The 144,179-nt window shown below is 40.8% G+C and overlaps 3 protein-coding genes across 21 annotated transcripts; 2 read left to right on the top strand and 1 right to left on the bottom strand.

The window, feature by feature from the left end:
• Positions 1–57,650: 57,650 nt before the first annotated feature.
• Positions 57,651–68,032, bottom strand: bag5 (BCL2 associated athanogene 5). 9 transcript variants are annotated; one of them, XM_078406505.1, is made up of 4 exons: positions 67,993–68,028; positions 65,341–65,417; positions 61,294–61,417; positions 57,651–60,925 (listed from the first exon to the last, which is right to left on the bottom strand). In XM_078406505.1, exon 4 carries the CDS (start codon positions 60,489–60,491, stop codon positions 59,145–59,147), a length of 1,347 nt encoding a protein of 448 aa, XP_078262631.1. In that variant the 5' UTR covers positions 60,492–60,925; positions 61,294–61,417; positions 65,341–65,417; positions 67,993–68,028; the 3' UTR covers positions 57,651–59,144. The 9 variants fall into 9 exon arrangements, with proteins under 9 accessions (XP_078262631.1, XP_078262626.1, XP_078262627.1 ...); XM_078406500.1 differs by having other exon boundaries at positions 57,651–60,524; XM_078406501.1 differs by having other exon boundaries at positions 57,651–60,524; positions 67,984–68,002.
• A 56-nt stretch (positions 68,033–68,088) lies between these two features.
• Positions 68,089–78,611, top strand: coa8 (cytochrome c oxidase assembly factor 8). The gene is made up of 5 exons (XM_078406498.1): positions 68,089–68,296; positions 72,117–72,314; positions 74,281–74,344; positions 76,351–76,441; positions 77,543–78,611. The coding sequence occupies exons 1-5, from the start codon at positions 68,153–68,155 to the stop codon at positions 77,643–77,645; spliced, it is 600 nt and encodes a 199-aa protein (XP_078262624.1). The 5' UTR covers positions 68,089–68,152; the 3' UTR covers positions 77,646–78,611.
• An 8,062-nt stretch (positions 78,612–86,673) lies between these two features.
• klc1a (kinesin light chain 1a) lies at positions 86,674–140,857 on the top strand. Of its 11 annotated transcripts, XM_078406490.1 has the most exons (17): positions 86,772–87,051; positions 88,910–89,022; positions 94,879–95,140; positions 96,619–96,849; positions 99,466–99,544; positions 100,971–101,196; positions 103,591–103,678; positions 104,132–104,233; positions 104,799–104,972; positions 107,594–107,693; positions 108,096–108,148; positions 111,275–111,342; positions 113,340–113,448; positions 114,662–114,823; positions 122,978–123,108; positions 133,559–133,625; positions 138,828–140,857. In XM_078406490.1, the coding sequence occupies exons 3-17, from the start codon at positions 94,880–94,882 to the stop codon at positions 138,915–138,917; spliced, it is 1,941 nt and encodes a 646-aa protein (XP_078262616.1). In that variant the 5' UTR covers positions 86,772–87,051; positions 88,910–89,022; position 94,879; the 3' UTR covers positions 138,918–140,857. The 11 variants fall into 11 exon arrangements, 10 of the variants coding, with proteins under 10 accessions (XP_078262615.1, XP_078262616.1, XP_078262617.1 ...); XM_078406489.1 differs by lacking the exons at positions 86,772–87,051; positions 88,910–89,022 and adding an exon at positions 86,674–86,765; XR_013547730.1 differs by lacking the exons at positions 88,910–89,022; positions 138,828–140,857 and adding an exon at positions 132,793–132,901.
• The last annotated feature ends 3,322 nt before the right edge of the window (positions 140,858–144,179 follow it).

The raw sequence follows: 144,179 nt of genomic DNA, 5'->3' as shown, positions 1-144,179 counted from the left end.
GCAGAACATGGATAGGTGACGTTTTGGGTCATGGTCTTTTTTTCAGACTTATTCTCTTCAGATACTATTTGTTTGTATCCACTGATAGATATCAACCACCCATTTGTACAAATCCTACATTTTATTCTGTACACATTTTCATCAATTCTCCCTCCCCAACCAACTCTGATTCTACCACTAACTTACATACCAGGTGAAATTTACAGAGACTGTAATCTACCAAGCTGAATGCCTTTGAGATGGGGAGGAAACTGAAGCACCCAGAGGAAACCTGCATGGTCATAGGGAGAATGTGCACTCTCCATGCAAACAGCACCCTTTGTCAGATTCAAATGCGTGTCTTTGGCACTGCAAAGCAACAGCTATGCCAGCTGTACCACAGTGTTGCCCTTGAGCAGGTTTGTATTGAAATAAAAAAACAGCGTGTCCCAGTTTGAAAAAGAGTCCCAGTCTGAAGAAGGGTCCTGACTGGGAACCTATCCATGTTCTCCAGAGATGGTGCCTGACCAGCTGAGTTATTCCAGCACTTTGTGTCTTTTTTAGTTTGTTTCAGTTGTTTTATTTTCACCACACACGTTATCAATGGAATTTCCCCTATTACAGCAACCACTTGCAATCTGATCACCTAATATCCCATCATGATAAGATTAAAACAAAACAAGGGGAAAATGTTGAAGAAAACAAAATTTAACCCATGGCAACAATTTATGTTTTACATTTCTTGTGGACTTTGATGAATGGTGACAGCAGACAATAAAGATCCATTGAGGATGGATAGCATAGGCTTCATAGCAACTTAAAAACACTCCAGGAAAATATGACTTTATAAACACTGCCTGGCAGGACTAGCGTAGATGGGACAGCTTGGTTAAATTAGGCCGAAGGGCCTGTTTCTTTGCTGTATGACTCTATGACTCTAGCTGTGACTTTAAATATTACTGAATTATAAGAGTGTTCAGTAATTTGAGGATCTTGCCTAATTTTTGTTTTACTTAAATCATCCAGCTTAAGTAGTACATAGTTCATCAACAGCTCGACTTTCAGTACTAACGTCCCCTCCAAGCATATGACTAAGCTCCAAGACTTGGCTCTATACCTCCCTTTGCAACTGGATACTTGACTTCCTTATTGGCAGACCTCAGTGCAGATCAGTAACAACATTTTCCTCCTCACTGACCATCAGCACAGGTGCACCACAAGGCTGCGTGCTTAGCTGCCTGTTCCAATCTTTACACACGTGAACTATGTGGCTAAGCACTGCTCCAATGACATCTATAAATTTGCCGTGATGCCATCGTTGTTGGTTGAATCATAGGTGGTCATCAGTCAGCGTATAGGGGAGAGGTAGAACACCTAGTTGAGCGGTGCCACAAAGACAATCTCCTGCACAACATAACAGAACCAAGGAATCAACATGACAGATTTCATTAGTTGGAGAGAGATGACAGCTTCAAATTCCTGAGCATTAACACCTCGGATGACCTGTCCTGGCCCCGCACATTGATTTGGGGCAGCACAGTGGCGCAGCAGTGGAGTTGCTGCCTTACAGCGTTCGAGACCGAGTTTGATCCTGATTCTGGGTGCTGTCTGCATGGAGTTTGCACGTTTAGTTTAGTCTAGAGATACAGGGCTGAAACAGGCTCTTCGACCCACTGAGTCCAAGCCGACCAGCAATCCCCACACACTAATGCTAGTTCTACACACACTAGGGACAATTTACAATTATACCAAGCCAATTAACCTACAAAGCTGTATGTCTTTGGAGTGTGGGAGTGAACCGGAGATCTCGGAGAAAACCCACACAGGTTACAGGGAGAATGTACGAACTCCATACAGACACCACCCATGTTCAGGATCGAACCCGGGTCTCTAGTGCTGTAAAGCAGCTACTCTACCGCTGTGCCACCATGTCATTCTCCCTGTGACTGCTTGGGTTTGCTATGGGTGCTCCGGTTTTCTCCCACACAAAAGATGTACAGGTGTGTAGGGTAATTGGCTTCGGTAAAATTGTAATTTGTCCCTAGAGTGTAGGATAGTGCTTGTGCATGGGGTGATCGTGGGCCAAGGGGCCTGTTTCCACACTGTTTCTTATAGTCCATTCATAAAAAACGCACCCTAGAGCCTCTACTTGCTTAGGAGTTTAGAGACTAGGCCTGTCACTGAATACTCCTAGCAAACATCTACAGAGCACTACAAAGGGTATCCTTTGTAGTGCATCTTGCGTACTCCTATCAAAGTAATAGTCGTAGAAAGGATGCTCTACTGTCTTTCATTGTACTACAGGTTGCATCATAGTTTGGCAAGGCAATTCCAAAGCACAGGAACCCTGAGGCTGCAGGGATCCATCACCATCAATCTGAGCCGTACCTTCTTCTCACTACCACCATCAGGATGGAGACACAGAAGCCTGAAGTCTCACACCACCAGGTTCGGGGACAGCTAGTTTCCTACACTCCCACCCTCCTACAATCAGTCTGAAGAAGAGTCCCGATTTGAAACATCACTTATCCGTGTTCACCAGAGATTCTGCCTGACCCGCAGTTACTCCAGCACTTTGAGTTATTTTATTTTGTAAACCAGCATCTGCAGTTCTTTGTTTCTACATTTTGACAATAAACTCGACTTGACTAAAATTCCATTCAATTTGATGTATTAATTGGGCAGGTGCTGGTCAGGCCTTAGATCTGATGTTCATCTTTGATCATTTAGTTCTGGCAAATGGTGTTGCTTAACATTCATACATTTGTGGCCCTTAACTCACTAGAATGGCACCTCCTGTTTGGATACACTTAATGTTTATATAAATTTGTAGGTTTGATAATGGTTGAATGGAAGATATAATGGTCACAAGACTTCAATTTGCATTAGAATACAATATTGCTGCTATTGAACCTCCCTGGGTTTAAGTTACCAGATCTGTCTGAACCTATTTGTGATGAGAACACTGAACTTCATCATCAGATGACACTGATCTTGAGCTACTATGTATAATTGCACATCTACAGCAGGAAGATTTACCTCACATTGGTTTGCTCACCAGATCCCACTTCAGGATCTTTTAAGTGACCTTTGGTGATAGGCACAGTTCATATTCAAAGGACAGTAGTCTTGTTGCTCTCCATCGTTCTACCCAGCATTCAGTTTGAAGGAGCACTGATCCGTCAGCTGGGAGAGTGATAGGTAGTTTCAGATTTGAGACATGGGAGCAGAATTAGGCCATTTGGCCCAACAAGTCTACTCCGCCATTCAACCGTGGCTGATCTATTTTTCACTCTCAACCCCATTCTCCTGCCTTCTCCCTGTAACCTTTAGCATTTATTTAAAAAAAAAATTTTTAAATCCCCCCCCAAAAAATAATAAAACCTTTAGCATTACCATTTTTCTGCTCCACAGAAAATAGCCTCTACAGTTTTTCCTCAGTTTTTGAAGAAAGTTTGCCCTTCAGTTTTCTCAGCAGATGGTTGGAGCAGGAGCTAGAGTTTAACACTGACAGTGTGAGACAAAAAGATTGAACAGTTGCGAATTGTGAGGCCAGAGGAGGGAATGTGAGTGGAGAGAGGAGAGAAATAAGGTTTGGGGGCATGAAGACCCAAATGATTAAAAGATATTTGGGCAAGTATATGGATAGGATAGTTTTAGAGGGAAATTGGCCAAATGTAGGCAGGTGGGACTAGTGTAGAAAGGACATGTTGGATCATCATGGACAAGTTGAGCCAAAGGGCCTATTTCCACACTGTATAACTCCAAGACCAAAATAGTCAAGAACAATAGCATTCCTTCCCTGTCTTCTGATAAAACTGGCGGCTTTTTGTGGCAATATAAGAGTTTTAAGCCTATCATTGCTGATATTAGTTGTTTAAAATGGGTAATTAATTTTTCCAGAAGAAAAAAACACAAAGTGCTGGAGTAACTCAACAGGTCAGACAGCATCACTGGAGATCATGGGACATTTCTTCAGACCTTGTGCCTTTTTTTGTAAACCTGCATCTGCAGTTCCTTGTTTCTACATTGTAGCCCAGAAGCCTGGACTAAGGGCACTTGCGTAGTTCTCTTGTGTTTAAAATAGAATATGGTTGCAGTGCTGTTTATGGGAATGGATACACAGATAGTGGCGCTGTCTATGTCTTTATCATTTTCCACAGTGACAGCTGAGGAACCAAGGCTAGTCTTGTCTGAATTTCTTGGAAAAGCTAAAACCTTTTTTTTAAAATAAAGTTTAAATGATTCCAAGAATATTCAGCAAAATGATTTCTGCTGGTGACAATAATGTAGAAAAAAATTGCATTGCAATAGGCTTCATCAATGTGGAACAGTTTGAATTATTTCATTTGATCTCATTCAGCTGTTCCTCGAAGTCAAATAATTCAATTAGTTAAAAAGAAAACTTTGAACTCCTTAATAACTTGGTATTTTGCATAATACATGCATATTATTTGTGAAATAGCTTTGACATAAATTACTGGCTTTTTGTGGCAATATATTAGGTTCATGCCTATCATTGCTGAAATTAGTTGTTTAAAATGATAATGAACTTTTCCAGAAGAAAAAGACACAAAGTGCTGGAGTAACTCAGCGGGTCAGGCAGCATCACTGGAGAACATACAGTATTTGCTTAATTCCTCTCAAAATGGAGGAATTCAGCAAATATATGCACTAACATTGATGTCAGAAATATATATTTCCAAAACACTAATTTCCCTCAAATCAGAGTGAAGAACCAAATACATTGGAATAGTTGAATCTTTTTATGTTCATAAGACATAGGAACAGAAACAGGCCATTTGGCCCATCGAATCTGATCCTCCATTCGATCATGGCTGGTCTATTTTTCACTCTCAATCCCCTTCTCCTGCCTTCACTCTGTAACCTTTGACATCCTTACTAATGGGTGGCACAATGGGCAGCACAGTGGTGCAGTGGTAGAGTTGCTGCCTTACAGCGCCAGAGACTCGGGTTCGATCCAGACTACAGGTACTGCCTGTATGGATTTTGTACATTCACCCTGTGATCGGTGGGTTTTTTTCCCTGCATGCTCCAGTTTCTTTCCACAAAGATGGAAACAAATGTACAGATTTGTAGGTTAATTGGCTTCTGTAATATTGTAAATGGTCCCTAATGTGTAAGATAGTGTTAGTGTATGGTATGATCGCTATTCGGCACGGACTCGGTAGGCTGAAGGGCCTGTTTCAGTGCTAATGTGCAAGTCTAAAGTCTCTAGTGCGTAGCATAGTGCTAATGTACTATAAATAAAGTAATGATTGTTGGTCAGTGTGGACTCGGTGGGTTGAAGGGCCTGTTTCCATGCTGTTTCTCTGAAGTCTAATTAAAAATCTATCAATTTCCGCTTTAAAAATACCCAGTGACTTGGGCTCCACTGTGTTATGTGACAATGAATTCCACAGATTCACCACCCTCTGGCTAAAGAAATTCCTCCTCATCTCCAATCCAAAGGTACATTGTTTTATTCCGAAGCTGTGCCCTCTGGTCAGACTCTCCCACTAGTGGAAACATCCTCTCCACATCCACTCTATCCAGGCCTTTTGGAATTACAGTCAGCATTTCCACCGGCAATATGTATTCATCATAATCCAATCTGGCAGTTTATAACAATATCTGATAAACTAAAGCCATCCAAGTTAAATGAATCTTGTACTCTGATTCTAAATTATGGTAACCTCATATATCATCTTTAATAACTCCACTGATATTTGAATGCAAAGATTGTTTTCTCTTAATATGACGAAGTTCAAATGGTGAATAGTCACTACGACATCCTACTTGAGATGCATATCTCATCTGGATGATTTTATTTATGGCGATAACCAGCAAATAAGTCCTTCCGGGAAGAGATCTAAAATGATACAACAATAATACAACAAATAATATAGTTTTTAATAATAAACTATAGTTATAATAATAAACTATATATAGAAACAATAGTATTTCTTATTAAACCAGGATGGTGTCAGCTCTGATAGAATCTACATCCTGTATCAGAAGTATAATTATGTATTTGCCACAGTTTGTATTATGTGGTTGACTGATCTATATTTTCTCCATCTGTTTGTTTCTTTTTGCGAACAATTGGTTACTATGGATAACAAGTTGCTAATGAAAGGCCTAGATAGAGTAGATGTGGAAAGAATGACAATAAATAAAGCGAAAGCACGCCAAAAGGTAATGCCCATAGGATCCTGGGCAATGAGGTAAATTGGATCTGAAATTGCCTAGGTGATAGGAGCCAGGAAATGATTGTCAGGAGTTGTTTTGGCAATTGGTAGCTTGTGAATAGCAGTGTACCTCAGGGGTTGATGCTGAGTGCTTTGCTGGATCTGAATGTAGGAGGTTGGCATTATGCAAGTTTGCAGGGGACATGAATATTGGTTGTGGCGAGGGCGGTAATTTTCAGTTGCAGAATGAGATTAATGACTTGGTAAAATGGGTAAACCAATAGCAAATGGAATTTAAACCTAACAAATGTGAGAAGACAAAATGTGTAGGAAGGAACTCCAGATACTGGTTCACACCGAAGATAGACACAAAAAGCTGGAGTAACTCAGCGGGCCAGGCAGCATCTCTGGAGAAAAGGAATAGGTGATGTTTCGGGTTGAGACCCTTCTTCAGACTGAGAGACAGGGGAAAGGGAAACGAGAGATGTCGATGGTAAATAGAACAAATGAATGAAAAATATGCAAAAAGCATATTTCCTTGATCATCGTGGCCTTTTTTTTGGGTGGGGAAGAACACTTGATTGAGGATACAAAATTATGGTGGGCATAGATAGTGAAAAAAAATCTACTTTTGCAGATGTATTTCTAATCAGAGAGCATAGATTTAAGATTGGTGGTGGAGGGGGGGGGGGGGGGGGTTGAGAAAGATTGGTTTATTATTGTCACATGTACCAAGAAAGAGTGGAAAAATATTGTCCTGTATGTTATTCGGGTAGATCATACCATACATGAGTGCAACATGTAGTGCAGATGGGGAAATAAACAGAGGGAATAATATAGTGTCACAGCGACAAAGAAAGAGCAGATAAACAAATAAGTATGGATGTTGTAGTGGGGTAGATTGTAAGATCAGGGATACATCCTTTCAACCAGAGGATAGTTGAAATCTAGAATACTATCTGAATAGGTTGTGGAGCTATATCATCTTTCAAAATGTAATGAGTATTTACAAGAGCCTTTGAAAGAATGTTGCACAGAAGGTACTGACTGAGCAGAGAGCTGGACATGAGGACTAGTACAGATAGGTACTTGATGACTGGCCAAGAGGTCTGAAGAAGGGTCCCGACCCCAAACGTCACCTATCCATGTTCTCCAGGGATGCTGCCTGACCCGCTGGGTTACTCCAGCATTTTGTGTATTAACCAACATCTACAGTTCATTTGTTTCATTCATTCCCTCCATCTGGTTGCAATGTGCATCATCTGCAACATGCACAACAGTTATCTGTTTCATGTCTCTGACAGCACTTGTCAAACCCATAACCACTATCAGCAAGAGAGCAAAAGCTTCCAGGCACATGGGACACCACCATTTGCACACTCTCCTCCTCCAAATCACACGGAAATGGATTTCAATCTTCCACTCTAGCTGGATCTAAAACTTGTGAAAACAAGGGATTGTAGATACTGGTTAATACACATAGTGTTAGAATAACTCAGCAGGTCAGGTAACATCTCTGGAGAACATGGATAGGTGACTCCAGCACTTTATGTCTTTCCTTGGTAAACCAGCATCCGCAGTTCCTTGTTTCTACATCTGGGCTGAAGACCATATTTCCATGCTGTATGGCTCTGACTTTTTAAACAATATGTTTTGGTACATAACTAAACCCAGAAACGGTAGGTGGGTCATCAGTAATCTATGAACAATTCAAATCAAACTTCAGTATGTCTCAAAATAAACTCTTTAGTATATCAGGGGGGCCACGGTGGCACAGCGGTAGAGTTGCTGCCTTACAGCGCTTGCAGCACCGGACATCTGGTTCAATCCCGACGATGGGTGCTGTCTGTACGGAGTTTGTACGTTCTCCCCGTGATCGAGTGAGTTTTCTCCGAGATCTTCACTTTCCTCCCACGCTCCAAAGACATACAGGTATGTAGGTTCATTGGCTTGGTGAATGTGTAAAATTGTCGCTAGTATGTGTCGGATAGTGTTAATGTACGGGGATCGCTGGTCCGAGCTGACTCGGTCGCCCAAAAGACCTGTTTCCGCGCTTTATCTCTAAACCTAAACCTAAATCCAATGGTTGTTTGTAAAATTTTTGTAAACATTTTGTTTATTCAAATAATCTGTTTTAATGTCAGGACCCTTCTTCAGATTGAAGAAGAGTCACGACCCAAAATGTCACCTATCCATGTTCTCCAGAGATGCTATCTGACCCACTGAGTTACTCCAGCAAATTGTGTCTTATTTTGTAAACCATCATCTGCAGTTTCTTGTTTCTCCATTGTACACGCCTGTTTTATTTCCGCATTGATTTGCTCTCAATGGCTTCTTGCTGTTTCTAATCTGTTTTAATGTCGATTATAAATGGTTAAAAGTTGGATTATTTACATATAAGCAGAATATTTTTGTGCTTTGCTCCTCACATCTCTGTCATTCATACCATTTGGGAGCTTCCAGTATTCTGTAAGAAATGTTCTAATGGTAGCCATGAGACTTATTACTTTAACTGGTAACTGTTCAGGCGTTGTATAGGAACAAGGAGCTGCAGATGCTGGTTTACACCAAAGGTAGACACAAAGTGCTGGAGTAACTCAGCGGGGCAGACAGCAGCACTGGAGAAAAAGAATGGGTGAGGTTTCGAGTCGGGACTCTTCTACAGTCTCCATTCTGAAGGAAGGTCCCGACCTGAAATGTCATCTATTCTTTTATTTCAGAGATGCTGCCAGATCCCCACTGAGTTACTCTAGCACAGTGTCTGTCTTTGGGATAAACCAGCATCTGTAGTTCTTTGTGTCTACTGATTAAAATAATTGTTGCATTTGTACATATAGCCAACCATGTTTTACATCCATCAGTTACTTCAGCACTTTGTGTCTATCTACTGTTCAGATGTTGTCAAGCCAACTTGGTTTACAATAACAAAGTTGTTGCCAAGAATTCACCTAACATCTTGTGGTTAATATTTCAGCTTAAACTTTTCTATTGAATGTTCATCACTACCCTAGTCATCGTATCCTGGGTGGCTTTTAATGTAGTTGAAGTTTAAAGTATTACAGCAAAATATTTTACAGAAGTTTTATTTACAGTTGTCACGTTACTTCTACAAGCTAATAATTCCAAATTAACCACAAAATGGACTCAATCTTTAAAAATGGAGTGGATATTATACATAGCATAAATGAGGGATTAGTCACATATGGATGATTAAAATGTCTGAAGAAGGGTCCCGACCTGAAGCGTCACTTATCTTTTTTCTCCAGAGATGCTGCCAGACCCCCACTGAGTTACTCTAGCACTCCGTGTCTAACCTTTGGGATAAACCAGCGTCTGTAGTTCTTTGTTTCTCCTGATGCATTTGTTGTATTTGTACATATGGCCAACCATGTTTTATCCATTTACAGGTGCCTGCCATGATCAACATTTCTTACCCATCCCTAATTGTTCTTGAAGATGGTAAATAAAGACATCTTGAACCTCTGCAGTTCTTCGCGTGAGTAGAGAGGTTCCTGGATTTAGAGAAAGTGATTATAAAGGAGTGGTATGTATGGGATTGTATGGGATTGATATGATGATCCCATGTTCGTTCAGCTCTGCAACGACAGCAATAGCAGGTTTGGGTTTGGAGGGATATGGGTTATATGCAGGTAGATAAGTGATGTCTTGGAGTCATGTACAGCACAAACATTGTGGGCCGAAGGGCCTATTCTTGTGCTGTAATGTTCTATGTTTTTTCTGGGTGGTACTTTCGAGCAGCCTTGGCAAGTAAAGGGCCTGTCCCACTTTTTGGCAAATGCCGGTGACTGTCAAAGTCGTAGCAGATCGCCGAACTTTTCTTTTACCCGACAACAATGACCACGACAATGCCGAGGCAGGTCGAGATTGAGAATGATCATCCATGATCACATTGAATGGTGGTGCTGGCTCGAAGGGCCGAATGGCCTACTCCTGCACGTATTGTCTATTATCTATTACAGCGTCTTCTGAAACATCACGAAAAATCCCACGCTGTCAATGCTTCTCCGGCGTCCTGGTTTTCGCTGAAATCACTGACAAGTTGGAAAGTACTTGAGAGGTTTGAACTATTATACCTTGTATGGGTTACTTAAAAACCAAGCTTCACTGTAACAAGGAATACTAATATCATCCACCAACATTTCCGTCACCTACAACAGGACCCCACCACTGGCCATATCTTCCCATCCCCTCCCCTCTCTGCATTCCGCAGAGACCGTTCCCTCCGCAACTCCCTGGTCCACTCGTCCCTTCCTACCCAAACCACCCTAACCCCGGGCACTTTCCCTTGCAACCGCACGAGATGCAACACCTGTCCCTTTACCTCCCCCCTCAACTCCATCAAAGGACCCAAACATTCTTTCCAGGTGAGACAGAGGTTCACCTGCACCTCCTCCAACCTCATCTATTGCATCCGCTGCTCTAGATGTCAACTCATCTATATCGGCGAAACCAAGCGCAGGCTCGGCGATCGCTTCGCTGAACACCTGCGCTCGGTCCGCATTAACGCCACTGATCTCCCGGTGGCCCAGCACTTCAACTCCCCCTCCCATTCCCAGTCTGACCTCTCTGTCATGGGCCTCCTCCAGTGCCATAGTGAGGCCCGCCGGAAATTGGAGGAGCAGCACCTCATATTTCGCCTGGGCAGTTTGCGGCCCGGTGGTATGAACGTCGACTTCTCCAACTTCAGATAGCTCCTCTGTCCCTCCCTTCCCCTCCTCCTTCCCAGATCTCCCTCTATCTTCCTGTCTCCACCTATATCCTTCCTTTGTCCCACCCCCGACATCAGTCTGAAGAAGGGTCTCGACCCGAAACGTCACCCATTCCTTCTCTCCCGAGATGCTGCCTGACCTGCTGAGTTACTCCAGCATTTTGTGAATAATACTAATAGCTGTATTAAGTGGATTTTTGTGAAAAGTTTGTGGGCATTCTTTGAAAATGTAAGGGAGATGCATATCTGGTTTCTGGGTTGCATATCTGGGTTTGGAGCTCACTTTAAATGTAATGGCTGAGGCCAAAAACATCGCAAAAATCCCCACGCTTACCTGACCGTCAAACTGTCGCCTCCAATCTACCAGTCAAATGTCCTGGCGGTAAATAAATTGGTTAAACAGAAGCACTTTATGGTATTTTGAAATTACTTTACTTATTTAATATTATGTGTTTCTAAATGCATCTTAAGAGAACCTATCAAACCTGGGGACAGCATGCGACAGTGCCCGCAATAAGCTACGACACCTGGCGACAAGGCAGCTATCGCCGAGAGATTTCAAACTGTTTGATTTCTCGGCGACGCGCTGAGATCCACTACGATCTTTGGAAGACTCCTCACGATCATGCCCACGACACCCCGGCGAACTGTCGGCAACAGCCTAGTCGCCGGCAGTCGCCTTAGAATCGCCTAAGTGGACAGGCCCTTAAATGTCACACACTTGCAGGTTCTAATGATGGTAGAAAGAACAAATTTGATGGATAGGATCACAATTGGGTGGTCTGCTTCATCCTAGATGTTGAACCTCTAATTGGATATGCTCTCATTCATGTATTCCATTCTGCTCCTGATATGTACCTATAGATAGTGGAATGATTTTGGGGATTCAGGTGAGTCACTTACTGCTGGATAACAGCCTCAGTTTAGTTTACTTTAGTTTAGTTTATTGTCACCAAGGTACAGTGAAAAGCTTTTATTTGTTGCATGCTATTCCAATCAAATTGTCCACAGTGTACACTTACAAGATAAAGGAAATAACATTTAATGCAAGATAAAGTCCAGTAAATAGACACAAAATGTTGAAGCAACTCAGCAGGGCAGGCAGCATCTTTGGAAAAAAGGAATGGGTGACGTTTTGAAGATAGACATAAAATGCTGGAATAACCCTGGGTCATGCAGCATCTCTGGAGAATAAGGATAGGTGACGTTTCAGTCGGGACCTACACATGTTCTGCACAAATACTGCCTGACCTGCTGAGTTACTCCAGCATTTTGTGTTAAGTTTTGCATAGATTCAGAAATTAAGTAGCAAGTGTATTTTGAGAATCGTACTGGGGCAAACTATTTCTGGAATGAAGGATTACACATTGCCAATGCTTTGATGTCTCCCTCGCCCATTTATTCTGAATTTTGAACCCAGCACTAACTTTATAGTTTTAATTATGGAAGTATGGAAAATAATTATAGGTTTCATAATTTATAATGGTTTTCATCCAATCAGAATTAACCTTGATAAAATACCTTATAGATGAACTCTATAGATTGTATCACTATAGATTTTATTGTTTTACAACAGCATCCTCTTCCAGTGCTATGAAAATAAAATGCTTGATATTTGGTAAGAATTACATTGTAATCCAAAAGGAAAGAATTGGACACGCTGTTGCACTGGGATTTCAGCTTAGTGATGAGAGCTTGATTTTACAGTGACTCTTCAATCACCTTAGGGGGCCATTTCTTTTTGTACGGATATGAGCAACGATTCAATTTAATAAAAATGTTTATCTTAATGTTAAATAAAAAGGAACTGCAGATGCTAGTTTATACCAAAGATAGACACCAAACGCTGGAGTAACTCAACAGGTCAGGCAGCATCGGCATCAGGGCGGTCACGGAGGCGCAGCGGTAGAGTTGCTGCCTTACAGCAAATGCAGCGCCTGAGATCCGGGTTCCATCCTGACTACGGGTGCTGTCGGTACGGAGTTTGGATGTTCTCCCCATGACCTTCGGTTTCCTCCAAAGACGTACAGGTTAGTAGGTTAATTGGCTTGGTAAATGTAAAAATTGTCCCTTGTGTGTGTAGTATAGTGTTAATGTGCAGGGATCGCTGGTCGGCACGAACCCGGTGGGTTGAAGGGCCTGTTTCCGCGCTGTATTTCTAAAACTAAAGAAACTAAAAACATGGAGATGTGACTTTTCGGGTCGGGACCCTTCTTTAGACTGATTGTAGAGAGGAGGGACAGGCCAAAGCCTGGCAGGTAAGATGTTGATGGAAGTGAGGAGTGCTTTTTGATAGGCAGTTGGTTGGACAAAGGCCAGCGATGAAAGTGCAGAAGTTGAGAGACAAAAGGATTGGTGTGTTATGAATTATGAAGCTGGAGGAAGGGGAGGGGGAGGGGAAAATGGGTGTGAATCAAGGTAGGGTACAGGAGAAGGGGGGAAATGAAGGGAGGTGATTATATAGGGGAAAAGAGGGAGGGTTATATAGTTATTTAAAATTGGAGAATTCAATGTTCAAACCGTTAGGGTTTTAAGCTGCCAAGTGGAATATGAACATGGACTTTTTCACACAAAGGTGGTGGGTACATGGAACAAGCTGCCAGAGGAGGTAGTCGAGGTAGGGACTATCCCAATGTTTAAGAAACAGTTAGACAGGTATATGGATAGGACAGGTTTGGAGGGATAAGGACCTAATCTGGGCAGGTGGGACTAGTGTAGCTGGAACACATTGGCTGGTTTTGGCAAGTTGGGCCGAAGGGCCTGTTTCCACGCTTTATCACTCTATGACTGTGAAGTGTTGTTCCTCCAATTTGTGTGTGGCCTCACTCTGGCAGTGGAGGAGCCCAGGACAGAAAGGTCAGCATGGGAATGGGAAGGGGAGTTTAAATGGTTGGTAACCAGGAGATCCAGCAGGCCTTGTCTGAGCGAGCACAAGCGTTCGGCGAAACGGTCACTGAGTCTACCCTCGGTCTCGTTGATGTTCAGGAGGCCACATCAAGAACATCCAATGCATTAGATAAGATAGGAGGTGGTAATACAATTAAAATATTTTCCTGAAAGAGTGAGGAAATAAACTAGATGGAATCAGAAGTGTAGAGCTGTATTATTTAGCACTATAGTCAAACAGGCACTCTTCCCAGAATTGCTGTTAAACTGATATTTATATTTGGTTCCACCCAGCTGGATCTGCTTCATAACTTAAGTTTTAGAAGCCTATTTTTGCAACTATAATTGTGTGTATTTTTAAGTATTACGTACATACAGTATTTAGCAACAGGCAATTTTTTATTTTTATTTTTATTATAATCAGGAAAAGAGGGTTTGTTGATAATGACAGGCTGTGTTTTAAATATACCTTGCTTCGAAGAGATTTAAAGTTTCTTTATATTGTCATACAATATGTATAATTACCTTGATAACAAACAGAAATGTCATGCTCCGTGGTGAATAACAATTTCCCTTGCTATTTATTCCTCGGTTTTTCAAGATCAAATAAAAGTCATGAGTGTAAAATGGAGGCATTGTACTTGGGCAAGTTTTTTGTTCCCAAGAAAAACCTCAACAGATTAATGATCATTCGAAATGCATTGTCGATTACATTCCTGATTTACATTGTAAATTGAAGCTCAGGAAACAAGCTGCCTGACTAGAATATAATTACAATGCAGCCAGCCAAAGACTTCTAAAGGTTTTTAAGGAAAATGTTCCCAGAATGGTGCATTGCAACAAAAACCCCCCGAAATAAACGCTCTTCCTTTTAATTTTTTTTACCTGGAATGCTGAATCCTTAGGCTAACACAGTGGTGAAGTGTCTTACAAGTTACTGTCTTAAAGTTACTGTCTTACAATGCCAGAGACCCAGGTTCAATGCTGACTACAGGTGCTGTCTGCATGGAGTCGGTACATTCTCCCTGTGACTGCATGGGTTTTCTCCAGGTGCTCTGGTTTCTTCCCACATTCCAAAATTGTGCAAGTTTGTAGGTTAATCGGCTTCTGTAAATTGTCCCTAGGGTGTAGTGTACAGGGATTGTTGGACAGCATGGACGGTGGGCCGAAGGGCCTTTTTCCACATTGTATCTCTAATCTAATCTATTCTAAAAAGAATCATATTGATAATCAGTTAATTAGAAGTTCAGGATTTTTAAAACATTAATTGCCAGCTTTCTTCTTCAACACCTTCTTAAGATGTATCTTCTCCAGCCCAACTCATTCCAGGATTTATTTTCTTCAATGATCAGAGGGAAAACCCATCTATTTCACATTTTCTTCCTATGAAGTTTAGTTTATTGAGTTTAGTTTATTGTTATGTGAACCGAGGTACAGTGAAAAGCTTTTGTTGCATGCTAACGAGTCAACGGAAAGACAATACATGATTACAATCGAGCCATCCACAGTGTACAAATACATGATAAAGGGAATAACGTGAATAACGTTTAATGCAAGATAAAATCCTGCAAAGTCCAATCATCTCCAATGAGGTAGATAGTAGCTCAGGACTGCTCTCCATTTGCTGATAGGATGGTTCAGTGCCTGATGATGGCTGGGAAGAAACTGTCCCTGAATCGGGATGTGTGCATTTTCACACTTCTATATCTTTTGCCCAATGGGAGAGGGGAGAAAAGGGAATGCCCAGGGTACGACTCATCCTTGATTATGCTGTTAGCCTTGCCGAGGCATCATGAGATGTAAATGGAGTCAATGGAAGGGAGGTTGGTTTGGGAGCTTTGTCCACATTTCACTGCAATTTCTAGTGGTCTTTGAAAGAGCTGTTCCCAAGAAACAATAAGTGCTGATTCAACTTGAATGGAAGGGCTTTAGATCATATTGGCTCTCAAAAATGATCAGCAATGAGACACAAAAGAATTTTTTATTCCTTAACATAAATGACAGAACAATACAGCACAATACAGGATTGGGTCCTTCGGCCCACAATGTTTGTGCCTAGAAACATAGAAACATAGAAAAATAGGTGCAGGACTCAGCCCTTCGAGCCAGCACCGTCATCCAATATGATCATGGCTGATCATCTAAAATTAGTACCCCGTTCCGGCTTTTTCCTTATATCCCTTGATTCCTTTAGCCCTAAGAGCTAAATCTAACTCTCTCTTGAAAACATCCAGTGAATTCGCCTCCACTGCCTTCTGTGGCAGAGAATTCCACAAATTCACAACTCTCTAGCTGAAAAAGTTTTTCCTCTTCTCAGTCATATATGGCCTACACCTTATTAAACTGTGACCCCTGGTTCTGGACTCCCACAACATCGGGAACATTTTTCCTGCATCTAGCCTGTCCAATCCTTTAAGAATTTTATATGTTTCCATAAAATCCCCTCTCATCCTTGTAAATTCCAGTGACTACAAGCCCAGTCAACCCATTCTTTCATCATAAGTCAGTCTTGCCATCCCGGGAATTAACCTGGTGAACCTACGCTGCACTCCCTCAATAGCAATAATGTCCTTCCTCAAATTAGGAGACTAAAATTGCACACAATACTCCAGGTGTGATCTCACCAGGGCCATGTACAACTGCAGTAGGACCTCCTTGCTCCTAAACTCAAATCCTCTCGCAATGAAGGCCAACATGCCATTAGCTTTCTTCACTGCCTGCTGTACCTGATGCTTACTTTCAGTGACTGATGTATAAGCACATCCAGTTCTCGTTGCACCTCCACCTCCCCTTTTCCTAATCTGACACCACTCAGATAATAATCTGCCTTCCTGTTCTTGCCACCAAAGTGGATAATCTCACATTTATCCACATTATACTGCATCTGCCATACATCTGCCCATTCATCCAACCTATCCAAGGCACCCTGCAGCCTCATAGCATCCTCCTCGCAGCTCACACTGCCACCCAGCTTTGTGTCATCTGCAAACTTGGAGATGTTACATTTAATTCCCTCGTCTAAATCGTTAATATATATTGTAAATAATTGAGGTCCCAGCACCGAGCCTTGCAGCACCCCACTAGTCACTGCCTGCCATTCTGAAAAGAACCATTAATTCTACCCTTTGCTTCCTGTCTGCCAACCAGTTCCCTATCCATGTCCCTACCCCCAATACCATGTGTTCTAATTTTGCACGTTAATCTCTTGTATGGGACCTTGTCAAACGCTTTTTGAAAGTCCAGATACACCCCATCCACTGGCTCTCCCTTATCCATTCTACTTGTTACATCCTTTAAAAATTCCAGAAGATTAGTCAAGCATGATTTCCCCCTCATAAATACATGCTGACTTTGACCGATCCTGTCACTGCTTTCCAAATGCGCTGCTATAACATCTTTAATAATCGACTCCAGCATCTTCCCCACGACCGATGTGTGGCTAACTGGTCTATAATTCCCCGTTTTATCTCTCCCTCCTTTCTTAAAAAGTGGAGTTACATTGGCTACCTTCCAATCCACAGGAATTAATCCATAGTCGAGAGAACATTGGAAAATGATCACCAATGCATCCACGATTTCCAGGGCCACCTACTTGAGTGCTCTCGGATGCAGACCATCAGGCCCTGGGGATTTATATGCCGAACATAATGCCAAGTTAAACTGATCCATACTTGTACTGCCTGCACTTGATCTATATCCCTCTATTCCTTGCACTCCCATGTGCCTGTCTTAAAGCCTCTTAAACACCACTATTGTACCAACCTCCTCCACCACCCTTGGCAACGCGTTCCAGGCCTCCACTAGTCTCTGTGTAAAAACAAAGTGCCCCGCACTTCTCCATTAAACATTCCCCCTCTTATCTTATAGCTATGCCCTCTAGTGTTGGACATTTCCACCCTGGGAAAAAGGTTCTGGCTGTTTAATTGCTATAATTATTTCCATGGCGAGGAATACTGTTACTTTTCCTGAGATATTATCATTCTAATGGGAAAGATGTTGTCAGGCTTGAAAGGGATCAATGAAGATTTACCAGGATGTTGCCAGGACTTGAAGGACTAAACTATAGGGAGAGATTGAGCAGGCTAGGGCTTCATTCCTTGGTGTGCAGGAGGGTGAGGGGTGATTTTATAGAGGTGTATAAGATCACGCGAGGAATAGATCAGGTAAATGCACAGTCTTTTGCCCAGAGTAATAGAATCACAAGCCAATCGACATGGGTTTAAGGTGAGGGGGGAAAGATTTAATGGGAACCTGAGGGGTAAGTTTTTTACACAAAGGTTGGTGGTTATATGGAACGAGCTGCCGGAAGAGGTAGTTAAGGCAGGTACTATTGCAACATTTAAGAAACATTTAGACAGATACATGGGATAGTGTAGGTTTAGAGGGATATGGGCCAAAAGCAAGGAGGTAGGTAAATGGTAAAAAGAAGGAGGGTAAATGGGCCATGTTGGTCGGCATGGGCAAGTTTGGCCGAAAGGCCTGCTTCCACACTCTATGACTCAATTATACATTTCCAACAAATGCCCATCCATCAATCTAAGAGGCTCACTAGAGAGTTGCTGTAACCAGATGAAATAAAACATTGCACAAACATCAGATTGTGTAAGTTAACATGTAAGCATACTCAGGAAGGTCAAAGTCCAGCAAGGTGCAGCTCAACTGTCATCTCGGGTTCCTTTATCACCTTATCCAATGGATAGTGGATTGCACCATATGTAAAATTAAATCGATTTCCATTATAAGCGTTTGTGTTATTTTTAGTGCACTTACTGGCTAATTGCTTCAATACATTCAGTGAATGAAATGTATTTTGATATTGCCTGTGTTATGTGCACTCTGTGGATTTGTTTAGCAGTGATATGTGAATTGTATTTTACAAACATGAGTTGCTTTGCCCATTTCATGGGCAGGTGTTGAAAATGACATCCCAGTCCTTCAGAATTCTGCCAATGACGATGACACCAAGTATGAGAGAGCCTTGGAGGCTGTAGGTGTGGAGGAACTCAGCAAGCAAGGCAGCATCTGTGGAGGCAAAAGGACAGATGACTGTGCATTAAAAAGTGTACTAAAAATGGAAAAAGATGCAGAATAAAAGGACGTAGCTTTAGAACGGAGATGAGGGGAATTTCTTTAGTCAAAGAGTGGTGAATATGTGGAATTCATTGCCACAGACGGCTGGGGAGGTATTTTTAAATAGTTTAATTTTTTTTTAAACTAATCAGGCTCTTGATTAATAAGGGTGTCAAGGGTTATGGGATGAAGGCAGGAGAATGGGTTTGAGAGGGAAAGATAGATCAGCCACGATTGTATGGCAGAGTAGACTCGATGGACTGCATGCACTACCCCTGCTCCTATGACTTATGAATTTATAGATGACATTTGGGGATAGGACCCTATCTGAAACTAATGATAAACGTTGAGGGATTGATTGCAAATACCCTTGACAAATGTGTCCTGACTTTTTTGTAAATATATTCTTTGTAATGGGGTTGCTGCTTAGTATTCCTGTGTGTCCTTGGTATATTCTGATGTACTAAGAAGATAAATAATGCATTTGAAAGCCATGTTACACATTGAAACTGATTGTGCAGGTATTTAATCTGTATCTCATTTGCTTTGACCCAGTTCTGCACTTAAATCTATCACCAACAAAATACAAATTTAGTGGACTGACCATGCTTTATGCAGGGCACCTTCACAGTTGAGTTTACATCAGCTGAGTTGTGCATGTACGCATTTGTGAACTGCACTGGTGATTCAGGTTACTATGGTAACATTGGAACTAACCCAAGCGAAGAACAAGTTCCGTATTGCAGGCAGGTGGTTGAAAATTCATCTCGCACAAAGCCTGCATTGGGGTTATGTTACTTTGGACAAGGAAGACTTGGATTTCATAGGGCTTATAACATAAATTATATTGTGCGTTAATCTATGTTTATCTTTGAAAATGATAAGTGCTGCATGCTAGCACATGGCACGAATCATACAGAATGTGTCCTACCTGAGAAACGAATGCTGACCCGTGCAAGCAATTAAATGACTATAAATACATTTTAGGAGCAAAATGGAGAAATATTAGACTTTAGACTTTCGAGATACAACGCAGAAATGGGCCTTTTGGCCCACTAAGTGCATGCCGACCAGCAATCACCACGTACACTAACACTACCTACCGTACACACTAGGGACAATTTACAATTCTTTTACCAAAGCCAATTAAGCTACAAACTCACATGTCCTTGGGACGTGGGAGAGATAGATAGATTCTTGATTAGTACGGGTGTCAGGGGTTATGGGGAGAAGGCAGGAGAATGGGGTTAGGAGGAAGAGATAGATCAGCCATGATTGAATGGTGGAATAGACTTGATGGGCCGAATAGCCTAATTCTGCGCCTATCACCTTTGACCTTATGATAAAACCAAAGCACCCGGAGAAAGGCCATGCGGTCATAGGGAGAATGTACAGACAGCACCCACAGTCAGGATCGAACCCTGGTCTCTGGCGCTGTAAGGCAGTAACTTTACCGTAATGCTACTGTGTAGCGCAGCGTCCAATATTTTTCAATACGTATGTCCCATATTTTTCAATAAGGCCATCAAAAAAGTATTATTTATCAGAATGTATCAGCCACTAAAGCCAAAAAGGAACATTTACTGATCTCTAGAAAAAAAACCATATCACATGCCCATCAACCTTTCTTTTAGAGATACAGTATGGAAACAGGCCCTTCAGCCCACTGAGTCCACGCTGACCATCGATCACTCATTCACACTAGCTCTATGTCATCCCACTTTCTCATCCATTCCCTACACGCTCGGGGCAATTTACAGAGACCAATTCGCAGGTCCACAAACCCGCACGCTTTTGGGATGTGGGGGAAATCGGAGAACCCGGAGGAAACTCACGTGGTCGCAAGGAGAACGTACAAACTTCACACAGACAGCACCCGAGGCCAGGATCGAACCCGGATCTCTGGCACTGTGAGGCAGTAGCTCTACCTGCGCGCCACTATACCACCCTAAGAGATGACCACGAAAGGACATTATTTATTTCCTAAAACTCTCTTATTCAAGGGATTATTTATTGTTGCAAACTAATGGTACAAATCAGTATATCCCAGGATTGTGGGATAAAACTGAAACACATAGGGAGAATTGTATCGAGAAAACTGCACAGGGATCAGATCAAACTGGGTTTGCTAGAACTGTAAGGCAGCAGCACTACCTGCTGCACGGCTATGTCGCCCAAGTATTAAACTGGATGGACACAAAATGCTGGAGTAACTCAGCGGGACAGGCAGCATATCTGGAGAACGTGGATGGGTTAGGTTCTGGGTTGGGACCCTTCAATGAAATAAAAAGCCTGTCATTTTAAAGCGACAATGGATTTAAACAAGATACTGCAACAATACAACAATTTAGTTTAAAAAAATCTTGTCTCAATTCGATCACAGTATGCAGTTAGAACTGCAAAGCTTGGATGTTATAAAAACCCACTTGGTTCAAGGTAAGAAGTCAATATCTTTCCGAGATTGACCTAGATGTGTCTCCAGTGTGGTTGATGCTAACTGTTATTTATATATTTTTGAACAACATTCAAGAATAAACCATAAATGCAGGTCTTGCTAGAAATGTTTACAAGAGAGCACAGTCTACCTAAAACAATATGTTGAAAAAAAGGTTTCTCAGAGGAAGAGGAAGCCAGATTTAAAATTACAGAGCCTTGAAGAACTTTACTATGGAATTTACTATGATTGTAGTGACCTATACCGGAAATTGGAACGTCACATGCCTCTGCTAAAGTACTAATACTTGACTTTTTACAAGTCATAAAGTCTTTCTTAATCAACAACACACAATCATGTGTCAGACTTGTTTACTTTGAAGTATATAACCTTACTCCGATACACTTTTAGTGCAGCAGGCAATCTAATACCAGTGAGAGATTTCTGCATCCCTAGATTAGCTTCTTAACGTTGATAGAGGTTCATATTTTTAAAGAAATTTATTAAGAGATTAAGGTAAACTGCTTTTGCTGATCATTTGTGTGGAGAAGACAAGTGAAATTAGCATCTAGGGCTTTGGAGGGAAAATTGAATCAGCCATCATCAAATGGCGGACAGACTCCATGGGCTGAATGGCCTCATTCTGGTCCTATGTGAGTGGCATAGCAGTAGAATTGCTCTCTCACTGCGCCAGAGACTCTGGTTCGATCCTGACTAAGGATGCCGTCTGTACGGAGTTTGTACATTATCTCTGTGACTGCATGTGTTTTCTTCAGGTGCTCCTATTTCTTCCGATATTCCAAAGACGTGCAGGTTTGTAGGTTAATTGGCTTCTGTCAATTGCCCCTCGTGTGTGGGGAGTGGATGAGAAAGTGGGATAACATAGAACTAGTGCACAGGTGATTGTTGGTTGGCATGGATTCGGTGGGCTGAAAGGCCAGTTTCCACACTGTATCTCTAAACTAAACCACGTCTTAGACAATAGACAATAGACAATAGGTGCAGGAGTAGGCCATTCAGCCCTTCGAGCCAGCACCGCCATTCAATGCGATCATGGCTGATCACTCTCAATCAGTACTCCGTTCCTGCCTTCTCCCCATACCCCCTCACTCCGCTATCCTTAAGAGCTCTATCCAGCTCTCTCTTGAAAGCATCCAACGAACTGGCCTCCACTGCCTTCTGAGGCAGAGAATTCCTCACCTTCACCACTCTCTGACTGAAAAAGTTCTTCCTCATCTCCGTTCTAAATGGCCTACCCCTTATTCTTAAACTTGTGATCTTGTGATTTAAAATTCTTTCATGGTTGTCTTAATCCACATGTCCTTTGTTTTGGGAGATAGTTATATTAGTTTGGAATTTCATTCTGGCTTTTTTCCCCACCTTTTATTGTATTAGGAATTAGGTACCGTAAAGTGTCCTGAAATATCCTTTAATATAATTAGTGATAAAGGGTAGGATGAATAATGGTCTTGTTTTATATTTTCAAATAATGCTCCGGAGCCTTTTCCTGTCAGTTTTCTTCAGTCTCATGCTGACCTGAAGGCATGGATACTATGCTGAAGAATGTTTCCATGGACACTGGCCACCTTCTGTTGCCTTACCATTATCCATGCATGACTTCCAATAATGGCTATTGGCAGGAAGCAACACAGTGATCCCGTCTTGTCCTCGCTCAACCTTCCCACAGACACACTTCCAGCGGAGGCTTCCGGACAATGGTTATAGGCAGCAAAAGGCCGTTGTTCCCTTGCCAGTGAGGTTACAGAGGCAAAATCTAGCCAGCCTCTGTGTTGCTATCACATAACTCTCTAAAACGGTGGTTAAAGCTATAACCTTTCTAATCTGTACAGCTTTACCAATCAATGGATAAACTTGCTGAACCTTGAGGAAGGACTAGTTCTAATGCAAATTTATTTTTCTTTCTTTTGCCACTCTTGTTTTTCTCAATTTGCTCCCACTGAAAGATCAAAAAAATGGTATAAAGGAGCCACGGTAAAACCAAATACAAAAGGTCACCGAACACTAACCTCCTCCATTCTATTCTCAGATTCATTTCTCTTCGCTTTTAAACCCTTCATACTTAGACTTTGGGTTCTCAGTGTGTGAATGGAAAAGCAACTAGCCACAGCCCTCTAAAGCTCTTTTTGTTCAATGAAAAGCAATTATTTGTTAGCGTGGTGCAGATTGACTTGCCTCTGAAGTTTCCCCCTTGCACTGGGAAGTCCCATTTCTCCACAGGGTGCCTGTTAAGTAGATTGGTTGTCAACTGAAGCTCAATGCCATGGGAATCTTTGGCAGTGGTCTAAAACTGTACTAACATACAGGCTATTTTCTGGTGCGAACGATTTAGAGAATCATGTGGTGTACTATTATTTTTAAGACACTTTATAAAAACCATACAAACATTTCTATCTGAGCACATCAAGTAGAAATATTTCAAATGCATCGTCCAGTTATATTGTGTTTATCTCAATCAATGAAAGATCTGAGAAAACTGATACTTTAAAATAAGTAATACCAGTAACTCCCTCCCTACCCCCCCACATCACAGAAGGGGGTGTGCTTCTAGATAACAGATTCAGAAATGTGAAGCTGCATCATCAAAAGAGACAAGTTTAAAAAAATGTTTCCATTTATTTACTTTTTTCACACACAAATTCAATGAGAATGAATTTTATTCTGTATCTCCATTTTTTTGGGTGGTGATTTGTGAATTTTCGGAAAGCTGTTTTTCTATTTTGCAGGGATTGTCTAAAAGGGAGAAAAAGATTTGCCAGTGCCAGTCAGATTTCTCCAGTGCCTTTCGTGTCCTTCCACTCATCCCAAGGAGCTTTGGAACGAATGAAGTTGTTTATGTATAGTGTCTGTAATAATGCTGGATCATAGCCTTTAAACCATAAGATGCAATCACCATTCCAAGAGTCTTAGTGCATCGATGCCTTTATTTGATCTTATATTCAATTCCAAGAAAATAAAAGCAATAATCAGATCTAGAATTTTAGAAAATTGGACGTGCCTCCAGCATTGTAACAATAAATGCAGATTTTTTAAAGAAAATTTGAAGTTTAGAAGTATTATAAAATATTAAAATATATTGTAAATTATATTAAAGAAGTATTATAAAATATATAATTATATTTTAGAATTAATGGTGTATTATAAAATATATAATTATATTTTAAGTATGTTTTATAATTATAAAATATTGATGGAATTGGAAAAGACTTTTTTCTACTTAAGTTTTTGATAAAAGGCAAACAACTGGTTTTTTTTTCTTTGACCGGGTTCTTGTTGAGGGTCATGGTTCTCTTTGTTTCCCTTCTCCTTTATGTGGATTGATAATTCACATCTATTGTTCATGCTATGAGTTCAGGCACGATTTGATTTTGATTCAAACTGATAGCTGTGACCTTGTTTCTTTCCAGCTACAATCAAATCATACTTTTTAAAGTTATAGTTTATGCAATCTGCGGGTGACATGTCCTTGGTGTTATTGAATGAGAGCTCTTATGACAAAAACGAGGATTTCTGCATGATGGAAACAATTAGGACTCATTAGCAATTCTATTTAAGATTTCTAAACAGATGGTGGTCTCAACTAACAATCAACTGTCTATTTAAATCATGCTCAGCACGTTTATTTTAAATCCTTTTTTAAATACTTTATTCAACAATTTATAAGCAGTTAGATTTATTCAATTTTTCAGGTACTCTTTTACCTCTTCTCCAGATAACTAAAGCGGTGGGATTGTCTTCTTAGCTTTAGTTAAAACTAAACCTATAGTCATGTACAATGATTTTTAACAAATTTCTTGAGATTGTAATTTACTTTTATCTCCTGTGTATATGTAATTAAACATTTTTACAGTAGATATCAATTAAGTTAAAAGAAACCAGCAAAATTCAGTCAGGTATTCTTCAAGGAAGAATTTTATTTCATCAAGCGACAAACTGGTTTTGGGCTTTAGAAATACAGCGCAGAAACAGGTCCTTCGGCCTATCGAGTCCGTGCCGACTTGTGATCACCCCGTACACCAGCGCTATCCTTCATACTAGGGACAATTTACAATTTTTTTGCCAAAGCCAATTAAGCTACAAACCTGTACGTCTTTGGAGTGTGGGAGGAAACAGGAGCTCCCACAGAAAACGCACACATTCACAGGGAGAACGTACAAACTCCGTACATTTAGCACCTGTGGTCAGGATTGAACCCGGGTCTCTGGTGCTGTAAGGCAGCAACTCTACCACTGTGCCACGGTGCTGCTACTGGTTAGTTTAGAAAATCTAAGAAGCTTGCTACTGTACTGCTCATTCATATTATGGGCTTTATCCTTAAAAAGAATAAAATCACAAACAATTTCAATTGCTTTGAAAGAAACCTATGGGTTACTTCATTACCTAGAACACCAAGTGTAATAAAGAGATCTTGATTCCTTTCCACAAAGGAATCAAGTCATGTGTTCCACAGCTGAACATTTGCTAAAGGCATGGTGGGATAATTTGTTTCCATTAACCCTGTCTCACAAGTGCTTACATATTGAATACTATATTGTCACATGTGAACAGTCACAATGAAATTCTTTGCTTGCATATTCTATATTGGGGTGGAAGCTGGGCAAGAGGAGGGGCAGGACAAAGCCTGGCAGGTAATAGGCGGATACAGGTGAGGGGGAGTTTGATAGACTGATGGTTGGACAAAGGCCAGAGAGAAAAAAGACAGAGGGTGCGAGACAAAGGGATTGAAGAGATGCGAATTGTGAAGCCAAAGGAAGGAATGTACGTGGAAGGGGAGGCGTCCTAACCCAAAACATCACCTAGACATGTTCACCCACTGAGTTACTCCAGCACTCTGTGTCCATCAACACCCTGTAATGAGCCACTTCGTCATTCTCAATTTTAAATTCTATTTTCCTGTCGATATAAATGTCAAAAACCGATTAGCAAAATGGCACATTGGTTTCATTCACGTTCCCAAGCTAATGAATTATTAACCAGTTTGTGGGCAGTTCAGTTGTTGAAGGATGAGTTTGTGCCGCAGTCTCTGATATGCATCCAGGGATCTGGCCAGGACATTACTGCACACCACTCATTAACAACAGTCCAACCACTGGTCCTGCTAGCAGCCCCTCGCACATGACTGATAGTGTTACAGGAACAGCTGCAATGCTGTGGGTGAGAATTTCAATGGAAATCCAACATGCAGCAAAACATTGCTCAAGTCAATCCTTCATTTTTCAATTCGATTACACAGAGGAAACCAGTTTCTTTAATTTTAACATTATTTTGGGTTTCTCAGGCAAGACCAACACTTATTGCCCAAGACCAAGGATGTGAAGCAAAGCAGTACATGTACACTGCATATGTTGACAGTGCCGAAGTAGAGGTGGTTGAAAGCTTCGAGTTCATGGGTAAAACTCACCAGGAATTTGTCCTGGACCGGCCATATCGAAGCAATAGCCAAAAAAGCACTCCAACGCTTAGGAAGTTCAGCATGTCCCCAACAACTCTCACATTTTATTGGGATGCATCACAGCATGGTTTGGGAACAGCTCCATCCAATACCGCGAGAAATTCCAGAGAATTGTGGACACAATACTGGGAGAAATTGCAGAGAATTGTGGACGCATTCCAGACCATCACACAAATCATTGACACATAAACCACCCTTCCACTGACTCCATCTACACTTCTCACTGCCTTGGCAAGGCAACCAGCATAATTAAGGACAAGTCTCACCCCGGTTACTCCCTCTTCTCCTCTATCTGATCAGGCAAGAGGTACAGAAATGTGAAAACACACATTCAGATTTAGGGACATTCTTCCTAGCTGTTATCAGGCAACTGAACCTAGAATTCTATCGACCTCAGTGGAGTCCTTCAGACTATCCTTACTCGGACTTTATCTTGTACTAAACTTTATTCTCTTTATCCTGTATCTGCACACTGGACAGCCTGATTGTAATGACATTGGTCTTTTTGCTGTAATAGGACATACCTTTAGAAAGGAGATGAGAAGGAATTTCTTTAGCCAGAGGGTGGTAAATCTGTGGAATTCATTGCCACAGGCATCTGTGGAGGTCAAGTCAATGGATATTTTTAAGGTGAAGATTGACAGATTCTTGATTAGTAAGGGTGTCAGGGGTTATGGGGCGAAGGCAGGAGAATGTTGAGAGGGAAAGATAGATCAGCCATGATTGAATGGCAGAGTAGACTTGATGGGCCGAATGGCCTAATTCTGCTCCTAGAACTTATGAACTTCACTGACTAGATAGCATGCAACAAAAAGCTTTTTCACAGTACCTTGGTACACATGGTAATAATAAACTAAAGCCATTAGACATTATCAAACCACTGTAGGCCTTCTGGTAAAGTCAGGGTTAGTCAGACAACGTTGAGTCAGGGTTAGAAGAGTCCCCACCCGAAACGTCACCTATCCATGTTCTCCCAAGCTGCTGCCTGACCACTGAGTTACTCCAGCACTTTGTTTCTTTTTTTTTAGCATAGAGGTCTTGTGTTTCAAAACTGGCTGCTCCTCCAGGCAAATTGATGAAGTGGTTCTGAGGGAAAGCTGCCGACTTTCTCGCTTGATAGAGCGGGATTCAGTGCTGACTCCTGGTGCAGTCTGTGCTTAGTCTGCATATTCTTCCTGTCACCACATATATTTCCTCCAGGTGTTCAGCTTCCTGCACATCCCAAAGACATGAACCGAAATGGCACCTAATGTTCTCCAGAGATGTTGCCTGACCTGCTGAGTTGCTCCAGCACTTTGTGCCATTTTGTGCATTAACAAGCATCTGCAGTTCCTTGTGTTTACAAGTTTTAGATCCACCTACAGTGGAAGATTGAGATATATTTCCACATGATTTGGTGGGGAGAGTGCTACTGGTGGTGTCCCATGTGCCTGGAAGCTTTTGCTCTCGTGCTGATAGTGGTTATCGGTTTGACAAGTGCTGTCAGAGACATGAAGCAGATAACTGTTGTGCATGTTGCAGATGATACACACTGCAACCAGGTGGAGGAAATGAATGAAACGAGGAACTGCAGATGCTGGTTAATACACAAAATGCTGGATTAACAGTGGTTCAGGCAGTATCCTTGGAGAACATGGATAGGTGACGTTTGGGGCAAGACTCTTCTTCAGACTCAAGACTCAGGAGTCTGAAGGAAGGTCTCAACATGAAACATCACCTATTCATATTCACCAAGGAGGCTGCCTGACCCACTGAGACACGTCAGCATTTTGTGTCCTTTGGAAGGAATGAATGTTACTGCGGGAAATCAGTTTGCCCATTATACTTAAAGAAGGATTTTAAATTATAATTACAAGCTCAATTTCAGAAGACATTAATGTCAATAGTCAAGAAGAAGGGACTTGCTTGCTTAGGGACTAGTAGATGGGCACCCATCTGTCACAAAATATATGCAGGATTCAAGGATTCAGATCAATGATTGGAGAAAGCACATCCTGAAGAGCACAAATAACTAGTTATTAAAGCAAAGAACTCGTCTCGGATGTCTCTAGGAAGGCAAAGCTTACCTTAGTGACCTTGCAGGTGGCCTCGTGATGTAGTGGTCCCATTAAGTTAGCCTAAGCATTCTTTGAAAATATCTACGTGTTTTCTTAAGTAGGGTTTGAAATGTGGTGCTGTTGCTTTAGCTGACAACTCCATTTTAGCTGACTAATCTGTTTAACCCCTGCATTGCAACATCTCACTCATCTTTAGTGATACTCTTGCTACACTTCCTCTGGAAAGTTCTGGTTGTACTTTATAATGGACGGCAGGAAACATTATTTCTGGCCTTCTATTACAATGCACCGTACTAAATGGAGCACATTTTGCATTGTAAAGTTTCAATGACAATCAATTAATCAGTATTATAGCTATTTAATTTAAAAACAGTAAAACAATCACTATCAAGTAAAAGAAACAGTGAAACCATCTGAAGAAAGGTCCTGGCCCAAAACGTCACCTGTCCACATTCTGCAGAGATGCTGCCTGACCCGCTGAGTTACTCCAGCACTGTGTCCTTTTTTTTTAAAGAAACAGTGATCTGCTTCTCTTCAATCCAATGACCTTTTGTCATTTATTGAGCATTATACATACAGATTGTATAGTTTTTTGCATCTCATCACACTTTAGAAGCATGTGCTTTTGTTATCATTGCCAACAAACTTAAAACTTGAAAAGTAATTAATTTAAAAAAATGTCTACAAAGAAGACACTGGATGAGTTCCTGTGGATTGGAGGGTTATAATGTTATCCCACTTTTTAAGAAAGTAGGGCAAGAGAAAGCAGGGAATTATAGACCAGTTAGCCTGACATCGGTGATGGGGAAGATGCTGGAGTCAATCATTAAAGATGTAATAGCGACGCATTTGGATAGCAGTAACAGGTTCGGTCCAAGTCAGCATGGATTTACGAAGGGCAAATCTTGCTTGAGTAATCTTCTGGAATTTTTTGAGGATGTAACAAATAAAATGAATAAGGGAGAGCCAGTGGATGTAGTGTACCTAGACTTTCAGAAATCCTTTGATAAGGTCCCACACAGGAGATTAATGGGCAAAATTAGAACACATGGTATTGACATGGATAGAAAATTGGTTGGCAGACAGGAATCAAAGAGTAGGAATAAACGGGTCCCTGTCAGAATGGCAGGTAGTGGGGTGCTGCAAGGATCGGTGCTGGGACCGCAGCTATTCACAATATATATTAATGATTTAGATCAGGGGTGTCAAACTCATTTTAGGTCACGGGCCGGAATGGGCAAAATGCGACATCATGCGGGACGGATCAGTTGTGCATGCGCAAACGCACATGCGTGCTCACACAGCTTTCATGGCCTTCGTTTTTTCAACCTGCTCTCATGTGTCTCAGTCTCTGCTATAACTACAAAGTGTTTCACTTTACGAATTTTGTTTCTTCTGGAGTCCCGCTGAGTTTCTCCAGCTTTTTGTGTCTATCTTCGGTTTAAACCTGCATCTGCAGTTCCTTCCTACACATTGACAGATAGCAATCAGGTGGGGGAGGGGAAGGATAGAGATAGCTACATAGGTTGGGGGAGAACAAGGACTCACCAAAGGGTTGCATATTGTGTAATCTGGTAAAACAGAGGTGAAAAGTAGAAGCATGCCAGGGCAGCTGGAAACGTTTGGGGCGCTACACTGAATGGATCAGCGTGTGTCTACCCTACGTTTGTCGGCAGACCGACCTCCCTGTCAGGGGGGTGGGGGGTGGCGGGGTGGGCATGACGCTCACACGTTCCTAAGCTGCCCTCCATCGGTTGGAGGGCGCAGTCGCGCGCGGTCACCTCTAACCGCTTTCTCCACTTCCCCTGTTCTTTCCCTCTTTACCGGCCTTGCGCCACGGGGTGCAGCAATGCCTTACCCGATGCACTGCTGGGTCAGAAGGCGGACTCGGGTCAAGGGGACCTGTCGGGTCAGAGCGCCGGGTCCGGCCCCGCCTCATCCGTCCCGGTATATTGCAGCCCATGTAATGCAGCAGCAGCAGCAGCGGCTCGCCTGTGGCTCCGTCGGTCGGCAGCCCGGCCAGCTGTCCGACCTTCGGACCTTCGCATAGCGGCGACACCACCATCCCTCCTTCTCATGGCCGATCATCGGTTCATGAGTTGGATGGGGTGTTGGACTTTGCGTGCAGTAGAACACATATGCACACTCATATTACTCTCACACATGTACACACTCACACATGCACTCCCTCATTCACACGGTCACACGCACACTCGCACACTCACTCTTACATGCAGCACACTCTACACTCGGCACAGACAGCGGTGGGAGAGAGAGCGGCGAGAGAGAGCAGTGAGAGAGAGAGAGAGAGCGGCTACCATACAGATACACAATAAATGGTCGTGTATATACTTTTTTTTTCCCCCATTCATGCCGGTTGTGGCCCACGGGCCGGTAGTTTGACACCACTGATTTAGCTGAAGGAATTAAAAGTAACATTAGCAAATCTGCAGATGACACAAAGCTGGGTGGTAGTGTGAACTGTAAAGAGGATGCTATGAGGATGCAGGGTGACTTGGACAGGTTGGGTGAGTGGGCAGATGCATGGCAGATGCAGTATAATGTGGATAAATGTGAGGTTATCCACTTTGATGGCAAGAACAAGAAGACAGATTATTATCTGAATGGTGTCAGATTAGGAAAAGGGGAAGTTCAACGAGACCTGGGTGTCCTTGCACATCAGTCACTGAAAGTAAGCATGCAGGTACAGCAGGCAGTGAAGAAAGCTTCATAATGGGAGGATTTGGCCTTCATAATGAGAGGATGTGAGCATAGGAGGAAAGAGGTCCTTCTGCAGTTGTACAGGGCCCTGGTGAGACCACAACTGGAGTATTGTGTGCAGTTTTGGTCTCCTAATTTGAGGAAGGACATTCTTGCTATTGAGGGCGTGCAGCGTAGTTCACGAGGTTAATTCCCGGGATGGCAGGGCTGTCATATGATGAAAGAATGGAACGACTGGGCTTGAATACACTGGAATTTAGAAGGATGAGAGGGGATCTTATAGAAACATATAAAATGATTAAGGGATTGGACACGCTAGATGCAGGAAACATGTTCCTGATGTTGGGGGAGTCCAGAACCAGGGGCTACAGTTTAAGAATAAGGGGTCGGCCATTTAGAACTGAGATGAGGAAAAACTTTTTCACCCAGAGTTGTGAATTCTATGCCTCAGAAGGCAGTGGAGGCCGATTCACTTGATGCATTCAAAAGAGAGTTAGATAGAGCTCTAAGGGCTAGCGGAATCAAGGGACATGGGGAGAAGGCAGGAATGGGGAACTGATTGTGGATGATCAGCCATGATCACATTGAATGGCAGTACTGGCTTGTAGGGCCGAATGGCCTACTCCTGCACCTATTTTCTATGCATCTATGAAATTATTGGGTAATCTTTTTGGTGTTATTTTCCAATATTTTTATAAACATGGAGGCAAAGGTATGGTCATTTTTGGTACAGTTTAGATTACCATTGGAATGGATGGGGCGAGGGAGGGTAGGTGGTAAAATTCAAGTAATGGTGGATTAGTAGTCAATGGAAATCAAAATCAAAATCGAGGGTAATTGGTTGTTAATCGCTGCTGTCTGATTAATTCATGCTTCTTGGAATAGCAATATCTAATTGTAGAAAGGTCTTTTTGCACTCGGAATTTTAATGTTGTACAAGCACAAATTCTGAAGTTCACTGATTTTTAATTTACTCATGTTAACATGAGTTTTCAGATATTCAGTAGAGGTGATACATACCATTGTGGAATAATAATAGTAATTTTATTTTGTAGAAGAAATCTTTATTTGAGAGTTGATATAAAATCTTATGTCGATTTAAAAAAAATGCATTGTGCATGAGCAAGGCTGCGTTTATTATTCCCAATGACACAAAGGTCAGTGATAGTTTTCTTTTGTTACCATAGCATCGTAAGCAACTTTGGAGGGCAACGGGGTCAACCACATAGCGTGGGAGTGGAGTCGTAATAAATCAACCCTCATCAGTAAAGTTTGGTTGAATCAGTTGGGTTTTCATGGCATGTGAAAGACATTTTTTAATTTATCAAGATAAATCAACATTTTTATTCTCCGGTCAGTCAAAGACAAAATGTTTTGGAAATTCTCTGTTAATTGCTGTATTTAGTTCTCATACCTACGTAATTGTTAAATGTAATGAAATATAATAAAATGCCAGCTTTCATTTTTAAAGTAGTAAAGCAATGAATATATCGGCTTCTGCAGTCACCTTTCTTTGCCCCAATTGAATTTTCCGTGTTGCCATGGTGATGCTTAGCACATGTTTCACCAATAGCAGCGAGAGATAAGCTGCGGAATAGTGATGTAATGCCAGTGTTTGAATGACACTGTGCCCTCTGCCACTGCGAGAAACTTTTAATGACTGCCTTGCCTTTTCTATAGGCAAACTGTCAACTACAACGTAACCCAAACAGACTGGAATCTATATCCATATTGAAACACAATGGATTATTTCAAACTAGGGAATAGTACTGTCAATCAGTAAAGACTACATTTAGACTACATTAAAGTTAGAAAAATACTATTTAATTTATTTTCCACCATCCAACCCTCAGGAGATTTCTTAGTCGACGTCTCAACTTTACTTTAGTTTAGTTCAGAGATACAGAGCAGAGACAGGCCAGGTCCTTCAGCCCACTGAGTCCACGCCGACCAGTTATCACCCAGTACGCTAGCACTATCCTACATATTAGGAACAATTTACTGAAGCCAATTTATCTACAAAACTGCACATCTTTGGAGTGTGGGAAGAAACCGGAGTACCCGGATAAAACCCACATGGTCACAGGGCGAACATGCAAACTCCGTGTCAACAGCACCCATGATCAGGATTAAACCCATGTCTCTGGCGCTGTAAGGCAGTAACTCCACCACTGAGCCACTGTGCCACCCATCTTTTCCCATTTATGACTGTAAAAGGCTAACTATAAAAGTTTACTTAGCCTCAGTCTGTGTTCCAAAATAAGTACTGCCATCTCAGGCTCCCTACATCACTACCTTGACAACCAGCCCTTGCTAACACAGCTGTTAGATTAACCTGCAGAATTGATTTAAACTTGCACATTACTCTATAAGCATCCTGGTGACTTTGTATTGTTTAATAGCACATCTGGAGAAAGTGCTCTTTAAATAATGTGTAATATGATGAAATCACTTATAAATACTAGTCGATACAAGAGAGATTGTTATTCAAGAGTTATTTAAAAAATCATCTTCGCACAGAAATAAATCTTGAAAGATTCTTTGGTGATTTTATATATTTGTAATGCCTTTCCTCCTTGTCCCCTGCCTGCCCATTCTGAATCCCACCTACACCAGACCCAAGATTAGCCAGACTACGAGATGAAATGAAGTTCATGCCCTTTTTGGCCCAAAGATGAAAACACGGCTTAGATTTCAAGTTTCTCGACAGAAGCTGGTTTAGTTAGAACAAACATGCAGTTGGTTATGTAACAATGAGCAACTCAAATAGGATTTATAATCAGTTTGGAGTCAACAAGACTTTGTTTATGTAAAGGTCGTCAAGTAAAGTTTAAATTAGAAGGTTGAGCCCTGTTGGTAAGACAAGGAAGTCTTACAATTAAAAGTTAATGCTTAGTCCACAGGGGGAAAAAAATGTTTTTGCATAAATACTTTGCTTGGATTTTCTTAATAATTTTGAAAAGTTTTCAAACCATGCATCTTTAAAAGTCAGTTGAAATATTTTGATATGTACATACAAAAATATTCTGAATTGTTGTTGGAAGGCTCTCTCTCCATTAATGTTTACTGCAGTCCTTTGTGGTTTTTCAGGCAAGTTTCCCACAATGTTCAGTTACACAGCCCCAGGCATAATATAATGACTTTTTTGTTTTTCACAACTTACCAGCAATTGCAAAGATTTCAAGGGGGCATTGATCGCCCTGTCGCTTTGCTAAATGGAGACTACGCTAAGTGGGACAGAAGCCACGTGTGACGGTTACCATGGAGCTTCCGCCCAGCGATGTTCGTGAGAAGAATAGCTATAGAAAGCTGCACAGTTTTCAGTAAGTTGAAGTCTTGCTGGTGTTGCTGTGAGACCACAAGAATGTGCCTGGATGAAGGACTCTAAATGAAATCTCTGCCGGGTGGCAAATAGGCATTCCTCCACATACGGGATTTCAGGATATATTTTAGAAACTTTGATCTTAGCTACAATTCTTGAATAGAATAGTAGTGAAATTTGATGATCTATGAAGCTTATTTCAATATCAAATTTTGCACTGCTATGATAAATATAATTCTAAAATAAGCGGACAAGTTGTTAATAGGGGTGCCAACTGTCTCACTCCCAAATACGGGACAAGGTAACGTCACTGCCCAACGCCCCACGTGACCTCACCCAGCCAGCGGCCACGTGTTCCCACTCCACCAATGGCGGTCGCCCGGGCTACGCAACCTCCGTTAGGCCGCGCCCGGGCCTCCGGACCTAGACTGTCCGGTGCTAAAATGTCGGAAACCTAAACTGTCGAGACCTACAGCGTCGGAGCCTACAGCGTCCGAGCCTACAGTGCCCCCGGGCCTAATACGGGACAAGGGCGGTCCCGTACGGGACAAACCCATTTAGCCCAAAACACGTGACGTCCCGGCTAATAAGGGACAGTTGGCATCCCTAGCTGTTAATGTCAATATATTTACTTTAAAACCCATGCTGTATATCAAACTTTATTATAGACAATATGGATTAACATTTTAAGAACAATTAATGAAGCAACACATTATCTAAACAGGCATATTGTAGTTGTGTGAAGAATGTGTGCAACAGGCGCTCTTTTCATTTCTGTGTTTGCTATTCCTGGCATTTCATTCATTTAACGTCATCCTTGATAAATATACACGTAAAAAAAATAATTCAATACTTTTCAAAACATTTTACAACTGGTGCCAAACCTCAGGTTTTTTAAAACATTTTTGGTAAGTGTGAAAGGACTTTCTCCCTTCCTCATCTTTTGTGCATTTCACTTTCCTTCCATCCTGCTTCTCTCACCTTTTTGTCAGCCTCACTCTTTCAGATTCTTGTTTGTGTCTCTCTTCGGTCACTTTTATCTCATTCTGTTTTCCCGCCTATCCTGACTCCTTCCCTTTTACTTTTTGCCCTTTCTTCCAGATTGCTCCTAAACAAATTTTATCTGATAGGTTTTTCTTTTATCCTTTTTCCTCCTCTCATAGATATTAAACTATTTATTTTTTCCTGTGCTTGTTTTTTCCTTCCATTCCTTATTCCTTTCATCTTTTGTTTCCTCATTTCACTCTCAATATTTCTTACATCCCTGTCCTCTCTCTCTGTCTCCCCCCCATCTGTGTTTCTGCCTTGCCCTTCTCAACCCTTTTATCCATGTCTCCTTTTGTTCTTTTCTTGCTACCTCCATCATCTCTTTTGGTTCTTTTGTTTTTCTGTCTTTTCTTTTCTTCACTCTACCCACCCCCATCTTTTGCCCTCCTGATCCTAAAACAGAAAAGCCTCATGGACTAAGGATAATCTGGTTTGTCGGACTGCTGCTCCCATTTATTTAAGGACTATTTCAGCTACCTTGAAAATTTTGTCAAAAGACGATTGATGGGATATACAGGTTGATTCTGGGCATTATTAATCCTATCCATATATTCAATGAAGTGCCAGTGGAAGCCTTTGATTAAAAAAAGGATATTGTCACTGTCATGTAAGAATGAAGGACAATGTTGAAACAAATTTCATGTTTAGTTTAGACTAGTCGGGCGTGGACCTGTTGGGTCCAAAACACTCCTGCGGGCCCGGCAACCTCTTCTCTGGGCAAACCTCTCCCGCAGGTGCGGCAACCCCCGTTGGGTGCAAGCCGCTTTTGCTGACGATCCGTGGACCCGTTGCCGGCTGGTAGGTGTCCTCCGGGGCCGTGAGCTGACGAGGGGGGAGAGGAAAGGGGAGAGGGAGCCACTCATCTCAGCCCTAGGCGGTCAGAGCGTCGGCCAGAGCGAGCCGTGGACCCATTGGGTGGAAACCTCTCCTGCAGCGGCAGCTCGGCAGCGATGGCCATCTTGTTTGATCCTCTGTCGCCGCTTTGCACCACGGGAGGAAGGTCAGGCGCGTGGCACGCCGGGACGGGGGGGGGGGGGGGGGTGGAGCGCTTTTATTAAAATTTATTAAGTTAATTGTTTTTAAAATGTAACAAAACTTGATCAATTCAGACTGCAGGGGAATGGTGAGTAGGGTGGGCGTAAAATTGTTGCGCTATCGTGTACCGTTTTGGCTGTATTTCGGAAACAACAAATATATATACAAACTAAGAAGATGAGTTTTAGTAATATACTAGAAAAGAGGGCCCGTTGGGCCCGTCCCCACACCCCCCATTCTCACTCCCCCAGCCCCACTCTTACTCTCCAAGTGTGCCCGTTGGGCCCGGAAAAGAGGGCCCGTTGGGCCCGTCCCCACACCCCCCATTCTCTCCTCCCCCAGCCCCACTCTTACTCTCCAAGTGTGCCCGTTGGGGAGGGCCCGTTGGGCCCGTCCCCACACCCCCCATTCTCTCCTCCCCCAGCCCCACTCTTACTCTGTCCTCCTGATCTGTGTATGTCAAGTGACCACTATAGCCTTCTTTTTTTTTTTTTTTTCCTAATCAGATGTTTTGGGTTTTTTTCCTAATCAGATGTGCAGTACTTTGGTCAACGTGGGTTGTTTTTAAATGTGCTATACAAATAAAAGTGACTTGACTTGACTTGACTTGACTTGCAATAACAAAAAAGACTTCTTGGAAGCTTTTCGAAACAATGTAGCCGCCGTCACAAGCTGAAAACTAAATCCTTGCTGAAAACTAAATCCTTTTCTGGAAACTTTTGGAAACAAATGTAGCCCCTTGAAGAAAAGGGTTAGAAATGAAAAATTTAAACTTTAATATCTCTCTAGCTTTAAAAAGGTAGCTTCAATTTGAACGAAAGTACTTACAATAGTTGCCCAGGTTAATGGTGAATACGGCGGTACAAAAATCGTAGCGCTTTGGTGTACCGTCTAGGAGGAGTAGGGTTTGTAAGTAATCTTCCGTACATACACATATACATACATACATACGGAATGTTGGACCGCAGAGTTTTAGTATTATACTAGAAAAGAGGGCCCGTTGGGCCCGTCCCCACACCCCCCATTCTCACTCCCCCAGCCCCACTCTTACTCTCCAAGTGTGCCCGTTGGGCCCGGAAAAGAGGGCCCGTTGGGCCCGTCCCCACACCCCCCATTCTCTCCTCCCCCAGCCCCACTCTTACTCTCCAAGTGTGCCCGTTGGGCCCGTCCTCCTGATCTGTGTATGTCAAGTGACCACTATAGCCTTCATTCTTTTTTTTTTTCCCTAATCAGATGTTTGTTTGTTTTTTCCTAATCAGATGTGCAGTACTTTGGTCAACGTGGGTTGTTTTTAAATGTGCTATACAAATAAAACTGACTTGACTTGACTTGACTTGCAATAACAAAAAAGACTTCTTGGAAGCTTTTCGAAACAATGTAGCCGTCACAAGCTGAAAACTAAATCCTTGCTGAAAACTAAATCCTTTTCTGGAAACTTTTGGAAACAAATGTAGCCCCTTGAAGAAAAGGGTTAGAAATGAAAAATTTAAACTTTAATATCTCTCTAGCTTTAAAAAGGTAGCTTCAATTTGAACGAAAGTACTTACAATAGTTGCCCAGGTTAATGGTGAATACGGCGGTACAAAAATCGTAGCGCTTTGGTGTACCGTCTAGGAGGAGTAGGGTTTGTAAGTAATCTTCCGTACATACACATATACATACATACATACGGAATGTTGGACCGCAGAGTTTTAGTATTATATAGATAGATAGATAGATATAGATATGCAGCAAGGAAACAGATCCTTCAGCCCAACTAAACATGCTGACCATTGATCACCCGTTCCCAAGAGTTCAATGTTATCCCACTTTCTCATCCACTCCCTACATACGACGGGCAATTCACAGTGGCCAATTAACCCACAAACCCACATGCCTTTGCAATGTGGGAGGTAACCGGAGAATCTGGAGGAAACCCAGGTGGTCACAGGGAAAACATGAAAATTCCACGCAGACAGCACCCGAGGTCAGGATCGAACCCAGGTCTCTGAAACTATGAGGTATATTGAGGAAATTATTTTAAAAACTGTGATAAAATTGGTTTTCCAGCTCTGAACTATAACACAATTATTTGATACGTTTGCCTATGGCAATGCAGTTCAGTTATAATACTCAGTTTAAAGTACAAAATGTTACAAATTGCTGGAGTAACTCAGTGGGTCAGGCAGCAGCTCTGGAGAATGTGGATAGGTGATGTTTTGGATTGGGTTGGGACCCTTCTTCAGTATGATGTAACTGTGCTGTGAAGTATTGGCAATGAATCATATGTTGTTTGGCTTCATTCTTTTTAGTTTAGAGATGCAGCGTGGAAACAGGCCCTTCGGCCCACCAAGTCCGCACTGGCCAGCGTTCCCCACACATTAACATAATCCTACGCACACGAAGAACAATTTTACACTTAGAACAAGCCAATTTACATACATACCTGTAGGTAGACACAAAATGCTGGAGTAACTCAGCGGGTCAGGCAGCATCTCGGGAGAGAAGGAATGGGTGACGTTTCGGGTCGAGACCCTTCTTCAGACTGATGTCAGGGGAGGGGGCGAGACAAAGATAGGATGTAGTAGGAGACAGGAAGACTAGTGAAAGAACTGGGAAGGGGGAGGGGATAGAGAGGGAAAGCAGGAACTACCTGAAGTTAGAGAAGTCAATGTTCATACCACTTTGGGTGTAAACTACCCAAACGAAATATGAGGTGCTGTTCCTCCAATTTGTGCTGGGCCTCACTCTGACAATGAAGGAGGCCCAGGACGGAAAGGTCAGATTGGAAATAGGAGGGGCAGTTGAAATGCTGAGCCACCAGGAGATCAGGTTAGTTAAGGCAGACTGAGCAGAGGTGTTGAGCGAAACGATCGCCGAGCCTGCGCTTGGTCTCGCTGATGTAGAGAAGTTGACATCTGGAACAGCGGATACAATAGATAAGGTTAGAGGAGTGCATGTCTAAAGTCTAAAGTAAGAAACTGGTAGGTGGAGACAAACTGCCTTCTCCCAGCTTGGGCTGCTGTTGTAAAACCTCATTACACCAATTGCCACTCAGCAGTGAGGTTAGAAGGAACATTGCAGTAGATTGCCTAGTCAATCATCTTTGGCACAGGAGGCCTGGATAGAGTGGATGGGGTGAGGCTTTTTCCACTAGTGGGCGAGTCTCGGACCAGAGGCTGTAATAAAAGGACGTACCTTTAGAAAGGAGATGAGGAGGAATTTCTTTAGTCAGAGGGTGTTGAATCTATGGAATTCATTGCCGCAGATGGCTGTGGAGGCCAAGTCAATGGATATTTTTAAGGCGGAGATTGATAGTTTCTTGATTAATAGCGGTGTCAGGGGATATGGGGAGTAGGCAGGAGAATGGGGTTGAAAGGGAAAGATAGATCACCCATGATTGAATGGTGGAGTAGACTTGATGGGCCTAATGGCCTAATTCTAGACAATAGACAATAGGTGCAGGAGTAGGCCATTCGGCCCTTCGAGCCAGCACCGCCATTCAATGTGATCATGGCTGATCATTCACAATCAGTACCCCGTTCCTGCCTTCTCCCCATAACCCCATCTCCCCATCTCCCCTTCTGCTCCTATAACTTATGAGACCGAAAAGGAGTAAGGAAAAAAAGAACTTTTGAAATAAAGGTTTGTCTGTTTTTCTCTAATTAGCAACCCACCTACAAAATCATGGTTTCAGCGCCAAGAAGTTCTTTCAGATTTGCTGGTGGGTCACTAAATACAGGGTAGGAAAAGATCACAAAGAGGCTTTGGAAGGCTGGTTGTGTGAGTGGGCGACACATGGCAAGCAGGAAGTAATGTGGTTATCCACATTATAAGCAGTGGGAAGGCAGAATATCTTTGAAAGCCCGGAGAGACTTGGATGTTGATAAAGCCCGGAGAGACTTGGATGTTGATATTAGGATAACTTTGTACACTAGTCACTGGAAGCTAAAGAATAAAACAGCCAGACGTTGGTTTAGTTTAGTTTAGTTTGTCACATGCACCGAGCGAGGTACAGTAAAAAGCTTTTGTTGTGCTAATCAGTCAGCGGAAAGACAATACAGTATATGATTAAAGTCATGCCAATCACAGTGTACAAATACATGATAAAGGGAATAATGTGAATAACATTTAGTGCAAGATAAAGTCCAGTAAAGTCTGATCAAAGATAGTCCGAGGGTCTCCAATGAGGTAGATAGTAGTTCAGGACTGCTCTCTAATTGCGGTAGGATTGTTCAGTTGCCTGATAACACCAGTTAGTGGTGTATTGGTTGGTTTGACTGCAAGACGTCTTGGTTTTAAAAGATAAAGATATAGTCTGGTAGAGCTACATAATCCCACATGTGAAGTCTGCTTCCTGAACTGAGGAAGGGGGACTTTTGTGAAGGGTTGGGATTCCTGGGGTTGTGGGAATTACCCTGACAAGCAATTGAGAAGAAAAACACAAAAGTGCTGGAGTAACTCAGTGGGTCAGGCAGCATCTCTGGAGTACATGGGTAGGTAACATTTTGGGTCGGGACCCTTCTTCAATAATTGCAAACCTCACCCTATATTTTTATAAAGCTTGGAAGAATGAATGGTGATCTCACTGAAATGTATAAAAATACAGTTGTTTAAAACAATTTGAATAATTAACACTGAAGTTTTTAATAGTTTTACTGGTTGCATTTTGTACATCTGATTGGCAGGGGGGCGGCATCCAATGTGGTAATGAGGCAGGGAGGCTGGATGTCAGTAATGACAGCACGGTCAGTGGAGAGGAACAAGGTGGGGAGCAAGGATTCAATTGCATTCAATGCTAGAGACCTGACAGTAAGATCAATGAACTCAGGGTGTAGATGGGTGCCTGCAACTGGGATATTATAACGTTGATTTCTCTCATTTAAAATAACCCCTGCAATTCCTCTCTCCTCCCCCCTCATTCACCCAAGTCGTCCTACTAGTTCCACTGTTCGCATCCCTGTATCCCTTCATTATCACCTCTTCTCCATCCAGCAATGGGCCATTATGGGCTCCACCTTCCCTTGGTCATCTGTTGCCAACCCTAATTTGTTCTGGCCTTTTCTTACCTCTTCTTCACCCTCCTCGCCCCCCCCCCCCCCCTCCTTCCCTCTGCTTTCAGTCTGAAGAAGGGTTCCAAACTGAAACATCACTCATCTTTTTTCTCCAGAAGTGCTGCCTGATCCGCTGAGTTACTCCGGCACTTTGGGTCTATCGTCAGCAAAAACCAGCAACTGCATTTCCTTACTACACATTATAGGACTGTCAGCTTAGCGTTTCAGGGTATAGTGATGCACATGTGATAATAGGAGGGCAGTTGCTTTACTGATTAAGATGAGGTTCTCAATGAATATTTCTCCTTTGTTTTTGGTGCAGAGAAAGACAAAGACTCGGGAACGTGGGAAAGTTAATGGAGATGTCTTGAGGAGAATCTGCATTACAGTCGAGGAGATGCTGGACATCCGAAGACGTATGAAGCCAATAAATCATGGGCCAAACACAGGAAAGCAGGACTGGCTGTAATGGGGCATTTTGGTCAGCTTAGTGTGTCTATCTATAGTGACTCTATCTATAAATATGATCTTTGGAATGCATTCTAACTATACATCATTCAAGAAAAGATTAAAACTTATTTGAGATAGATCCTTTTTTATGGAGCATAATTTGACAATTGACATTAAACTTTTTTTTAACATTTTTGAATGATATAGAAGCTGTAACAATGAATTTCCTGCAAACAATAACCATTTTTCAAGAATTTTAAATTTCATAATTTATTTTCTGACATGCCATAATTTACCACAATATTGATTGTAGTTACTCACATTTTATGATATTGTTCATTTAAAATCCCAGAGGACTGTAGTTCTGCTTCCTGACTTTGAGTTGTGTGAGCCTTAATACTTAAATACAAAGTGCATATGTGGACTTCAAATGCCCTCTGGAGGACAATTTAATTATTTTATAGATGTGTTCATTTAATATTAATAATTGGAGAACTAATTTTGCTAATATGCAGAGTGATAATCAAAATAGAACAGTAGGTCTCACTGCAAATTATACATTATTTGTCTTTGATGCAGGAAAATGCTTGTTGGAGTTGTATACAAACCACCAAACAGCAATAGGGAGGTTGGGGATAGCATCAAGCAGGAAATTAGGGATGCGTGTAGCAAAGGTACAGCGGTTATCATGGGTGACATTAATCCACATATAGATTGCGCCAACCAAATTGGTAACAGTGCTGAGGAGAAGGATTACCTGGAATGTATACGGGATGGGTTTTTAAACGAATATGCAGAGGAACCAACTAGAGGGCAGGCCATCCTAGACTGGGTATTGTGAAATGAGGAAGGATTAGTTAGCGATCTTGTTGTGCTAGGCCCCTTGGGCAACAGTGACCATAATATGGTGGAATTCTGCATTAGGATGGAGAGTGACATGGTTAATTCAGAGACAAGGGTCCTGAACTTGAATAAAGGAGACTTTGAAGGTATGAGATGGGAATTGGTTAGGATAGACTGGCAAATTATACTTAAAGGGTTGACAGTGGAGATGCAAATGGCAAAGATTTAGAGACCATATGGATGAAGTCCAGAAATTGTTCATCCCTGTCTGGCGAAAAAATAAAACTGGGAAAGCAGCTCAACCGTGGCTGACGAGAGAAGTCAAGGATAGTGTTAAATCCAAGGAAGAGGCATATAAATTGGCTAGAAGAAGCGGTAAATCAGAGGACTGGAAGAAATTTAAAACTCAACAGAGGAGGACAAAGTGGTTAATTAAGAGGGTGAAAGAAAGCTAGCAGGGAATATAGAAACTGACTGTAAAGGTTTCTTTAGGAATGCAAAAAGGAAAAGATTTGTGAAGACGAATGTAGGTTTTTTTACGGTCAGAGACAGGTGAATTTATAATGGGAAACAAGGAAATGGCAGAACAGTTAAACAAGTACTTTGGTCCTGTCTTCACAAACAATCTCCCAGAAATACTAGGGGACCGAGGATCTTGTGGGAGGGAGGAACTGAAGGTAATCCACATTAGTTAGAAAATGGTGTTAGATAAACTGTTGGGACTGCAGGCAGATAAATTCCCAGGGCCTGATGGTCTGCATCCCAGAATACTCAAGGAAGTGGCCCTAGAAATCGTGGATGCATTGGTGATCATTTTCCAATAATCTCTCGATTCTGGATCAGTTCCTGTGGATTGGAGGATAGTCAATGTAACTCCACTTTTTAAGAAAGGAGGGAGAGAGAAAACGGGAAAATATAGGCCAGTTAGCCTTATATCGGTAGTGGGGAAGATGCTGGAGTCGATTCTTAAAGATGTTATGGGATCGGTCAAAGTCAGCATGGATTTATGAAGGGGAAATCATGCTTGACTAATCTTCTGGAATTTTTTGAGGATGTAACAAGTAGAATGGATAGAGGAGAGCCAGTGGATGTGGTGTATCTGGACTTTTAAAAGGCCTTTGACAAGGTCCCACACAAAAGATTAGTGTGCAAAATTAGAGCACATGGTATTGGGGGTAGGGTATTAGACAATAGACAATAGGTGCAGGAGTAGGCCATTCGGCCCTTCGAGCCAGCACCACCATTCAATGTGATCATGGCTGATCATTCCCAATCAGTACACCGTTCCTGCCTTCTCCCCATACCCCCTGACTCCGCTATCCTTAAGAGCTCTATCTAGCTCTCTCTTGAAAGCATTCAGAGAATTGGCCTCCACCACCTTCTGAGGCAGAGAATTCCACAGATTTACAACTCTCTGACTGAAAACGTTTTTCCTCATCTCCGTTCTAAATGGACTACACCTTATTCTTAAACTGTGGCCCCTGGTTCTGGACTCCCCCAACATTGGGAACATGTTTCCTGCCTCTAACGTATCCAACCCCTTAATAATCTTATATGTTTCAATAAGATCCCCTCTCATCCTTCTAAATTCCAGTGTATACAAGCCTAGTCGATCCAGTCTTTCAACATACGACAGTCCCGCCATTCCGGGAATTAACCTAGTAAACCTACGCTGCACGCCCTCAATAGCAAGAATATCCTTCCTCAAATTTGGAGACCAAAACTGCACACAGTACTCTAGGTGCGGTCTCACTAGGGCCCTGTACAACTGCAGAAGGACCTCTTTGCTCCTATACTCAACTCCTCTTGTTATGAAGGCCAACATACCATTGGCTTTCTTCACTGCCTGCTGTACCTGCATGCTTCTTTTCAGTGACTGATGCACTAAGACACCCAGATATCGTTGTGCGTCCCCTTTTCCTAACTTGACACCATTTAGGTAATAATCTGCCTTCCTATTCTTACCACCAAAATGGATAACCTCACACTTATCCACATTAAACTGCATCTGCCATGCATCCGCCCACACACAACCTGTCCAAGTCACCCTGCAGCCTCATAGCATCTTCCTCACAGTTCACACTACCACCCAGCTTTGTGTCATCTGCCAATTTGCTAATGTTACTTTTAATCCCTTCATCCAAGTCATTAATGTATATTGTAAATAGCTGCGGTCCTAGCACCGAGCCTTGCGGTACCCCACTAGTCACTGCCATTCTGAAAGGGACCCATTTATCCCCACTCTTTACTTTCTGTCTGCCAACTAATTTTCTATCCATGTCAGTACCCTACCCCCAATACCATGTGTTCTAATATTGCCCACTAATCTCCTATGTGGGACCTTGTCGAAGGCTTTCTGAAAGTCGAGGTACACTACATCCACCGGCTCTCTCCTGTCCATTTTCCTAGTTACATCCTCAAAAAAATCCAGAAGATTAGTCAAGCATGATTTCCCCTTCGTAAACCCATGCTGACTCGAAATGATCCTGTTACTGCTATCCAAATGCTCTTCAATTTCGTCTTTTATAATTGACTCCAGCATCTTCCCCACCACTGATGTAAGACTAACTGGTCTGTAACTTCCTGTTTTCTCTCTCCCTCCTTTCTTAAATAGTGGGATAACATTAGCTTGTATTGACATGGACAGAGAACTGGTTGGCAGACAGGAAGCAAAGAGTAGGAATTAACTGGCCCTTTTCAGAATGGCAGCAGTGACTAGTGGGGTGCCACAAGGCTCGGTGCTGGGACCCCAGTTGTTTACAATATATATAAAATATATATAAACGATTTAGACATATATGTAACATCTCTAAATTTGCAGATGACACAAAGCTGGGTGGTAGTGTGAGCTGCGAGGAGGATGCTATGAGGCTGCAGGGTGACTTGAATAGATTGATAAATGTGAGATTATCCACTTTGATGGCAAGAACAGGAAGGCAAATTATTATCTGAATGGTGTCAGATTAGGAGGTGCAACGAGACCTGGGTGTGCTTGTATATCAGTCACTGAAAGTAAGCATGCAGGTACAGCAGGCAGAGAAGAAAGGTAATGGCATGTTGGCCTTCATTGCAAGAGGATGAGTTTAGGAGCAAGGATGTCCTACTGCAGTTGTACAGGGCCGCGGCGAGACCGCACCTGGAGTATTGTGTGCAATTTTGGTCTCCTAATTTGAGGAAGGACATTATGCTATTGAGGGAGTGAAGCGTAGGTTCATCAGGTTAATTCCCTGGATGGCGGGACTGACATATGATGAAAGAGTGGATTGACTGGGCTTGTATTCATTGGAATTTAGAAGGATGAGAGGGGGTCTTATAAAAACATACAATTCTTACAGGATTGGACAGGGTAGATGCAGGAACAATGTTCCCGATGTTGGGGGAGTCCGGAATCTGGGGTCACAGATTAAGAGTAAGGGGTGGGCCATTTAGGACTGAGATGAGGAAAAACCTTTTCACCCAGAGAGTTGTGAATCTGTGAAATTCTCTGCCACAGAAGGCAGTGGAGGCCAATTCACTGGATGTTTTCAAGAGAGAGTTAGATTTAGCACTTAGGGCTAAGGGAATAAAGGCATGTGGGGAAAAAGCCAGAACGGGGTACTGATTTTGGATGATCAGCCATGATCATATTGAATGGCGGTGCTGGCTCGAAGGGCCGAATGGCCTACTCCTGCACCTATTTTCTATGTTTCTATGTTTCTAATTAGTTTTATCAGTCAGTATGTAAGATTGAAAAATACTGTAATGATCTGGCATAATGTGCAAATCCAATCTTAGGGACATGTCACAACACTCATGTTTTGCTGAAAGAAGCAGAATTCTGATGGGCCGTACTGCAATGCAGCAAATCACCGAGTTCAACAACACTTCCTTCCTGTGACCTCCATCACTTGGAAGGACAGGAGCAGCATCATCGTGGGACCATTTTCTGGAAGTTTCTGCGTATTATAAATTCTGCTTCCTTCAGGTTTGATATGTGCTTTGATATGTGCTTTTACTGATTGCTGGATCAAGATCGTTCTTCTTTGTAGGAGCCATGACCTCACAGTATGCATCACCTACAACCTGAGAACAAATAAAAATACCCACGAGAGGTAAAAGTTAATTACTTACCCGTTTTAGCTCCAGTTTTAGAGATACAATGCGGAAGCAAGCCCTTTGGACCCTCCGAGTACACTCTGCCCATCAATCACCTGTACACAAGTTCTATCCCACACACTATGGGCAATTTTTACAGAAGCCTATTAACCTACAAAAACCTGTACGTCTTTGGAGTATGAAACTGGAGTACTCGAAGAAGGCCTATACATTCACAGGGAGAACGTGCAAACTCCGTACAGAAAGCACCCGTAATCAGGATCGAACCCAGTTCCCTGACGCTGTAAGGCAGCAACTGTGCCACCCTAGCACGAATAGCATGAATAAAATAATAAACTCATCTTAAGACAAACAACAGATATGATTCTTTGCCAATACTTCACAGCACAGCACAGCTACCTCATACTGTTTTTTTACAGAAGCTAATTAACAGACAAACCTGTACATCTTTGGAATGTGGGAGGATACCAGAGCATCCGGAGAAAACCCACGCGGTCACAGAGAGAATGTATACACTCTGCATGCCTTACTTTATGTGGGAAAGGTTTACACTTGTACAACATATTCATATGTGTAGGGGTTTCCTAAAATGCTTCACAACCAATAAGATCAATTTTGATTATTATTCTGAAATTTGGAAATACAGCCGTCAATTTATAAACAGCAAATCTTCACAAATAGTAAAGACAAAAACAAATGGATAATCTGTTATAGGCGATGGTAGCTGAAGAAATTGGTATCTTGGATTGTGCGTTTGAGTTTAGTTCATTGTCACAAGTACTGAGGTGCAGTGAAAAACTTTTTTGTTGTGTGCTAACCAGTCAGCGGAAAGACTATAAATGATTAAAATCGAGCCGTCCACAGTATACAAATACATGATAAAGGAAATAACATGAAGAACGTTTAGTGCAAGATAAAGTCCAGCAAAGTACGACCAAAGATAGTTTGAGGGTCTCCAATGATAGATCGTAGCTCAGGACTGCTTTCTAGTTGTTGGGTGGTTAAATTATAAAGATTTTATGAGGTTTAGAAAGTATAACTTACTGAGATCAAGGCACATTGATTCTGATTTTGTGTAAACCAGCATCTGCACTTCTTTGTTTCCGCAATGAATCATCAATAATACGCACTCCAAAATCCTGGTGGTTCAATGAAGAAGAAAGGAACAGCAGATGCTGGTTTACACAAAAGGACAGAAAGTGCTGGAGTTATTCAGACTGATTGAGGTGGGTGGAGGGGGAGAAGCGAAAGCTGGAAGGTCATAGGTTGATACAGGTGGAGTGGGGGGGGGGGGGGGGGGGGGAATTGAAAGGTAGATGGTAGGCCAAAGGCCAGGGATGAAAAGACAGTAGTTGTGAGAGCAATGAATCATTGCAAACTGTGAAGCCAGAGAAAGGAATGTATATGGAAAGGGAGAGGAGAAATGTACAAATCCAGATGGGGCACAGGGGAGGGGGAGAGGTGAAAGAAGGGGGCTGTGAGGGAGGGGGAGGGGGTGGGGGGAGATTTAGTTACCTAAAATTGGAGAATTCGATGTTCATACCGCTGAGTTGTAAGCTACAATATGTGAGGTGCTGCTCCTTCAGTTTGCGCTTGGCCTCAGTCTAGCAATGCAGGAGGCCCAGGTCAGAAAGGGCACTATGGAATGGGAAGGGGATTAAAATGGTTAGCAACTGGGAGAACCAGGTTGAGATCTATTTAGGATTCCGTCTATTTAGGATTCAGGCGGTGTCCTGTAAGTGAGTGCCCTCCAGTGGCTGTCCTTTTAAGTGCACCTTGTGAATTCCATCACTCTCAGTCATAATGTTATACAGCACTGAAAGGCACGTTTTGGCTCATAATATTTTGCCCTTCTACATTCATCCCATTTTCCCTCATCAAGACCATATCCTTCCATGTAAAAACAAGGAACTGCAGATGCTGGTCTCACTCTGAAGAAGTATTTACATGAGCCTTTGAAAGACTTGTTGCACAGAAAGCTCGAAGCAAAGTGCTGGACAATGGGAACTTGTACAGACAGGTACTTGATGACTGGCCAAATGGGCTGATGAAGGCTCTTGACCCGAAATGTCACCTATCCATGTTCTTTAGGGATGCTGCTTGATCCACTCACTCTTTTTTCCGATATCATTGCATGTCTTGACTGTTTAAGTGTCTCTCTAAATACCTCCTAAACACAGTGATTGTGTGTGATTCCACCAACTTTTATGGCCGTGGATCAAGCAGTTTTTGTAGAGAGAGATCCAATGATTCAGGTCCAATATCCTTTGTTCGATCAGTTTTCATGAAGGTTCTTGGACTTGAAGCATGAACTCTGTTTGTCTCTCCGCAGATGCTGCCTGACCCATTGAGTGATTCTAGCATTTTCTGTTTTTGTTTCAGAACCCGGGGAGTCACGGTGGTGTAGCGGTAGAGTTGCTGCCTTACAGCGCCGGAGACCCGGGTTCGATCCTGACTACAGGTGCTGTCTGTATGGAGTTTGTACGTTCACTTCGTGATCTGTGTGGGTTTTCTCCGCGATCATCGGTTTCCTCCCACACTCCAAAGATATACAGGTTTGTAGGTTAATTGAATTGGTGTAAATGTAAAATTGTCCCCAGTATGTGTCGGGTTGTGTTAATGTGCGGGGATGGCTGGTTGGTATGGACTCGGTGGGCCGAAGGGCCTGTTTCCGGGCTGTATCAATAAACTAAATTAAACGAAATTTCCTCCATTTGTCACTTTTATGACTTTTCACAATACTTTGATATGAAGATTAGTAGTGCCCCAGAACTTTTGAGTACAAAAACTAAAACTAAACTCTGGAAATATAGATCATTCCATTGTAAATGATCTAATTAGAGTCTTATAGCAGAGATAGTAAATCTGCAGGTTCTGGAGGCTATGACATCCTCTATGTTCCTTTAATTTGACTTTGAGTATTTCTAAGTATTTAAGTCTGGTTAGTGTTTATTTCTAATTTGCAGATTTGTCATCTTTGAACTTTTGCATTGTTATCATATAGTTGATAACACAATTAAAACACCAAATTTCATATGTAGCCCAAAAAAATAACTGCACAACAATCTCTGACTTATTTTTGCTGTTATCATGCAACTGAACCACACTATCAACAACTAGAGAGTGGTCCTGAGCTATAGCGATCAGTCACATTAGACCCATGCTATCTATCTATCTATCTATCTATCTATCTATCTATCTATCTATCTATCTATCTATCTATCTATCTATCTATCTATCTATCTATCTATCTATCTATCTATCTATCTATCTATCTATCTATCTATCTATCTATCTCTCTCTCTCTCTCTATCTCTCTATCTCTCTCTCTCTCTATCTCTCTATCTCTCTATCTCTCTATCTCTCTATCTATCTATCTCTCTATCTATCTATCTCTCATATATATGTTATGTTCCCGTATATATGTAGTATGTTCCCGAACTACAGCCAAAACGGTACACAATAGCGCAACAATTCTAGCACCACCTTAATCACCATTGTCTTGTGCTTCAAATGGTTGTTATATATTAAAAGTTTTTTACTTTTTAAACTTAAAAAATCACCTTTTTCAAGTTAAAAAAAAAAGTTTCCATTTCCACTGGCCGTCAGCGCGTTCGATGTCACATTGGGACCCGCCCGAGTTACAGAAGTGGCAGCCAATGAGGGGGAGCGGGTGCCCATGATGGCCGCCGGGGGTGGGATCCGCCAGAGTGACGGGAGTGGTGGCCAATGAGGGGGGGGGGGGGGCTGCTGAGCCGACGAGCTGAAACTTTAATAAATGCTCTCCTCCCCCCCCCCCTTCACCGTGCCTGACCTCCCTCTCATGGTGCAGTGCGGCGGCAGAGGGTCAAACAAGATGGCCGTCACCGCCGACCGCTGCAGGAGAGGTTTCGGGTCCACGGCTCGCTCTGGCTGCAGCGCTGACTAAACGGGCTGAGGTGAGTGGCTCCCTCTCACCTTCCCTGTCCCCCCTCGCCCGCCCATTCCCCGGCCGGCATCGGCTCCACAGTTTGTCAGTTGGGGAGGGTTGCCGGGCCTGCAGGAGAGGTTTGCACCCAACGGGGGTTGCCGCGCCCACAGGAGTGCCCGCAGGAGCGGCCAGCAGCAAGAGAGATTTTGACCCAACAGGTGCTTATATTTGTTTTTGAAATACAGCCAAAACGGCACACGATAGTGTGACAATTTTAGGCTCACCTTACTCACCGTTGGCCTGCGGTTCAAATGATTGTTATATTTTAATTTTTTTTTGCTTTTTAAACTTTAAAAAAACACTTTTTAAACTTTAATAAATTTGATTGGCTCTACCACCTCCCCCCCACGTGGGGTCCGATGCATCCTGATGGACTACCTTCCTGTTTGACATCACAATGGGAACCCAACGAGTCCGTGCATGCGCATTTGGGGCCTGTTGATCTAATACTTACCTAAGATGGCCGCCGCATCCGCGCATGCTCAGTTGGGTAAGGGTTGCCGCTTGGAGGGGAACAGAACCCGCCCGAATGACGGAAGTGGCGGCCAATGAGGGGGGGCGGGGTGAGGAGAGCTCTCCTGCTGCTGGCCGCCGAAATAGTCACACCGGGGCCACGGTTAGTGGCCCCCTCTCCCCTTTCCTCTTCCCCCTCGCCCGTCCCCGGACCCGGGGGAGTTTTAAGGGGGATTGATGGGGGATGAAGTGGATGAGTGTCGTCAGTTGGGGGAGGGTTGCCGGGCCCGCAGGAGACGTTTGCATCCAACAGAGGTTGCCGTGCCTGCAGGAGAGATTTGGACCCAATAGTAGATATTACTAAATAGTAGATATTACTAAAACTCTCATCTTGTATGTTTGTATATTTGTTTGTAAATATATTTGTTCCGAAAATATAGCCAAAACGGTACACGATAGTGCAACAATTTTAGGCCCACCTTGCTCACCATTGGCATGCAGTTCAAATGGTTGTTATATTTTACAAGTTATTCACTTTTTAAACTTTAATAGATCACTTTTTTTTAAACTTTAATAAAGCGCTCCCACTTATCTTTCCTGTCAGCTGTGCCTGCGCAGTAATACCTCTGTGATCGACGTCACAATGGGAACCTAATGGGTCTGCGCCTGCGCAGTTGGGGCCTATAGATCTAATACTTATGTGTTCATCTTGCGTCACAACGATAAGATGGCCGCTAGATCCGCGCATGCGCAGTTGGGGGAGGGTTGCCGCTTGGAGAGGGGCGGGACCCGCCCGAGTGACGGGAGTGGTGGCCAATGAGGGGGGGGGGGGATGAGGAGAGGTCCCCTGCTGCTGGCCACCGTGATAGCCGCCCGGGGCTGGGGTGAGTGGTTCCCTCTCCCCTTTCCTCTCCCCCCTTGCCCGCACCAGCACAGGGGGAGTTTTAAGGGGGGCTGAGGGGGGGATAGAGTGGGTGGGGGGGGAGGGGAGGGGATGGGGGAGGGGGGACGTGGGGGAGGGGAGGGTGCTACACCAATGCAGGAGAGGTTTGGACCCAAAGGGTCCACAGCAGCTAGTGATCTGATAAATATTGCAGCAGCTGCATTATATTAATTCATCAATAAATTGCAATATAATTTTATGAATTTCAACAAATTTTATTAACAAATAACAACTCATGTTTTGGATAAAAGAATTGCATTCAATAAATATCTACATAATTAATATTTTGAATAGATGCCCTATTAACTTTAACAATGTAAAATATATGTAAATTGTAGATCTGTTAATATTAGAACTGTATGCAAAATTTACATGCATTTCCAGCTACTGCATTACCGGTTTAATTTTAATAAATTGTAAGTTACAATATAAAATGTGGTTTCCAAAATGTTTTCTATACATTTGGAAATATTTAACATCTAAATGGATTTAGTATGAGTAATATTGTCAGAATACATGTGCAAATTAAAATAATATCAAAAAATAATATCCTTCCATAAGACAAAATGCAAGGTGCTGGAACAAATCAGTGAGTCAGGCAACATTGGGCAGCATTTTATGGTTCATTCCCTCCCCAGAGGCTGCCTGACTAGCTGAGTTCCTCCAGCATTTTGTGTTTTGCTCAAGATTCTAAAATCTCGTTCCTCGTATATCCTCGCAAAAAGCAATCTTTGCCATTGACCAAAATCCAATTGAAAGGTAGAGCATAAGGGAAAAGGTTCTGCCTATCCTTTCTGTGCATCTCATAATTTTATATGTAATATCTTGCCTCAGTCCCCTGAAGAGGAATACTATGGAAGAAACCTCTTCGATAATCTACCAATCACAGTGCTTAAAGCACTATATTTAGAGGAATAGGGCTTTCCTCTGCAATATTGTGACTTTAATTTCCCCAATATTGACTGGGTCTTACTCAGGGTAAGAGGATTAGATGGGGTAGAATTTGTTTTTTGGGCGGTGCAGTGGTAGAGTCGATGCTTTACAGCGCCAGAGACCCGGGTTTGATCCTGACTATGGATGCTGTCTGTATGGAGTTCGTATGTTCTCCCTGTGACCGCGTGGGATTTCTCTGATCGCTCCGATTTCCGACCACACTCCAAAGACGTGCCAATTTGTAGGTTAATTGGCTTTTGTAGATTGTCCTTAGTGTGAAGGATAGAACCAGTGTGAAAAGGTCATCGTTGGTTGGCGCAGACTTGATGGGCTGAAGGGGCTGTTTCCACGCTGTATCTCTAAAATAAAATAAACGAAATCCGGAAATCAAAGTGTGATTTGATGCTAATGCATCAACACCAATGGTGGGATACGATCAGTGAGGATGGAAAGCTTACCTATCTGAAGAAAAATGGGCACTCTTACTTAACACGCAAGTGGGTTCTCAACCTGAAGACACACACAAAAAGCTGGAGTAACTCAGCGGGTCAGACAGCAACTCTGGAGAAAAGGAATAGGTGATGTTTCGGGTCGAGTCCCTTCTTAAGACTCTGAAGAAGGGTCTCGACTGAAAAACGCCGCCTACTCCTTTTCTCCAGAGACGCTGTTTGACCCGCTGAGTTACTCCTGCTTTTAGTGTCTATCTTCGGTTTAAACCAGCATATGCAGTTCCTTCCTACACATAGGTTCTCAACCCTCTTGACACGATTTTCTTCAGAAAGGTTGAGTATTAAACAGAACAAACACAAAACATGCATGCACTGCATATACCATTAACACCTCCACAGATTTATCTGAGGAACCGTAAATACAACCCATGTCAAATTTTGAAGTGTCATAGCTGACCAAAATGAAAGATTTAAGATGCCATTTTTCTTAATTAATTGAAAAATGAATGAATGAATGAATGAATGAATGAATGAATGAATGAATGAATGAAAGAAAGAAAATCAACATTTTTAATATGTCATTGTTTTGGGACGACATTGCTAAATGCAAAAGCCTGTCAGGCTTTGTCCTGCTCCTCCTCTCTTCCAGCTTCCTTCTCCATTCTCCCCTACAATCAGTCTGAAGATGGGTCCCTACCCATCACCTGTCACCTACCCATGTTCTCCAGGAATGCTGCCTGACCTGTCGAATTATTCCAGCACTTTGTATCTTTCTTTGTAAACCAGTTTCTTGTAAATTGCAGTTTATTGTATCCACTGCGAAATGCAGAATAGCTAAATGGCACTAAAGCCACAGTAATATTAGAGATGTGTAGAAAAGAACTGCAGATGCTGGTTTAAATCAAAGATAGACACAAAATGCTACAGTAACTCATCGGGACAGGCAGCATCTCTGGAGAGAAGGAATGGGTGATGTTTTGGGTCGAGACCCTTCTTCAGACTGATGTCAGGGGAATGGGTGGTACAGAGATAAAATGTAGTCGGAGACAGTAAGACTGGTAGGAAAACTAGGGAGGGGATGGAGAGAGAGGGAAAACAAGGGTGAGTTGAAGTTAGAGAAGTCAATGTTCATACCGCTGGAGTGTCAGCTACCCAAGCGAAATAGGAGGTGTTGTTCCTCCAATTTGCACTGAGCCTCACTCTGACAATGGAGGAGGTCCAGGACAGAAAGGTCAGTGTGGGAATGGGAGGGGGAGTTAAAGTGTTGAGCAACCGGTATCATATTTGAGATATTTGAACTACAAAGTGAGGGAAATGATGGGGAAACGGAGAATTATTGCTGCATAGCTTTGGCAATCTGCATCCGCACGATAATTTTGCACTGCGATAGGATTGTATCCTATATTTTCCTTTATTTCACAAAATGCCCAGACATTGTGGGCCAAAAAGCCTATTCCTGTGCTGTACTGTTCTATGTTCTAATGGAGAAAAATTCATGATAGCCCTCTGGCTAAAGAGTATCGAAAGCTTGCTATCATACTGAATATGTTGTAGAAATGGAGCCAAAAACTAGAACTTCAAATTCACATGTAATACTTTTTTAATTAGTTATATATTTTTAGTAATATATTCAAGTGGAATTGAACACAACTGAATTGTTGAACAGTGTGTGCTATAGAAAGGGACATCCTTTCTCATCAAAGACGTAAAGAACATGGTATAAAGTTCCTTAATTCTGAAAACGGACTTTTTTTATTGAGAAGAATTGACTCAAATGCAAATGAATACTGCCGAATTCACACTGCCCTTATCCATCCCATATAAACATAGCACAAAAAGTAAGGAAATTTGTGTTTGGTAGATTATTTCTCTGTTGTAACAATGCATCTTGGCAATAAATCTTATACCGTTGGAAAGCCTGTTTATTTCCCTTTTAAATGGTGCCACATTTGTAAGGAACATGCATTTGTGGGATGAGCAGCAGAGCTGAGTATATGGGTTGCGCCCATGAAAAATTTGCCAAATCTTCTCTGCCAATGCCAAACAGCTTATTCTGCTGTTGCTATTGACTCTTGTTTTGAGCTTCTGGTACCCCCAGGTGCTGACAATCAGGTGCCTGATTGGCACCTGATTGGCAGCATCTGTGAGCATGGGCCCTGCTACAGTGGTCAGTAGGTGTCTGCTCCAAGAATCGGCATGCCACGTTTGACTGATCTGGATAGGGCCCGTGCGATAGGGCAACTTCAAGCTGGTGTTCCGCAAAACCAAGTTGCGGCATTATTTGGAGTGAGCCCTAGTACCATCTCCAAAGTGAAGGCCAAGTTCCATATAACGGGGGATGTCAGAGACAGGCCGCGAAGTGGGCGTCCCAAGAAGACGACACCCGAAGAAGACCGTTTCCTCACCCTGTCAGCACTTAGGAACCGTAGGCTGTCTTCTACACATTTGCAGTCAAGGTTTGCAGGACGATATGGCCGACGGCTCTCTGCCCAGACAATTCAGAACAGACTGCACGCAGCCGATCTCCGGTCTCATAGGGCTGCCAGGAGGCCTGCCATGACTACCCTTGACCGTCAGGCCCGTTTGCGCTGGTGTCGGCAACACGTGCACTGGAACCTGAACATGTGGAGGAACGTTATGTTCAGCGATGAGTCCAGATTCTGCCTACGGCAGTTGGATCATAGAGTCAAAGTGTGGAGAAGACGCGGAGAACGCTATGCTGATTGCTGCACCGATAGAGTAACATCTTTTGGTGGAGACAGTGTGATGGTATGGGGCGGCATCTCCCTCACTGGAAAAATGAGGCTTGTCATCATTGGAGGCAATCTCAATGCAGAGAGATATCGAGATGAGATTCTGCAACCAGTGGCAATCCCATATCTCCACAGTCTGGGACCGAACTCTATCCTCGAAGATGACAATGCTCGCCCCCACAGAGCAGGGTTTCTCAGAGACTACCTCCAGAATTTGGGAGTGGAGAGGATGGAATGGCCTGCCAGCATTCCTGACCTCAACCCCATTGAACACTTGTGGGATCAGCTTGGGCGTGCTGTTCGTGCCAGAGTGACCAACACAACCACGTTGGCTGACTTGCGACAAATGCTGGTTGAAGAATGGGATGCCTTCCCACAACAGTGTGTGACCAGGCTGGTGACCAGCATGAGGAGGAGGTGCCAGGCTGTTGTGGCTGTGTATGGTTCTTCCACACGCTACTGAGGCTCCTGTTTATTAAATGAATAAATTGTTAAATTGCCAATATGTCTTGTTTCTTCAGACTTCAATCATCCAATCCACCAAATAACACCGAACAAGAGTCAATGGCAGAATAAGTTGTTTGGCATTGGCAGAGAAGATTTGGCAGATTTTTCATGGGCGCAACCCACATACTCAGCTCTGCTGCTCATCCCACAAATGCATGTTCCTTACAAATGTGGCACCATTTAAAAGGGAAATAAACAGGCTTTCCAACGGTATAAGATTTATTGCCAAGAAGCATTGTTACAACAAAGAAATAATCTACCAAACACAAATTTCCTTACTTTTTGTGCTATGTTTAGTTTTAATCCACATTCAAAATACTTTTGAATAATATCGTGCAAATGAAGTGTTTCCTCTATTTTGAGATACTGTAGAAATGTGGACAATGTGGACAAAACTATGCCAGAGAAAGATACAATAGGTTTAATTAGTCAGCTTGCTTTTGTGGAGTGGGGACAACAAGGATATATATTACACTATTGCAGATTAAATAATTTAATATGAAATAATATACTTCTGGTCTATTTATTAAATAAACTGTCTAATTCCCCCTCATCATGGGTCTCATTCTTAAGGCATCAGATTTAAGAATGGTGAGAGATGCATATACAGTTTTATTTTTGCTTGATGTTTTTGATATATTTTATGTTTTTATTTTTTATGGTTTATATTTGATGTATTTCATATATTTGATAAGTGTTTGATATATTTGCTTGATACTTGATCATTTTTGCAATCATTGTTACAACATATTGTAGTAGTCATCAGAATGTATCCAGAGTAATTTCCCCGAAGCTTTGCAACATTCCTTATGATCAACTACGGAGGAGCACAGCGAGATGGTGGGGGTTTGCTTCTCAGATCCTTATCCCAGTTTAGGTATTCCATCAATTATTAATACTTTGTTAAAAATAGACACTTTATAATTCAATTTCATTGAAATCTATTTTTATTTAATATTATTAAATAACATTCAAACTGCACTTTCATCACGTGCGGTTATTTATATGGATTCTCTCAAAAGTTATGTGTTTACGCACACCTTTGTCAAAGGATTCTCAAGTGCAGTGTAAACATTTTTGAAAAAATATTCCCCAAGCATAGGCACTCAATATCGCTAAAACACTGATATTTGAAAGTAATAGCTTTGCCAATGTCATTCATTCTTGAAACAATCTGTCATTTTAAAATTATTTTAATATCGAGTTTTAGTCTGAAGAGAAAACAATACAGTCAATGGGAGAGTGTAGTGGCATGCTGTGCATGAAGTACAAAATAACTATGAGCTATGATTATGCATCATTTTAATCTAATGTAAATCGAAAGAAAACATATAGCTCACAAAGAAAGAAAACAAAAATAACTGGCGTGCATCTAGCACTCCATACTGCCTGTGAAAATATATGTAACTAATGATCCACACTTCTCATCTAGTGTCCTGAACAAGACATTTTTAAAAATATTTAAAAGCAGCATGTGATAGGGCTTAAATTCTTCCAATATTTTAACTAAAATATTTCCATACACCAATTTACTTTCACCTTAATGACATCAAAATAAAATATGCAAAACATTGCCATAGCATTCACTTGTTGCTGTCATTGTACAAAACCTTGGTTCATCTTTTTTGTAAAGTCTTCTTTTATAAATGATGATAAAGTATGAGATGGGGTTTAATCTGCATGAAATTGATAAATGCAGTAGCCTGAACAATTCCCTTAAGCTGTTAAAAAAGTAGTGCAAAGGCGCAAAAGCTGAACTTCATGTCTTCATGAATTAGTATTCCCATTCATCTGTTTTCATGTCTAGGTAATTCAGAATATTCTGGGCAAACTTCACTGCTTGTTTTCTGGCAGTCTTAGCACCATCATTTCCTTGGGTTTCCACAGCGTCAAGTGCTAAAAGTTGCTTTGTAAGCATTTCTTCCAGTATCACATAACTCTTGTCAGTTCTAACACCATCAAATGACAGCGCTTGCTTTTGAAATTCTGATAAGTGAAGTAGGACCTCCCATATAGCTTTCTGTGAAGGGTGTTCATTTGTTAGTTCCTCCTTCATGTTCTCTCTCTTTTCAAGAGCCTCCTTCAAGTCAAAATAAGCAATCACAGCCTGCACATCAACCACTGACCTTCTTCTAGCTTCACGAATACATGGATTCTTGTCAATGTCTACTTGATCCAACTCGCTGAGAAGACTTTGCAATTCAGCATGTGGTTTGAAGTGCAGATCAGAGGCGTTTTCCAGTTGCAGCAGCTGATATTTTAATTGCATCATCTTCTGACGTATTTCCTCTATCCGTTTGATGGACTGATTCTGTGCTAAATCATAACGGCCCGCAGACTCTCCCTCTGATTCCATCTCCAAATGTCCCAGTAAGCAATTGATTTCGTGCACCACTCGTTTCCTGTAGTTTCTCACCTCCAAGTGTCCAGACACATCTATAGCATCCAATTGCATTAACAATCCAATGAGGACACGGGACAGATGGGCACAATTGTCCAGGGCATTTAGGCTCATCAGCAGGCCAATCACATCCCATCTTCCTTTGCTAACTTCACATAAAACAGAATTGATTTTAGAAACAGAAGGATGTGTATTTGTGGAGAGGGGCAAACTGAGTGCTTGTCGCCCAATGCAGTTGTCAATGATGTCCTGCACAGCACAAATTCTTGTCAGTGCTCGATATCTGGCTTTTCTCAAGCTAATTTTCCCTCCTGTCTTAACCTGTGTCAGCTGAAAAATGATTTCTTGGATGCGATCAGCAAACTCCTCGGTTATCAAGCCCTCAGCAGATGATAGCTCATTGGTAACCAGCTGCTGTGCATCACCGAAGATCTGTTCCACCTTCAGGCGTGACGGGTGAGTTGCGGTTTGCTCTAGCTCCTTCAGCAGATCCTCCACGTCCTTTGCTGCAACTTTGCGGCCATTCTGAATTGCTGTCTTGCCGTCTGTATCTACTGCATCCAACTCAAACAGCAACTTAATCAAAGAGCTCTCTAGTTGCTTGTATTCTCTGTCAGATTTCGTACCACTGAACAAAAGCACAAGTCGTTTGGTTTCCAGTATTTCCTTCTGAATTTCCTGAACCTTAATCAAAGAAGGATGTTGTTGACCCATGTCCATGTTTTCTTTTCCCCCTAATGAATCATCGTGTGTCTGAAATTGAACAAAAAAATGCTGGTCATGGAGTCACTTCTTGGCTTCAGATCTAAACTTTATTTCTAGAGACAATAATAAATATAGTTAGATGGCAGTTACATTTCCAAGCTGGAGAGGGTGCAGTGAAGATTTACGAGGATGTTGCCAGGATTCGAGGACCTGACCTATAGGGGGAGGTTGAGCAGGCTTGACTCTATTTCTTGGAGCGCAGGAGAATGAGGGGTGATCTTATAGAGGTGGACAAAATCACGAGAGGAATAGATCTGATGAACACACAGTCTCTTGCCCAGAGTTGGAGAATCGAGAACCATGTATGATGCAAGTTTCATAATTATTCTTCAGGTGAACTTACATAAATCCTCCAGGAAGAAATGTTGGAAATTTTGCCTTTCAAATACCTTTATGAATGAATGAATGATACATTATTGTCACATATACCTTGATACAATGAAATTCTATGTTTGTACTTACAATACACAAAGTATGCAGAGTCGACAAAGATACGTGATAAAGAAAGGCTCCTTTTTGTAAACAATTCTCCATAAGAAAATTAATTTTGTGTCTGATAATGCTCTCTAATTGTTTACCTGACACAAAACACAAGGTTGATTGGCCTGAAAGTGCTAGGTTTGTTCTTTTCCACATTTTAAGGAGGTACAACGTTTACAATTCCCAGTACTACTCCCATAGACAAGGAGCATCAAAAGCCTCAGCTTTTTCTGCAATAGTTTCCCTCAGCAGCCAAGAAAGCATCCCAAATTCTTACCTGCATTGAACGGGGGATGCAGGGATGATGTTCATCCCGGCTGCCACATTTAGTACCGGATGTCAGCTACTCAGAACTGGGATGTGAAGAAACTTCTTGAGCGAGAGGGTAATGAATTCTCTACCTAAGAGAATATATGCAGAATATATTCAGGACAGAGAACGATAGAATTTTGGATATTAACAAAATCAAGGGATGTGGGTTGGTGCAGGATAGTAGAGCTTAAGTGAAAGACTAGCTACAATCTTACTGAATGTTAGAGCCAGCAGAGGGGCTAGCTAGATTGGAATTTGGAACACTAGAAGATAACCGGGTCTCTTATGCCTCTTTCACCATTCAATAAATTTATGGCTGGTCTGATGATAACCAACTTTGTAATCTTATTTATACCAATCAATAATTGGCGACGCAGGTAGACTGGGTGGTGAGAAATTATTGCAGACCAGTTTATTGGAGTTATTTTAAGAAATAGTATGTTCTATGGATTGGGAAAGTACCTTTGATTTCTTAAAGGTGTTTGATGAGTTGCTACATCAAAGGTTATTGCGGAGATTAAAGGTCTTGATGTGGTGACAAGATTTTGCCATAGAGATATGTCTAGCTGTAAACAGGAAATTGGGAGCGGGCATGATTTTATCTGGTTGACAAGATGTTATCGAGTGGTGTGCAGCCATTGCTGTTTTTATATTTTGTCCAATCTTCTGCCTCCAGTCTTTGTGCAGTTTAGTTAAGCATGGCTGCCGAGTCCTCCACTTGAATTTTTTCTTAGTTTCTGAAAGACTACCTGAAATATCTGCTACTGCAAATCAACTGACCGATCTGTTGGCCTATTTATATAGCTCTGCTTTCATGCTCTCATACCTTGTTGCTCCTGCTTCCATTTCTACGAACAAACATCTATAGAAGGGTCCCAACCTGAGATGTCACCTATCCATGTTCTCCAGAGATGCTGCCTGACCCGCTAAGTTCATCGAGCACTTTGGATCATTCTTTTCAAACATATTTCCATTTATCTCTTTGATTCCTCATGGTAATGCCCTATTCCTGCTTCTACTTCTGTTCTTATTGATTTGACATTGGCCCAGATTTTGTGCGGACATGTCAGCAGTTTCTGACCTAATCAAAAATATTTGCTTCAATAACTGAGTGCAACTTTGGTATTTTTGTACAAGTGCTGACACCGCTAGTTCACTGGGAGCTGTTTGCTGTTGTTGTTTCTGTAGTATCTGCAACATTACTTGACTTCTCATGGAGCTCAGAAAACAACCATAAAGCTGGAATTATTTCCAACCATTTACTGTGTGCTTTATGTGCAAGCAACCTGTGCCAGCTTGGGTCTGTCACAGGGAAAGCTTCTTCATTTAATTCAATGGAAGGGAATGGCTATGAGGGATTAAATATCACCTTGCACATTTTAAAAAATTGTTTCCATTTAATCTTTTCATTGTTTTTTTTAAAGCATTTTACATAATAATATTAGCACTGAATTATTTGTAAGTTTTTAATTTTGAAAGATCAGGTTGAAAGATTTCACAGCAATGGCTTAATAAACTTCAAAGTTTTTTTCATCTATGTTGTAGATTGTCTTTATTCTGCTTCCACTATGTCATTAACTGAGTGTTGATTGAAAAGGCCATTAACTTTGAACAATGTCGACCTACTTAGAACATTCTTTTTTTCTAAATATAATCCTTCTCTCATTCATTTTCCACCAAACACCACCAAAATGGAATCATGACAGCTATCTTACTAGTTCAGTTAGGCAAGGTGATCAGTATGCTCCCTAAATCAGTGGCACACATTCTAAGTGTGCCATTCTCTATCATGTTGTCGGGTGAGATCAACCAACAAGTAACCATGTGGGAGAAAAAATCTGGGACTATCTTGTCTTGTATTGCCATCACTCTAGGCAAAGCACTAAGTGATGAACTTCCAATGACACATTTAATTCATTCAGTACAGAATTTACAACATTCAGTACAGAATTTACAACACCAACAGCACACATTTAAAAAATGGATGCAGGAAAGTCAATATAAGAATGCACAGACTTACAGATTTGAAATGTCTGCTTAAGGGCAACTTTAAGCAAGCCCTTGTAAAAAGATTTATTCTAAGGTGAAGATGCATTGATTCTAAGAAGAATTGATGTACCCTGTGCACATGAATGTAGCCATAGTAGGTAATTCCATGTTGCTAAGCAATTTAGATCACAGAAGACCCATTGTTTCACTGATGAAATCATAATAAAGCAAGGAAAATGGTAAGTTAAAAATTGTGCTATTGTTTTAATACTTTAATGTTTTTTATCTTTCCTAGTTATGGTTTTACTTTCATTAGAATCTAAAAGTATCTATTATTGCAGTATCACTGTACAGAATGGCATAAGGGAAGCTTAATCTATGAGAAATCAGTGAAATTTCAATCTCTTTCCCTTTTACGAGGAAACATGAAACTCTATGTTTATTATTATTCCAAAGTCCAGCCAAAAACAAATTCACTAGATGAAAAATTAATTTAGTTTCCAATTAATGTTTAACTACTGGGAGTTTTATGGAAAAACTTGGGACTAAACTGAACAAGATAGACTTTCTTGCTTCTGGGAAAAAAGTAAAATGTCAGACAACTATTCGTTTTTGTGCTGATTAAATGATATGGCGTTCCAAAATGTATTTTCCTCTCTCTTAGATCATTAGATATACTTGGCAATAAAACAGGCTTTTGGTGGTGTACTGGAGAGTGAGGAAGGATATCTATTTATAAAAGGATCTAGATCCATTGGAAAGGTGTTGAAGAAAGCTTTTGACTGCTGGTCTTCATTAGTCAGGAGAATGAATATAGAAGTTGGAAGGTTTTGTTAAAATTGTACTAGATATTGGTGAGGTTGCACCAAGGTGTAGATCTGGTCATCCTGCTAGAATAGATAGGGTGAATGCACAATCTTTGTCCCAGGGTAGGTGAATCAAGAACTTGATGGCAATGCTTTAAAGTGAGAGGGGAAAGATTTGGTAGGAACCATAGAAGAGCTCTTTCACACAGAGGGTAGTGGGTATATGGAACGAGCTACCAGAGGAAATAGTTGGGGCAGTTACAATAACAACTTTTAAAATAAATTTGGACAGGAACATAGATAGGAAAGTTTCAGAGGGTTATGGCCCAAACAGGCAAAAGCTTACATGAAGCATTTAGGTCAGCATGGGCGATTTTGGCTAAAAGACCTGTTTCCATGCTGTATGACTCAATGATTCTAAGAATGGTAAATTCACTTAACACTGACAACTGTGAGGTAGTTGCACATTAGTACATTAAACCAGGCCAGGACTTACACAGTAAATGGTAGAACCCTGTAAAGTATTGTAGAACAGAGCGATTTGGTAGTCAAGGTGCGTGGTGCCTTGAATGTGGCCAGTCAGGTGGACAGTGTGGTGAAGAAGGCATATGGCATGGTTGCCTTTAGTGAGAAGGGTATTGAGTACAAAAGGTGACATATCATGATGTAGGTGTACAAGTCGATGTTGAAACCACACTTGGAGTATTGTGTGCAGTTCTGATTGCCCAGCTATAGGAGGTAAGTTGGAAAAGGGGCAGAAAAGATTCACCGGGATGTTAGCGAGATTTGCAGGCTTGTGCAGGAGCTCAGTTTATAATTGGAACAAAATCCAATAATAGGTTCTCGAGCCTGAATGGACAGTTCTAATCCTCGCCTCACCTTTGGGATCTTCATTGACCATTGGTCAGAAAGCAATTGGAATCCTATGTATTTCGCAAAGTCACTGTTGATGTTCAAACGTGTTTATTGTTTGACTCATAGACAGGATTTGGGGTTTGGCGGCAGAAGTGGAGAAATATTCCTGGCACTACAACATTAGCAGTAGGTCAATACTTACTATTTTTGACTTCACTGTCCCATTTTCACCAGGCATGGAAATTCAACCCATGAGTCTCATCCATCAAATTATTATTGTATTATTTATTACCAACTATATTCTCATTTGGAGTTATATTCAACCCCCCCCCCCACCGCACCAAAATTGCAACCCCTCTTACTTGTACACTTTTTAATCTCTCCCTTTCGTGTAAGCTTCCACATCCCAGGAATACATCCACATCCAGTGATATTTCCCCTAAATAAAGAGGTCCAGAAGCAGGAGTCAGTCTTAAATAAGAGACCAGCCCTTCAGAACAGAGATGACAAGGAATTTCTTCACTCAAAGAATAGTAAATCATTGGCTTAATCGCCAACCATATTAAAGAAAGTATAGAAAATCCGATGCATTCCCTCTTCATTGGTACATCCTCAGTCAAGGAGTTAAGACGAGCACACAATATAAAGTCTGAATAAGAGTTCCAACACGAAATGTCACCTATCCATGTTCTCCACGGATGGTGCCTGGCCGAATGGGTTACTCCAACATTTTATGTCCTTCTTTGTAAACCAGCATCTGCAGTTCCTTGTGTCTACACAATATTCAAGGTAATTGTGGTTTGGGCTAGCATCGGGATAGTTGCCAAACTACTTTCCTTCAATTAGTTATTTTGCCCCCTCTACACCAGTACATTTCCATGGAATTGAGACACAAGGAAAGCCCCACCATGACTCACACCCATTTCTCCCCTGCCACCTAAGGTCATTAGGAGCATAAGGTCATAAGGAGCAGAATGAGATCATTCGGCCCATCAAGTCTAATCCACCATTTAATCATGGCTGATCTATCCCTTCCTCCGAACCCCTATCTCCCCATAACCCTTGACACCTGTACTAATCATTCTCCTGGTTCACAATCTGCACCTATCCTTATCTCACACCTTTAGTCTTTTCATCTCTGGCCTTTGCCCAATTATCTGGCTATCAAACCACACTCGCCTAATTTGTATTACCTGCCAGAATATAGACATAATGTGTTGGAGGAACTCAGCAGGTCAGGCAACATCTCCGGGGAACATGGATAGGTGACGTTTGGGGTCGGGACCCTTACATATGACCTGTCAGGCTATGTCATGCCCCTCCTCTCTTCTAGCTTTTTCTCTTCCACCCCCCACCACAATCAATCTGAAGAAGGGTCCTGACCCCAAACATCACCATTTCATGTTCTCCAGAGTTGCTGCCTGACCCACTGAGTTACTCCAGCAATTTATTCTTTTTTTCCCCCCAATAGAATCAAACAGGTCTACTATCCATGTCTTCCATGAGGTTCATAGGGAGGGTGTTGTTGTAGGAGCAGAGCTGGGGCTTGGTGCAGGGTGTGTATGTGGGAAGGAACTGCAGATGGTGGTTTAAACCAAAGATAAACACAAAAAGCTGGAGTAACTCAGTGGGTCTCCAGAGATGCCAGCTGACCCGCTGATGGCATCTAGCTTTTTGTGTCTATCTTCCATATGTTTGCGTATGTGTGCATATACATGTTTGTATGTGTATATATGTCTGCAGGAAGGAACTGCAGATGCTGGTTTAAACCAAAGATAGACACAAAAAGCTGGAGTAACTCAGCATCTCTGGAGAGAAGGAAGGGTGACGTTTTAGGTCAAGACCCTTCTTCATATTGGTTCGGAATAAGGGAAACGAGAGATATAAATAAAGATGTAAATAAAACTAAAGATGTTCTTCTAAATGTTCAAAGAAGAGCAGCCCGGTTTGTGTACGGCGACTTCAGACGACAATCCAGTGTAACCAAAATGCTCACCGACTTAAACTGTGACTCTTTTGAAACCAGATGCCAGATGCTCAGATTGACTACCCTTCACAAGGTCATCAACAAGGACATCGACCTTGACACTGACTTATACATCAAAGAGAAAACAACAACATTCAGAAATAACCACAACAAGCAACTTGTAGTTCAACAATGCACATCTACTCCCTACATCCAGTATTTTTTCCCTGAAGCAATTTCCCTCTTGAATGCCCTCCCACAATCCTCTGTTGACATACCCACCGACACAACCTTCAAGACCTCCATCCAAACCCACAGACGGGCACAGCCCCTGCTAGACCAGACCTATTCTCATCAACTTCCAGTATAGTCCCTGGTGGACTCTACGGAGGTGATGACTACAAGATATAGACAATAATGTGGAGAGATAAAGAACAATGAATAAAATATATGCGAAAAAGTAACGATGATAAAGGAAACAGGCTATTTGTAAGCTGTTTGTAAGGTGAAAACGAGAAGCTAGTGCGACTTGAGTGGGGGAGGGATAGAGAGAGGGAGAGGGAATGCCGGGGCTAACTGTGAGAGAAATCAAATTCATACCAGCACTGGGCTGTAAGCTGCCCAAGCGAAATATGAGATGCTGTTCCTCCAATTTGCGTTTGTGTCTGTATATGCGGATGTTTGTTTATATATGTGTGTGAGAGAGACACACACAGACAGACACAGACACACACAGACACAGACACACACAGACACACACACACAGACACACACAGACACAGACACAGACACACACAGACACACACACACAGACACACACAGACACAGAGACAGACACAGAGATAGAGACAGAGACAGAGAGAGACACCGGGCCGACAGATGCCATGTCGTTCCGGGCCGGGACCATGACCCACATGTCACATCGCATACCCCCCGCCTGGCGGTAACAGCCCGACCCCCAGATTCACCGAGCTTTGCCTCGACCCCCCCGCCCGCGCCGCGCCGCGCCCCCCGGGACCGGCCCCGCAGCCGCGCTCACCTGAGGTACCTGAAGCGCACGACAGCAGCCCCACGCCGGTCTACGGCAGTGCCTCCTTTTACGACAGGAGGTGGGGCTTGGTTGCCTCGCCGCCGTAAACCGCTGCTGACCGCCAGGCAAGTGGGAAGCGCCAGCGGGGAGGTTTAGTTGACTTTTCTGTGGAGAAGTGATGCGCCGCAGGTTCGGCGCTTTGGGAGACCTAGTCCGGAGAAGAATATTTCGCAGTGTCTCCCTGAGGAGAACCGAAGCGCCGAATTATGGCCGGGCAAGAGCTTCAACCCGTGGCCCTGATCAGAGGGAGCCCAGTGCAGAGGTAAAGGCAAAGTGTCTCTAGTTTTTATCATTCACAGCAACTCGGTCGCGGAAATCTGTCCCAAGTGTATTTCCCTATGCCTAGGCGATGCTGACGAAGATTTAGAGGACCATAATGCACATAATTACTGAAGGTGCATCACACAGGGAAGTGCAAAATGTAGTAGGAAATGTTATAGGTTTGTTTTGATTGTCCTTTGGCACACCTTTCATTCATTTATTCTTTGTACCTTTTCATACCTTTAGTTTCCCTCTCCCATGACTTTCAATCTGAAGGACCTTGTCCCGAAACGTCACCAATTCCTTGCTCCAACATCTTTCCCCACCACCGATGTCAGGTTATAGACCAGTTCGCCTGACATCGGTGGTGGGGAAGATGCTGGAGTCAATTATTAAAGAGGTAATAACGGCGCATTTGGATAGCAGTAAAGGGATTGGTCCAAGTCAACATGGATTTATGAAGGGGAAATCCTGCTTGACTAATCTGGAATTTTTTGAGGATGTGATAAGTAAAATGGATGAAGGAGAGCCAGTGGATGTAGTGTATCTAGACTTTCAGAAAGCCTTTAATAAGGTACCACACTGGAGGTTGGTGAGCAAAAAAATTAGAGCACATGGTATTGTGGATAGGGTATTGACATGGATAGAGAATTGGTTGGCAGACAGGAAGCAAAGAGTAGGAATAAACGGGTCCTTTTCAGAATGGCAGGCAGTGGCGAGTGGAGTGTCGCAAGGCTCGGTGCTGGGGTCGCAATATTTACAATATATATTAATGATTTGGATGATGGAATTAGAAGTAACACTAGCAAATTTGCGGATGACACAAAGCTCGGTGGCAGTGTGAAATGCAAAGAGGATGTTAGGAGGTTGTAGGATGATTTGGATAGGTTGAGTGAGTGAGCAGATGCATGGCAGATGCAGTATAATTCAGATAAATGTGAGGTTATCCACATTGGCGGCAAACATAAGGAGGCAGATTATTATCTCAATGGTGTCAGATTAGGTAAAGAGGAATGGCAACGAGACCTTGGTGTCCTTGTACACCAGTCACTGAAAGTAAGTGTGCAGGTACAGCAGGCAGTGAAGAAAGCTAATGGCATGTTGGCCTTCATAACGAGAGGATTTGAGTATAGGAGTAAAGAGGTGCTTCTGTAGTTGTACAGGGCCCTGGTGAGACCACATGTGGAGTATTGTGTGCAGTTTTGGTCTCCTAATTGAGGAAGGACGTCCCTGCTATTGAGGCAGTGCAGCGTAGATTCACGAGGTTAATCCCTGGGATGGATTACATTTACATTAATGATCTGGATGATGGTGTGGCAAATTGGATTAGTAAGTATGCAGATGATACTAAAATAGGTGGTGTAGTTAATAATGAAGTAGATTTTCAAAGTCTACAGAGAGACTTGGGCCTTTTGGAAGGGTGGACTGAAAGATGGCAGATGGAGTTTAATGCTGATAAGTGTGAGGTGCTGCATTTTGGTAGGACAAATCAAAATAGGACGTACAGGGTAAATGGTAGGGAATTGAGGAATGCAGTGGAACAGAGGGATCTGGGAATAACTGTGCATTGTTCCCTGAAGGTGGAATCTCATGTGGATAGGGTGGTGAAGAAGGCGTTTGGTATGCTTGCCTTTATAAATCAGAGCATCGAATATAGAAGTTGGGATGTAATGTTGAAATTGTACAGGGCATTGGTGAGGCCGAATTTGGAGTATGATGTGCAGTTCTGGTCGCCAAATTATAGGAAGGATGTCGACAAAATGGAGAGGGTACAGAGGAGATTTACTAGAATGTTGCCTGGGTTTCAGCACTTAAGCTACAGAGAGAGGTTGAACAGGTTGGGTCTTTATTCTTTGGAGCGTAGAAGGTTGAGGGGGGACTTGATAAAGGTTTTTAAAATTTTAAGAGGGACGGACAGAGTTGACGTGGGTAGGCTTTTCCCTTTGAGAGTGGGGAAGATTCCAACAAGGGGACATAACTTCAGAATTAAGGGACAAAAGTTTAGGGGTAACATGAGGGGTAACTTCTTTACTCAGAGGGTGGTGGCTGTGTGGAATGAGCTTCCGGTGGAAGTGGTGGAGGCAGGCTCGATTTTATTATTTAAGAGTAAATTGGATAGGTATATGGATGGGAGGGGATTGGAGGGTTATGGTCTGAGAGCAGGTAGATGAGACTAGGTCAGAGAAAGTGGTCGGCGTGGACTGGTAGGGCCGAACGGGCCTGTTTCCGTGCTATAATTGTTATATGGTTATATGGAGGGACTGTCATATGAGGAAAGATTGAATAGACTGGGCTTGTATTCACTGAAGTTTAGAAGGATGAGAGGGGATCTTATAGAGATGTATCAAATTATAAAAGGACTAGACAAGCTAGATGCAGGAAATTGTTCCCAATGTTGGGGGAGTCCAGAACCCGGGACACAGTCTAAGAATAAAGGGGAGGCCATTTAAAACAATAAAGGGGAGGCCATTTAAAACTGAGGTGAGAAGATACTTTTTCACCCAGAGAGTTGTGAATTTGTGGCATTCTCTGCCACAGAAGGCAGTGGAGGGAGGAAATTTAAAAGAGAGTTAGATAGAGCTCTAGGGGCTAGTGGAATCAAGGGATATGGAGAGAAGGCAGGCACAGGTTACTGATTGTAGATGATCAGTCTTCATCACAATGAATGGTGGTGCTGGCTCGAAGGGCCAAATGGCCTCCTCCTGCACCTATTTTCTATGTATCTATAACTTGCTGAGTTCCTCCAGTTTTTTTGTGTCTGTTATAGGCTTGTCGTTTTGTGTTTAACCATTTTGTATTTTTATGGTGTTATAACAAATGCCTTTGGATCTGATACAGGATCATAGTCATACAGTGTGGAAACAGGCCCTTAGGACCAACTTGCCCATGCCGCCCAACATGCCCCATCTACACTCGTCCCACCGCCTGCTTTTAGCCTATATCCCTGTAAACTTTTCCTATCCATGTACCTGTACAAAAGTTGCTAAAACATTGCAATTCCACCTGAAAATAGCATTTTAAATGCAATACAGGAACATTAATAATGATTCTTCTTGCTCTTCCAGCTCCCCCACCCACTCAGACCCCTGCAATCAGTCTGAAGGAGTTCAGACTAGCATACAATATTCAGTCTGAAGAAAGGTCCTGAGTTGAAATGTCACCTATTCATGTTTTCCAGAAATGCTGTCTGACCTGCTGAGTTACTCCAGCATTTTGTGTCCTTCCTTGTAAACCAACATGTGCAGTTCCTGGTTTCTTCATTAAATATACACTGTGCATTGTCCGTTTATAAAATTGTTTCATCCGTTTCATTGAAGTTAATCCATTGATTATTTTTGAAATCAGAAGGATGTTGTTCAATTGGAAAAAGTGCCAAGAAGATTTGCAAGGATGTTGCCAGCATTTGAGGGCCTGAGTTGCAGGGGGAGGTTGGGCAGGCTAGGAATTTATTCCTTGGAGCGCAGGAGGATGAGGGATGATCGGAAAGAGGTGTATAAAATCATGAGAGGATAGAGAGTGAGAATCCAGAACCAGAGGACATAGCTTTAAGGTGAGAGGGAAAAGACTTAACAACCTGGGGAGCAAGTTTTCCCACACAGGGGATGGTGGCTACATGGAATGAGCTGCCAGAGAAGGTAGCTGAGCCAGGTACTATCATTTAAAAGGCATTCGGACAGATACATAGATATGAAAGGTTTAGAGGTATATGAACCAAATGTGGGCAGGCGGGACTCGTGTAGATGGGGCAGCAGCCTGGGATGTTTCAATTGCTGTCGGGTTTTAGTAGTGATAATAAATTGTATCTGACTGAAGTTTTTTAGATTTCAGACTTTCAGCCTCCAGTGGACTCGCATTTTGACTGGGTTGGCCCTCCGGATAGGTTTTCAAATCTAAGGTGTGTAAAGTTTTATATTCCAAAGAATGAATCCAAGCTGGAACAGCAGCTGAGAAAGTTACGAATAGACACACAGAGTTGGAACCAGAAATTTTGGTCAAATCAGAACATAATTTTTGATAAGGTGAGTATTGGAAGTTGTTTATTCTTTCATATGAAATTCTGTATGAGCTTAATACTCAAAATTTGCATGATTTCTTTTCTTTGAATCTACAAAATATCTGTTGCACACTGTTAGTTGCAAATGTGTCAGAATTATATGTGGTAATGGCCTTTTGTTTAAATTCTATGCCACACAGGATAAAAATATTACTTTTGTAACTTTTTTAATAGATTTCATACAATTCTTAATCTATTTGACAATCTCTGGCCTGAGAAATAATAAATGACTGGTCTGATTCACAACATTTGGGAATCTTGTGTCAGGAAAGTTCCAGCATTAACTTCACTGCCGAGTTTTTGTAATCTCCTTCATTCCTGGGCTTTCAAGTTAACTGAACCAGGTCAGTCACTGGGATCTGTTACTGAAGGTGGACATTTGGTGACTGGGTCCCTGCCGGCTCCCAGAGGGAACAATCAATGTGTCCGTCTACGAACATTGGCCTATTAACCTATAGTTTGTCTTCAGGGTGTAAGAGGAACTTGCTGCATTTGGAGGAAATCATGCAGTTATGATGCAAACATAAAGAAAGCCCATCAATGTCTCTACTTCCTGAGTAGATTTGCTGAGTCCATGGATATTCTCTTGAATTTCTATAGTATTTGCTGGAACATACTGACTGATTGCATCATGACCTGGTTCAGTTAAGTCGAATGCCCAGGAATGAAGGAGATTACAAAAAGTGGTGGACACCATCCGGCCCATCATGGGTACTGACCTCCCCAGCATAGAAGAGATCTATTGACAAGAAGGCAGCCAGCATCATCAAAGACCCACACCACACTGGTCATGCTCACATTTCACTCCTGCCATTGGGAAGAATATATGGACCTGAAAACCACTGGGTTCAAGAATAGCTTCTTCCCAACAACCATCAGTTCTTGAACTTGCCCAACACAAGAAGAGTTTATACTAATCGATGCATAGCTCAGTTTGCTTAATCTTTCCTACTCAACAAACCCACCACTCCATAAGTAACTTTTGCTACACTTCCTCTATTGCTCTATTGTACTCATCCAACGTTTTGGCCAGAGACCAGACCTACAAACAATGTTTGATATCTAATCTCAAGAGCATCCTATATAATTGGACCAGGATATCTCTACTCTTGTTATTTTCAAATAAAGGTCAACCTGCGATATCACAATGTTATACAAGGACACCCAGCTCCCTGTAAACATCCCTGTAAAGCTCCCTGTTAAACTAAAAAACAGGTTACTGAACCGTTTTCTCACCAGCTAGAGTCTGATCCTGATCTCCCATCTACCTCATTGGAGACCTTTGAAATATCTTTAATTCCGTTAAAAAGAAAAACTTGAGAGGGTACAAATGGGCTTTATGATTAAACTCCAGAAGCAAAAAAAATACCCCACCGATTGTAATTTCCTGATCTAAAAATGTTTCTAGTTTAGTTTAGATTATTCTCGCATGTACTGAGATACAGTGAATAGCTTTTTTGTTGCATGTTAACCAGTCAGCGGAATGCCTTCACATGTTTACAATCAAGCCGTCCACAGTATACAGACACAGGATAAAGGGAATAATGTTTAGTGCAAGATAAAGTCTGAATAAAGATAGTCTGAGAGTCTCCAATGAGGTAGATTATCTGGGCTGAGTCCACAATTCTCTGCAATTTCTTGCAGCCGTGGATGGAACTGTTTCCAAACTATGCTGTGATGCATCCTGATAAAATGTGTATCTGTAGAAGTTGGTGAAAGTTGTTTAGGATATGCCGAACTTCCTAAGCCTTCTAAGGATGTAGAGGAATTGGTGAGCTTTCTTGATCACTGCTTCGATATGGCTGGTCCAGCATAAATTGCTGGTGATGTTTACTCCTTGGAACCTGAAGCTACAAAGGATGAAATTGTAAGAGCATAATACTTAATGTGTCTCTGATTTCTTACGTAAAATATATTGTATTAATTTTAAGGAAAAAGAAGAGTTTATACACTTGCGTTTGAAAGCAAAGGGATTGGGGTTAAGAGATGAAGAAGGTGAGCAAATTATTTTAATTGAATTCTGATTTCAAATTTTAAAGACCTAATTGTATAAGACATTTTATAGATTAACAAGACTGTGTAAATATCTCTTTGGAATTTTGTGGATATTTTTGATAATTGACAACTTGGGGAAACATGCAGACTTCTACAGAGGCACTATGGAAAGCATACTGGTGGGTTGCATCACAGCTTGGTTTGGCAATGCCTCTGCCCAAGACACAAGAAATTGCAGAGTTGTAGATGTAGCCCAGTCCATCACACAGACCAGACTCCCCACCATTGACTCCATCTACACTTCACACTAACTTGCAAAAGTAGCCAACATAATCAAAGACTTGTCCCATCCCATTCATTTCCTCTCCCAGCTCCTGTCAGGCAAAAGGTACAGAAGCTTGGAAGCGTGCACCACCACCAGACTCAGGAAAAGCTTATTCCCCTCATTTTTTAAGCTTCTGAACAGTCCTTCCATTCCTCCACTTAGCATCTGGAATGTTAGCATATCATTTAGAGTTTTGGACGCCATTGTGTATTTTATCAACAATGTTACGTTTATGTTGGACTTTCTCTGTACAATTCAATTTCTTCTTTACAGGGGATTTACATGGAGAGTAAAGAAACGTAGCATTTAAGTTAAACGTCCAAATCTTATAACTCTGTGATTTCTCACTTCTAAATTTGTACATGCCATTCTTTTTCTGGTGTGGTTTAAGGCTTTACTCTAGAGACTACTGTGTGAGTTTTCAATAATAATTTGGAAAATTTGTATTCAAATCTAATTTGCCTTCACAGTATAAATAGACACAAAGTGCCGGAGTAACTCAGAGGGTCAGGCAGCATCTCTGGAGAAAAAGAATGGGTGGCTTTTTGGGTTGGGACGGTTCTTAACTCCCGACCCAAAACATCACGTATCCTTTTTTCCAGAGATTCTCCCTGACCTGCTGAGTTACTCCAGCTCTTTGTGTCTATCTTTGGTATAAACCAATATCTGCAATTTCTTTTTTCTGCACTTAAGAGTACTTTGCGACCCGGAGCAAGAAAAACATGGTTGCATAGAACATTGTCTGGACTATCACATCTAAGGCAGTTGGCAATTAGTGCAACTGGAGCAACATGATCCCATTTCTCTACATATCTATATATTCTTCCTAAAATGATTTAAGTGATGTAATTTAGTTATGCATTGTTTATTCTAACAATCTTTGCAGAAATCATTCCTTTTTAATTCTTTGTGTTTACTTTTCATCGACAGTCCCAGTTCTATAATATGTTCACAATTTTCTATTAGATGAGATCGTGATGCATTTTTGAGGAATTATACTTCTTTTTCCCAAGAGAGAAAATTAAACTGAGAAGAGTTAGCCAAGCCACATCACATCTAATTTGAAGCAAGGCATCTTTTAGAGGAATTCGAAAACAATTTCTACAAACTCTAAATTATATTTTACAAGAATCGAAATGTAACTAAAACTCCTATGTGCTGTAATGAGATGCAAGCTTACCATAGAATATTGTTAATTTGGCAGTAAAATCTCAATAATAGCAATGTGAAAACAAAATGGGCTCTAAAGCATTCTGTTTTGCATTGCAGCAGACGGTATCCATTTTTTTTCTTTGTACACGTGCTTAAAAATTAGTTTGCTTGCACCAAAAATCTGAAAAGAAGGAAGTTATGGTTTTAAAATTTACTGAGTGATCTTGTGTCAAGGCAATGTTACTTAATATCTGAAATTCAAATTTGGTTCCTTACACAGTACAAGCACCTTGCGTTTACACGGAGTTTATGCGCTTGAAAAACGGCGCGTAATTCAAAAACACGTAATTAAACAAATACGCGACTGCGCTGTCAGCAGTAAATTTGAGTGCGTTATTCTGAAAATTTGAGTGTTTGATCAAGCTTGGGCATTAAAGAAACAGCACATTATTTCGAAACACATAAATCAAACGCATGTAAAACGCGAGGTGCCTGTACCCTAATTATTTTTGTCACATTACATTTTCAGGGAGGAAAAACATTTTGACAGCCGAAGAAATGGCTGAATTTTATAAGAAGTTTCTTAATACAAATTATAAAAACCATGTGAACTACAACAAGTAAGTAAATCGATTTTTCAATTTTTAATATGTACAAACAATGTCTAAGAAATTTTGAAAGAAATAAAGATAAATTAACAATAACTGTAGGAAAAAAACTGAAGATGCTGGTACAAATCGAAGGTATCACAAAATGCTGAAGTAACTCAGCAGGTCAGGCAGCATCCAGGAGAGAGGGAATGGGTGACGTCACCCATTCCCACTCTCCTGGATGCTACCTGACCTGCTGAGTTACTCCAGCATTTTGTGATACCTTCGATTAACAATAACTAATGAGGTCAAATTTATTTCAGGACATAATGAACAAGGTCACTGTAATTCTTATAATTGTGCATTTACAAGGAAGTAAATAAAAGATTACTTGTATTTTTCCTTCTTCACCGCATCTCAGGCAGTCTATTGTTGAGACCTTCCTTAATTTTGCCAGTCTTCAGGAATTTGTTTGGATGGCATGTTTCTGTAATATTGTAGTGATACTTCCCCAAGTAAAGATCGGGTCAAGCCAAGTTGCGTTTATTGTCTTACGAGACTGAGGTGGACCCGTTGTGTCCAAATCCCTCCTGCGGGCCTCTCCTGGGGCAACCCACCCCCAACTGATGATCCTGCGGGCCCGATAACACTCTCCAACTGACAAAGCCCGTTGCCGGGCGGGAAGTATTCCCTGGGGCCGTGGGCAGGCGAGGGGGGACAGGGAAGGGAAGAGGGAGCCACTCACCTTGGTCCCGTGCTGCCAGCGCTGCATCCGAGCGAGCCGTGGACCCGAAGCCTCTCCTGCAGCTCGGTGGCAAATGGCAGCGACGGCCAACTTGTCAGGCCCGCTGCCTGCGCTGCTCCATGGGAGGAAGGTCAGGTGTGGGGCATGCCAGGACGGGCACCGGTCCTCCCAGCGGGGGTGGGTGGGGGGGAGCGCATCTATAAAAATTGGTGGCAGCTCGTGGGCTCAGCATCTCCCTCCCCCTCATTGGCTCCAAACCGCTCCTGCATTGGTCCAGCACCCTGTCCTCCCCCACTCCCCCCGCTCCCGTATAATTTAATTTTGAAATATGGTGAAGAATGTTGGATTTAATAGAAAGTCACTTTTTTCCATCTTCCTTCAATTAGGGAATGGTACAGACGTAATTTTACTATTACATGGTTAATGGGTCGTACAGTATTGCAAAATGCTTGGAGAAGACTGAGACAGAGGAAGGAAATCAGACAATGAAGATCTCGCCCTGGAAGTTTAAACTTTTTAGTGTTGGAATTTAATAGTGCTGTGAAAGTATTTGGGTATTGGTGATACTCTATGTCTCTTTGTGAAGTATTAATATGCAGTTGTGATCAAAATGTTATGTAACTTGCATTAGATAAACACAATGCTTTGTTCAGAGTGCAATTTACATATGTTTTCTTGTATTTTACAACCATACAATAGCTGATTGCATAGACACAGAAACTGAAGACTTTTAAACTAATTAAACAGCAATTAGAAATTACCCATGATAACTGCTCTATCTTTGCTACACGCATCCCTAATTTCCTGCTTGATGCTATCCCCAGCCTCCCTACTGCTGTTTGATGATCTGTACACAACTCCAACAAGCGTTTTCTGCCAAATATGCCAATAGGGGGCAACAAATTCTACCCGATGAGATAAATCATACCGCAAAACATGTATTTACTGTTAACTATGCCCTCATCTGCAGAATCACGCTTAAAAGTACTCTGTGTGGTTTTATATAAAATGAACCTATACTTGGACTTGGTTTGTTTACAGTTGAACTGGTTATTACATAGGTTTTAAAGGAGACTAAATGTTTAAACATGGACAAATCATGTAAACCAACAATAATCTATATGGTTCAATGGCTTGTTATTATTGCATGTAATTATTGCATGTACAGTGAAATTCTTTTTTTTTCATACAGATCATTAAGATCTGTAACAAGAAACTGCAGATGTTGTAATCTTCAGCAAGTAACAATCTACTCAACGAACTCTGCAGGTCAGGCAGAATCTGTCGAGGGAATGGACAGATAACGTTTTGGGCCACGATTGATGGAGTAGGGATGGGAAAGCTCAAAATTCCCTGTTAATTCCCTCCACAGATGCCCCCTGACCATCTCTAGCACTAAGTGCAAGTGATGGGTGAATATAAACATAGCACAAAAAGTAAGGAAATTTGTGTTTGGTAGATTATTTCTCTGTTGTAACAATGCTTCTTGGCAATAAATCTTATACCGTTGGAAAGCCTGTTTATTTCCCTTTTAAATGGTGCCACATTTGTAAGGAACATGCATTTGTGGGATGAGCAGCAGAGCTGAGTATATGGGTTGCGCCCATGAAAAATTTGCCAAATCTTCTCTGCCAATGCCAAACAACTTATTCTGCTGTTGCTATTGACTCTTGTTTTGAGCTTCTGGTACCCCCAGGTGCTGACAATCAGGTGCCTGATTGGCACCTGATTGGCAGCATCTGTGAGCATGGGCCCTGCTACAGTGGTCAGTAGGTGTCTGCTCCAAGAATCGGCATGCCACGTTTGACTGATCTGGATAGGGCCCGTGCGATAGGGCAACGTCAAGCTGGTGTTCCGCAAAACCAAGTTGCGGCATTATTTGGAGTGAGCCCTAGTACCATCTCCAAAGTGAAGGCCAAGTTCCATATAACGGGGGATGTCAGAGACAGGCCGCGAAGTGGGCGTCCCAAGAAGACGACACCCGAAGAAGACCGTTTCCTCACCCTGTCAGCACTTAGGAACCGTAGGCTGTCTTCTACACATTTGCAGTCAAGGTTTGCAGGACGATATGGCCGACGGCTCTCTGCCCAGACAATTCAGAACAGACTGCACGCAGCCGATCTCCGGTCTCATAGGGCTGCCAGGAGGCCTGCCATGACTGCCCTTCACCGTCAGGCCCGTTTGCGCTGGTGTCGGCAACACGTGCACTGGAACCTGAACATGTGGAGGAACGTTATGTTCAGCGATGAGTCCAGATTCTGCCCACGGCAGTTGGATCATAGGGTCAAAGTGTGGAGAAGACGCGGAGAACACTATGCTGATTGCTGCACCAATAGAGTAACATCTTTTGGTGGAGGCAGTGTGATGGTGTGGGGCGGCATCTCCCTCACTGGAAAAATGAGGCTTGTCATCATTGGAGGCAATCTCAATGCAGAGAGATATCGAGATGAGATTCTGCAACCAGTGGCAATCCCATATCTCCACAGTCTGGGACCGAACTCTATCCTCCAAGATGACAATGCTCGCCCCCACAGAGCAGGGTTTCTCAGAGACTACCTCCAGAATTTGGGAGTGGAGAGGATGGAATGGCCTGCCAGCATTCCTGACCTCAACCCCATTGAACACTTGTGGGATCAGCTTGGGCGTGCTGTTCGTGCCAGAGTGACCAACACAACCACGTTGGCTGACTTGCGACAAATGCTGGTTGAAGAATGGGATGCCTTCCCACAACAGTGTGTGACCAGGCTGGTGACCAGCATGAGGAGGAGGTGCCAGGCTGTTGTGGCTGTGTATGGTTCTTCCACACGCTACTGAGGCTCCTGTTTATTAAATGAATAAATTGTTAAATTGCCAATATGTCTTGTTGCTTCAGACTTCAATCATCCAATCCACCAAATAACACCGAACAAGAATCAATGGCAGAATAAGTTGTTTGGCATTGGCAGAGAAGATTTGGCAGATTTTTCATGGGCGCAACCCACATACTCAGCTCTGCTGCTCATCCCACAAATGCATGTTCCTTACAAATGTGGCACCATTTAAAAGGGAAATAAACAGGCTTTCCAACGGTATAAGATTTATTGCCAAGAAGCATTGTTACAACAAAGAAATAATCTACCAAACACAAATTTCCTTACTTTTTGTGCTATGTTTTAGATTGGTGGGGTGGGTATGGACGTGAAAAGGAGATAAAAGGGTACACGATAAGGAAAGAAGAGGAGGAGGTGTGAAATGTAAAGCTGGAGGGAGGGATATGGGTGGAATGGGACATGGGGAGGGGGATGAGGAGATAAAAAGGAAATACAAGACTTGGATTTCAGTTCAGTTTCGTTTATTGTCACGTGTACCGAGGTGCAGTAAAAAGCTTTTGAGTGCAATCCAGTCAGCAGAAAGACAATACATGACTCCAATTGAGCCATTTATAGTGTAAAGATACATGATAAGGGAATAACTTTTAATGCAAGGTATAGCCAGCAAAGTCCGATCAAGGATAGTCTGAGGGTCACCAAAGAGGTAGATAGTAGTTTAGCACTGCTCTCTGGTTGTGGTATGATTATCCAGTTGCTTGATAACAGCTGGGAAGAAACTGTCCCTGAATCTGGAGGTGTGTGTTTTCACACTTCTATATCTTTTGGCTGATGGGAAAGGGGAGAAGAGGGAGTGCCCAGGGTGTGACTCATCCTTGATTATGCTGCTGGCCTTGCCGAGGCAGCATGAGGTATAAATGGAGTCAATAGAAGGAAGGTTGGTTTTTGTGATGGTCAAGACTGCATCCACAATTCGCTGCAATTTCTTGCGGTCTTGGATGGAGCTGTTCCCAAACCAGGCTGTGATACATCCTGATAAAATGCTTTCTATGGTGCTTCTGTAGTTGGTGAGAGTTGTAGGGGACTTGCCGAACTTCGTAAGCCTTCTAAGGAAGTAAAGGCGTTGGTGTGCTTTTTTGGTTGTTGCTTCAATATGGGTAGTCTAGGAGAAGTTGTTGTTGATATTGACTCCTAGACATTTGACGTTTTCAACCATCTCTACTCAGCAGTGTCAAGGCAAACTGGGTTATATGTACCGCTTCCCTTCCTGAAGTCGATCACCATTTCCTTTGTCTTGCTGACATTGAGAGAATGGTTGTTGTCTCACACCAGGACAGGTTCTTGATCTCCTTCCTGTACTCCGTCTCATCGTTATTTGATATCCGGCCCACAATGGAGGTACCGTCTGCGAATTTGAAAATTGAATTAGATTTATACATGGCTGCACAAGGAGTAAAGAAGGAGGCTGAGAACGCATTCTTGCAGAGCAACAGTGTTGAGAATTATCATAGAGGATGATTTGTCCCCTATTCTCACTGATAGGAGTCTGTTGGTCAGGATGTCAAGATCCAATTGCAGAGATGAGACACCACGTCCCGCGAGTTTAGTGATACGCTGGATAGAATAAAGGCAGAGCTGTAGTCTATGAATTGGTCTGCCGTAGGTGTCTCTTATCCAGGTGTCCAGGGATGAGTGTAGGGTTAAGGCGATGGCATAGTCCGTGGACATGTTGTGGCGGTAGGTGAGCTGTAATGGGTCAAGGCCCCTGGGAGGTGAGCACATGGAGGAGGGAAAAAGAGCAGGGAGATTAGGATGGTGGGAGAACCAAGGTTGGGGTGAGGGCAGAGGAACGAGATAGTGGAGGGATTGGGGTGTATTATTTGAATTCAATGTAAGCTACTCACAACCAAATGATACGAACATAGACTCTCCATTTTCAAGTACTACCCACCAACCCTCACCCCACCCTGGTTTACCCATATTTAACCTACCACCTGATCACCCTGTTCCTTTCCCCTCCTCCGTTTGCACAACTTCCACTATTAAATTCTTATTTCCCTTATCTCCTCCCTGTCCCACTCTGGCTATAACCCTCTCTCCAGCTTTACATTTCACAGCTCATGTTCTTTCCTTATCTGACACCCTTTTGACTCCTTTACATTAAACTAAAAATAATGTGATCTTCCAATAATGTAGAATTTTAAATTGATCTTTCTGTCTTGTCACTTAACTGGACATTATTCCCTTTGAGCAGTCTTAGCCAAATTGAAAAACAAGGCAGGCCAAGCATGATTATTGATGTTGGTACTAAGTATCCATGATATATATTTGATGAAATTGCATGTCTCCAAGTTATACATTAAGAACCATTGCATTTTTCAAATTTAGTTTTATTAGTACAACTATATATAGTTATAGTATAAAATATCATTTACAACCAATATACATTCTTTAGAGGCACAAAAGTACAAGGAAAGTGCCCCAACGATCAAAATGCAAGGAACTGCAGGTGCTGGAATCTTGAGCAAAACATAAAGTTCTGGAGGAACTAATGGGTCAGGCAGCATCTGTGGAGGAAAGGGACAGGCATTGTTTCAGGTTGGAACCTTTCTTCATACTTGGTTGGTGCAGACTCGATGTAGGATAGAACTAGTATACTGGTGATCGCAGGTCAAGGTTGGCTTGGTGGGCCAAAGGGCCTTTTTCCACCTCTCGCTTTATCTTTATCTCTCTTTTTTTCTTTCTCTCTCCATCATACAGCACTTTGAAAGTCAGGACAATGTGAATAGTGTGAGGCTCTTACCTTTAGTGGTGATGTTGAGGACCAGAGGTCATAGATATTAAGAGCAAGAAAATAATGAACAACATGAAGAAAATCTTTTTATGTAGCGCTGGGTTGTCAAGAATGCATGACTTGAGGGTGTGGTGGAGATAGTTTCCATTGTGGCATTTAAAAGGGAATTATATAAATAAAAGACTACAGAGAAAGGGTGGAGAGTGTGGATCTGGTTCAAAGCCAGCTCATAGTTTCATCATGTGGTCATTATATGATTCTATGAAGGTTTACACTTTCCATGACAATGAATTTCACTCAAATGTCTGCCATCTAAGTTAAAGTAATTGATCTGCAATCATTTGCTTTATCCCTGCTACTATTTTAAACAATGTTACAGTGTTAGATCATTTCTTGATATCATTGCCATTGACAGAGGATTCGAAAGTTTAGGCTGAAGACCTGTTCATTGAAGCCTGTCCAGACCATACTCTCCATTGCTCGATAAATTTGAAAGTATGGAAGAACAAGGAACTACAGAAACAAAGAACTGCAGATGCTGATTAATACACAAAAGGACACAGTGCTGGAATAACTCAGTGGGTCAGGTAGCATCTTTGGCGAACATAAGATAGGTAGAAACATAGAAAAATAGGTGCAGCAGTAGGCACTGCTATTCAATGTGATCATGGCTGATCGGCTAAAATCAGTGCCCCGTTCCTGCTTTTTCCCCATATCCCTTGATTCCTTTAGCCCTAAGAGCTAAATCTAACTCTTGAAAACATCCAGTGAATTGGCCTCCACTGCCTTCTGTGGCAGAGAATTCCACTATAGGTGAGATTTCAGATAAAGTCTGAAGGCTGAATTGGACTGAAGTTGAGATTGGACTCTGAAGGTTCTCAACCCGAAACATCACCAATCCAAGGAACTGCGGAGTGTTGGTTTATAAAAAAAGACCAGGAGTAAAATGTTCAGGAATAAAACTGCAGGTCAGGCATCATCTCTGGAGAAGATGGATAGGTGACATTTTGGGTCAGGATCCATCTTCAGCAAGTTCAGACATGAGCTGATAGTGACTATGATTTGATTAAACACTGTTCTTAATTTGAAAGTATGATTTAATTGCACACCAAGTACTGGCTGTCTCCAAGTCAAGTGGCTCCGTGCTGGTCCCAGCAGTCGATCTGCAATCATTCATTACCATTGCTCCACTCTTTTAAACCTCTACTCCAACAGCTGTATTTCTTACTATCCTATATCTGGTATGCTGTGGATAGCTTGATTGGAATCATGTGCTCTCTGCTGATTAGATAGCACGCAACAAAAATGCTTTTCACTGTACCTTGGTACAAATGACAATAAACTAAACTAAACCAAGGCCTAAGGGGTGTGGTATGTTTGAGTTTAACAAACTTGAACTATGCTGATTCCAAATATGCTACACCAGGAAAACAAGACCCTGTGCAATCCGTGCCTTGACCTGTGAAAGGTCTGTGCCTGTTGGGTGAGTGGGGCTGGGCTGAGCAGAAATTAATGAGGCTGAGCTGGGTTGAGGTGAAGTGGAAAAGACACAAAGCGCTGGAGTAACTCTGGGTCGGGCAGCATCTCTGAACATGGATGGATAGGTGAGGTTGGGGGAGAGGGGCTGTGGCTTGGGTGGGACTGGGCGGGGTTGAGCTGCTGGTCGGGGCTGAGCTGCAGGGCGGGGCTGAGCTGACTGGACTCGGCGAAGGTATGACAAAATGCTGGAGTAACCCAGCAGGTCAGGCAGCATCTAGGAGAGAAGGAATGGGTGACATTCTGAGTCCCTTCTTCAGACCAATGTCAGGGGCGGCGGGATAAAGAAAGGATATAAGTGGAGACAGGCAGTGGGAGAACTGGGAAGGGGGAGGGGAAGAGAGGGACAGAGGCACTATCTAAAGTTAGAGAAGTCAATGTTCATACCGCTGGGCTGTAAGCTGCCTAAGCGAAATATGAGGTGCTGTTCCTCCAATTTCCGGTGAGCCTCACTATGACACTGGAGGAGGCCCATGACAGAAAGGTCAGACTGGGAGTGGGAGGGGGAGTTGAAGTGCTCAGTCACCAGGAGATCAGGTTGGTTAAGGCGGACTGAGCGAAGGTGTTGAGCGAAACGGTCACCGAGCCTGCATTTGGTCTCGCCGATGTAGAGAAGTTGACATCTGGAACAGCGGATACAATAGATGAGGTTGGAGGAGGTGCAGGTGAATCTCTGTCTCACCTGGAAAGACTGTTTGGGTCCTTGGATGGAGTTGAGGGGGGAGGTAAAGGGAGAGGTGTTGCATCTCCAGCGGTTGCAGGGGAAAGTGCCTGGGGAGGAGGTGGTTTGGGTAGGAAGGGACGAGTGGACTAGGGAGTTACAGAGGGAATGGTCTCTGCGGAACGCAGGAAGGGAAGGAGATGGGAAGATGTGGCCAGTAGTGGGATCCCGTTGGAGGTGACAGAAAAGTTGGAGGATGATTTGTTGGATACGCTGGCTGATGGGGTGGAAGGTGAGGACAAGGGGGATTCTGTCCTTGTTACGAATGGGGAGAGGGGGAGCAAGAGCGGAGCTGTGGGATATAGAGGAGGCCCTAGTGAGAGCCTCATCTATAATGGAAGAGGGGAAGCCCTGTTTCCTAAAGAATGAGGACATCTCTGATGACCTAGTGTGAAACACCTCATCCTGGGCGCAGATGCGGCGTAGACGGAGGAATTGGGAGTAGGGGATAGACTTTTTGCAGGAGACAGGGTGGGAAGTGTTGTCCAGATAGCTGTGGGAGTCAGTGGGTTTGTAGTAGATGTCAGTCACTAGTCTGTCTCCTGTGATGGAGATGGTGAGATCCAGAAACGGTAGGGAGATGTCGGAGATGGTCCAAGTATATTTAAGAACAGGATGGAAATTGGTGGTGAAATGTATGAAGTTCTGCATGGGTACAAGAGGGAGCATCAAAGTAGTAGTCAATGTAGCGGAGGTAGAGTTCAGGGATGGGACCAGTGTATGGCTGGAACAGGGATTGTTCGATGTACCCGACAAAGAGGTAGGCATAGCTAGGGCCCATGCGAGTGCCCATAGCTACACCTGGTTAGGAGGAGGTGGGAGAAGTCAAAGGAGAAGTTGTTAAAGGTAGGAACCAGCTCTGCTCGGCGGAGAGTCTTAGTAGATGGAGATTGGCTGGTTCTGCGGTCGAGGAAGAAACGGAGGGCTTCAAGACCATCCTTGTGGGGGATGGATGTGTAGAGTGACTGGACATTCATGGTAAAGATGAGGGAGTGGGGACCTGGAAACCGGAAGTTATTGAGGAGTTAGAGAGCATGTGAGGTGTCTTGGACATAGGTGGGGGGGATTTGACCAAGGGGGATAGGATGGAGTCGAGGTAGGTGGAAATAAGTTCGGTGGGACATGAACAGGCAGAAACAATGGGTCTGACAGGACAGTTCTGTTTATGGATTATAGGGAGAAGGCTGGGGAACGATAAGATTGGAGGCATTAGAATGCAGAGCGCCAGAATTGGTGAGATCAGTGATAATGTTGGTGATTACAATCTGGTGCTCCTCGGTGGGGTCATGGTCCAAGGATACGTAGGAGGAGATGTCTGAGAGTTGTCGTCTGGCCACGGTCTGATAGAGGTCAGCACGCCAGACTACCGCAGCACCTCTCTTGTCAGCGGGTTTGATGACTAAGTCGGGATTGTTGCAGAGTGAGGGGGGGGGGCTGTATGTTCAGGAGGGGAGAGGTTAGAGTGGGGTAAGGGGAGTGGAGAATTTGAGGCGGTTAATGTCACGCCGGCAGTTGGAGATGAAAAGTTCTAGTGAGGGTGGTTGGCCAACCAAGTGGGACTGGCGAGACTGGGCGCTCGGCTGGCCAGCCGGCCAGTGCTCTGAGGGGCGGGGCTGAGCCGTAGGAGCGGGTGCTGCCGTGGGCGGGACTGATGGGCCGGGTGACGTCAGCGCCGTCGGGCTGAGCACTGTGGGAAGGGAGGAGGCGCCATCTTCTGCCGTGTGAAGCCGCAAGAGTCGGTGTTTGTGGAGGTGGGAACAATCTGGAACATCGGCTTGTGCAGTTTTATATTTTTGCATGTTGGGGGGGAGGGGGGGCACACCTGCCTGCGGAAACAATGGTACATCCCCGGCCCAGAGTGTCGCCAACTGGGTTGCTCTCCCGGCACCGGCTGCCTGTGCTGTAACCGTTAGTGACAGGATTTGCTGTTGAGCGGAAAAACAAGGCGACATCACTCCTCTGGTCGCCTCCAGTTGACAGGAAAGGACCGCGAGTGTGAAGCAACGGTTTTACAATCTGACGGACGGACGGACGGAGGTGAGGGGACGGGGTGCTAACCCTGAGCCAGACGGCTGCCCGTCGCTGTCTAAACTGACCGTAACAAATCTCTGCAAAGCCCACGCCGTTGGTTTGCATTCGTTGCTTTCCTTGTTCAGTGATTTGATGAGCAACATGCGCAGCTGCAGGTTTGCTTGAGGCTGCGGCCGCTTCTCGAAACGTCCCTAGATGTTTCACCGTTTGACAGATCACTTTATCATATTTGTGCTTTGAATCTTCTCTCCGAGTTAATTCACGTTGGTAGCGCTATGCTTTAAATGGTAGGGTTGAGCTTGTCATTATATTTTGCGGCCTGACTGAGGGGTTGGCGGTTATGTAGCTGTGACTCATTTCCTTGTAAAATGAGAACATTTCAATGTTGTTATATCGACCAGTGACATTTGTTTTGCAGAGTGCGGCCTCTTGTAACATGCAGTGTGTTCAGCAAATCTCCCAGAGATGCTACCTGACCCGATGAGTTACTCCAACATTTTGTGTGTACCCAACAGATGGCTAGCAGTGTAGGGGAAAAAATGGAGATGCTGGTTTAAATCGAAGGTAGACACAAAATGTTGGAGTAACTCAGCGGGTCAGGCAGCATCTCGGGAAAGAAGGAATGGATGAAGTCTCGGGTCGAGACTCTTCTACAGAGAAATGGTTTGAAATTGTCGTTTTGATCAGTTCTTGTTCATATGTTTCAATTACTGTGGAATAGAGCAGAATGAGAGGAATAGATAAGATGAATGCTACAAAAAGGATGTTGTTATGCTGGAAAGAGTGTAGTGAGGACTTACGAAGATGTTCCCAAGTCTCGAAGGCCTGAGTTCTAGGGGGAGGTTGAGCTGGCTAGGATTTTATTCCAAGGAATTCGGGAGAATGAGGGATGATCTTACCCAGAGTAGGGTAATCAACAACCAGAGGACATAGGTTTAAGGTGCTGGGGAATCGAGCTACCGGAGGAGGTGGTTCAGGTAGGTACTATCAAGATGTTTATGCAACAATTGACAGGTACATTGATAGGATAGGTTTAGAGAAATATGGGCCAAATGCAGGTAGGTGGGACCAGCGTAGATGAGGCTTGTTGGTTGGCGTGAGCAAGTTGGGCCGAAGTGCCTGTTTCCATGCTGTATGACTGACTCTATAATAGAAAGTTATAAAGTGCTGAATATTTGACAAGACGGGTTCAAGTTTGATTGCCACAAGTAGCAGTATCCATGGAACAAGAAACGGGCAATATTTCTAATCAGTTTACATTGGACTTATTGTAGACGTTAGCCGTAGAAATTATTAACAATTTTAAAAAATGAGACACGAGGATACCAAATATACCATTCATTTATCCGACTTTCAAATATTCTTGAATTCCAAAATATGTAAATATTAAAGGTTTTCAAAAATCTTATTAGGGGCCACACATTATCCCATTAAATTTTTAGAGCAGAAAGATTTGGTACACAAATCGATCACATTTCCAGCTTCAGGAAGTGACTATGTAGAATGTCTCAAGAGCTTTGATTATAGGCGAGTGTGCTCCTTTTGCCTGTGCATATGCATCAGCATGTCTGTTTTAGCAAAAGTTCATATTGAAACTGAGGGAAGGAAGTGATGAGCTGAGAAAAAACATACCAGCTATTTTTTGTCTTGTAAAAGTTGCTACTACAGAAGCTTATACCACTAAGGATGAATCCATAAAAAAATTAGATGGAGCCTGTGAGCTGATAAGGATGAATTTCCACTCCCAATTTACCTCGTCTTGGCCTTTGCCCGTTTTAATCTAGACTTTCTCATTAGCTGTGACATGATATTTTGCACTCTGTTTCCTTTTACTTTTGCACTACTTGTTGCACCTGGAGGTTAGTCTATATCTGGTGAACTGCCTGAAGAAAGCTACAGAAGTAGATACAGTTACGACTTTCAAAAGTGGACAGGAATGGTTTAGAGAGCAATAAACCAATTGCAGACATGGACAAGGTGGGTTGGAGATCTATTTCTGCGCTGTATAGCTCTGCGATTCCATGTTCATTAACCTGTACCTGCCTATTCTATAGATAGACACAAAGTGCTGGAGTTATATGAGTTGCTTCATTTAACCCCTATCTTTTCATCTGCCGACCTCTTCTTCTGGTTCCTTCCCCTACCAAGGAGGAAACCTCACTGCAAGGATATTGGTGTACTGCAAACCGTTGACAGAACATTGGTCAATCTTTGCTAGTAATAGCTGCTAAATATTTATTTTTCTTTTTAGAGTTGTTTAGCATTAGTTATAACATAATAGACAATAGACAATAGGTGCAGGAGTAGGTCATTCAGCCCTTCGAGCCACCACCGCCATTCAATGCGATCATAGCTGATCACTCTCAATCAGTACCCCGTTCCTGCCTTCTCCCCATACCCCCTCACTCCGCTATCCTTAAGAGCTCTATCCAGCTCTCTCTTGAAAGCATCCATCGAACTGGCCTCCACTGCCTTCTGAGGCAGAGAATTCCACACCTTCACCACTCTCTGACTGAAAAAGTTCTTCCTCATCTCCGTTCTAAATGGCCTACCCCTTATTCTTAAACTGTGGCCCCTTGTTCTGGACTCCCCCAACATTGGAAACATGTTTCCTGCCTCTAATGTGTCCAATCCCCTAATTATCTTGTATGTTTCAATAAGATCCCCCCTCATCCTTCTAAATTCCAGTGTATACAAGCCTAATTGCTCCAGCCTTTCAACATACGACAGTCCCGCCATTCCGGGAATTAACCTAGTGAACCTACGCTGCACGCCCTCAATAGCAAGAATATCCTTCCTCAAATTTGGAGACCAAAACTGCACACAGTACTCCAGGTGCGGTCTCACCAGGGCCCGGTACAACTGTAGAAGGACCTCTTTGCTCCTATACTCAACTCCTCTTGTTATGAAGGCCAACATTCCATTGGCTTTCTTCACTGCCTGCTGTACCTGCATGCTTCCTTTCAGTGACTGATGCACTAGGACACCAAGATCTCGTTGAACATCCCCTCTTCCTAACTTGACACCATTCAGATAATAATCTGCCTTTCTATTCTTACTTCCAAAGTGAATAACCTCACACTTATCTACATTAAACTGCATCTGCCATGTATCCGCCCACTCACACAACCTGTCCAAGTCACCCTGCAGCCTTATTGCATCTTCCTCACAATTTACACTACCCCCCAGCTTAGTATCATCTGCAAATTTGCTAATGGTACTTTTAATCCCTTCATCTAAGTCATTAATGTATATCGTAAATAGCTGGGGTCCCAGCACCGAACCTTGCGGTACCCCACTGGTCACTGCCTGCCATTCCGAAAGGGACCCATTTATCCCCACTCTTTGCTTTCTGTCTGTCAACCAATTTTCTATCCATGTCAGTACCCTACCCCCAATACCATGTGCTCTAATTTTGCCCACTAATCTCCTATGTGGGACCTTGTCGAAGGCTTTCTGAAAGTCGAGGTACACCACATCCACTGACTCTCCCCTGTCAATTTTCCTAGTTACATCCTCAAAAAATTCCAGTAGATTTGTCAAGCATGATTTCCCCTTCGTAAATCCATGCTGACTCGGAATGATCCTGCTACTGCTATCCAAATGCTCAGCAATTTTGTCTTTTATAATTGACTCCAGCATCTTCCCCACCACTGATGTCAGACTAACTGGTCTATAATTACCCGTTTTCTCTCTCCCTCCTTTCTTAAAAAGTGGGATAACATTTGCTATCCTCCAATCCACAGGAACTGATCCTGAATCTATAGAACATTGAAAAATGATCTCCAATGCTTCCACTATTTCTAGAGCCACCTCCTTAAGTACCCTGGGATGCAGACCATCGGGCCCTGGGGATTTATCAGCCTTCAGTCCCATCAGTCTACCCAAAACAATTTCCTGCCTAATGTGGATTTCCTTCAGTTCCTCCATCACCCTAGGTTCTCCGGCCCCTAGAACATTTGGGAGATTGTGTGTATCTTCCTCAGTGAAGACAGATCCAAAGTAACGGTTTAACTCGTCTGCCATTTCTTTGTTCCCCATAATAAATTCCCCTGCTTCTGTCTTCAAGGGACCCACATTTGCCTTGACTATTTTTTTCCTCTTCACGTACCTAAAAAAACTTTTGCTATCCTCCTTTATATTATTGGCTAGTTTACCCTCGTACCTCATCTTTTCTCCCCGTATAGCCTTTTTAGTTAACTTTTGTTGCTCTTTAAAAGAGTCCCAATCCTCTGTCTTCCCACTCTTCTTTGCTATGTTATACTTCCTCTCCTTAATTTTTTTATGCTGTCCTTGACTTCCCTTGTCAGCCACAGGTGTCTCTTACTCCCCTTAGAGTCTTTCCGCCTCTTTGGGATAAATTGATCCTGCAACCTCTGCATTATTCCCAGGAATACCTGCCATTGCTGTTCTACCGTCTTCCCTTCTAGGGCCTCCTTCCAGTCAATTTTGGCCAGCTCATGCCTCTGTAATCCCCTTTGCTGTACTGTAATACTGACACTTCCGATTTTCCCTTCTGCCTTTCCATTTGCAGAGTAAAACTTATCATGTTGTGATCACTGCCTCCTAATGGCTCTTTTACCTCTAGTCCTCTTATCAGATCAGGATCATTACACAACACTAAATCCAGAATTGCCTTCTCCCTGGTAGGCTCCAGTACAAGCTGTTCTGCTTCCAGAAAGGTACCAGTAACTGCACTTAAATGGTCGGTCCATTGGTTTGTCCTAAGAATGTTTGAGCTATATTATAAATATAATTAGCTTTTCGCAGTGGACCATTGTTTTTGTCTAAATATGGGGAATACCACAGATTAGAAATCCCAACCCCAAATTAAAACCAACAAAAACTGGTAATCAACAGTAAATTACATTTATTGACAGGGGAAACTTGCCTTGAATAATGATGGAATTTCTGTTTTCAGTATTTAATTAACCCAAGGTAATGAGCAGTGATTTTTAACTCCTTTGGATCCAAAATCTGTATTTGATATGTTTTTGTGTTTTATTCTTTTTTTCCCTGAATCTTATTTAATTATGACATGGTGATAGTAATTGGGGCTGGAGGGATTAACTTTGTTTCACCAAAATCATAGGAGCTATATTTCACCATTTTCAACTTTTTTAAATAACTTTTAATTCCCAGTTTGGGATTAAAGTAGGAAATCTGAAAAAATGTAGCTGTTTTTATAGACTGCACTACGTAGCCATGAGAAAGTTGAGTGGTAATAATTTAATGCAAAATGGTCAATGTTATAGAACCTGTACTTGATGATAGCCATAAATGATACAAATAAAGATTTTAGAAAATAGAGAAGATAATTGTGAGCCTGTATATTTAGTCTTTAGACATTAGAGATACAGCATGGAAACAGGTCCTTCGGGCCACCGAGTCCGCACCAACCAGCGATCATCCCGTACATTAGTACTCTCCTTTAAAGGTCCTTTAAACAAGGGACAACCTCGGAGAAAACCCATGCAGTCACAGGGAAAATGTAAAAACTCCACATAGACAGGATTGAACCCAGGTCTCTGGCGCTTTTTAGATTTAGAGATACAGCATAGAAACAGGCCCTTTGGCCCACCGGGTCTGCGCCGCTCAGTGATCCCCGCACACTAACACTATCTACGCCCACTAGGGATAATTTTTACATTTGCCCAGCCAATTAACCTACATACCTGTACGTCTTTGGAGTGTGGGAGGAAACCGAAGTTCTCGGAGAAAACCCACGCAGGTCACGGGGAGAACGTACAAACTCCGTACAGACGGGGCCCGTAGTCAGGATCGAACCCGAGTCTCCGGCGCTGCATTCACTGTAAGGCAGCAACACTACTGCTGCGCCACCGTGCAGCACCTCTACCACTGTGCTGTGTATTTATGTACTTTTAGCATGAGAAAAGAGTCTGGCTGCCTTGGTTAGATGAAACACAATACTAAATTCCAATTTTTACAGCAATGAATATGTGAGCTGCAATTTTGTACCAATACAACATATGTTTGGCCTTAACCTGTACAGAACTGTTGCATTTTAACCATTTACTGTGTCCAATAATTACAAATGCAGTTTGTGCAGGTATATCTGAACAAAATGCAGAATTTAATCCCATGTAAACATTCACATTACACACAAACTGTTTTAATTTGCGCTGTGGCAATGAATTTGACAAATTCATCACCATCTGGCTAAAAAAAAATCATCCTCATCTCCATTCTAAAAGTATTTTTTTTATTCTGAGGATGTGCCCTCTAGTCTAGACTTTATTACAACTTGATGATTGATCAGAACATATGCAGTTGATCCTTGTTTGCTCCTTTCAATCCTTGATTGCTAATCTTTCAAAAGTTTATGTTCATAAGTGATAGGAGCAGAATTGGGCCATTTGGCTCATTAAGTTTACTCCCCCATTCAGTCTTGACTCATCTATCCCTCTCAACCCAACTCTCCTGCCTTCTCCCCATAACCCCTGACACCTGTGCCAATCAAGAATCTATCAACCTCTGCTTTTTTAAAAAATCCATTGACTTGGCCTCCACAGCCTTTATTGGAAATGAATTCCACAGATTCACCATCCTCAGACTAATGAAATTCCTCACCATCTCCTTCCGAAAGGTACGTTCTTTTATTCTGAGGCTAGGGCCTCTGATCCGAGACTCTCCCACTAGTGGAAACATCCTCTCCATATCCACTCTACCCAGGCCTTTCACTATATTACTAATATGGTAATAACGTGATTGTTACTGCCTGTTGCTGCAGTGCAAAATCATGCTGCTTTAGTACAGTGAAATCTGAAATAAACCATTGCAAGGAATTGGGAAAATAAAATCAGTCCATCATTGTAGCAATTGTCTATGAGGTAGTAACTATAGAATTGTTCATTTTTCTATTTTAGAAGTGGGAAAGAAAAAATACTTAAACCTAAAGGCTGATTCTTAAAGATTTTGAAACTAGAAGTTGTACACATGTTCCTGTTTGGCCCTGCTTGTTCTTTCTCATCTCTTAGTTTTCAAGCATCCATTGTTGTTTACAAGTGAGATAAGGCCTGGTGAAAACATTGAGTTGGCAAAACTAAATTATTGGTGGTTTCAGTTTTCTTGTCAAGGAAAATGAAACTGAGTTGAGTAGTGGATCTGCAATTCATTTTTATATCTGTGTTCTTCATATTAAATAACATATGACTTTGAAGTGTAAAATACTCTGAACTGTATTTATTTTCTTTGTGTTTTGACTTCTATATTTTTTTGTTAAATTAAATTGGCTATTTTGGCCAATCTTTCAAAGTAACTTGGGGCACCATATGACTCAAATCTGAATGTTCGTGATGTTATAATAGGATACAGTGTTTGAAATCTATGCGACATAATTTGTTTACATTCTTGCACAAAATCAACTGGAAATCTTAAATTCAATCATAAGATGAAAATTATAAGGCTCCGTAAATTAACATGGGCAATAGTACTTTCCAAGAAGGTGCAATAAACCAATTTCTAATTTTGTTAATAAGGTTACAATTATATTGAAGCCAAACTCTTTTACACTCTTAACATTATTGAGCCATTTATATCACACCATGCAATTCTTAAAGGACTTCATGCCTGTTGTGAATTAAACAGTTGTCAAGATTTTCATGTGATGCTGTCTTTTGACTCAATGCATACTCTTTTCTGACACAAAATGATGTAAACTAGCACTTGTAGACGGAAAATAAAATATCAAGCTCATGACTAGCACAGCGCTGACTGATTGATAATTTATGGTACTAACAATTGAGGTCATTCTTGAAAGCTGCTGCTAAGTGTTTATACGTTTTTACAATTTGTTAATCTCTTTTTTTTCAGGATGTATGACACCATGTCTACAATGGTGTATTTAAAGGAAGATAAATTTGAAAAACTCTCCCAGGAGGAGATAATTGGAAAAACAAAGCAGGTGATTCAGGGGATTGAGGCATTAAAAAATGAACACAACTCCATTTTGCATAGCCTGCTGGAAACCCTGAAGTGCCTGAAAAAAGATGATGAGATGAATTTGGTTGAAGAAAAATCCAACATGATTCGAAAGTCCCTCGAAATGTTGGAACTTGGTCTCAGTGAGGCACAGGTAAAAATTCTCTTACTTGTTCAAGATTTTTATTTTAGATATAGTTTTAGCATGTTCTGGGTCTAAAATTATTCAGCCTTAACTATTTTTTTACCACTCTTTGATAGTGAGGCAGGCAACAATACTTTTATGAGGTTTGAATATTTTGTCATTTTGCAGCTTAAGTATTGGTAGAAAATTTCAGATGCACCAGGCTAATTGGGCGCTCCATATGGAGAGAGAAATTTTTTGAACATTTCAGGTCAAAGAATTGTCAGTGTTACGCATGGTAATAGTTCTGCGAAATCCCTTCTTGCTAAGGCTTAAATATTAGACGGCATTTTGGATTTTTGCTGTTACCTTTGAGTGGAAAAAATAAAATGTTAAACAGTTTAATAATGTTATTTAAGTGAATTAATTTTCAGCTTTTTTTCGGTGACCAAAGCACCCTATTAAGGCTTTACTATGAAAGCTGCTGCTCTCAGCTTATTGGACAAATGCAATGATGATCATCGTTCTGATTGATGCAGATCACAAATGACTGGTTGCAAAATTAGATTCTCTCTTCATGATCCAGGGAACTTTGTCAGTTATGTCATACAAGGGAAGGAATTGAGAATTATTAATAGAAAAATAGTATTTTTGCAGGTACCATAGCATTTAAAAGACATTTGGACAGGTACATGAATGGGAAGTGTTTAGAGGGATATGGGCCAAATGCCAGCAGGTGGAATTTAGTATAGATGGGGCATCTTGGTTGGCATGGACAAGTTGGACCAATGGGCCTTTTCCATGTTGTATGACCTCTATGACCTTCCAGATAGTTTATCAGCAGGTTGATGTTGTAAGTGAAATGGTGGACATGGATTTTTTTTCTCTTGCTCTTTCATTCAGTGTGGTAACCTACTTATTTGAAATAGACATGCTCATTGGCTTTGTGTTGCATGCAGTGTATTATGATATAGTACAAAATCGAACCTGCAAAGATTAGTAAATAAATGTTATGAAATTTTATAAAAAATGACACAACAATCCAAGTCTAATAGCACATTAGTGCTGGCTGCCATTGCTACAGTTTGGAGCCTACAGTATAGTGCTAGGCATGGTAATAGCAGTACAATTTATTTAATAGTCATTCTTTTTATGCATTTAATTCTTCACATTTTATACTATTTTTGTTTTAATTTGTAGTGCATATTTAGTAAAAGCTGGAGAAAATTATACCCTACCAGTGTTTTTGTAAAATACATTTTATTGGTTCCCATTATAAAATCACTGAAACTTGAAAGACGCATTTAAAATTTTTTTTTTTTACAAAATTGGAGTAAAATTAAATTGCAATGTTATTGTTTTTGCCTGTCTGACAAAGATATTATTTAATACTGACTTGGGCTTTGTTGTAAAATTGAATTGAATTATGTAATATATGTAAAACCTATACTTTTGTAGGATTTTATGGTATTTAAGAACTCTTTATTTCAATTTTGATTTGTATTAAGGTTATGATGGCATTATCTAGTCATTTAAGTGCAGTGGAATCGGAAAAACAGAAACTGCGGGCTCAGGTGCGTCGGTTATGCCAGGAGAACCAGTGGCTACGAGATGAGCTGGCAAACACACAACAGAAATTGCAGAAAAGTGAACAGAGTGTAGCTCAACTGGAAGAAGAAAAGAAACATTTAGAATTTATGAATCAATTAAAAAAATTTGATGAAGATCTTTCACCACTGGTGAGTCGGTAGCAGATTGTACTGAAATGTTGTATACATAAGATAATTGCACACATCCCCATAATTAATTCCTTTAAATTTATTTTCAGAAATTAATGCTGTAAAATTATTATGCAACTATGCTTTTTTTGTTCTAAATATATTGGTTCTCGCTACATACAAGCCAAGATTGTACTTGGTGTGGATATGGCTGAAGGGCATATTACTGTACTGTATGACAGTTACAACTTGAAGGCGCAATGTACTCCCCTGTGAGAACCCAGTGTGTGTGTTACCATTAATACATTCTCTCGACTGAGGGAACATGTGTCTGGCATTGCTGAAACAGAATCATCTTGGAAAATCACTATCCTACCAATTCATGGAAAACATATTGACCTCGGGTTATTTCTAATTTATAACATAAAATTGAAATGGCAAGGTGACACAATAACAAACTGATTTTCCAGTATCCATCCAAGGAAGGCTGTGTTCTAGTTTTACGAAATGAAGTCTTTATCCCCTGATTTCTAAAGTTGAACTGTTTGTCATCCCTTGGATAAGGAAGAACTATTTTTAAATTAGGACTGGCATTGGATTTGATTTCTACTAATAATGGGTTTTGACTCCATTATTTTTATTGCCATTTTATTAAATTGGGCCCAGTTGTGAACTTTGGACTGGATGTGCTGATGTGTTGCTTGCCACTTGTTTTCTTTCCAGAAATAATGGCAGTTCATGCCATTTGATGAACCCTTGCTGACCTTGCCAAACAATTGAAGGAGTTTCGCAGATATTCTTGGTGCCGAATGCTGTACTTTGCTGATGCCATTTACATGGGGGATGGCACAATGACCTGTACACAGACATTCCAGTGATGATATTCATAAAGATAGAGGAAAGCAGGTCGGCGTGGAACCGGTGGGCCGAAGGGCCTGTTTCCGCGCTGTATCTCTAAACTCTCTCTTCCTTCCTCCACCTCGGCTCCAATCCCTAAATTCCCACTAACAGCTTGACTCGCTTTCTGTTGCCACTGTCTAACTTCCAGCTTGGTTCTGTTGTTGGCAAATTTTATAAATAGTTCAGGATGGAACCAAGATTCAGCACATGCACTATCAATTATAATTGTTAACCAGCTTTGGGCAGTAATGCATTTGTTGTCTCTAAGATATCGATAGAGGGAATGCAGCTAAGATTGACCAGGTTGAGTCCTGAAATGATGACTTTGAGGAAAGATAAAGCTAAAAGGGACATTTTTCTCTCAGGCTGAAAAGAAAAATGAGAAGTGATATCATTGAAATGTACAGAATTCTTACAAGGCATGACGGAGGATGTAGGGTTGATGTTTCTTTTGTCTGGAATGCCCTGAGCTACAGTCTCAGGATAAGGAGTCAGGATATGAGAAGAAATGTTTTCACACAGTGGAATTCATTGCTCAAGAGTTTGTGGTGGCTCAGGCACTAGAGTATACTCAAAACAGTTTGATTTTAGAGGTTAAGAAAATCAAGGAGTTAGTACAAATTAGTGACTGATGAAGATAATCAACTGTAAGCTTAATGAAATGCAGAGCAGGCACGAGGGCCTGGCTGGCTTACTCCTAGTCCTGTTTCTTATATTTATCATTGAGATTCTGAAGAGTTAAAGCACTGCTTATATTGTCGTCAATACTATGATGCACTGGATTACCAATCATATCAGATTATAAAGGGCACGTTCTAAGAAAATGATTTTTAATAATATAAATGTTTAAATGCCTTTTGAATCATATTTGAAGTGAGGAGTAATATGTAATGAGTATGTCCTTATACATACTCCAAAGTAAGTCCTTATACATACTCCTATATTTAAAGATAGTAATTAATTGCTTTGACCTAATTAAGGACAAAAATGCCGATGAGGCTCTTAAGGTTTTCTGTTAATCTCAGCAATTACTGTCAGCGTAAGTATTTTTTGTTGTATGTTATTGACATGTTACTTCTGTAGCATATAAATAATTTCTCTAGAATATTAGTACTCACGAGTACTACATCCAGTTTTGGTCCCTTCATCTAAAAATAGAATATTGTGGCATTGGAGGCAGTCACCACACTAATTTCTAGCAAGAAAAGTTGAACAGGTTGTGTTTGGATTTTTTTTTAAGTTTGGAAGAATAAAAAATGATTGTATTGAAGTGTATAAGATCCTAGAGGGGCATGCCAGGGTAGACGTAGAGATATTTCCAGTGGTGCAAGGTTCTGAGAAGAGTGAAAGCGTGTTTCTTGATTAAGCAGATCCAGGTAGTGGGGACTCGAGAGAAAGCGTTTACCATTTAAAAATTAGATGAAGAAATATGTTGGTATTAAGTGTTCTATAACTTTTCTGTACCCAGCGAACTGTAGATGCGCAGTTTTTTTGGGAGTACATTCCAAGCTACGATTGATGGATTTCTGGGGGAAATCTGAAGTGGACCTGAGGCATGGGATTGGGCTCCAGTTTACTGATACAGAGTGGGGTCGAAGAGCCACAAGACCTGCTGATATTATGTTTTTAATCAGTACTTTGGCTCAATCGAATATTTGCAAAATTGCAAATATATCTAAATACTTGTATGCATTAAAGACATTTGTAATCTGTAGCTATTATGTATTTATTGTGCAGGAGGACAAGGACACAGATTCATCCAAAGAGCCTCTTGATGATCTTTTCCCAAATGAAGATGATGAACCAGGGCAGGGAAGTAAGTGTTCAGAATGATCTAACATTTTATTAATAATGAATATTTTTGCAATGATGTTGGATGTTTTTCATTAAGTTGCAGATTTAACTCCTTGCAGTTACATTATAGTAATTGAATAATGCTACATCAATTTTTAGAATAGATACATTTTATTTGTAGCAGGCAATAAAAACAGAAATGCTATTTCAATAATTTTCTGATTATTTTCTATAAATGTTTGAGAATAAAGTACTCTGTTGGGGGGAGCTTCCATGGTGGATGTATTAGGAAAATTGTAGATTATTTTGAGTTATTCCAATGTTATTGGTGGAACATATCGCAGTCATAAAGTCCAAGTAGTGTTGGAATTAGCGTGACAATATTGGAAAATTAATTCCAATATCTTGAAACCTATATTGACTTGTATAGATGTTCCTTGACTTAAGCTGTTTCGACTTACAATATTTCGACTTTACGATGGTGCGAAAGTGATACACATTCAGTAGAAACCATACTTTGAATTTTGATCTTTTCGCGGGCTAGCGATATGCGGTACGATACACGCTCGTGATGCTGGGCAATGGCAGCGAGCCGCAGCTCCCAGTCAGCCACGTGATCGTGAGTGTAAACGACCATTTTGCCCAACTGTAGGCTAATGTAAGTGTTCTGAGCATGTTTAGGTTAGGATAGGCTAGGTTATGATGTTCGGTAGGTTAGGTGGCAATAATGTTTGGTAGGTTAGGTAGCTATGATGTTTGGTAAGTTAGGTGTATTAAATGTATTTTCGACTTGAAATATTTTTGATTTACGATGGGTTTATTGGAACGTCACCCCATCGTAAGTCGAGGAGCATCTGAATGTTTGTTTCATTGGTTGAATATCCAATATGCATGATTAGCCATAAGAGTCCAAGAGTTGAATAAAAGGCAACAAAACAGAACATGGAAGAATTCGGTTAGTCAAGCAGCATCTGTGGAGATTCAAGGTGTATGTTATTATTTCAGGTTGAGACCTTGCATCATGTTTTATGCAGAGTCTTCTCCTAAAATGTTAACATACATTTTTTACTGCTTGATCTACTGAGTTAAATTGAATTGAAAGATACAGCTGAAATAAGCCCTTCGTCCCACAGAGTCCACACCGTCCATCGATCATCTGTTCACACTAGTTCTGTTATCCTATGAACCATTTCCTCCACCTTAGGGGCATTTCCTTGCTTGGAGTACTCGATTAGTTAAATGTATTCTGGCAATAATAGGGGAGTGGGTGCGGCGGGGGGTAATAACTAGTCTGGTTTGTGCTAGTTGGAGGGATAAAGATGACAATTAAATATTAAAAATTAAACAGGTTTCAGGGGAAAAAATCAATTCTGCAATTTCTAGGGTATGATTAATATTTCTAGGATTGTTGTATGCATATATACAGATAATATTCTCTTAATTTACAGTTCAACAACAACATAGCAGTGCAGCTGCTGCAGCACAGCAGGGTGGCTATGAAATTCCAGCCAGACTAAGGACTCTACATAATTTAGTCATACAGTATGCTTCACAAGGCAGGTATGAAGTCGCCGTACCTCTTTGTAAACAGGCTCTTGAAGATTTGGAGAAAACATCGGGGCACGACCATCCTGATGTTGCTACGATGCTAAATATTCTTGCTTTGGTGTACAGGTTGGTGTGATTTAAAAAAAATCAATTTATAGAAAAGTAGAAATATTTTAAAATGGCTTTGTACCTAGATATTGATATTTAAGTTTTTTCATTATGCCAACTGAGAGAATAAATTCATAAGCAGATAGATAAGTGGCAGAAGTAGACATATTTAATTTATAACATCGAGGGAAAAGAATTAAGTATGTCTTAGATGGAAAATCTCACTGCAATTTAGAAATCCTTATGTAATGGATTTGTTCTTTTAAAAACTTGAAGAGATTACAAAATGATTATTGGGAAAATCAGGCAGATGGCAGGTATGGAGGTCACTCGAGACAATAAAATAAAGTTTGCAAATGGAAAGTATCCGATTTAGGATGTAGGGAAATGCAAAAACGGACTATGGTATTTAGAATGCTTGTACATAAGAGTCAAGTCAAGGGTGTTTTATTGTCATAATGTCCCAAAACGGAACAATGACGTTTTTATTTGCAGCAGCACAACAGATATATAAACATAGTAGGGAGAATGTACAGACTCCACACACAGCACCTGTAGTCTGGATCGAACCCGGGTCTCTGGCACTGCGAGGCAACAGCTCCACCACTGTGCTGCCAATTGTAAATTATTTTTGATAATTACGTTTGCAACCCATTTTATTATGAAAGCCACTATGTTTGGGTATCTGAGCACATCATTATCGGGTCTGGTATTTAACAGGGGAGAGTCAGTGGATGTGGTGTACCTCGACTTTCAGAAAGCCTTCGACAAGGTCCCACATAGGAGATTAGTGGGCAAAATTAGGGCACATGGTATTGGGGGTAGGGTACTGACATGGATAGAAAATTGGTTGACAGACAGAAAGCAAAGAGTGGGGATAAATGGGTCCCTTTCGGAATGGCAGGCAGTGACCAGTGGGGTACCGCAAGGTTCGGTGCTGGGACCCCAGCTATTTACGATATACATTAATAACTTAGACGAAGGGATTAAAAGTACCATTAGCAAATTTGCAGATGATACTAAGCTGGGGGGTAGTGTGAATTGTGAGGAAGATGCAATAAGGCTGCAGGTTGTGTGAGTGGGCGGATACATGGCAGATGCAGTTTAATGTAGATAAGTGTGAGGTTATTCACTTTGGAAGTAAGAATAGAAAGGCAGATTATTATCTGAATGGTGTCAAGTTAGGAGGAGGGGGAGTTCAACGAGATCTGGGTGTCCTAGTGCATCAGTCAATGAAAGGAAGCATGCAGGTACAGCAGGCAGTGAAGAAAGCCAATGGAATGTTGGCCTTCATAACAAGAGGAGTTGAGTATAGGAGCAAAGAGGTCCTTCTACAGTTGTACCGGGCCCTGGTGAGACCGCACCTGGAGTACTGTGTGCAGTTTTGGTCTCCAAATTTGAGGAAGGATATTCTTGCTATGGAGGGCGTGCAGCGTAGGTTCACTAGGTTAATTCCCGGAATGGCGGGACTGTCGTATGTTGAAAGGCTGGAGCGATTGGGTTTGTATACACTGGAATTTAGAAGGATGAGGGGGGATCTTATTGAAACATAAAAGATAATTAGGGGGATTGGACACATTAGAGGCAGGAAACATGTTCCCAATGTTGGGGGAGTCCAGAACAAGGGGCCACAGTTTAAGAATAAGGGGTAGGCCATTTAGAACGGAGATGAGGAAGAACTTTTTCAGTCAGAGAGTGGTGAAGGTGTGGAATTCTCTGCCTCAGAAGGCAGTGGAGGCCAGTTCGTTGGATGCTTTCAAGAGAGAGCTGGATAGAGCTCTTAAGGATAGCGGAGTGAGGGGGTATGGGGAGAAGGCAGGAACGGGGTACTGATTGCGAATGATCAGCCATGATCGCATTGAATGGCGGTGCTGGCTCGAAGGGCTGAATGGCCTACTCCTGCACCTATTGTCTATTGTCTATTGTTGGTACAGCAAATGACTGAGTGGCACATATTTAAGATGTGCAAAAGCAAACAATCTATAAGGAGGATGTAATTGCACTGGGGAAAGAAGCAGAAGGGATTTACCAGGATGTTGCCAAAAAAAAATTTTCCCAAAGGTGTCTGAGTTGGGAGGGCATAGGTTTATGGATTAAGATGTTTGGCGGGGATCTGACGCAAAATTGTTCACTTGGGGGTGGTTGAAATCTGGAACACGCTGCCCAAGAACATTATGGACATGTCATAATACATTTAAGAAACATTTTGGCAAGCTCTTGAAATATCAAGTCAGGTATTGCTTAATCTGATTCGTATAGATGAACACTTGAAGGTGGGCATGGATATGATGGACCAAAGGGCCTGTTTCTGTGCTGTATGTCTATAAATCTGCAACCGAAAGCCTTTGCATTCTTGAGCTGAGTAAAATTTTGTAGTGTACCATTGATGTTTGTTTTTTAACTCTTGCTTAGGGATCAGAATAAATACAAAGAGGCTGCAAACCTGTTGCATGATGCTTTGGCTATTCGGGAGAAGACTTTGGGGAAAGATCATCCAGCGGTTCGTATTCTTTCAGATTAACTTTGTAGTTGTGTATGTTATTTGCATGGAAACGAAAATAATGTTTAAATATTTCTTGATGTTAAACCAACAGGGTGAGATTAACATCTACCATTCCTTAATGATGACCAGGTAGGGAGGTTAAATTGTGAATGCATCTCATGGATCAGTTATAAAGAATCATTATGTGCACACCCTTGAACCCCTGATTGATCTAAAAACCATATCTGCCTGCAAATAGAATTATCCGAAGACCTCACATGATTTTATTTTTTCTGTGGCAATATTTCTGACAAATAGTGAAGCTGCTTTACAAAACACAGATATAAAATACACTTTTTTAATCTTGTTTGATATTTCTAACATTGATTTTTTGATTGCATTGTACATTTCAAATATGGCTGCCTCATTGTAAGAATTATCCTTGTAATTTTCTAATTGGACTCTTTGCAGGTTGCAGCTACATTAAATAATCTTGCAGTACTTCATGGAAAAAGGGGAAAATACAGAGAGGCTGAGCCCATGTGTAAAAGGGCTTTGGAGATCCGTGAAAAGGTTAGTGAGCAAAGTGATGCTGCTTTAGATTCAGCCTTTCAACTTTTTGAAAGAGATATCTTAAGTTATGGTGGAGGTGATGATCCGTTTAGTGATATATCATTGTTGAAATTATCAACGTGGGATTTTTTTGTTTTGATGCTCTGAGCTATCTTATTTTTTCTACCATGGATGTCCAATCTCTATTTACCTTCATCCCCACCAGGACAATTTGTGGACTCTTTTCTCCTTCCTTTGGTCCAGATGGCTCTAAGCTATGTCCATCTCTTTGCATATGTGAAATATTCTAATTAAGTCATCCTCAGGTTCCCTCCCTCCCTTAATTGACATTGATGGTTGCTCAATTTGAATGTGAATATTTAGCTCCTATGGAATTTAAATCTGTCTGGTTGTTCATGTTTATTATTATATTTTCATTTTTGTGCTTTCATGGAGTATCTGCTAACCTGTGAATGTAGTTGTGGTTATCTGAGCATCTGCTGAGTAACCCTTTTCATTGAGAAATAATATTGGTGAATGTTTCAGAAATAGTGTAGGTTTATCAATGCCATTTCTGTTTCATCAGGTGCTGGGCAGAGATCATCCTGATGTGGCCAAACAACTAAATAATTTAGCACTATTGTGCCAGAACCAAGGGAAGTATGAAGAAGTAGAATATTACTATGAGCGCGCATTGGAGATTTACCAAACCAAACTTGGGCCTGACGATCCTAATGTGGCAAAGACAAAAAATAATTTGGTAAGACTACATGCACATCATAAACCGTTCCACTGAAAAGTGGAGATCATTTGCAATGACAACATGTCACCATGTTTTTATGTGATTGTTGATCAACTGAACTGACTTATTTCCTGGGAAATTGGTCAAAAATCTTTTTAACTCCTGTTTTTGTAACATCCCATCTCAACTGCTTGTTATCGTTCTTGTTTCTGTCTTCCTCTTGAGCTCCATACACAAACAAACTCAATTCTCCTTCCCCACTGCATCTCTCATCCTCTCAACATCTAGCATGCTTGATGTTCATCATCAAATTCATCCTCAATTGATAATTATTCATTATATGATAATTGATAATTATGATAATTAATTCCTCTTGAATTGATAATTGTTATTATCATCAATGATAAAATGAAGGTAGAAGAATTTTTAATATAGATGTTGAAAGGCTCTGGGTTGACCCACCTGAAAAAATTGGTAGAAGCTGTTCACATCTTTTGAAAGGGAAGTATGTGGATATCTGCATGGGTTATGGTGAATTGTTATTTGTTATGATTGGGCACATGTATAAACTAAATGGTTATATTGTCAGTATTGTCAATTTTTTCCCCCCAAAGTTTATGAATGTCTGATTTTTTTAAAAAGGATTTCAATACTCCAAAAGATTATTTAAATTAAATTATTGAAAAATGTAGATGAATAAAATTATTTCATCTAAAATCATACATAAAAAGATGAAGACATTTGAGCAAACACGAATAATTAAACAAAGATTGTTTATTCTTGCCATCCGCGTAGGCATGTAATCTTAATTCAAATGAGGATCTCTAAATAGACTATCCAAGGAAATGCTAGGGATTTTCAGAAAGTTTGTGCTCCACTAGAATGCCATTTGGAACATAGTGACTTATTCCCCACTGTGAATGCGTCAGCATGTATGGGGATTTAAATATTTGCATTGTCTGCAAGTTGCAGGCTAATTTTATTTTCCCATCCAAAAAGGGAGATGGAAGCAGATTTTATAACTATGGGAGAGTTAGTTTGATGACTGTGATAGGACAGGGATCTTTAGTCAAAATCTTTAGATTATGTTGGCTGCTTTCCAAGGGAGCATGAAGCTGTAATGGAAACATCAAAAAGTCAAACATATACTAAAAATAACCAAACTGCATTATAAACAGAAGGGCATTCTTATCCAGCCATAATTGAATTCTTTAATGGGGGAAGAAATGGACAAACAAAATGCAATGGATTTAATACTTTATAGGCTTCCAAAAGGCCCTCAATAGGCTCCCACGTGGTGGGCACAAATGTTAATTTTCTCATTATTCCCGATCACTTCCTCTTGGTTTTTCTGTTATCCAACTACATCAGGACTAATTTAACATACTGACCAGCCCATTTGTGATGTGGAAGGAAAGTGGAGCTCCCACAGGAACCTCACATAATCATAAGAAGAAAATGCAGCTCGGTGACCTGACCAATGAAGACGAATGTACCATACTCCTTCTTTACCGTTCTATTTACTTGTGTTGCTACTTTCAGTAAACTACGGATGTGAATCCCAAGGTCTGTCGGTACATTACTACTGTTAAGGGTCCTGCCGTTAACTGCATACTTTCCCCGTGCATTTGATCTCCCAAAATGCAACACCTCGCTTTTGCTCGGATTAAATGGAATCTCTTAGGGTTATGCTTTACCATATCTGTCAAAGCAATACCATGTCCTCTTTTTGCCCTGCTCATTTCCTTCTTATGTACTCGTCCAACATCTTATGTTCGTCAAGGGATTCTCTTGATTGTAGTTGTCTATTAGAAATGCTCCTTTCTCCTTAACCAATCCGTCAGGTTTTTAAACCATCAATATACCTTGTCAGTGAGGATTCCCTCATCCTTCCAGACTCGCTGTTCACTCTAACAGGAATATGCTGTCCATGAACTCTTCGTATCTCACTTTTAAAATTATCCCACTTACCTGCAAACAGCTTTTCCTAATCAGCCTTTGCAGGTTCCTATCTAATGCCTTCAGTTAACTCTGCCCAATTTAAGACTAATTTGTGGACCTGGATTCTGAAATTATAAACCCCGCAAATTGGAGTGCAGAGTTGACACAACTATATAGGCTACATTTTTTTTTAAAGGCACTAATAGCCTAAGGCTGGAGGTAAGTTTGGGAATGAATTCTCATCTTCTGTCAGGCTGGTGAGGATTTTGAACAATTTTTAAATGCTTTAATGTTCTGAGGGATTTAAAATCCACTGGATTTGTGGATTTTGCCACTCAAACATCCAGACTTGACAGTAAGTCCATGCAAGCCTTGAACTTATCTGAGAGTAACTGAATGTTACTGTTCCCTTTATGAGTAGCCATCCTTACCAGCTTGATTTGGTCCATGGATTAATTTTGAAAATAATAAATTTTAATAGATCAGCACAAAGTGATGCATTTTGACAGGAGAAAAAAATTATGTGTTTAAAAGCTAAAAGTTAAAATGCTGTAGCAGTAAAAGGAGCAAATTTGCAAATGATTGAAACGATGCACACAGTTTAATAAAGCTATACATTTGATGGGAATTTATTGACATGATATATTGCAGCTTTAAATCCTACGTTCCGAATTAATAATAGGTTTCTGCTCTTCTAGGCATCTTGCTACCTGAAGCAAGGAAAGTTCAAGCAAGCAGAAACATTGTACAAGGAGATTCTCACTCGTGCTCACGAGAGGGAATTTGGTTGTGTGGATGGTGAGTGGATGGTTATGGTGATTTTTTTAATCCATTTAATTTCAATGAGCAGAATTTTACTAATTTTCACTTGGAATGGTTAGCAAAACGTATCTATAAATGTTGCTTGTTTATTTTCCATTGTTTTGTGCCAGTGACAAAACTAATAAGCAGGTTTTTGAGGCTCACAGGCAATAATGAATAAACAATATGCTAAAAAATGGATATTGCCTTCTGCTGTATCTGAATTGTTACTCTTTTTGCATTGTATTGCACATCCTTTTTGTGCTGTCTCAAATCAAATTAATATTTTACTTTTGAAATATTTCTAAGGATTGTGAAGGTTAAATTATTCAAATGTCAAAAACCACAAATGTCAAAAACCACTTCTATCCCTAAAAAAACCCAATTTTCTCTTCCAAGATGAAAATAAACCTATATGGATGCACGCCGAGGAAAGAGAGGAACAGTGCAAGGTAATGGTAAAACATTGTCATTGTTTTCGGGGGTTTGTATGAAATATTTAACTCTGCTTCAAATGAATAAAATCCATTAAAAATTATCTTGGATATGTGTTGGACAAATACTAGAGGGCATAGTTTGAAGGACTTGTGCAGGGCAAATCTTTTCACAGAGTTGTGCAACTGGAGATGGTGGTGAAAACAAATACAATGGTAGTGTTCAAGAGACTTTTAGATAGGCACATGGATAAACAGGGTATGGAGGGATGTGAAACACATGCAGATTGTAGGGTTTTAGTTTAAGTAGGCAGTGAAGGGTCTGTTCTTGTGCTGTATTATTCTATATGAAAGAAGTGCGTGACTTTAACTTTTCCATGTTGATAAATAATTTGGAATATTTTCCTGTCAGGAACAAAATCTGTAGTTTAGAAAATGGATTTGCAAAGTACTTTTTTGACTGTGAAGTTGGTTGACAATAGACAATAGGTGCAGGAGTAGGTCATTTGGCCCTTCGAGCCAGCACCACCATTCAATGTGATCATGGCTGATCATTCTCAATCAGTACCCCGTTCCTGCCTTCTCCCCATACCCCCTGACTCCGCTATCCTTAAGAGCTCTATCTAGCTCTCTCGAATGCATTCAGAGAATTGGCCTCCGTTGCCTTCTGAGGCAGAGAATTCCACAGATTTACAACTCTCTGACTGAAAAAGTTTTTCCTCGTCTCAGTTATAAATGGCCTACCCCTTATTCTTAAACTGTGGCCCCTGGTTCTGGACTCCCCCAACATTGGGAACATGTTTCGTGCCTCTAACGTGTCCACCCCTTAATAATATTATTTGTTTCGTTAAGATCCTCTCTCATCCTTCTAAATTCCAGTGTATACAAGCCTAGTCGCTCCAGTCTTTCAACATATGACAGTCCCGCCATTCCGGGAATTAACCTAGTAAATCTACACTGCACGCCCTCGATAGCAAGAATATCCTTCCTCAAATTTGGAGACCAAAACTGCACACAGTACTCCAGGTGCGGTCTCACTAGGGCCCTGTACAACTGCAGAAGGACCTCTTTGCTCCTATACTCAACTCCCCTTGTTATGAAGGCCAACATTCCATTGGCTTTCTTCACTGCCTGCTGTACCTGCATGCTTCCTTTCGGTGACTGATGCACTAGGACGCCCAGATCTCGTTGTACGTCACCTTTTCCTAACTTGACACCATTCAGATAATAATCTGCCTTCTTATTCTTACCACCAAAGTGGATAACCTCACACTTATCCACATTAAACTGCATCTGCCATGCATCCGCCCACTCACACAACCTGTCCAAGTCACCCTGCAAGCTCATAGCATCTTCCTCACAGTTCACATGACCACCCAGCTTTGTATCATCTGCAAATTTGCTAATGATACTTTTAATCCCTTCATCCAAGTCATTAATGTATATTGTAAATAGCTGCGGTCCCAGCACCGAGCCTTGCGGTACCCCACTAGTCACTGCCTGCCATTCTGAAAGGGACCCATTTATCCCCACTCTTTGATTTCTGTCTGTCAACCAATTTTCTATCCATGTCAGTACCCTACCCCCAATACCATGTGCTCTAATTTTTCCCACTAATCTCCCATGTGGGACCTTGTCGAAGGCTTTCTGAAAGTCGAGGTACACCACATCCACCGGCTATCCCCTGTCAATTTTCCTAGTTACATCCTCAAAAAATTCCAGAAGATTAGTCAAGCATCATTTCCCCTTCGTAAATCCATGCTGACTCGGAACGATCCTGTTACTGCTATCCAAATGCTCCGCAATTTCGTCTTTTATAATTGACTCCAGCATCTTCCCCACTGATGTCAGACTAACTGGTCTATAATTTCCCTTTTTCTCTCTCCCTCCTTGCCTGACAAGGGCAAGGCTGTAGATGTCGTCTATGAGGACCAACAAAATCTTTGATTGGGTTCCACATGGTAGGCTGCTTGGGAAGGTTAGTTTTGTATGGCATCCAGGGATAGCTAACTTCATGGAAGGAAACTGAGGGTGATGGTGGAATATTGTTTTTTGGACTGGAAGCCTGTGACTATTGGTGTGCCTCAGAGATGGTGCAAGATCCATTGCTGTTTTGTGGTTTATATCAACGATTGGGATAAGAATGTACAAGGCATGTTGGGTAAGTTTGTTGATGACACTAAAGTAGATGGTATTGTAGACAGTGAAGATGTTTATCAACAATGACAGCAGGATCTTGAACAGTTGGGCAAGTGGGTTGAAGAATGGTTAAAGGAGACTGTGTGAGGTGCTGCATTTTGGGAAGTCAAACCAAGGCCAGACCTTCAGTGTATGGTAGGGCTCTCAGGAGTGTTGTAGAGCAGAGGGATTGAGGAGTACAGGTTCATACTTCCTTGAAAGTGGTGTCACAGGTAGATATGGTGGTCAAGAAGGCTTTCGGTACATTGGCCTTCATTGGCCTTCATTTGTCAGGGTATTGAGTATAGAAGTTATGTTACAGTTGTACAAGACCTTGGTGTGGCCAAATTTGGAGTATTGTAATTCAGTTTGGGTCATCCTGCTCTGAAAGAATGTTGTTAAGCTGGAAAAAATGCAGAGAAGGTTTACGAGAATGCTGCCAGGATTCGAGGGCCTAAGCTATAGGGAGAGATTGGACAAGATAGGAATTCATTCCTTGGAGTGCAGGAAGCTGAGAGGTGATCTTATAGAAGTATATAAGATCATTAAGGTAATTAATTGGTAAGAGCACAGTGTCTTTTACCCAGGGTAGGGCAATCAAGAACCAGAGTACATAGGTTTAAGGTGAGAGGGGTAAGATTTAATAGGAACACGAGGAACAACCTTTTCACAGAGGGTGGTAGGTATGTGGAATGAGCAACCAGAGGAGGTAATTGTAGCAGGTATAATAACAATATTCAAAAGGTATTTGGACAGGTATATAGATAGGAAAGGTTTAGATGGATATGTGGGCAAATGTCAATGAAATTTCATTCCTGCCTTCTCTGGCACATCTAAATACCACATTTTTATGGTTTTAAGTTGCCACCGTTGAAACATAATTTTCTCTACTTTGTTTCTATTGATCATTTTGTATATGAGTCAGCCACGTATGTTGCACAGACTAAATTATTGTATTCTATTTAGGGGAAATCCAAAGATGGCACCACATTTGGCGAGTATGGAGGCTGGTACAAGGCATGCAAAGTCGACAGGTATATTTTAACATTTTTGTCTTAAGGAATAGGAGTAGAATTTCGTCTTTCGGCCTATCAAGTCTACTCTGCTATTCAATCACGGCTGATCTATCTCTCCTTCCTAACCCCATTCTCCTGCCTTCTCCCCATAACCTCTGACACCCGTATTCAAGTATCAATTAGCTATTTGCAAAAGAATAGTGCAATATCTTTACAACCTTGAGGCTGTATACTCTCCTGCTTAATCCGGAGTTCTGAATATTTAAAATAAATAAGAACATCAATCGCTTTACTCATGTGTACTTGGATCATAAGACATAGGAACACAATTGGCCCATTTAGTCTGCTCCGCCATTCGATCATGGCTGATCTGTTTTTGCCCATTCACCTGCCTTCTCCCTATAACTTTTAATGCCCTTACTAATCAAGAACCTATCAGTCTGCTTTAAAAATACCCAATGACTTGACCTCCACAGCCAATGAATTCCACAGATTCAACACCTTCTGGCTAAATAAATTCCTCCTTGTCTCCATTCTAAATGTACATCCTTATATTCTGAGGCTGTGCCTTCTGGTCGTGGACTCTCCCACTACAGAAAACATCCTCTCCACCTCCACTCTATCTAAGCCTTTCATTATTCAGTGTATATTAGTAGCATGAATTTTGGCAGCTGATATTCTGTCAAAAAGGGACACCATTTTAATGCATTCTTTTAGAGGAGTTAATACGGCTACAGTGTGAACTTTAAACTTCTATTCCAAGATAACACAGGTAACCCATTTTAGGAAAAGGTTAAAAAAAAGTATTTTACATGTAACTTAGCTACTGTAGTTAACCTACAATTAACATGTAGTTTGATGGTATCTACCATGACCTGATAAAGATGACTCCTGTGTAATGTGCAAAGCAGGTTTTGACAGCAAATGGATACAGATACACTATTGATATGCACTTTTAAGATTTTAAACTTATGCAGACCCGCTAAATAATTTTGCAGTGATTTTAGTTGTAATCCAGCATGGATCTATAATCTGCCTTTATGATCAAGAAGGAGGCTATTCGGTCAATCCATTCGGTCAATTCCCACCAGTCTCATTTGTATGCTTATTTACCCTTAATCCATTCTCTCTCATGTGTCCATCAACTAACCGTGATTCTCCTGCTACTTAAATGCACAGGGACACTATTCAGTAACCTATCAATGTCTCCAGTGCTGACTTTTTCCAGAAATTTCTGAATTCACTGGAAGGATAAGCAAACCAATGTCCACCCCTTTCTATGCCAATTAGTCCCATGTTGAGGCTCTTGGTTGGTTGGTTACATTGGGTTGGCTTAACACCAGATTTCTGAAACACTCCATTCCATGTTCTGCTATGCAAGCAGATTGTGGCACACAGGAAAAGATTCAAGGATGTGCTCCAAACCAATGGGAACCTATGGCGGCGAAGTGGTAGAGTTGCTGCCTTGCAACACTAGAGACCCAGGTTTGATCCGGGTGCTATCTGTATGGAGTTTGTACATTCTCACTGTGACCATGTGGGCTTTCTCCTGGTGCTCCGGTTTCCCCACACTCCAAAGACATACGGGTTTGTAGGTTAATTGGTCTTGGTAAAAGTGTAAATTGTCCCTAGTGTGTAGGATAGTGCTAGTGTACGGAGTGACCACTGGTCAGCGCAGACTCGATGAGCCGAAGGGCCTGTTTCCGCACTGTATGTCTAAAGTCTAAACCTCTAGCCCATGTCCATCAAAGTGGAAAAGTATTAGTGGTATTGAGAATCCCCAGCCATAATATCTGGAGTTAACAGGTGTAGATCTTTGCGGTACTCCCGAATTAAAGGAGTTTTGTTTCAAAAGCTTAATGTGTTTGTTACAAAACATTAATATGTTTATTTCAAAATCTTAATGTGTTTGTTTCAAAATCTTAATGTGTTTTTCAAAACCTTAATGTGTTTGTTTCAAAACCTTAATGTGTTTGTTTCAAATCCTTTGTGTTCATTTCTCTTTTTCCAAACAGCCCAACAGTGACGACAACATTGAAGAATCTTGGGGCTCTTTATAAACGTCAGGGCAAGTTTGAAGCAGCAGAAACACTGGAAGAAGCAGCTTTGAGATCTCGTAAACAAGTACGATTTTAACCACCTATTAGTATTGGTTTAGAATTGTCACGTACAATAAAAAACAAAGTAAATTCAACCGTGTAGAGAGTGTATTTCATGCTATTTGCTTTCATTGCAGAACTGGGTCAATATGTGGGGAATTTCAGATGTGAATTACATGTTTGTGCATCATTTTAAGAGGAGCAATGTTATTTGAATCAACAAGTCATGGAAAAAATCCCTTCAGCCCATCACATCAGTTGCCTACTTTCAATGTCTTGGCAATTTAAATGCTCGTCCAGATACATAAATATCATAAAACTTGACTTTTTTTTTTTGCTGTGCGATTCAATGAATGTACTGCTTCCACCACACACCCAAGCAAATTCTTCTAACAATCACATTATGCATTCATAATTTTGTGTACCTCTTTCAGCCTCCTCTGCTCCGAGGAAAACAAATTCAGCCCATCCAGTTTCTCCTCAAAACTGAAATGCTCCATTTAGACAATATCCTGGTGAATCTTCTCACCATTCTCTCCGGTGCAATCATGTTCTTCCCACAGACTCCAGCTGTGGCTTAATCAGCTTGATAGAGATGACACTTCTAAAACAAAATGCTCTGAGTTCAAGACTTGTGTTGTACCAAATGTAGGCCTATTCATAGGCCCATCTTTAAAATGACTGATTTAAAATAGTCTTATCAATTAGGTGCTTGTAAGAACAGGTGGAACTATTTTGAACAATTGCAGGGAATTTTCATCTGAACTGTGGATGTTTTATAGTCGCCATCGCTAAAACTGATTACATGGACATTATCGGACTGGTGTCACCTGAGTTTCCTCAGGTAGTATTTATGCATGAAAGACACAAAGTGCTGGAGTAACTCGGTGTGTCAGGCAGTACTATCCTTTTTCTGAAGAGATGCTGTCTGAACCGCTGAGTTACTCCAGCACTTTGGGTCTAACTTTGGTATAAACCAGCATGTGCAGATCTTGTTTCCATATTTATGCATAGACTGGTACTTTGCTCACAAAGCATTTTGAGTTTCAATTGCAGGCATTATATAAATGCAAAGGTTTCTTTTTTTATTGCCTCACAGCATTAATTTCTGTTGTATATATACATTAAAGCTTTATTCATATGGTTGCTGTTTTCTTAAAAAAATGTTGGTTATTTGCAATTTAACATAATTTTGTTATAGAAACAATTCAAATAACATTCATACCTTTGTTCACCAGGGTCTTGATAATATCCACAAACAAAGAGTAGCTGAAGTACTTAATGATCCTGAAAGTATAGAGAAAAGAAGAAGCCGTGAAAGTTTGAATGTGGATGTGGTAAAATATGAGAGTGGTCCTGATGGTGGCGAGGAAGTGAGTATGGGCGTGGAGTGGAATGGGGTAAGTACAGTACACAGTCCACAGATACAGACAGAGAATATTGAAACATTAGTAAAAGGTGTTAGTAAATGTCTTTAACACTATCAGATTTTAGTGTGTAAACATGTGTAAAAAATCTGATGGCATTCATATTTTGTGTGAGTTTTGAGTCTTTGGAACTCACTTCCTTAATGGATAATGGAAGCAGTCAGAATGTTTGTCTACTGGTTCCTTGAAAAGTCCTCATTAAGCAATGAGTTGAAAGGTTACTGGGAGTAGATGGGAACACAGAATTGGTTATAATAGCCTGATCCACCGTGATCTAATTGAATGGCAGGGCAGCATAGGACTGAGTAGCCCATTTTGCTTCTAATTATGAACAAAGGTGAAATACTTCAAATTACTTCAAACTGCAGTTCAAATTGCAGTTACTGTGATGCTCTAAGTCAGTTTTATATTTATTGAAATGTCACATCTCAGAATCCAGTAATTTTCAGCGGTTTGATTTGAATAACATAGCAGAAAGAAACAGTGTTGCCAATAGCGCATATCAATTTATTTCACATAGGGTTTAGGACATGGCAGAAACTATAGCTGTAAATCAGGCCTAACCAGTCCTATAAAGCTTCAACATGAATTTCTGACTTAACTCAATGCCCTGACCTATGAAGGCAAACATACCATTTAATCACTCTATCTACTTGCGTTGCCACTTTTAATGTTCTAACAGGACCCTCGTGTTTTTGAAGTTTTGGCTCGTCCAATAAGGGCAAGTATTTATTATACTGCCTCAATCACCTTTTCTACCATCCAACAATCTTCAGGAATCCCTCTGTTCATCAATACTTCTTAGTATCTTACCATCAATCTTTGGCTTGTTGAATTATGTGAAAATGCTTTCAAACTAATTTAAAAATGTAAAAAAATGGACAATATTCTATATAAATAAGCACTCGTGGTAATTGTAAAACAACATAGTATCTCACTATATATTGTGCTTTGAATTTCTCTAACAATATTTAGATGAATAACTTTGAGTTCACAATTATACTTAAAATTTTGCAAGCAGGACTACTTATTTGCAAGAAAATAAAATTAAATACTAAACTAAGGTACACCCAAAGAAATGCAGTTGATGCCTGCACATATTTTGCTTGGGAAACTACTTGATTTATCATATTCCTTTCTATCAAATAGATTATAAACAGAACCTTGCATAACAAAATTGGTGAATGCAATTTCGTATTTGAGGATTCAATTTCGTAAATCAATTTGAAGTATTCGTGTAGTTGATGCAGAAAATAAGTAATGCATTCTTTTGTGCATAATATTTATCTATCGCTTCTGTTTTTTAATTAATGTCTGATAGTTAATGTATCTTAGCCTTATGTTGACAAAGAAACGTATATCTAAGTAGCATGTGAAATGGCCAGAATATCTTTTGACTAACTTGTCTTTCTCCTTTTGAATTCCCAGAAGAAATCCAGAGACTAGAGGTTATCTTTTGTAAATTTGTATTTTTGTTGGTACTGTGTACTGTACAATTCTTTATTTATCTTGTATTTGGCTTGCTCACTTTTTCAGTATATAATCACCTTGCTGTCAATTTTATGTAAATATGAGTTTTAAGTATTTTTTTCCATGTGGATTTTTGTATTTTCAAGTATACCTTATAGTTGACACTATTTCTGGGTCATTTCTTCCCTTCACTGCCATTTCGGCTGTTAGAAATGCCTTTCAGATTACAAAAAAATTAATTATGAAATTTCTAATTGACCATTGCTGCTCATAATACTGGCTATTTAAGTTATTTTCCCTTAAGGTCTGTGCTTTTCTTAAACATCTATTAAGTTTGCATGTCTTGAATGTAGGAAAATAAAAAATTCTGTCTTAAACGTAACTGGACCAATTTATCAACTACAGATTTTCATTTTAATAGTCATTGTGATAACTTTTTTCAAAAAATAATCTTGTCAAAATTGTTATATTAGTGCAAAAGTTATTTTTATATTAATACACGTTATAACTAATTTATTTGTTATCTTCATCTTAAGAATTTATGAAAATTAGTATTTTAATTCTATATGATTTCTTGCATATGCTACCACAAACTAAGGGATTTATATCAAAATTACTTTTAGTGAAATTTTATTGTCAGCAGCAATCATATGTGATCCTTTATTTTAAAAACAATTATGTACTAAGTTCTGGCATGAAGTTTACTCTTGCTTGCTGTCGGGTGTCCTAACACCGAGAAACAATGGTATTGACAAGATGAGTCAACAGCCAATTCCATCATTTTGCAGAGCACAAATCGAAAGAAAGTACTAACTTGGAGTAAGGCAAATTAAAACATTATTAGGCAGGAGCTAGGGAGTTGGGGGCAAATGTTATTGGCTAAGTCCACATCCCACATCTGGGAGTCATTGAAAGACTAGCTGACCAGAGCTCAGGACTGGATATTCTAGTAAGCAGGAACAAGGATGACAAGGTAAGGGATTCTTGGATATGAGAGAGATTATAAATTTGGTCAAAAAGAAAAAGGAAGCGTATGTAAGCTTGGGGATAAAATCAGATAATGCCTCTGAGGACTATAAAGAAAGCAGGAACAAATTCAAGCAAGGAATTAAGAGGACCAGAAGGGGCCATTAAATGGCATTGGCAAGTCAGATTCAAGAAAATCATTAAAAATAAGAGGGTGATTAGGGAGATGGGTAGAACCACTCAAGGATAAAGGAAGAACCTGATGCTTGAGTCAGAGAATGTACCCCAAGGCAAGGTATTAAACAAGAACTTTGCCTCATATTCACCAAGGAGAAATACCTGCAGGATAGTGAGATCAGTGTGGGGTATAAACATTTGCCAGGACATTTCGAGATCAATGAGGAGGTGGTGTTGGATTCTTCTAAAGAGCATTAAGGTAGACAAGTCCTCGGGAGCCTTATTTGATATGTGCCAGATTATTGAAAGAGGAAAGAAAGGAGATTGCTGGGGGCTTAACAAAGGTCTTAGTATCTCCGAGTTGCCTTGACAAAGTCCGGAGAATAGGATTTACTATTTGGAAGAGAATGGCCTAATTAACGATCATCAACATGGCTTGGTGTGGGGTGGGTTATGTCTGTCAATTTGATTTTGTTTTTTGAAGAGGTGATGAAGATGATTGATGAGGGTAGGCAATGGATGATATCTGCAATGGCTTTAATAAGGACTATCATGGTAGGCTGATCCAGTAGATTAAGATGCACAGGATTCATGGTGCTTCCCTCCTTTTTGTCCGATAGGCATAAATGCTATTTGTGATATTAGTTTGGTCTTCGGCTTGAATGGCTGTTTCGTTTATTTTAGTTTATTATTGTCACGTGTACTGAGGCACAGTGAAAAGCTTCTGTTTGCGTGCTATCCAGTCAAGCCGTCCAGTACACAGAAGAAAGATAAAGATAACAGATAAAGAGTATAACATTCAGTGCAAGATAAAGATTGATTTAGTGCACAGGTCTCCAATGAGATAGATAGGAGGTCAGGACCACACTCCAGCTGATGAGAGGACCGTTCAGTTGCCTGATAACAGCTGGGGAGAAACTGACCCTGAATCTGGAGGCATTTGGACTTTTAACAACTCCCTCCACTACTGCAAAATATAATACTGTCTAAGTTACACCTGTTTCCAAAGATTTTTTTCAAGGCTGTTGTAATTTTGCAGAGTAGCTTATTGTATTTTTGTTTCTGTTTCCAACCTGAAACTCAGTTCATGACCACAATTGACATGGGTGCTGGAGGCAGCCCTAATGCAGTCGTCGATGTAATGAGTTGGGGAATGGCACCTGAAATTGTTTGATATACCCGATAAAATGACAGGCCCATCCGAGTGCCCATAGCTAAACCACTGTACCATAGAAAGTGAGACGGTCAAAAGCGCAGTTGTGAAGGGTGAGGCAAGTTCTGCCACGCAGAGGAAAGTTTAAATAGAGGGGAGCTTGGGTAGCTTACAATGCAAAGGTATGAATGTTGAATTCTACAACTCCAAGTAATACACCCCCACCCTGGTACTTCCATTTCTCCCACCATCTGCCAGCACCCCCCAATTACCTTGCTCTTTCCCCCCTCTGTCTCTGTGTCACGTTCACAAGTTATAGGAGTAGAATTAGGCCATTTGGCCCATCAAATCTACTCCGCCATTCAATCATGGCTGATCTCTGCCTCCTAATCCCATTTTCCTGCCTTCCCATAATCCTTGTCACCCGTTCTAATCAAGAAATTGTCTATCTCTGCCTTAAAAATATCCACTGACTTTGTCTCCACAGGTATCTGTGGCAATGAGTTTCACAGATTAACTATCCTCTGACCAAAGAAGTTCCTCCTCACCTCCTTTCTAAAAGAGCACCCTTTAATTCTGAGGCTATGACCTCTGGTCCTAGACTCTCCCACCAGTGGAAACATCCTTTCCACATCTGCTGTATGCCTTTCATTATTTCAATGAGGTCCCCCCTCAACCTTCTAAACTCCAGCGAGTAGAGGCCCGGTGCTGTCAAATGCTCATCATATGCTAACCCACTCATTCTTGGAATCATGTAAACCTCTTCTGGACCCTCTTCAGAGCCAGCACATCTTCAAATACAGAGCCCAAGTTTGCTCACAGTACTCCAAATGTGGCCTGACTAACACCTCATAGAGCCTCAGCATTACATAACTGCGTCTTTCTCTGTCTCTCGCACTGCCTGTTTCTTTCCCACCCACCCTCATGTTTTCTCCTGATTACATCCCATCCCTCTTCCCAAGTACTATCCTTTTTCTTTCCCTCTGTTTGCTTTGCTCTTTCAATGCTGTACATATAAGCAATAGGTACTTTTTGTAATTTAAGCAAAGATGCTCGATTTTTTAAGTGGTGAGCAGAAAGTTTGACCTGGAAATACTGTTCGCGTATTTACCTTAAACAATTGAAACTGTTGAAGATTCTGCCACAGTTTTGACTTTTCCCCCCTACATTTTTGTCTGACAGGCAGAGATGCCTTTTGTGATACTAATTCTGTTTCCGACTTGAATGGCATGCGCCATCTTCGGGCTTTTAACAACTCTGCTTACTGCAATATGTAACATTGTCTCAGCTGCACTTTGTTCACAGAGAACATTTCCAAGGCTGTTGTAATTCTGTAGAGTAGCTTATTGTATTTTTGTTACTTCTTCCCCTCTGAAAATTAATTCATTACCACAATTGACTGAATCAACCATTTATACCAATGTCAGCAGTCTACCTATCATAGAGGACATAAACATCAGCATGAAAATACCTATCTAATACTAAGTTAATTAACTGCACAGTCACCTGTTTATTGGTTATCAGGCTTGTGTTGCATTCATTTGAGTCTCCATTTGGTATCTCATGTAACCACAAGACAGATTTATTGATTTGTCTTGTAAAATTACTGCTTTAAAATGAGAAAAATATTAAAAAGCATGATTGTGTACAGCTAGAATTTCCCTAAAACCCAGGCATGTTCTTTATGTGCTCATTTAAACTCTCGTGGTCTACTCTATGAAAATATTATTGTTGATAAGTGCTTTTTTTATTCTGGGTGAACTGTGTATTCTCTGGAGAATTTAAATGCTTTCTAATGGATTCTTGATTGTCTGGAGGTGTGTGTAAATGTCTCCTTTCTAACTCTCAATAAACTAGCTCAGTATCTAACTAATTTGTCTTTTGTCTCTGTGATCTGCTTTGAAATGCTTCCTTTTCTCCTGCACTCTTTAAAATTAAATTCTAGAACTAGAGAGAATTCGATAGAGCTCTTAATGATAGCGGAGTCAGGGGGTATGGGGAGAGGGCAGGTATGGGGTACTGATTGTGAATGTTCAGCCATGATTGAATGGTGTGCTGGCTCAAAGGTCCGAATGGCCTACTCCTGCACGTATTGTCTATTGTCTATAACACCAAGGCTTGCGATATGTACCTGGCATACGTTGCGGTGACATAATTGTAAATTGCTGAAGATAGACACAAAGTGCAGGAGTAACTCAGCAGGTTAGGCAGCATCTCTGGAGAAAAAGGATGGATGATGTTTTGGGTCGGGACCCAAAACATCACCCATCCTTTTCTCCAGAGATGCTGCCAGTCCTACTGGGTTACTCAGAACTTTGTGTCTACCTTTGGTATAAACCAGCATCTGCAGTTCCGCTCTATACATAATTGTAAGTTATGCTTCTTCTCTATAATGTAGACTGTAACATAGACTTCAGAATTAAGGACATATTAGTGCAATTACTAACGGTCAACGTTGAGTTGTTCTGGCCCATAGATTATGCATTTAAATGAAGCTCTTTAATTATGCACCTTGTAGTTTTGCAGTGTCCCTGGAGGAAAGAATGTCTTTGATATTATATTTAATTTCATGTATTACATAGCTTATCTAAAATATATGTTCAAAATTTATCATGATTTTTAAGTTGGAAAGGGAGAATTTGATCCCTCATGGAAAGTTGTGTCTTCTTGCAAACAGTATTGGCAAATATTGCATAACATCTACAGTATAGAAAACGATATTTAGTATTTCTGCTCCATACAAGCTTCTTCCCATGTCTTAACTCAATATTTTCCTGCATTTTATTGTTTTAAAATACATACATTATTCACCTAAATTGCTCCAAGTGAAATAAGTTCCACATTCCAATTGCTCACCAGATGAAGAGATTTCTTATGAATTCATACTGTTGTTTTACAGCTCATGACCTGTAATTTAATACTCTCGTGGAAATTTATTTGCAACTATCTTTTTGAATCCCCTTTCTCCAGGAAAAAGGCCTTAGACATTCTTTTCTGATGGAATCTTGTGCATTTATTGATCGAACCTTGTGACCTTCCTGTTCGTGCAGATGATTTTTGAACTTTCCAGATAGTTTCCATACTTTGAAGACCAAAAATGTACATAGGATTCAAAATAACCTTACGATGAAAGCAATTTGGCAGAGCCAAATAAAAAAATTGAAAATATTGTTCAAGAAACCTTGATATGTTAATAAATGTGCATTATTGCACATGATCATGTATTTGGAAAAAAAAAATTAAAATTGTGTAGTTTTTACTTCATGATCAGGTGCATACCTTTAACTTTGTGCATTTTATCAACAAGGTGACCAATAGGATTTATTTTAAATCATTTAACACCTGTTTAATATCTATTTGTGCCTCTGAGCAAACCTAACATTCAGCTGAAAAATGTACCGATTACGCTTAATTCTTGAACTGCAATAATATTTCCACCTCAGTCATTGCACACCAATAGGCTCTTTACAATTGATTCAGCCATTGAAAGCCAATTAAATTAAATGTGTTCAGTAGAAGCACTAATTTGTGCTTCAGCTAAAGCCAGTCTCAGTTGGAATCAGGTTTATTTTATGTAAAAGGGTGTAACGTTATGTTATTGTTCTGGGTGTTGGCTCATTCATTTCAACTAGAATTTATAATGTGCACTCCCAACCATAAATGTGTTCTAATGGAGAGCACAGAACTATATTAAGAAGGTAAATGCTTTCTGTAAGAAAATGCAACAGATGTGAATTTGATTTTTTTGTTTATAGTTTCTTCAAATCAATGCAAAGATATTTGATCTAAATGCGGCACCATTTTATTTGTATGTGAAATGATAAAAGCCTGGATGTCAGAATTTATATTCAGAATATAAACATGCTGATAACACTTTTTTTTTTTAGCATTTCATGGAGAAAGTGCATGAATAATGCAATATATATTGACCATCACAACTTAGTAACATAGAACTGCTGATCTTGTTGAAAAAGACCAGAACTGTGTACGCAATGTGTAATCCAATATATAGACCAGATTTCTAACAGCTGTTGTCAGCAGTCGATTTTCAAATAATTGGCATCTTCTATAGACAAATGTTACTTAAATGCATAATTGATGTGTTTCTTAAAAACAGAATCATGAAGTTACAAATAAGCATTTGCATATAATAGCTTGTATATTCATGCAAAAAAAAATTAGCAATTGTAATGTTGGTACTGATTCATCTAAAACACATTGGTAATGTTATGGAAAGATGTGTTGTACTGTTTCTCTGAACAGTTCCTTACTCAGGATCTGTTAATGTTCACACTGAAAGTTACATTGATCCTGTTGAGGTAGACTTGGCTTTCACACCCTCTGTATTATTTGGCTTACAGGATGGAACTGGATCTCTGAAACGTAGTGGTTCCTTCAGCAAGCTTCGTGCTTCCATTAGACGCAGTAGTGAAAAGCTAGTTAGGAAACTGAAAGGTGGCAGTCCGCGAGAAAATGAGCCCAAGAATTCTGGGTAATTATTAATTTCCTGATTTCTGCTTTATTCTGAACTGTTTAAATTTGACACAGCTGAATACTATATAGGTTATTATGAAGTATTTTATTTGGTAACAATTGCACGCAAAACTTGTTTGTCATTGAAGAAGAAGATTTGCATTGATGTGGTGCCTTTGTTTCATGCCCTCCTATTTCCCAAAGCACAACTATTTATCCATTAAATATTTCTTTGAAAATGCATTCGTTGGGTAAGGTAGAAAAACATGGAATTTGTGGCCAATTGGATTGTCCTAAATAAATGAACATTGCAGTTGGATTCAGCTAAAAATGTCAAGTGGATAAGAGATGTTCGTTAATTTCTGATGATCTGGCAAATTCCCTTGGACTGTTCCAAGATATTATCTAATTTCTGTAAAGCTTGCTTGGTGCACACATGGATATAGCTCCCTGCAAGTTTAATTTTATCTGATTAATAGGGATAGAAAAAAATGAAACAAGGCATCAAGATTGCATTGAATATAGTGGTTGTGGTTCATTGGAGGGTGTTGGTATCTGAGCTGGCGTTTGTTTGGCTTCTGTAAGGTAGAGGTCAGTTCGTCAAACTGCAACAGCACCGTCCTTGTCAGCAGGCATGATGATGTTGAGTTTAGTAAACTGACTGCTGTTATTTCAAAATGGGTGGCACAGCGGTAGAGTTGCTGTCTTACAGCGCAGAGACCCGGGTTCAATCCTGTCTACAGGTGCTGTCTGTATGGAATTTGTACGTTCTCCCTGTGACCACGCGGGTTTTCTTTGGGTGCTCCTGTTTCCTCCCACACTCCAAAGACGTGCAGATTTGTACTTTAATTGGCTTTTGTAAATTGTCGCTAGTATGTAGGATAGTGCCAGTGTGCAGGTGATTGGTGCAGACTTGGTGAGTCGAAGGGAGTCTAGAGACTGACTAAGAGTGAGTAAGCAAAGAAAAATTTGGGAAGTTTGTGTTTTGTTGAAAATTAGCAATGAATTAACCTAGAATTAGAAAAAGAGATCTAGTTGGATTATCAATCTGGAGATAAGAGTAAGGGTCCTGAGGATACTGACCAAACACCTGGGTACAGACATGAGGGCAGCAAATGAGCTTAACAGATCAGGCCTAGGTAAGATGGAGACTTGGGAGGTTGAAAGCTGAGGACTAATCGGTCCGAATCAGGGATGAGAATATTAGAAGAGATAGTGAAAACATGAGGAGAGTTAGAGTCAAAGGAAAGTAAAGAGGAAGAAGATTCTGAAAAATATTAGAATTCAAGAGCTGAGGAATGTTGTTTAATTCACTTACATTTGCTTACAAGAACTGTCAACCTGTCTCAGACCTCCCTGTCTTTGGTTCTATTTAGAAATTTGGTTATGTTATGATGCTATTTACCTTCCTAATTTTCTTTTGCACCCTTTTTCTAATTTTTAATACTGCCTTTGCTCAGTTCTCAGGCAAAATATTTTATACATCGTTCCACAGCATGAGTAAATTTTTCCATGAGGATTTTGGTCCCAGCTTTGAGAAGCATTCCAACTAGTTGGTGCAATTCCCACCTACCTCAGATTGGTCTGTTATAAGTTATTTTAGTTGGTAGTTGATTTAAAAGCTGTCAAAAGCCACCGAGAAATTAGAGAAATGGCAATGATCATGTGTTTTGAAGACATGAGGAACTGCTAATCTTGTTCAACAAGAAAATAGCAGCAAAAATATATTGATATATTTATGTTCTGTTTGCTATATTTATTTTTCTGCCTTATTTTTCAAGGCTGTAAGAATTCAACACGAGCAAACCAAACTAATGAAAGTACAATTATTTAAATTCCATAATTATATTGAACATTTTGAATACTGATTAAACTAGTTCAGGCACCTCACGATTTATGTGTGTTTGATTTACATGTTTCTAGAATAACACACTTGATTGGTTACAACTAAAATTTAACTTGCATGCTCCCATTTTCAGAAAAGCGCGCTCAAATTTCTGCCCGGCACTGTATTGCAGTGTAGTCGCGTGTGGCCTAGCATATGTTTGATTTACATGCTTTTTGATTTATGCAATGTTTTTCAAGTCCGTTACCCACTCGTAATACTTGAATCTTGTGAAAACCTGGAACTTTTAAAGTCAGTCTTTACTTTCAACACTTTTAATCAAAATTATCCAGAAGCACCAAAGGATGCAGGTTAAAACATTGAAATAATCAATACTTTAAACAATATTTGCTTCCCTTCCACGCCTGAAATTGATGAATGGAGGAGAATGGTTCACATTTTTAGCCAAGCTGCCCTTGCTTTACTCAAGTAGCCTAATAATGTTAGTAATAATGCAGAATATTCAGCAGTTAAAGGTCACAAGACTGAAACCAGTACTTCCTTTGTCTGATATCCATAAACAAACCTGTGAGGAAAAGTGACCAGGAGCAAGTTCTTTGAATTTGTCCCTCCACTTTCCCAACACTGACAAAAAGCACACAATTATCGTTTAATTCTGGCCTTTTTTTTGCTTAATTACCTTTTAAATTTTTATCAAGTGTAGAAATGATTTATTTTGCAAGAATGAATATGTGCCAAACAGTGTTAAAAGTCAATTTCAATTAATAGAACTACAATTAAAAGATCTGGAAGCAAAATGCAAACAAACCTGACTTAACTTTGTTATCCTTGGGCTTGTGTATTGTTAACTGAATTAATCTATGTTTCAGTGATTTAGAAGGTTTGCACTCCTGGTAATGAGTGGTTGTTTCAATATGTGCATATTGGAGGTTTCTTAAGTTAAAAAAAAGCATGAATAAGTTGCTATCAGAATATGGTCTTTGATTTATTTTACCAAATTGTGGAGAGAAATGGAAATATTATGACTATTCCATTGAGACTATCAGTTTAACCAGAATTTTTGCAATGAGTCAGTACAACCATTTAAAAAAGAAAAGTGTTTAATTATGTTTTAGCTTGTGCTTGGATTTATACTTTGTCCTTTATTTGCGATCTTAGTCTTTTTTTTAGCTAAGCCACTTTTATCATTTTCAGCAAAGTTTTGTAAATTAGATTTTTATATTTTAGATGAATTTACATAGGTATTCCTACAACAATACTTCATTCTGTTGTAGAATACCCTCAGCTATCCATTTCCCTTATGATGCATTCAGAAAAGAGCCTTAAGGTGAAGTTCCTTGTGCACAGCTAGATGGATGCATACTGCCACTGAACTGAACAATGCTGCATTTAGCCTGCCTGCTTCTCCCTGTTTTAAAGATATTTGCATACTGGACCCAGAAAAAAATAATCTGGTATCTTCATCTCTTTATAAATAACTGTTATTTCACATTATTTGTTGTATATGCTCTAGATTTTTTAGTAAAAGGGCTTGCACTTTTTTATGTCCAGTCTGGCTTTACACATTTATTGTATGAGATTATTAGTAGCAATTCTAAGTTACGGAATTAGTGTTAGTGTTATTTACACCAATTAAAGTATATTAGTTGAAAAATATTAAGGAATTGGACAGTAAGGAACCAAAATGAAAAACAAAAAAACTAACTGGAGGAAATCTGAAATAATAACCGAAGATACTGAAAAGTAAGATAATATCTGCGAAAAGAGAAACGAAGTTAACATTTCAGGTTAAAGACCCTGTGTCAGAATTAGTTTTAAGGTGCAGAAAGTGGGGGAGAGGGAGAGAGGAAAGCAGGGAATATTTCTGAAAGTGTGGGAGCAGGGTTGACATGAGGAGAGGTTAGGTCACCAGATTAGGTCATTGAGACAGTGGATTAATGGAGCCAGTTAGGAAGTGAGAACACGAACAAAGGGAGTTAGAGAATGAGCACACAGATGCCAAAGTTTGGAAGTGCAGAGCCAGCAGATCAAACTGTGCTCATGCAACAGGGAAAACAGAGCCAGCATCACAGATGGATATCGCTCAGCAGAATTCACCATTTCAAAATCAGGCAGAGAAAGAGAGTGACCTTAAGTTCAGAAGGCTGCAGTGTGCCCTGAGCGAAGATGATGTGCTTTTCCTCTAATATGCGCAGGGCCTTGTTGGAGCACTGCAGGAGATCACAAATGGAAAGGTCAGAGTGAGAGAGAGAGAGAGAGAATTAAAGTAGGCAGCAACAAGCAGCTCAAAGTTGCTTCTTCAGATTGAACACGTACTCAGTACATGTACCATGTTGTGAGTTCTGAAAGAGGTACACTATCTTAACCACTCCAGCCTGAACAAATTGCAGCCTTCCAGACCCTCTTCATTCGACAACCTCGGTTAACTTATTTTCTCAATCTGTATGGTCAGTTCTGCTGTTCCCCATCCAAGTAGAAGATGATCTCAGCTCTTCCCGTTAGCGCAGTCTGACTCATGTTCTACAGTTCAGCATTTCCCAACTTTTCCTTTGTGTTCTCAGTCTAACAGCCCTTATTTTCAGATTTTGTTCCTAGTTGCACAGAAACAGGCTCTTCAGCCCACCATGTCTTTGCCAACCATCAATTCTATGTTACTCCCATTTATTAGCACTTGATCCAGTGTACATTTGGATACCTCGCAAATCATGTGTAAACCTTTGTATGTACCTGCACCACCTCAAGCAGTTTATTTCCGATTCCAATCCACAACGTCTGGGTAGAATATATTATTTCTCTGATCCCCTCCAAAGCACTTACCTTAAAACTGTGCCCTCTAGATACCTTTTTACCTCAGTTGTAGGGAAAGATTTCCTACTAGCTGCCCTATTTTATGCACCTATTGATTTTGCATACCTTTATTAGGTCCCCCATCAGACATCTCTGTTTTAAGGCTATCCAGTCTCTCCCCACAACAGAAATCAAGAATCTCTTCTGCACTCTTTAACTGGTCCTAATAACTCATCAACTGAATGCTCTTGTTGATAGCTTATCCCCATGGCATACCTTGCCTCGCCTTATCCTTTTGTCCTTTGCATCCCACTCTCACCCTCTCCACTACTTAAAACTGCCTAAATTTTTTTCCCGTCCATTTGCAGCAAAACATTAACTGTATTTCTTTTTCCACAGACCCTGTCTAATATGCTAAGTGTTTCCCACAGCTTCTGTTGTATTATTAGTAAAGAAGCAAAATAGTACCTGTTTGCATCACTGTGAAATTTGTGATATTGTGAAACCATCTCCAGTATAAATGAAGTGAGCCATTTGAAAGTGGTCAGAGCAATAACACACTAACAGTGTGAAAGGAATAGAGGACATTTTGTCAAACCTTTTTCACCGACCAACAGTTACGCCTAGTGAATAAATAATCACTTCATTATTTAATAACACATTTAAACAGCCATAATATAAAAATCTTCCTTCATATTCCGCACGCTTTTATTCCCCCACTGTAATATTCTCTTAATAATTCATCTTGTGATGGAGCTGCAGGATCAACAAAAGAATTGGATTTTAGCATTTTACTCAAAATCTGGCAGTGCTTAGATATAGCATAGGAGTAATATCAAGGAACTTGCTAAAGACATTAACAATTTAATTTGTACCCCAAACTTTGTTGAATTGATGGTTTGAATTTAACGTTTTGTATAGTATATGTTATTTAAAATACCACTGAGATGTATGAAACACTTCATATTAGTCTTTCACTAAATTATGTAGAACCACAGATTGCAGTTTGATATCTTGTGCTGCGAATCTAATCCGATCTAATCTAATTTTCCCTTTTTTCCCCCTCACAATCTCCGTTTAATGTGCACATGAAAAAGACATGGTCTTTTCTACTTTCACCATGGAGTATTGAATTGATTATCAGAATTGGATTGAGATGGTGAAATATCAGTGTCCTGTTTATTTTAAATATGATTGATCCAATAAACCACTAAATTGCTTTAAGTAGTCTTACCCCTATAAGAAAGATTTAATAAATATAGAATGTCTTTTTTTGCCTTTCGGAATACTCATAACCAGGCGCCAGTTCTCTTAGCAAAGGATGATGCTTTGTGCTGTGTGCAATTACACACGCTCGACTAATTCTCCAGTGCTTTACCTCATTTTGAATATGTAAAGTGCTTATGTATGAAAACCAATGCATATGTAATCACTGGGAAGCAATGAGAATAAAATCAAGTCCAACTATTTTTCCCTCTTCCTCCACAGTTAAGACGAATTAACAGGAAGAAAAATAGAAAACTTGTCAGTGTTCATTATGTAACAGCTGAGTGCAATTTCTGTATAATCTTCCCAAGATATTTAGAGGGGCAGCAGCAGAGGCAATTTATATTTTAATTTCCCCTCTGAAAAATGTATTTATTTTGATGCTGTACATTTTTAAAACATATTTTACCATCAGTGCATGGTGCTCATATATTTAGTGAAAGGCTGACTAACTGTTTGAATAAGAGCAATCTACTTAAAATGATGTTGACATAGAAAATGTCTTTCATCAAATTGATGTATTAAGTTGTATGGGATGTTCACTCTGTAATGGTTAAGCCGTAAGGCAACATTTATATCTTTTATGGAGGTGCCTTTGTTTTAGAGAGTTGTAGTGCCATTAAACTGCTCACTACATTTTAGTTTTTAACTATTAAATACTGGTTAGCTAATTGTGAACATCAATGCCTCAGTTTTTCATTATTAAACTCAAGTTTAGTATAGATTCTAAGTTTTTACAACTGTTGAAGTATCTATCTAAACATAGCACAAAAAGTAAGGAAATTTGTGTTTGGTAGATTATTTCTTTGTTGTAACAATGCTTCTTGGCAATAAATCTTATACCGTTGGAAAGCCTGTTTATTTCCCTTTTAAATGGTGCCACATTTGTAAGGAACATGCATCTGTGGGATGAGCAGCAGAGCTGAGTATATGGGTTGCGCCCATGAAAAATTTGCCAAATCTTCTCTGCCAATGCCAACAAGGCTTATTCTGCTGTTGCAATTGACTCTTGTTTTGAGCTTCTGGTACCCCCAGGTGCTGACAATCAGGTGCCTGATTGGCACCAGATTGGCAGCATCTGTGAGCATAGGCCCTGCTACAGTGGTCAGTAGGTGTCTGCTCCAAGAATCGGCATGCCACGTTTGACTGATCTGGATAGGGCCCGTGCGATAGGGCAACTTCAAGCTGGTGTTCCGCAAAACCAAGTTGCGGCATTATTTGGAGTGAGCCCTAGTACCATCTCCAAAGTGATGGCCAAGTTCCATATAACGGGGGTTGTCAGAGACAGGCCGCGAAGTGGGCGTCCCAAGAAGACGACACCCGAAGAAGACCGTTTCCTCACCCTGTCAGCACTTAGGAACCGTAGGCTGTCTTCTACAGATTTGTAGTCAAGGTTTGCAGGACGATATGGCCGACGGCTCTCTGCACAGACAATTCGGAACAGACTGCACGCAGCCGATCTCCGGTCTCATAGGGCTGCCAGGAGGCCTGCCACGACTGCCCTTCACCATCAGGTCCGTTTGCGCTGGTGTCGGCAACACGTGCACTGGAACCTGAACATGTGGAGGAACGTTATGTTCAGCGATGAGTCCAGATTCTGCCTACGGCAGTTGGATCATAGGGTCAAAGTGTGGAGAAGACGCGGATAACGCTATGCTGATTGCTGCACCGATAGAGTAACATCTTTTGGTGGAGGCAGTGTGATGGTGTGGGGGGGCATCTCCCTCACTGGAAAAACGAGGCTTGTCATCATTGGAGGCAATCTCAATGCAGAGAGATATCGAGATGAGATTCTGCAACCAGTGGCAATCCCATATCTCCACAGTCTGGGACCGAACTCTATCCTCCAAGATGACAATGCTCGCCCCCACAGAGCAGGGTTTCTCAGAGACTACCTCCAGAATTTGGGAGTGGAGAGTATGGAATGGCCTGCCAGCAGTCCTGACCTCAACCCCATTGAACACTTGTGGGATCAGCTTGGGCGTGCTATTCGTGCCAGAGTGACCAACACAACCACGTTGGCTGACTTGCGACAAATGCTGGTTGAAGAATGGGATGCCATCCTACAACAGTGTGTGACCAGGCTGGTGACCAGCATGAGGAGGAGATGCCAGGCTGTTGTGGCTGTGTATGGTTCTTCCACACGTTACTGAGGCTCCTGTTTATTAAATGAATAAATTGTTAAATTGCCAATATGTCTTGTTTCTTCAGACTTCAATCATCCAATCCACCAAACAACACCGAACAAGAGTCAATGGCAGAATAAGCTGTTTGGCATTGGCAGAGAAGAGTTGGCAGATTTTTCATGGGCTCAACCCACATACTCAGCTCTGCTGCTCATCCCACAAATGCATGTTCCTTACAAACGTGGCACCATTTAAAAGGGAAATAAACAGGCTTTCCAACGGTATAAGATTTATTGCCAAGAAGCATTGTTACAACAAAGAAATAATCTACCAAACACAAATTTCCTTACTTTTTGTGCTATGTTTATTATTTAGTTTTTTGAGAAAGGTTTGGTTACTGCTAGGTTACTGATATTACAGTGAATGGTATTACATTAAATAACATTACATTGATAAGCATTCAAAACAGCATACAAAAAAGATTACAGGTTGGTTGAATGGGACCAGAATTTTTTTTTGTATTTCTGTGATATGATGTGGCGGAAAGTAACCCTAAAACACTCTATATTCCAGCAGTCATGTAATTTCTGAGGGAGATATGGGGGAAAATACAGATCAAAGAAAAATCTTAAAACTAATTTGGGGGGAAGGAAAAGAATTGGAAATACTGTGACCTACTTGCATCCAATTAACAATGAGTTCTATAGTATAGCTATGATCCTCTGATACATTCAGCCTGTATCCCACCAATCTTTTTATACAGTGATATTAGACTTCTCCAGGTACTTGTCCACTTTGAACGTTTATGGCAAAAATTCTTCTGTTAGTGTTGTTTGAAGAATGAGGATTTTGTACTTTTTCGTCCCTTCTCCTCCACCCAAGTGTTTAATCCAAGACTTACCATATCTTGGATGATGGCAGAAAAATTGCATATTGTTACAATGAGCAAGGGAGAATGTTTCTGGCATCTTACCTCATGTCCAATGGCTTTTTGTTATTGAGGTAAAATGTGTGAATTATGTAATTTTGCTAACATTTACTGAAGGATAACGTTCATTTTTAAGTAAATAGCTGTATTTTTTTTAACTGAACTGCTTTGAGTACCGAAGGTAACCTAGAAATTGAATTATTGAAGTAGGAACAATTTGAGTTAAGAACACTCTGGGCAGGTGTGTGCAGTCTTAAAAATGATAGTGGACTAATATATAACAAGTGAAACTGAATTAAACATTTGTCGCGGGCGCGCGCGCACACACACACACACACACACACACACACCTCTAACATGGTTTAATTTTTGAATTTAAATTCTTAGAGTCCAAACTACCCGTGTTCATCAAATTTCCATTTGGCATTTGTGACAACTTACCTGAAGCGTTAACAATGTTTGTGCGTCCTGTGGTTGACTTTCACATGCTTCAAGCCCATAGTAGTCTTCCAACCAAACTGGTTTGTCTTGGTTGAATGAGTCTTTTAAGTTGCCAGATGGCCAGGTGTTTTAAGTAGAACAAAGGTGTTTGCTGGGATGCAAGGAGGAAAAATAATCATTATTTTGTTTGAAGAACCTTTCCAGACTTCTAGATCATGGAATGTGTAATGGTCTTTGGCCCTGACTCTAATGCTGTCTCAGGGAAATCTTGAAATCAAGGAGGAAAAATAATAATTATTTTGTTTGAAGAACCTTTCCAGTCTTCTAGATCATGGAATGTGTAATGGTCTTTGGCCCTGACTCTAATGCTGTCTCAGGGAAATCTTGAAATATTTTGAAGCGAAGAAGTATTGCTGAGGTATGTACACATGCCTGATCAAGGCTTGGCATAATACGTTTTGATGCTAACTAAGAGAGATCACATAATTTTAAATCAGTATTTTCAATAATACTATGATGTACAGAGGAAAAATATGCAGAATTCTTCAAATGTATTGAGGGTACTAAAAATAGCATTAATTTTGAATGCTCGTCTTCTGTGAAATGTTTGGGTAAAGTTTTCATCATTTTATTTGGGCTTGCTTGCCACAGCGCTGCTTGGGCACGTCTTCCTAACACTTATGAGCTTGAGCTTTTTCTTTTGCAATTTCTTTTATTGATATTGGCTGCAAAATATATTTAGATTATAGTTAAGAGACAACGGTAAATGATTTGACTAAAGTAAGATCATTATAAACTGCTCAACTATGTAATTTCAAGCAGTAGCTAAACTTTAAACAAGATTAATCAAAAAATAGATGCAAAATCAAATCATTTTGGAATAAAGTTTAAAAGTGACTTGTTCCTTATGGGAAGAAAATGTCTGAGACTTCAAATTCTGCCGGGAGAATCATCTTATTAATTGGGGATAGAATATGATACTGTGCTTTAATATCTGTGTGCTTTCTCTTTGAGCTGTAGTTTGCAGTAATTCTGATTGGTTTATCCTTGCATGTCACTACTATCATGGTTGCAGCATGAAGCGTGCCAACTCTTTGATTGTACTTAACACGGGGGGCAAGGCTACTGAAGATCTTTTCCAAGTAAGCCTTATGTATTTCTTCACCACTTAATATCAGTGGCAGAGACTGAGCTAAAGAATTTTATAAAATGTTTCTCTTTTTTTAACTAGTCTTTTATTGATGTCAACTAATTGCATTTGTATGTATGCTCTTGGGAGTGTCTATTTTTTTTTTTTTTTCGCCATTTTCATGGAAAGTTTTTTTTACACGAGAATTAAAATGTTGCATTTAATTTCTGCTGGGATCAGAAAAGACACTGCTGCTCCCACCAATGTTTTCCACTTGTTTAGTATCTCAGCTCTGTTACATGTTCTATAGAATGCTGCAGTGATATAGAGCACCACATAAACTAACGGTGCATTAGTATTAACATATCTGTAATTCTCTCCAATGAAGAAATGTTTCAAACTTTTGCCTCCACTAAATTTAACAGCATGACATGGATTTAAGCCTGAATGCTCTCAGTCTGTACCAACTTCAGCATTCTGTAATATACAATATTTTTTTAAGCTAACAATTGATAAAGTAGCCTTGATTAAGTATTAAAATGTATACATTTTACTAATTGCTAGTTTACCTGTGGGATAATTTTAAAAAGTAAGAGCATTTATTCGCCAGAATAATTTACCTTTGCTTGTGGTTTACTGCACGAATGCATACTGGTCCCCTCTAATCTTTGTGTATTAACATATGCATTATAATCGGCATGCATAGCAGAGCAATTTCCAGCTTCCTACTAACTTTACTACTTGCTTTAGGGGTCTATTGCATCTCACCGGCATTACTTAAAAAGCTTACACAACTTAAGACAAAAAAGGCACTGTATCATTTAATAATTGCTGAGGGATGTTTGGCTGTTGTTAGATGAGAAACACAAGTTTATATGCACAGTTTTGTCAACGACGTTCAGTATCCTGAAAGTAGCTTATTTTAAAGGAAAATGGATCATTGTGGAGAATTAATTGATTGAAGGATCTAATCAATACATTGGCTCGTCCAAAAACTGCAGATGCTGGTTTATAACAAAAATAGACACAAAGTGCTGGAGAAACTCAGTGGATCAGGTAGCATCTTTGGAGAAAAACGATGGGTGACATTTTGGGTCGGGACCCTTCCTCAGACTCTGAAGAAAATTCTTCAGTCTGAAGAAGGGACCCGACCCGAAAAGCCACCCATCGCTGCCTGACCCACTGAGTTACTTTGTGTCTAAAATAAATATTGGAAATTGAACAATAAGATTATAGTTAAACTTCTCCAAGTTACCCATCACCCCAACTGCAATGGAACTTTCCAAGAGTAGTAGCTTTTTAAGTGATATATAAGTTAATTAGCTGAAAGTCAGGGCTAGACTGACTTTTGGCTTTAAAAAAAATTGTTAAAAAATATGTTGGCATATTTTACAATGTCCACCTTTAGGGTGTTGTTATTTTTAACTGGGGTGGCTTTGGGCAACAATTCAACTCTAGTTTAGGAGCAGGCACGACACTGGTAGCAGGCTAAAAGTTTGCAAAGAAAAGCAGAATTGGCTATCAGTATTTTAAAAAATCTCTTGCAAATTATGGCCTTAACCCAACCTAATTTGATGCAAGGCTTGCGATTAAAAAGAAAGTGTCACCAAAAAAGGCTTTAAATTCAAGTAAAGAAAACTTTGAATGTGAAGTAAGTCGACTGGAGTGAATTGGGCTAACTACATGGGTATACCTGCAATGAACAATATTCAGAACTGTATTTGATCCTCTACAGAATTAAAGGAAAGGAATCACTTCAACAAAAGGATAATAAGAAAATGTATAAAAATTATATTTTATTTGCTTTCACAGTTAAAAGAAAAATTAAGGATAATACATGGAAACCAGAGGTGAACACGTGATCATTTTTTTAGTTTTAAAATTTAATGGAGAAAATAATAGGTTCCAACTCTTGGTATCCCAGTATTATAGGTGAACAAATTGCATTAATCATTTCCCAAAGCTCTCAAGATTCAGGAATTGTGTCCTTGATTTGAATAATTGTAAATGTCATTCTAAGCAGGGAAGAGAATGATATACAACCCAGTTAACTAAAAACCTATCAATTTAACATCGCGTATGGAAGTTATGGAATTGCACCCAAGATACAAAGTGATAAAGAGCTTGGACATTATTAGTTGATTGAAGGCAGCATAAATTGTAGTTATGTAAGATATTGGTGAGGCTGCATTTAGAGTATTGTGTTTCATTCTGGGCACTGTGTTATAGGAAAGATGTTGTCAAGCTGGAAAGGGTACAGAGGATTTACGAGGAAGTTGCCAGGACTAGAGGGTCTGAGCTATAGGGAGAGGTTGAATAGGCTGGGACTCTATTCCTTGGAGTGCAGGAGGATGAAGGGTGATCTTATAGAGGTGTATAAGATCATGAGAGGAATAAATCAGGTACTCTTGCCCAGAGTAAGTGAATCGAGGACCAGAAGACATAGGTTTAAGGTGAAGGGGAAAATATAAGAATCTGAGGGGTAATTTTTTCACACAGTGGTGGGTGTTTGAACAAGCTGCCAGAGGAGGTCGTTGAGGCAGGGACATGGACAAAACGGATTTGGAGGGATATGGACTGTGCAGGCAGGTGGGCCGAGTGTGGCTGGGACATATTGGTCGATGTGGGCAAGTTGGGCTGAAGGTCCTGTTTCCACACTGTATCACTGTAATGCAATGAACAGGTATTATCTTTTTCTGATTGTGATTTTTGAAATGGTTAGTGACAGAATGTGGGTCAATAGCCTTCCAGATTATTAAAAATAAGCAGATGGGTGTGGGTGTAACATTTTGTCATAGTTTTGTAATTGGTGGAGAGATTGGATAAGTAAGTAGGGTTAAATGATTTATACTCTAGTTGGACGTAACAAGTTGTATTCCTGGCGAACATCTTTGGGAGCATGGTTTCACCCAACCCACGTCCACTACAGACCTGATGTTTTTGTAGTAAGATACCTTAGCTGGGTATATCATATCATATCATATATATACAGCCGGATATGTGGCATTCATATGTGGATGCTGGGGCTCCAGTACCTATAAGGAGGGATGAGTGGACATGTTTGTAGGACAGTCTGGAAATCATGAGAAAAGTCTTAAAATTTAATTTGGAGGGAAGCTTCACAGGTTGAGGTGGTGTGATCAGATCTACTATTAGGATTGTGGAGATTGGGATAATTACACCAGCATTTGGAAAGGAAGGAAAGATCACCTGAAGGTTTTGTAGTAGTGGAGACACTTTCCAGGCTCACAAGCCACACAGGAGAACCACTTGTTTTCTGCAATTGCCTGCTTCCATCTCTGCTTGGATTTCCCCAGTCTTAGGAAATATGACTGACTTGTGTTAACTTGAAGTAAGGAGTTCAAATGCATTAGGGAGTCTGATTTCTATGTACAATAAAAAGATATACTGTTTTATAGAGAAGTAAGTAGGCACTGCAACTTTCTACTATAAAAAATAGTAATATCTGTCATGGTGGGTCAGAGCACATTTTATGACTTTAAATTCTGAATATTACTTTTGTCACACATTCGTTGTAGGCTGTTGAAACTCTGACATTAGCTTTTACTGTAGAGATACAGCATGGAAATTGGCCATCAAATCCACACAGAGCATCGATCACCCTTTCACGTTAGTTCTATGTTATCTCATTTTCTCATCCTACACATTAGGGGCAGTTTACAGAGGCCAATTAACCTACAAACCCGCTTACCTTTGCAATGTGTGAGGAAACCGGAGCACCCAGAGAAAACCTGTATTCTCACGGGGAGAACATGCAAACTCCGTACAAATAGCACCCTTAGTCAGGATCATACCCGGATCCCTGGCACTCCAGAAGTTTGTCATACGTTCATAAGTGATAGGAGCAAGATTAGGCCATTTGGCCCATCAAGTCTACTCCATCATTTGATCATGGCTGATCTAGCTCTCCTTCCTAACCCCATTCTCCTGCCTTCTCCACATAACCCCTGACACATGTACTAATCAAGAATCTTATCTATGCCTTAAAAAATATTCATTGACTTGGCCTCCACAACCTTCTGTGGCCTTCAATTCTTTCAAAAGAATTGTCCTTTGAATTCTACCTGTATTTCATCAAAAGTATAGAAGTGATAACAAAAGTTTCACTGTATAGTTGTCGCTGGGCAAAGATTGCTGTCTAAAGGTGTAGTCGAAAAGTTGCACGTTTTATAATGATGCCTTCTAAATTAGGTTCCTATTTTAAGATGTATTTCTTTGAGGGTAGTATTCTGGAAAGGCTGTTGAAGGCTGGTATCATAATTCATTTGTACAGTTGAATGTGGTAATTCAGTTCCTGAATTATGATCCTGATTTTCTTTTCTCTTTGCCTAAAAGCTCTCAAGTAATGGATATTTAGTATACAAATAACAACATGAATGTTTCAATAACCAAATATTTTTTTTATTCTTGTGAAATTAATGCATCAGTACTGTTTCCATGGCTCTAAGGTTGGAACAAAATAGAATTGAATTCATTTGCAGAAGCTACCTAAATTGAAACTTTGAGGATGGTCTTGATGGTTAGTTTTTTCATACCAACTTCTCTCATTTCATTAATACCCCTTTAAAAAGAAGAAATGAACAATATTAAAGTTGATCACAATGTTTTGAAGCATTTGGTTTACAATATAAAATGTTATTCCACAGGTGACTAAGCAATTAGTATTTCTGGATTATTCTTTGATTAAAAAAAATATGCATCCTTTTATCATATTTTGGCACCCATTTTAATGAAACGTTTCACAATATTGATACAACTTTGAAACGTTTGTGCTTCCTCTTGACCATCGTTTCACAGGTATTTCTAGTGGTGTTCAGAGCATAATTTTCACTACATTCTGCATAAGCAATATTCAAAATTATGGTTACAATTGATAGTAATCATTGTCAATTCTAAATATTTAATATTTTCTAGTTTGAACAATTTTTTGAAGTTATGGTTAAAATGCTAAGAAATTCCATGTGATCTACAATTATTTGATATGTGCAGGTTTGAATAATATTTAAGAAAATCCTTGATGCTTTTAGCATTAAATGCTTTTCATGATAAAATCACTAATGCAAATATATTTTTATGTTCCAAGCACTAATCTTTTGAGAATATTCAAGAAAATACTGGGCATTAAATTTATTGATATTATGGTCTATATCTACAGCCTTATTGGTAACTCTTTTTTCTTGCTTTTAAACTGCAGCAGCGAAATTATCGTCTAACAGAGTCCAGAACTTTGAGTGTCAGCCATGACGACCTGTTACATTGTGAATCACAAATTGGCACAAACTAGACAGTTCGGGTAAAAGAACAAGAAATCACTATTGCTACAATTCCTTATAGCTTTTCGATATTAAAACCTTAGTTTATTATGCTGTATAAATACTTCAGATATTGCTGCCAAGCATAAAGTGTATGTTCCAACTTAATGGGTTTTCAATATTTGATACAATATGTGAATTACTACAATGCCGATAATATCAAAGAGAATTTGTTTTGAACTAAATAAAATGCCACAGCTGAGCTGGTTTTGGATAATGTGGGTAGAAATTACTTTTGTTAGATTTGTACAGTTAAATTTATCTTTTTAAGTAGGATCTCGTGTAAACCACTTTTACTAGCAACTCCTGGAAAGACCCCCTTAAAATTTTAACATTAGATGTGGCTTATTCATGCCTGATGCCTAATATTTGTCTTCATTTCGTGAATAACCTGGTGTACCAGGCTGTCTAAAGATTGACAGATCAATAATAAACCATAAATATGGACAATACAAATATGTTGAGGTACTTGTACAATCCTCAATACTCTGACTATACTACTAACTTGCACTATATTTCTTTCAAATCAAAAAAAAAGATGCTGCTATTGTGTGTGGAGGTCACTTTCATTCTAAAGATTTTATACCTCTCAGCAATTTGACATGTGAACTTTACAAATCAAATAACAAAATATACCAAATGGTGGCATAGAAATTTATCCTTTGCCTTAAATAAGTATGTGATACAGTAAGGACTTTGGTTGTACTTTCTTAAATTGATCCCATTTAAATTAGATTTTAAAAGCGAAGTATATGCGCAAACTATATATTTTTTAGTGCATAAAATTGAGGACTAATTTCTACCCTTTTGTACCTGGCTGTGAAGTGAAATTTGAATTGGAAATTGCAAATTAAGCTCTGAATGCTACTTGGATTAAATTTAAAGTAAATAGTATAGAACTTGTTCTGTGTACTCTTCATTTTAAATGTTCTATTAAAAGAATAAACATTATATATTTGAAGCTACAGATACTGGGTATGCAACAAAAAAAAATAGTGACCAGTGAAACCGCAAGAGCTGTTAAGATTTTATGAATATATTTAGAAATTAGGCCCTTTATGGTTAACTATCTTTCATTGTCATTATCTTGCACTTGTATGTATATTTACCCCAATTCCTTTGTAAATGATTTTGGTATATTTAGGCAGTACCTGGAGTACTTCTTGTTTGCTTTTATAGTGTTATTATCATTCTTGTATTTTATATTTGTACATTAAAATAAATTGTTTGCACATTGAAAAATGACAAAATAGGATTTACAAGTGAGAATTGAAATGTTAGTTTACAAAAAAATAGAATGGTCAAAAGGTATGTAGATTCTTACCATCAAAAGGTTTACATGTGGTTCTACAACCGCTTAGGTTTTTTAATATTACAATGATTGACTGCATCAGCTATTAAAAACATCGCTATAAAATCCTCACTGTTTTTGGTTACCATATTCTGAGCATTACAGCAGAAAAAATGGAAGAAACATTGAACAAGGCTACTAAAATTACAACTGGCTGTAGCTACATAAAAATTATAGTACCAGAAAGTACCACATTTACCCCTTTAACCGTGTATTCCAAGTTTTAGTCTCTAATTGAAGAGTGATGTAATAACATTTGTTATCCATGCAAAAATGCTGTGATACTGTAAGTAGTAAGTTTTAGTATTAGAAGGGTAATTGTGAACAAGCTTTGTTGAAGAGTTTGCATGCAATAAAGAGATTTTCAGTTGAATATTGCACTTTCACTGGGGCAAGTCTGTGTTGCCATGATGTTGCATTTAATGTTTTAATACATTTCACCTGCAAAATGTAGTTATTTAATATGCTACATATCAGTGGGTGAGATTATTCAGATAAGAATATACAGTGCCCTCCATAATGTTTGAGACAAAGACCCATCATTTATTGATTTGCCTCTGGACTCCACAATTTGAGATTTGTAATAGAAAAAATCACATGTGGTTAAAATGCACATTGTCAGATTTTAATAAAGGCCATTTTTATACATTTTGGTTTCACCATGTAGAAATTACAGCAGTGTTTATACATAATCCCCCCATTTCAGGGTAGCATAATGTTTGGAACACAGCAATGAAAGTAGTCATGTTTAGTATTTTGTTGCATATCCTTTGCATGCAATGACTGCTTGAAACTGCAATTCATGGATATCACCAGTTGCTGTGTGTCTTCTCTGGTGGTTCTCTGGCAGGCCTGTTTGCAGCCATCTTTACCTTATGCTTGTTTTGGGGGCTAGTCCCCTTCAGTTTTCTCTTCAGTATTTAAAAGGCATGCTCAATTGGGTTCTGATCGGGTGATTGACTTGGCCACTCAAGAATTGACCATTTTTTTGGCTTTGAAAAACTCTTTTGTTGCTTTAGCAGTATGTTTGGGATCATTGTTTTGCTGTAGAATGAACCGCCGGCCAATGAGTTTTAATGCATTTGTTTGAACTTGAGCAGATAGGATGTGTCTATACACTTCAGAATTCATTGACGATACAACTGCAGATGGTAGTAGCATAATGAAGATAAGTGAGTCAGTACCTTCAGCAGCCATACATGTCCAGACCATAACACCCCCACCACCGTGTTTCACAGATGAGGTGGTATGCTTTGGATCTTGGGCAGTTCCTTCTCTCCTCCATACTTTGCTCTTGCCATCACTCTGATATAAGTTCATCTTCGTCTCATCTGTCCACAAGACCTTTTTCCAGAACTGTGGTTGCTCTTTTAAGTACTTGCCAAACTAACCTGGCCATCCTATTTTTGTGGCTAACCAGTGATTTGCATCTTGCAGTGTAGCCTCTGTATTTCAGTTCAAGAAGTCTTCTGCGGACAGTGATCATTGACAAATCCACACCCGACTCCGGAAGAGTGTTTCTGATCTGTCGGACTGGTGATGGGGATTTTTCTTTATTATAGAGAGAATAATTCTGTCATCAGCTGCGGGAGTCTTCCTTGGCTTGCTAGTCCCTTTGCGATTAGTAAGCTCACCAGTGCTCTCTTCTTAATAATGTTCCAAACAGTTAATTTTGGTAAGCCTAAGGTTTGGTTGATGTTTCTGTAACAGTTTTATTCTTGTTTCTCAGTCTCATAATGGCTTCTTTGACTTTCATTGGCACAACTTTGCTGTTTATCAACATGAGGGCCAATAAAAGTTTCCACGGGTGATGGAAAGACTAGGTGCTAAAAGCTCTTGTTCCTGCATTAAAGAGGCTTTTAAACACACCTGAGCAATTACAAACACCTGTGAAGCCATGTGTCCCAAACATTTTGGTGCCCTGAAAGGGGGGAGACGGGGGGGGAGACTAGGTATAACACAGCTGTAATTTCTACATGGTGAAACCAAAATGTATAAAGATACCCTTCGATAAAATCTGACAATGTGCACTTTAACCGCATGTGATTTTTTTTTTCTATTACAAATCTCAAATTGTGGAGTGCAGAGGCAAATAAATAAATGATGGGTCTTTGTCCCAAATATTATGGAGGGCACTGTACTGTGTTGATGTCATGGCTTTTGAGATATGTACATTGAAATGTTGAATATATATCATATTACAATATTTATGTTCAAAATATGAAACATTTTTGGTGAGAAATAAATGAATGCAATTTTAAAGAGTCCTTTAAATAAAATGCAAGTACAAATTACCACTGAAATAAAGTAGTTTTAAGTTGATAGCAATTTATTTGAATTTTCTATTGGGCCAAATGTTATAAAATATAAAGAAAAAATAGGTGGGAGATGTTATAACTTTCCATCCCTTTTAATGCATTGGCCATCAGACTTTTATTCCATGTATTTAAACCACATTCACACTTTTTTTTCATTTCCACCTTCCTTTTTTCTTTGTTCAGGGAGGTTATTTGAATTTTCTCTTCCACCACCCCCCCCCACACCCCTCTCTCTCTCTATCCCCCAAAGAGGGGTGTGGGGGGAGAGAGAAAGAACGAGGGGTGTGGGGGGGAGGGAGAAAGAAAGAGGGGTGTGGGGGGAGAGAGAGAGAAAGAGGGGTGTGGGGGGGCTTAACCAGTAAATTTCCTGCTGTAAAGGAGCCTGTGGTGTATTATGATAAGAATCGACGAGTGAGACGGGTTAGCATACAACATATGGCCGCTTTACTTCACCACCACCAGCGAGCTAATACAGGTATCCCACAATGCTTTATACCCGGAACTACGGCAAGGCTCAGTTGCCAAAACACAAAAACTCAAATGGTAAATACACCACATTACCCCCTTTTTAAAATGAAGGTAATCATAAATAACTGAAATTAGCAAGTGCCTTATTACTGACAATAACCATTCTCAAAGTTACTACTATGCAAAGTTACTTGTTATCACTAGAGACCCTCTTGTAGTTTTAACATGTCTCAGTCCATCTGTGTGTTCATATTAATGAAAACAACTTAAGCAACTAAACAGTCCTTCATGCCGAACATTTCCTTTTTAAAATTTTTTTAATGAAGCTTAAGGGACATAGCGGTCTGGAGGCTTCCTGACCCTTGATGATCGGCGTGGACTCAGCGGCGCTGCAGCTGTACTGTCCACAGTCCCTGGCTTGCTGCATGATGACATGTCCTCCGGCTGTGCGGGTTGGCTCGGTGCAGAAGTGTCAGTGGTTGAGTTTTCAGTGTCCTGATCCAGTCCATCTCCCATGACTCTGAATCTCAGCTGATCTCTATGTCTCCTGTAGGTGATGTCGGTGTCTCCTCCTTGTACTTTGTAAGACACCGGTCCTGTTTGATCCACTATGACTCCAGGAATCCATTTGCGTCCTCCCCCAGCCGTATTGTATAAATACACTGGGTCAGCCACTGAGAAACACCTGTCTGCTGCACGGTGGTCATGGTGAAACTTCTGCTTGTACTGTTTTTTTCAAACAGCGGCTGCTGTGTCCGGACGGATGAAATCCAGACGGGTGCGCACGTGTCTGTTCAGAAACAGGTCAGCGGGTGACTGACCAGTAGTGCAGTTTGGTGTGGTGCGATACTGCATCAAAAAGAGGGAGACCCTGTCCTCCACATCCATTGTGGTGTGTGTCAGCTTTTTCATTCCACCCTTGAATGACTGAACGTACCGTTCTGCCAGGCCATTCGAGGCAGGGTGACCAGGAGCACTTGTAGAATGAAGGATTCCATTCTGCTGCATGAAGTTTTTAAACTCCTCTGACGTGAACTGGGTTCCATTATCTGTGACAATGTGCTCCGGCAATCCATAAGCTGCGAACAGTCTTCTCA

This window comes from Rhinoraja longicauda, chromosome 10, assembly GCF_053455715.1.
Source record: "Rhinoraja longicauda isolate Sanriku21f chromosome 10, sRhiLon1.1, whole genome shotgun sequence".
NCBI lineage: Eukaryota > Metazoa > Chordata > Chondrichthyes > Rajiformes > Arhynchobatidae > Rhinoraja > Rhinoraja longicauda.
The sequence above is the reverse complement of the archived record's forward strand: the minus strand, read 5'-3'. Positions and strand labels throughout refer to the sequence as shown.

Excerpts from the sequence above, each read along its gene's own strand:
- bag5 (XM_078406499.1), bottom strand. The coding sequence starts at position 65,216 with ATGCCTGGTGAAAATGGGACAGTGAAGTCAAAAATA. Across the intron at positions 60,525-65,180 it reads GGACAGTGAAGTCAAAAATA|ACACACGATGATTCATTAGG; the intron begins GTAAGTATTGAC and ends GTTCAATTTCAG.
- coa8 (XM_078406498.1), top strand. The coding sequence starts at position 68,153 with ATGCGCCGCAGGTTCGGCGCTTTGGGAGACCTAGTCCGGAGAAGAATA. Across the intron at positions 68,297-72,116 it reads AGAGGGAGCCCAGTGCAGAG|ATTTCAGACTTTCAGCCTCC; the intron begins GTAAAGGCAAAG and ends GAAGTTTTTTAG. Across the intron at positions 76,442-77,542 it reads AACCATGTGAACTACAACAA|GGAATGGTACAGACGTAATT; the intron begins GTAAGTAAATCG and ends TCCTTCAATTAG.
- klc1a (XM_078406489.1), top strand. The coding sequence starts at position 94,880 with ATGTATGACACCATGTCTACAATGGTGTATTTAAAGGAAGATAAATTT. Across the intron at positions 95,141-96,618 it reads TTGGTCTCAGTGAGGCACAG|GTTATGATGGCATTATCTAG; the intron begins GTAAAAATTCTC and ends ATTTGTATTAAG. Across the intron at positions 96,850-99,465 it reads ATGAAGATCTTTCACCACTG|GAGGACAAGGACACAGATTC; the intron begins GTGAGTCGGTAG and ends TTTATTGTGCAG.